Source organism: Heptranchias perlo, chromosome 15, assembly GCF_035084215.1.
Source record: "Heptranchias perlo isolate sHepPer1 chromosome 15, sHepPer1.hap1, whole genome shotgun sequence".
Classification (NCBI taxonomy): Eukaryota; Metazoa; Chordata; class Chondrichthyes; order Hexanchiformes; family Hexanchidae; genus Heptranchias; species Heptranchias perlo.
The window spans coordinates 39,769,934-39,914,112 of NC_090339.1; the positions used below are offsets into that span (position 1 = coordinate 39,769,934).

The following is a 144,179-nucleotide window of genomic DNA, read 5'->3' on the forward strand; positions in this document are numbered from 1 at the left end:
CTTCAAGCTGCTGAGTGGGTGAATTAACCCTTTTTTATCAAATCATCAAAGAAGAAGCCAGACCACAAGTTATGCACTAAACACTATTTATTGGTCAATAAATCACAACCCATAGTTAAAGTTGGGTACACGGACGCTTAATAGACGTGCTTAAGTGTAATCAGAGTTATCTAGCAGTTAAGCAGCAAATTATTAATAGACAGAGTTACTTAACAAACGAGTAGCAAAGGTTACACAGGCAATTCGGTGTATCACAGTAAATCAGCATTAACGGATGCTGGGCATTAACTACAGCAGCAACCAGAGTCTAAGGTTATAAATTGGTTAGATTACTTCAAGGGTAGATTCCTTAGATAACAGCTTTGAATCACCAGTCTATTAAATAGCTCATGTCTACGTTTGTGATTAACAGCGTTCAGAGCTTACACAACCTCGTCCTCACGAGCAGCACGGTGAGTCAATCTTCTTCCTTCCCTGGGACGCAGGTGTTAACATCTCGAGTGTTGAGTCAATGAGCCCTCTTTCGGCAGCAGGGCTTTTCATTCCATTTGGATCTTAGCCCAGATTGAGCCCACCTTACGCTCGAGTGACGATATCTGAGCTGATCTTTCTCTGATCTCAGGCACCTAGATAGTTTCTTTGACTGCAATTTACTTGTACAGCTTCACAAGCCAATTCTGTGTTTTACTCCTTGTCCTAATACATTGTACCTGTAAAGGCACCTTTCTTCATCTGCTAGGTAAAGGTTCTTACAGAACAAAGAGGACCTAAGTGAATTAACAAAGAGACTGCTATTTCTACAAAGACAGAGTGACAGCTTGCTCTCTCCAAGAAGATTACTACAGACCATATACTACTGCTAATACTACTGACTCCCGATTATCTAACAATGGCCAACCTGAGGGACACAGAACCTTCTATTTTTATATCTTAATTTTAAAGGGAGGTCTCCATACGTTCACTTAATCAATCAGGATGACACTGGTGCCAGAAGGTCTCACACTTCTGCCAATCAAACCTGCATGTTGTCATTTGCAATCTGAGGTGTCACAGTAATTTTATTGTTAAACACAAATATAAATATCTTGCTAACAATTCTGCAGACCCCTATGAGTGGGCAGAAGTGCGATGTGGTGCAACTTCCGCTCACCCTTTTGCTGTGTTGTTCACTTGGCCCATAAATCCCGAAGGATGGGCCATTTAACTATTTGGGGCAGTCGCTGCGCTTGCAATGGTGCAACAAAAGCACCCACCCCACTGAGGAGGTGGAAGTCAGAGCATCAATGCTCCCAGAATGGACTGAAGCAAAATTGCTACAGAATATATGGGCCCGATAATAACGCAGAGGCGGGTTCTGACCAGGGGCAAGGGGGAGAATAGCAGACGCAAAACCTGGAAGAAGTTTCTGCACTTTGGAATGTCCGATTTCAATTATAATTTTACTTCCAGGTTTTGGTGTGATCTCAACTCGACTATTTAAAGGGCCAATTCAAAGATGAAATTTGGAGGAGTTAGGAGTTTGTGCAAAGAGGTGGTGAAGTTTAAATATGGATTCTAGACATGGTGCAGTGAGGAGCAGGAAGAAGATAATCTTACCCAGCAATGGGAGGAAGAAACCTGCTGCTGTCACGAAGAAGGCGTGGTTGGAGGTGGTTGCAGACTGGTGAGGAGCAGGAGCACTGTGTCTTGTTCCTGGATGCAGTGCGGGAAGCGCTTTAATGACCTAACCAGGTCAGGAAAGGTGAGTACAGTTGCAGATTCACCTACATCCTCTAGTGCACACCATCCCCCACCTCTCTCACTCTGTCTTGTCAAGCGTACGCCATCACATCAGTCCTCACACCCACTTATGTTTCAAGAGCACCCATCGTTCACCTTCTATGTATTTCCTCAACCACCCATTTATCCATCCACCACTGCCACTCGCCCCAATCCTTACGCAATGTGATGCATCTGCCTGATAGCCATCTTCACTGAATGCATTCTATCCATCGGTTGAACACATGGCTTACAGTCACTCATAGGTCTGCTCTTTTCCCCGTTGCAGGAGAAAAGAGGACAATACACAAGGGAGAGGGAGAGGATTAAAGGTGGCCCACCACAGATTGTGCAGCTGATTCCTTCTGAGGGTGCGCCGTCACAGGACGTACTACCAGGCACCAGCACAAATACTCGCACTTTGGTGGGTCCTGTTGACAGCTAGTTGGGTTTTCACCTGGTGAGGCACAGTTCACAAGTGAGCACGAGCAGACACTGGTGGCAGGGGCAGCTGTAGAGTGTCCGTAATCGGAGGGGGCACTCCTCTCCAAGCTCTGCTCAGCTGGACACAGATGCTGAACCCCAGGGACCATCAACAAAAAGGAGAATCATAGAGGGACAACAGCAAATTTGCGAGCTACTGGCAGATGTGCCATGCACACTGTCCACAATAGCACAGGGAATGGAGGAGTCCAGCTCGCACATTTGTGGATTGGTGTCGCAGGCCATTGAGAGAATGTCCGCCGTGGAGAGAGTGGCCGCCTCCATGTAACGTCAACCTTGGCAATCGAATTAGTCCATGCAGGCCATGACCACGGCCTTGCAGACTTTGGATGCCAGCACGTCTGCCGCCTTAAACAGGATGACAGATACCACATCTGTGGCCTGATAAGGCATCACTGATCTGCACCAAGCTGCTCCCCAGCAGAGTGGTAGGAGTGACGTGCTGCTGAAGGATGATGGCGAAAGGAGACATGGAAGTGGAACTTCACTCAAAGCACTCCCATGTCTCACCCGTTGCCCCACATCCCCTCCCCCCCCCCCGCCAGCCAGTATCCGACATGCTGCCCTCATCTCCCGATGACACAGGTGCAGATGGAGCAGTCTTTGGCGGGGCCCTCACGGGCTCCAACACCCAGAGGTTGTAGGCTAAGAATATCTCAGCAGTCGGAGCAGGGATCTGAGCAGCCTGCCTCGACCTATGCTGAAGCCACAGGGGCTGCACCACTTGAGGAAAATGAAGGAAAAAAAATTGTAATTCACCAAGGGTATGCACATGGGTGTTTGTGAAAATGTTATGTCATTAAGTTTCCTTTTGCTATTGCCTCACATAAAATTTATTAATTTGCAACACTTCCCCGTGTTGCCCATCCTTGTATGACGAGTGACAACTTGCCTTTTCAGTTGCTTGGTGATAAATTTGAAGACACGAATTGACGGGACCAAATGGGGGATGTGCAATGGGTGGATGGTTGGTTAGATGGCTGGTTTATGTGAGGAGGTGGGGGTGGTTGGGGGGAACAGGGGATGTGATAGTTACTTTGGTCCAGTGTGAGTGATTAACTGAACTTTTGAGCTATTAAGGCATCCTTGACATCCTGAGCAGCAATATGAGCGGCTGGTGTGGCTTTGGGTGCCATATCTTCATCTTCCTCCTTCTCCTCGTCCTCATCCACCTGCAGCTCCCTCCACAGCACAACCTTGCTGCCTTGGATGGTGATTGTCTTCCTCATCCGAAGTCCAATCTAAAGCAGCCATGGCACCACCCATCCTGATGTTCCCTGTTGTCCAGTACATCGGTCACCACAAGAACTCACAGCAAACCAGAGGGTACTGAGAAAGCAGCTGTGAGCATTGAGCCTTTATTCGTATCGGGACATCTGACCTTTAACCAGCCCCAGGACATGCCGCTCAATCACACTTCCATTTTACTGCCAAATTTCCCGAGTCCTGGGAAACCTGTGCTGCAGATGTTAATTTCAAATTGCTGCCAAAATCTCATTAAAGTACCCTCATTAACATATTATAATGACGGGCCCACCTCTTTAGAGCGGGTTACTCGGCCGCACCTAAACCCGCCTCCGTTAAAACCAGATGTGGGCACATTGGTGGCGGGTTTCCAATTTTGAAATTTTAACCCCCCATCGCCCATCCTGGGGGTTAAAATTACCCTCATATGTCTCCATATATGTAAGTGATTTGGATATGGGCATAGTGGAACATGTTAATATTTGCTGATTGTACCAAATTAGGGGCATGGCAAACTGTGAGAAAGAATGCAGGAAACTGCAGAGAATATTGATAGGTTGGGGAGTGGTCAGGTATAGAAAATTCATTTCAATATAGATAAATATGAAGCAGTGCATTTTGGAGAATGGAACAGAGAATAGAAATAAATCCTAAACTTTAAAATTCTCAATGGAGCAGAGAAACAGGAAGACCTAAGGGTACAGGTACACTGATAAATAAAAGTGAGATTTCAGATAGGAAAAGGCATTAAAACAACAAATGTGGTTCTCGATATTATATAAAGGACATGGAATAGAAAAGCAAGGAGTCAATGGTGAATCTGTACAAGAGACTAGTTAGGCCACAGTTGGAATATTGTATGCAGTTTGGGCAGCCTATCATATAAAACATATTGGGCCAACATAGATTCACCAGCTTGATACAAAGAATGAGATATATCGTTCAGCTGAGAGATTTAAAAACTAGGGCTGTATTTACTGGAGCAGAGAAAACTAAGCGGGTAATCTAAAACGAATGTTCAAAATAATGAAAAGGCTTGTGAGTGTAGATGGTGAAAGATTATTTCCACTAGTTGGTGAATCAGCGACAAGTAGGCATAAACTCAGGATTAGTGTTAAAAGCATAAAGGGGGAGATTAAAAGGATTTTTTTTAACGCAAAAGGCTAGTAGGGTATAGAATTGTTCTATCAGAGGAAGACATGGGGATAGGGGGAGAGAGCAGCGCAGTGAGTTTAGTTTTAAATGCCCCAGCAAAGAGCTGGCATAGACAAGTTGGGTCACATGGCCTCCTGTTGTGTTTCTATGACTTTTTAATGGAATGGCTGTTGAAGTTGGATTAATCACAAAGTTAAGAGGGAATTAGATAAACACTTGAAAAGGATAAATATAATAGAGTAAGGCAAGAGAGCAGGTTATGGGATTAGAATACAGAGCACTGGAACAGGCACAATTGGCCTCCTTCTGTGCTGAAATTTCCATGTTTTTTCCAGGAAGGAAACTGAGATATCTACCTTTAACTTTCATTCAAGTTTTGAGTTGAACTGCACTGAAGCTGAACCATATATTCTTTCAGGCAATCACCTTGAAGACCGCGCATGAGATTGTTGAGTTGATTAGTTTTCACTCTGGGATCTCGGTTCAAATCCACCCTAAGATGAAAGGATGAAAGTCTTGGGTGCCAGCTGGCTGTAAGGGTCCAATGTGAAATGGGTTTGGGCAGTCTCAGTCCAGTTCCACAAAACTCTCCAAATTTGGTACTAAATTGGCAATCTCAGTCAAAGAGCCACAAAATGCCTGATGCAGAAAATGGAAAAGTGTTGTGATGGTGTAGTATGAGCTTTCCTTCTGAGGATGCACTTTGTGGATGCAGAGTGGAAGCAACTTTCTTCTGCATCTAATTGTGCTGTACCTTATCTAGGAATGCATGATTCTGGTAATGGGAACCTGAATCATAAAATCATAGAATCGTACAGCAAGGAGGAGGCCATTGGGCCCATCATGCCTGTGCCGGCTCTTTTAAAGAGCTATTCAATTAGTCCCACTCCCCTGCTCTTTTCCCATAGCCCTGCAAATTATTAAGTGATTAAATTAAATTAAATCATTAAGTGATTACAACATGTGGCCCCTGAGCCTTGGCAATCTACCCCTCTAAGCTGATGCAGCTCAGTCCCCTTTTCTCTCCATTTACCAGCACTAACGTCCTCACAAAATAAATATTTTTTTTAAAGATTTAGCTTATATTTGCCTAATGAGATGTATGATTTCTATGGTTGAAATCATGCAAAAAAAAGGATCATACTTAATGGTAAATTACTTCCACCAGGAATTCCCACTTAAATTTACAATTGTAGTTATCTTTATATTTTACTTCATACTATAATCAGTCACAATGACATGCAGTTGAACTATTCAACTGATTGTCAACAGATGACTTATAATTGTCTTATAATTTTGTCCAAAAGACAAAGACCTAGAAATTATATCTTAGGTTGCTAGGATTTGAATAATTACTGATATGAAATGTCTTTTTCCACCATTTTAATGGAGTCATTGACCTTTTTAAAATAAACAGGTTAACAGCATTAAATTAGCAGAGGAAAGAATTTTACACGGGCGCATTAATGCCTAGAACTTCATTCGCGCAGGCCTGCCAGCATGAACTTTAAATGAGACCGGGGATTTGCGGACACCTGCTGGCTGTCCTCGGGCAGCTAGTCGGCGAAGAAGCTTCGAATTTCGTTCTGCCCCCTGGAGGTAGAGGATTTCCCTCCTCCAGTCCATTGCCTGTGCCAGAATCTCCAAGGCAGCATCAGAGAACCATGTGAGGTCATTTTAAACCCCAAGAACGGGTGGGTTGGGGGCGGTTGGGAGGTTAAAATAACAGCTTTTTGGAACGGCACTGCATCCCGGTTCCAACATGCCCACTTCTGGGTTTAACCCAGGCAGGTTTGGATGTCTGTGCACAGCAGACAACAGGAAGTCCCGCCCTCACTTAAAGCTGGCAGGCCGATACTTAAAGGGGCAATGTACCTCACTGAAATATTTGAGGTACTTACTTCTTTGTGTATTGGAAAACTTAAATGAATTTAACCTTACCTGTTCGGTTTTCCCATCGCTTCTAATTCATGTCAGATGAAAGCAGGCGGGAAGGGCTGGATCCATGAAGTGAGTGCCTTTATTGCACTGCTTGTGGGCCTACAGGAGCAGGAGTGCTTCATCCAGGCCCAACAAGCTCACCTGGATGATAGGAACCTCACAATTGGCTGATTTCCCCCCCCCCACCAAACTTGGTGGATCCCCCGATGGTGGCCCCCCCCCCAATACCTCTGACTCTTCACCCGACCTCCGATCTCATCTTCCAATCTCTAACCTCTTCGAGCGACCTTCAATCTCTGCCAGGCATCAGCCCACCCCCACCCCCGATATCCTCCCGATATCAGCCCACCCCTCCCCCGATCTCCAAGTCCCGGCATCAGACCCCCCAATCTCCACCTCCTGGATGGCGATCTTCTCCCCGCCACCCCCCCACCAATGTCCTCCCCAGCCCGTGATCCCTCCCTAACTCCCTCCCTCTGATCCTTGGCTGGAGCCTGCTACCGCAGGCCTTCATGCCCGACAGCCAGCTAGCCTGTCAATCAGACTGGCTGCCGGGCGCAAAGCCCGGAAGTAAAATTGTTGACCTCATTAAGGTTGCGATGGCCGATAGTGACCCGCCAACTTACCTTGCGGGTTTTGCACCCGAAGATCATCCCCCCCCCCCGCTCTCGTCCTGGCTCAAAATCATGCCCATGGTGCCCTCTCACTGCTTGCTGCAGCCATTTCTCTATTCAGAACTGTTTCCTTCCTTGTGCAGCCAGAATGCACATCCCCTTTAAGAGATGCTGGCTACCTTTAAGTGGCATCCCAAACAGGCATGTAGCATGGGTAGTGTCATGATAATTAGCAAGCAACACAAATATTATGTGCTGCCTGGGTCAACCAGCGAACTTGTTTTTCGGCGCGATTGAATTTCCAGGCCCTGGTTTTCTCAGCGCCGGCTGCGTTCAGGGCAGCCCAATTTTGCACAGGGGTCCTCAGACAGGCATTAGGCCCCTTATTCACATATGCAATGGGCATAACGCCTGTTTCAGGTGCGAGCCCATGACTCTTTTTTTTGCCTGCACCAATATGAACGGGCAGTGCATTTCTGGCTTGTAAGGAGCGTGTACCTCCTGCCCGCCATATTGGTGGCTTAGGCACCCATTTAGCACCTAAAAAATTGGCAGGGTGCCACTGAATTTCTAGACCTATGTGTTCATATCCTAGAAACATTCACACACTTATCTCCGTTGCCAAAATTTCAAGGCCAACAGCCTTAAGGTAAAAAGAAAATCTGCAAGTACTGAAATAAAAATAGCAACTTCTGGAAATACCTGGTAGGGCCATCAACATCTGTAACAAGAAAAGACAGGTTAACGTTTCCAGTAGAGGCCCTATATTTTCTCTTTACAGTGCTAGGCAATCTGCTATGCATTTCTAGCATTTTCTATTTTTAAATCTATACAGGTGTTCTCATAATACATTACATTTGTTTGAAGTTTTAATTAATTTGCATTTAAAAGACACAGCGGTTTACCTAATTAGTGGTGCATGTAGTAATTCAACATTTCTTCAGGACTTTGGCTGCATTTCAATTCATTAAAATAATGGATTTTAAAAAATGGCAACACTGGTACAAAATACCTTGATGTGGATGATTAATATTAGTCATTTATCTAGCTTATGCTTTGGACGACAGCTTGTTAGCTGTCTCGACCTTTTCAAATTGACACTCTAAAGAGATTCTGATGTGACTTTTTCTGTTCGAAGCATTAAGAACGTGGATAGGATTCCCATCGTTTATCCGGTCTGATACCAGACAGAAGGCAGGGCTGGGGTAGAGCCAGGGTGTGATATAAGAAAAACGTTTTAAATTATTATTTCAACTACTGTGTTGTCTCAATATTCAACTGGTATGAGCATTATTTCAATGCCCTCTGCTTATTTCTCTTTCTCTCTCTCTGTTGTAAAATTCCCTGCTTCTGCCTCGTTGTCAGTTGTTTTGTTTAGATGCTGTAGATTTAGATGCAGCACCTCTGGTTCCGCATTACTGTTTAGTAGATATAAATATTTGAATTATATTTTGTCTCTGCTTTTTCCATTATTTTCCATATATATTTGCAAGCAATTCTGTGGTTCCAGTTACAGTAGAAAGTATTTATTTGTACTCTTTTACATATTTACTTTGCTGAACCAGCTCTGTTTTTGATTAGTTTGTCTATTATATTTTGGATTTATTAAGCTTTGACCTGAGTTCTAATATTTGTTTGGAGGCAGTGGCTTGTGTTTTGTATTTATTTTGACACTGTCTCCCTTGATGACACCTTGTCCCAATTCCGATGCTAACTGACCAGAGGAGTTGAATGAACTCCTTCTGTCTCAAGAGCCAGCTCCAGCTCTAGACTGGAAGCTGGGTCACACTGGCCGCATGTTCTGCATCTTCTTTTGTTAGTAAATGTAAGATCGTGACTGGCTCTAGCTTCACCAACTTGTTGCATTTCACCCTGAAGCAGCAATGCAGCTGCTCAAGTGCATCCTGCGAGTCCCACTCTTACAGCATACAGCGTTTTGCTGTAAACTTCCAGCACCAGCTGTTCCTCTCTTTACTTGCGTCCCTGAATTTTCTTTCCATTCCCTGGTAGTTTTGGAGCAGTGAGAACAATTCAAATCACCCGGTTTTGACATTGTATTGTAAGCCCACAATACAAAAAAAAAATCTGCTGAAAACTTGACATAAAATGAGCAAAAACAGTTCACATTTAGATAACGCACCTCTCACGTGAAATGTCCCAATATGCAGAAGCAATGGACACTGAAAACAGGATGTAAAGGGAATTTGAGGAAGTGACTGGAAACACAGCTGAAGAGGTAAGTACTGAGAAGGCTTTTGAAGGAGAGGAGAGAATTAGCAAGGTTTAAGGTGTTTTAGGGAAAGTGCAGAAATATGGCGACTGTAGGCTCTGCCTATAGCCAGAAAACTACAGTATGTGTGCTGGGATGTAGGGCTGGAGAAAGCTTCAGAGATACAATGGAGCAAGATCAGGCAGGGATCTGAAGAAGAGAATGCAGATTTTGATGTTTATAGGGTGGGGGCAGGGAACTGGCAGAGGCTGGAAAGGACAGCAGTATTGGATGAGTGGGAATTCATTAAGAATAAAATATGGACCACGGAATTCTGGATGAGTTGCAGTTATGTATGGTGGAACTAGGGAATGCAATGAAGAGATCCCTGGAGAAATGAAGTCTCAAGGTAACAAAAGTATGGATTAAGGTTTCAGGGACAGTGAGCTGGGAATAAGCAGTCTTGTTGCTGGATCAGTTATGCATTTGAAGTCCACTTCTAAGGTCAGCAGGACCGTTGTGGACTGTTGGGCCCAGTCTTTTTTCTTTTTGTTTATTCATTCATGGGATGTGGGCGTCGCTGGTGAGGCTGGCATTTATTGCCCATCCCTAATTGCCCTTGAGAAGGTGGTGGTGAGCTGCCTTCTTGAACCGTTGCAGTCCGTGTGGTGAAGGTTCTCCCACAGTGCTGTTAGGAAGGGAGTTCCAGGATTTTGACCCAGCGACGATGAAGGAACGGCGATATATTTCCAAGTGGGGATGGTGTGTGACTTGGAGGGGAACGTGCAGGTGGTGTTGTTCCTATGTGCCTGCTGCTCTTGTCCTTCTAGGTGGTAGAGGTCGCAGGTTTGGGAGGAGCTGTCGAAGAAGCCTTGGCGAGTTGCTGCAGTGCATCCTGTGGATGGTACACACTGCAGCCACTGTGCGCCGGTGGTGAAGGGAGCGAATGTTTAGGGTGGTGGATGGGGTGCCAATCAAGCGGGCTGCTTTGTCCTGGATGGTGTCGAGCTTCTTGAGTGTTGTTGGAGCTGCACTCATTCAAGCAAGTGAAGAGTATTCCATCACACTGCTGACTTGTGCCTTGTAGATGGTGGAAAGGCTTTGGGGAGTCAGGAGGTGAGTCACTCACCGCAGAATACCCAGCCTCTGACCTAGTCTAAGTGAGTTGGCAAGAAAGGATTGAAATCAGCACTTGCAGTGTGAAGTTTTGGGCAAGATCTGAATAAGTTGGCTTCAGACTCCCTTCAGAGATAAAAAAGTTATTGAAAATGGCCTTGTCTGTGATCGTGGCCTCAGAGGTATGATGACTATGTTGAAGGGATGGCTATGGTGGCATTGGGTCTGTAGCAACCCCTGACAGTGCCCTTAGTCTCAGTCTAAGTCTAGTTATTTTCGGACTTTCAGAGAAATATCTATTTGATCTATTAAAAGTCTTGTGTCTATACGCACTTTCCATTGTATAACATTTTCTGTAAAGTCACTCTTTTGTCGTTACATTTTTTCCATGCTCACACACCCCTAAACTGCTGTCCTAGACCTTGAGACTGCTCCCAATGCAACCAGAGCCTGGAACCCTCTCTCCCCAATGCTCCCTGATCCCAGAACCCTACTCCCAATGATCCCAGATCCCAGGACCTACTCCACAAATCCAGGACTCATTTCCACATTGCTCCTAGACCCAGGAATGCTTTCCAGTGCTCCCAGACCCCAGAATCTCCCTCAAAGTACTGCCATACCCTGATACTGAGCCACCTTCCTTTCAGAAGTGCACCAGCTGCCAAATTGGATGCCTAAAACAGGCATTAGGTTCCTTGAATATGCTCATCAGGGATCTAACACCTGTTTTAGGACCTCGATGCCAAATTTGTCAAAAAAGTGGCAATTTCCCTGGGCCCCGACCGGTGGGCTGCATTGATTATGTAGATGAGGCCTAGGCCCAATTTCCAGCCAGCCTCGGACCTTAATTGTTTGGTACACATTGCAAGCACACCACCTACTTTGCACCAGTTTTTGGCACGAGACCAATTTCCTGGCCTCTGTGTCAAATAACTGCCTGTGGTTATTATGCTTTTTTTAAAGTGTGACACAGAAATTTGACAATGACATTTGAAGTGTGACAGACTGCAAATAAGAAATATGGCAGACAGAAACTGCACACTAGACGTTGCATTGCATATTACCCATGGATTTTCCAATGTCGCTACTCACAGGAAATCAGAGGACAATGCTTTGTCTGTGTAGGATCCACTGGGATCCAGAAAAAAATTCTAAAAGCAGACATCATCCCAGCCACTTAAAAAACTTTTCAAGAACATTGCTTACAAAACATGAACTTCATTGATTTCCAAACATTTATTTTGTTTCCTCACTATCAGTGTCAAGTTTTACCACCACATTTTCCCTTGGTGCTAGTATGTGATCTTGTATCTATGACTAATCTAATCCAAAGAGGCCAGAGTGCATGAAGTGGTTGTCTGCTGATTGTCTTTATGAACCTCTTGGGCTTTGATGGCTTTTGTCTCCTCGTACCTAAGTCCTGAGAAGGACTGGTTGCATGCTGCATCTTCAGTGCCGATGCCTTTGCAGTCTGACCCTTAGTGCCACAGTCTGACTTACTGCCACATGTGTAGGCATCTGAAAGGACTGGCCAGAGGGTATGTTTGACCTGCTATTGTGAAAGGCAGCAGGATTATGTGAGCGCCTTCCTGCTAGTGCCTTTGGTACTGGGCATTGGTTTTGGAAGACCATTGATCTATGGGATGCAGACAAAATATTACCAATTAGATCAGTGATGACTTGCCTCATGGTTGGTTGTAACTAGACACCAAGCTTGTCTAAGCCTGAAGAGACAGATCTCTAAACCATCACCTAAAGTCTCAATGGCACCAGTCTGAGTTGCCATAGAAGAAACTTGTCTTGCTCCATCGCCCTCTGTTGTGAGTGTCCATTGCAGTCTTGCCTGGAGCTGCCATGTGTACAAGGTGGCCTGCAATGCTATGTGTTCAGCATATGCTGACCACACACAACGGTATCCCAAGATCATGAAGCTAAGATATCAGGTACAAGTCATTCCTGGCTTTCTGGGATGTATATCAAAGGAGTCTGAAGGTGTTTGATTAGAATTTCTCCATTTGTCCCTGTATGGTCCTATTGCTCTAGGCAGTGGCGAGGCTGCGAAAGACAGCTTTATAATTAAACACTGGCGAAGACATGGTTATAGCTAACAGAAAGTTAAATTATTCAATTCTAAATTGATTCCTTCTGGGGCTTTACACATCGGTGGTTTATATTTAATGCACATACACTTCCCTTGTCCTAACCCATTACACATTTCTCAGGCGAGCTACGCCACTTGGGTTTTCTAAATTAAATCTGTCCTGAACCTCCAATTGGTCACATGAAGAGGCTTCTCAAGAGGGTTTTACCTAACTTGCTAATTAAATAATATGATCAATACATATTCTGCTCTATTTCTCCTGTCCGCCGTAGGACACACTCTGTAGCCCCTTCATGACTGGTCAGGTTACATGTTCCCATCATATTCTCATCTAACCTTGTTATCTCATTTTGATTTATCAACCCTGGAGCACTTACTGTCTAATAAGTTATATACAGCATTTTCCTGTTAAAGCACAGACTATTTCTTTCCTAGTTTGGCCCAATGAACTATTAATAGTTTAGCTTTGTTTATTTAATCCTTCTTGGACTTCCTTAAAATTATGGATATTGTCCAGTTAATATTTCCTGCACTGCAAGTTCTTTAATTCCACCTGTCATGAGTTCATCAGTCTCATCCGCTTTTTGCCTGATTCACTCGACATCATGGTGCCTTTTTTCTCGATGTTTCGAGGAATATGGCTAACGATTCAAAAAGGGCCTTGAAAGTGCAGGTGGTACTTTCCCAATATTTTGCACAACTCATACTGTGAGATCTCAGAGACAGCTGCAGTCATAGGCTGCTTGGGAATTTTACAACAACTACTTCGCCCACTTTGGGCACCCTTCCATCCAAGGACATCTGCTTCCCAACTCTCAAAGTGAAAGGGAGGGGGGCAGTCGTGGAATAATCTTTTACTTTATGGAACAACTGTAGTGTCCACTCTTTGCAGAAATATTGTGGCTGAGAACAGACACTGAGTGGGTTAAAACTGGGTCTTTGAGAGGCTAAGCTTTATTCTACCTTGTGACCATGTTGTAAATAAACGGTGTGACACTTGGTGATGTTCGTCTGGTGTCTCTGTGGGTACAAATAAATCACCAGTATAAAATAAACTTGAGGCTCCAACTATAAAGGCTCTTAAGTGGATTTTATAAATAAGTGAAACAATAAGTTAGTAACTGTCCGCTCAATTTGAAAATCCAAAAAAAAACATGATTTTTTTTACACTCAGCACTGCAAATATTCGAGCAGAGCTGAAGATTCAATCTTCAATTCTTAATGACTGGGGGGAGTCAGCACTGGTAAACATCAATTACCTTTCACCCTGCATATTATTTCCCTTTTTAAAGGCTATTCAACGCTAGGAGATATCCCACTTACATTTCCACAGACCTCAGCATTTTCTAAGGGCATGTCCACACCATTTAATTTGTTTCTACAGTCTACTCTTTCATACAGGATCATCTGCTCAGACATTCGAAACATTGATTATCTATTTCAAATCATATAAACTATATTATTATGATTCTTAATTGAGAAGTTAAACTTTCACACAGGTTACACAGTTACAATAATAAAGAACAAACCATACCAATATTACACAAACAAGTCTCATCAGAGAATCAATCAGGTGGCAGCAGTATCCCTGATTAACCCTTTCCATCCTGGTCTCTGACATTCACCCAAAACTATTATCTAACACCATGATAGTTAAAGAACCAAATGTACCTCATTGAGGTACTTAAGGTACTTTATTTCTGACATAATAGATAGTTAAAACAATTTTAAACTTACCTGGGCGGCTTTCCCATGGCTTCCAATTCACGCATGGTGAAACCAGGTTGGATCAGGCAAAAATAAACAAACTAAATTAAATAAAAAACCATTGCACAAAGTTAAAAAACAAAATAAACCTACCTTTCCACTCTGCGCCGCTGTCCGATGTCCCCCTATCTGATGTCCCCATCTCCCCCCGACGTCTCCCTCTCCGATGTCCCTCTCAGCCCCCGATGACTCCCTTTCCGATCACCTCCTCTCCCCCCCCGATGTCCCTCTCCGATCTCCCTCTCCCCCCTGATCTTTTCCTCTCCACCCCCCACCCCCGATCTCCCCCTCTCTCCCCTGATCTTCCCCTCCCCCCATGATTTTCCCCTCTCCCCCCCCCCCCCCCCACCACCGATCTTCAGCGCCCTCCACTCTCTGTTCCAGCGCCGGATAACCTCTCTCTCTCTCTCTCTCTCTCTCCCCCCCCAAACTTGGCGTTGCAGCTCCTGTCGGCAGCCGGAAACAACTTTTATCACCATCAATTATATCGCGATCGCGTTGGAAAAAGTAAGTTTTTTTTTTATTCGGGTTTGCCACGCACACCTTCACTCCCCCGCTGCCAACCAGCCACCAATTGAGCCCAAAGTAACTATTCAATATTTCTGCCATTTCGCTGTCATTACCTGTGAGTTTATCTTGTGCATCCCTTAGTGGCCCTATCGCTATCCTGATTTTTCTTTTGTTATTTATGTGTCTGTAGAATACTTTTCTATTTCTTTTTATTATCCTTGATAATTTAATCTCATAGTTCCTCATTGCATTCCTAATTGTTTTTTTGACATCCTTCCTAATCTCTTCATATTACCTTTTGTCAACCTTTCCTTGATTGTCTATGTACTTAGAGCATGCCTTTTTTTTTAGTTTCAATTTTACCCTTAAATCTTTATTCATCCATGGTGTTTCATTATTGTCTAGTTTGTTCTTGTTTTTTAGAGAATTTTTTTAACCCCTGAACTCTATTGATCACCATTTTAAATATTTCCCACTGCTGTTCTATCTCTTTCTCAATTTTTTTTCCAGTTTACCTTCCCTAGTTCCATTCCCATTCCCTCAAAATTAGCTTTTTTCCAATCTATTACTTGGTCTTTGTCTTACTTATGTCTTTCTCAATCATTATTTTAAACCTTATCATGTTATGATCGCTATCACCTAAATGTTCCTCTAACCTTACTTCTCTTATCTTCTCCGGTTCATTTCCCATTACTATATCTAGCAGTGATTCCTCTCATGTTGGCCTTCTCACAGACTGGGTAAGAAAGGCATCGTGCACACACTGTAAAAACTCCATTCCCCTTTCCCTATCTCTTCTTGCCAGTTTATTTGTGGGTAATTGAAATCTCCCATGATTATTATTCGATATTTTTTACTTATTTCATAGATTTGCCTACATATTTCTTCCTTCACTTCCCTTTCACTATTATGTGGTCTGTAGAATATGCATATTCACGTGATCGATCCCTTCTTATCCTTTGTCTCAATCCATATGGATTCTGTTTCGGTCTTAATATAACTTATGTCCCTTTTTTCTATTGCCATTATGTTGTCTCTAGTTAATACAGCTAGTCCTCCACCCCTTCTTCCTTCCTTAACCTTTCTAAATACCTGCAAAAGGAACACACATGCATTGAAGAAGATGTAGAGAAAAACATAAACAATAATCCTGAGTATAAAATGGATGAGCCAGGAGGAAAGAGTAGAGAAGCTTAAGTTCTACTGTCTAGAGAGAAAAATGTTAAATGTGGACCTCATTGAGTTACATCAACTATTAAATGGTTATAAATAAAGTGAACCAAAGATATTATGCAGGCCAGTAGGACTAGAGAACATGAATTTAAATTAGGGCAATGTAGATATTAGAAACAAATTATTTTCTCAAAACATAATAAAGATTTGAATTTTTAAAATTTGTTCATGGGAGGTGGGCGTCGCTGGCAAGGCCAGCATTTATTGCCCATCCCTAATTGCCCTTGAGAAGGTGGTGGTGAACCGCCTTCTTGAACTGCAGCAGTCCGTGTGGTGAAAGTTTTCCCACAGTGCTGTTAGGAAGGGAGTTCCAGGATTTTGACCCAGCGACGATGAAGGAACGGCGATATATTTCCAAGTCAGGATGGTATGTAACTTGGAGGGGAACGTGCAGGTGGTGTTGTTCCCATGTGCCTGCTGCTCTTGTCCTTCTAGGAGGTAGAAGTTGTGAGTTTGGGAGGTGCTGTTGAAGAAGCCTTGACGAGTTGCTGCAGTGCATCCTGTAGATGGTACACACTGCAGCCACAGTGCGCCGGTGGTGAAGGGCATGAATGTTTAAGGTAGTGGATGGGGTACCAATCAAACGGGCTGCTTTGTCCTGGATGGTGTCGAGCTTCTTGAGTGTTGTTGGATCTGCACTCATACAGGCAAGTGGAGAGTATTCCATCACACTCCTGAATTGTGCCTTGTAGATGGTGGAAAGGCTTTGGGGAGTCAGGAGGTGAGTCACTCACCGCAGAATACCCAGCCTCTGACCTGCTCTTGTAGCCACATTATTTATGTGGCTCGTCCAGTTAAGTTTTTGGTCAATAGTGACCCCCAGGATGTTGATGGTGGGGGATTCGACGATGGTAATGCCGTTGAATGTCAAGGGGAGGTGGTTAGACTCTCTCTTGTTGGAGATGGCCGTTGCCTGGCACTTGTCTGGTGCGAATTACTTGCCACTTATCAGCACAAGCCTGGATGTTGTCCAGGTCTTGCTGCATGCGGGCACGGACTGCTTCATTATCTGAGGGGTTGTGAATGGAACTGAACACTGTGCAATCATCAGCGAACATCCCCATTTCTGACCCTATGATAGAGGGAAGGTCATTGATGAAGCAGCTGAAGATGGTTGGGCCAAGGTCACTGGCCTGAGGAACTCCTGCAGCAATGTCCTGGGGCTGAGAAGATTGGCCTCCAACAACTACTACCATCTTCCTTTGTGCTAGGTATGACTCTAGCTACAGGAGAGTTTTCCCTCTGATTCCCATTTACTTCAATTTTACGAGGGATCCTTGGTGCCACACTCGGTTAAATGCTGCCTTGATGTCAAGGGCAGTCATTCTCACCTCACCTCTGGAATTCAGCTCTTTTGTCCATGTTTGGACCAAGGCTTTAATCAGGTCTGGAGCCGAGTGGTCCTGGCGGAACCCAAACTGAGCATCGGTGAGCAGGTTATTGGTGAGTAAGTGCCGCTTGATAGCACTGTCGATGACACCTTCCATCACTTTGCTGATGATTGAGAGTAGACTGATGGGGCAGTAATTGGCCGGATTGGATTTGTCCTGCTTTTTGTGGACAGGACATACCTGGCCAATTTTCCACATAGTTGGATAAATGCCAGTGTTGTAGCTGTACTGGAACAGTTTGGCCAGAGGCACGGCTAGTCCTGGAGCACAAGCCTTCAGCACTACAGCCGGGATGTTGTCGGGGCCCATAGCCTTTGCTGTATCCAGTGCACTCAGCCATTTCTTGATATCGAATTGGATTCTGTGATGGAGGGGATATCGGGAGGCGGCCGAGATGGATCATCCACTCGGCACTTCTGGCTGAAGATGGTTGCAAACGCTTCAGCCTTGTCTTTTACACTCACGTGCTGGACTCTGCCATCATTGAGGATGGGGATGTTGTAGGCAGGGGAGTAGAGCTTTGAAAGGTGCGTGTGTCTACTTGTCTGAGTGAGTTAGGGTACAAGGGGAATGCACTTTGATAGGCTGAATGGCCTTTCCTTTGACCTTTTTTTGTTCTTATTTTCTCAATCTGATTAAGCCTTGAGGGAGGGGGAGCCTGACAATTAATTGGGAGCTGAATATTTTGCACTGCTGCAACAATACGTAACATTGCTAAATGTTTTTTTCGGCACATATAATTCATTTCTAACTAAAAAAGAGCATCCAAAGGCTTAATCCTTCAGTCTACACAAAGCATAGGTTTTCAAACTGGATTTCACTGATCCCAGAGGCTCTGTACAGGGACCACAAGGGGTCATTAAAGATATCCGATTTCTGTTTGTCTGGGGCTAGGCAACCCATGACCCCAGTGCCTTGAGAATGATGTATTCCATAATTATTCTGTATTTGTCAACTTATTAGCACATTATTTTGATGCTGTGGGTATTGTAATTAAAAAAAGTCGGTGTTGTCTTCCTTTAGATAATTATCAGTATTTTTCAAAAAATAAAATAAGGGACCTGGGAGTGTGTCATTGTTGGAAGGGGTCCTCAGGAATCTGTCAATAGTGAGTCCCAGGAGTGCATTAATATGTACAGAGGGATCCCAGGAATGGTTCAATATGTGTAGAGTATCCCCAGGCGTATGTGAATATTTGCAGAGGATTCCCCACATGGAAAAAGTTGCAATCACAGTCATGAAGTAAAGAATGTTTGTAAAAACAAAGCAAAAAGATCAATGATCTAAAATAAGTCCAGATTTAAAATTTTTGCAGTCATAAAAAGTCCTTGACAGTAAAGCAAATTCCTCAAACACCAAAGAAGATACCTAGCTGGAAGCTTCTCCAGTGGCTTGCTTGGTAAATGACATTGAACCATACAGTCCAGAAAGTCTCAGGTTGGATTCCTGTCTTTGCAGATTTAGGTGGTCTTAGCCAGTGTGGAAGTTGGAGTGTTACAATTGGACACGCAACACTTTTCAGTTAGGAGGTGAACAATCAGCCAGGTTTGCTGCTCCAGCTTGCTTTCCTGTATCGACTGCTGACAAATACAGGCACTGGGTGTGGACAAGATCATGCTTCTTGTATCAGATAGCCTGCTGATACTCATTGTCATGGTTCACACATAAAGAAGGGCCACTTGGGTGAGTTTCTAGAATGCTGCTGGTGCCCACAGAACTACATCCGACCTTCTGGATAAAAGAGAAAATTGGCAAAAAAAAGTAATCCGCCAAAAGAATGATCATAAAATATTTTCACCTTCTTGTCCAGGGAGTCAGCGCATCATCAGAACTTGCCTAGGCTTGTAAGAGTTATAAACGTTTTTTCCCCCCCACTGTCAGTTCTTTCATACACAATCATTGTGAAAGCAATGTTCAAAATACATTTGTGAATCTGCTTTTAAAAGTCTAGTAAATCATACACAGAATGGTTCATTTGAACTGAATAAATTATTTTCTACTTTCACAGCTTCTAGAGCAGTCATTTGCATCTGGAATTTGTGATTTGTTCACAGGCAATTAATTAAAACATTAATTTATGTGTGCACCAATGAATCATCTCCATCTTGTGCCTTAGAATTATGACACAAGCTTCGCCTATCTGTATTCGTAACTTGTATCGGGGTCCTACAACTGGTCTTAGGACCTTGATTTAGATAGGCAAAGGCGCCTAACGCTTGTTTCAGCCGGGAGTCCTGGATACCTAAAAGGCGCCCGCTTTGAATATCACGACTAGCTTACTTGCAGGGCAGATAACGCTCAGGAGGTCATCATCTGAAATTTTCAGACCCAGCGACCATTTTATGCCCAAAAAGTGGTTGAAGGTAAATTGAATTTCTCTCCCATAATCTGGGTTTGCCTTATGTGCATTATTTAATATTTCAAATGTAATTTAGTGTGGTTCCCCCTTAAGCCCTTTCTTTCTACATTGTAAAGCTTAAGCTTCTCTAATCTTTGATCACAACTCATCCCCATTACACTTGAGATCAGTCTTGATACAAGAAAAGAAATACTGGAAATCTGAAACATAAACAGAAGTTTTTCAAAGACAAGGGTGTAAATTTTAACCCCCAAGAACGGATGGGTTGGGGGCGGGTGGGGACTGCATCCCGGCTCCAACACGCTTACTTCTGGGTTTAACCCAGGCAGGTTTGTCTACATGTGGAGAGCAGACACCAGAGGGGTAATTTTAAACCCCAAGAACGGGTGGGTTGGGGGTGGGTGGGAGTTGAAAATAGTTGTTTTTTTGGGTTGCAACCACAAAATCGTCTCCCCGGTCAATCAGGCCAGTAGCTGGGCGTGAAACCCGGAAATGCAATTGATGGGCCTCATTAAGGTCGCGCCCACTTAGCATCCGGGTTTCATACCTGGAAATCATCCCCCTTCCAAGCTGGAAGTTAAAATTTACCACAAGGCATCCAGTAACAGTGCTGCTCTGAGCAGCAGAAAGGCCCTAACTTAGGGTCATAGAATCATATAGCACAGAAGGAGGCCATTTGGCCCCTCGTGCCTGTGCCGGCTCTTTGAAAGAGCTGTCCAATTTAGTCCCACTAAAATCCCAGCTTTTTCCCCATAACCTTGCAAATTAGTTCTCTTCAGGTACATGTCTAATTGCCATTTGAAAGTTGCTATGGAATCTGCTTCCACCATTCTTTCAGGAAGTGCATTCCAGATCTTAACAACCCTCTGTGTGAAAAAAATTCTCCTAATTTCCCCTCTAATTGTTTTGCCAATTATTTTAAATCTATGATCTCTGGTTACCGACCCACTTGCCAAAGGAAACAGTTTCTCCCTATTTGCTCTATCAGAACCCCTCATAATTGTGAATACCTCTATTCGGTCTCCCTTTAACCTCCTCTGCTCTAAGGAGAACATCCCAGCTTCTCCAATCTCTCCACATAACTGAAGTGTATCATCCTGGTAAACCTCCTCTGTACCCTCTCCAAGGCCTTGACATCCTTCCTAAAGTGTGGTGCCCAGAATTATACACAATACTCCAGCTGAGGCCTAACCAGTGATTTCTAAAGGTTAAGCATGACTTCCTTGTTTTTGTTTCAATGCCCCTATTTACAAAGCCAAGTATCGCGTACGCTTTCTTAACCACCTTATCAACTTGCCCTGCCACCTTTAAAGATTTGTGAATATGCACCTCCAGGTTCTCTGCTCTTGCACCCCCCTCAAAATAGTACCATTTAGATTATACTGCTTCCCCATGTTGTTCCTCCCAAAGTGCATCACTTCACATTTATCCACGTTAAATTGCATCTGCCTTTCGTCTGCCCATTTCACCAGACTGTCAATGTTCTCCTGAAGTCTGTTACTATCCTCCTCACTATTTACTACATTACCAAGTTTTGTATCATCCGCAAACTTCAAAATTGTACTCCCTATACCCAAGTCCAGGTCATTTATATATAACAAGAAAAGCAATGATCCTAATACCGATCACTGGGGGACCCCACTGCATACTTCTCTCCCGTCAGAAAAACATCCGTTCACCACTACTCTCTGCCTCCTATCTCTTAGCCAATTACATACCCAAGTTACCATTGTCCCTTTAATCCCATGTGCTTCTATTTTCCAAATAGGTCTGTTATGTGGTACTTTACCTATTGCCTTTAAAAAGTCCATATATACAACATCTACTGCACTATCTTCATCAACCCTTTCTGATATGTCATCAAAGAACGCAATCAGGTTAGTCAGACACAATTTGCCTTTAACAAATCCATGCTGGCTGTCCCTTATTAACCCTGATTAGTAAATTCCCCTCACTGCCTTCCTTGAAGTATACCAAATAATCCAGAGTCTGGCAACAAGAGACCAGGAAGACACCAGCCACGTAAAGCAGATGCTCACCATTCAACATCCTTATCACACTCCTAGAGAATGCAGGAAGAGGTTATCTCTATTGCAGGGTGTAGTGGGCTAACACCCAGATGCACAATGACATGAAAACATTGGATACAATCATGCAATTTGACTGGGCACTGTTGAAAGTGCATGTTGGCTTTCTTGTCAATCTGCTTATCACCCAGGTGTGAAAGTAGCAAGACTCCACTTTGCAGTTTCGGGGTGTTGCTTTTCAGAGCTCCAAGGCACAGCAGTCAGTACAGCAACTTCTGTAAAAGCAGAGTACATATTTTTATAACACAGAACCATATTACAATTAAATGTTTAGCACTAAAGGGACTGGATGAGTAAGTGAGTTAATAACAGTTCACCTCAGGACCTGAGTTCAAATCCAGCCCAATGAAAATCGCCTTTATCTGGTGGCTGTAAGTGGTTCTGTTGGAAATGCGCTTCAGTGGTTTCATTCCTGTATAGAGTGGATATAGCCTAGAGCAAAGAATTGCACCTAATTTGACACTAAATTGGCAATCTCACTCAGAGAGGCCGCACGATGGCTGTTCATGCACTTTTGTGTTCATACTTCGAGTTACTGAGTGCCACAAATTACCAGATTTCTACATTGTGAGCAAAAGGTCCCCACCATCTGTAAACAAATCCATTCTCAAAAAGTAGGTTCAACTTCCTCTGTGTGCTACTGTTGGTAGATCAGTTAACATGTTTGTGTAAATTCCTGGGCATTCTATTTTAACACAGTTGGCAACCTATTTATTTTAAATGGCTCAAAGACAGCAATAAAACAGTGCAAAAACACATTGATCAGGATACTAAAGATAATGCACAGAAAAAATGAAACCAATGGAATCTATCCCACAGTGTCCAATTTGAATCTGACAGGCCTCCAGATTGCTAATAATTCATGCATGGTTTTGGATTTTCAATGTTGCACAACCATCAATGCTGTCGAGGTGCAAGGGCTCACTTACATTTTTCATCATATGGCTATAGCTGCTTCTTTTCCTTGTCTCTGTGGTCACACTTGCAATCTGCACATGGCCTGCATGGTATGCTGTCAACACTTTTATATTAATTTTCACTAAGATTCTATGTATGTATTCAGTTAGAAGGACCTAACTGACCATTGATAACAGCTGTGCTCTTTGGCTGAATGACTACAGTATCCAGTGAGATTCTACAATATTTTCTACAAGCTAGAATATATAATGCACAGTCCTTGCAGTCAGAGTATGTTGTCTTTGGTGAGCATTAAGTTTGTCATAATAGTTTGTTTTTAAAGATCATGATGAGAACTGACATAACTGTTCTGGGTAAATTTTTCACTACGGTTCAAGTACCAGGGAACACAAGTTAAAAATTAGGAAGTTAGGATTAAGAGGGAATTCAGGCAGAACATTCACACCCAAATAAAATTATGGAATAAGTTATTAGAGGAGAGCATTGAAACAGGCAATGTAAATGTGTTCAGGAGATAGTTAGATGTGTTTCTGGGGTGAGTTGAGATTGAAGGATATTGTGAGAAGGATAGGTAGAGCTGATCTATGATAAAAGGGTGGCCCAGTCAAGCCTAATGGCCTGTTCCTGTTCCTCATTTTTAATGTTGTAATCTATCTATCTATAATCTATCTGGTGCATAAGCATAAACTGTGGGGAAACTTTTGATATGTTCACAGGGCGCAAAGAATTCTGATTGGCTCGATCCTCCTATTCCCTAAAAGAAACACTGGAATCGAAATTCCAGGTCTGGACCGTGACAAGTGATCACCTGTTCAAGGTGCTGGTCATCGAAGATACAATGGTGGAGAAAACCTTCCTGGGAGAGTGCTATCAATGGCAGCTTCAGCAAGAACTACAAATCAACTGTGGGAAGAGAGAGGAAAATATTTTTTATAAATAACTGAGAAAAAGAGGGAAGATTATTGTGGAGGTAGAAAATGTAATAAATGTAGTGCCTGCATCTTACAAAGATATGATTCTATATGCTACAAATCCACCATAGGGTGCAGAGCAATATATATATATATACACATTTAGTATTGTAAATGGCTGAGAATAAGAAGTTGGAGGGCAGGGAATAACAAACAAAATTACTTTACAAATATATCTGTTAATTCCTGTATGTTTAGTATCAGTGAGCTGTGTAATATTTTTAACCTTGTGTCAGTCATGTGATATATTGTTCCAGTACATTTGCTGTATTACAATGATAGGTGAACTCTAGTTGTATTTAGACTACAATGGATCTCACTCCAAGGGCATGATATTAACTAGGAGGCGGGTTCTCAGCAGGGGGGTTAATAATCAGGTGGGGAACCCGGAGAAAAAAATCGTGCTGTTTCCCACGTGATCGCGACTCAATTGGAGCCACTGAACTCAGTTTCCAGGTTTCACGCCCTCAAGCTGCGCAACGGGCGGACTGCGCACCTGAATGAAGCGTTTAAAGCCCACTATTTAAAGGGCCACTCCAGCAATGCATTTTGAAGGAGAAAGGAGGAAAAAATGAGTGGGGAATGTCATAGAGCAAAGCCAGCACCTAGATTCTCCAACACCGCCCTGGAGTCATTGTTGGGCACAGAAAGAAGCAGAAGGGAGGTCTGTACCCAACAGACCGCAGCAAGAAACTTGGCCGTGTCACCAAGAAGGCGCGGTTGGAGGTGGCAGATGAGGTGAGCAGCAGAAGCACAGTGCCCCGGTCATGGCTTCAATGCTGAAAGAGATTTAATGACCTAACCAGGTCAGGAAAAGTGAGTACAGTTACTGATTGACCTGCATTCCATGGTGAACAGTACCCCTCCCCCCTCACAATGCCCTGCGAAGCCTACTCCACCACATCACTCCTCACACCCACTTAAGGCTCAGTCTTGACTCACCTTTACTTTCTGTGCACTTCTTCACCCACCCCCCCCCCACCCCATTTGTGCACCCACCTTTCCCACTCACCTCAATCCTAGTGCAATATGAACAATCTATCTGATAGTCACCCTCTGATGCATCTGTTTCATTGACATCCTGACCCAAAATAATGTATCCATCGAGTCACTACATCACTCACTCACACGAGTGTACTTTCTTCCCTTGGAGGAGAAGAGAGCGCAAAATGCAAGGGAGAGGGCGAGGACTGGAGCGGGGCGTCCACAAATTGCGGCCCTCACAGAGGCGGAGGAGGAGGCCTTAGATATAAGCCAGATGGTGGAGTGCCTGGCTGTTGGGGATGCCGAGACTGGCACTCTGCAAACATCTGGTGACAGAACTTTAACATCCCTCACACACATGGATTGACGTTATCAATGATTGATCTGTTGCACACCTCGGTATGCTCATTGCAACATTACTTCTGCGATGATTATTAATATTGCTGTACGTTCTCTTCCAGGGGTGTCTCGGACCGAAGATGTGGTCGAGGGCAATTCCTCAGAGGAGTTCCCTGCCTCGGAGGGCGTACCGTCACATCCTAGTGAGCCATCCACCAGCGCAGATTCTCACACCTTGATGGGTTCTATTAGACAGGTAGTTGGGTTGTCACCTGGTGAATCAATACACACAAGTGAGCATGAGCAGACACTGGTGGCAGGGGCAGAGGTGGAGAGATCGCATCGGTGGGCTCACTCCTCTCCAAGCTCTGCTCAGCTTGGCACAGATGCTGAACCCTGGGGGCCATCCTTGAGAAGGAGAATGATAGAGGGAGTGGAAAATGTGCCATGCATACTCACCACAATAGCGGAGAGGATGGAGGAGTCTAACTCCATTGCTGGTGGATTGGCGGCGCAGGTAAGTGGGGCAATGTTTGCACTGGAGAGAATGGCAGCCTCCATTGAGCTTCAAGCACGGCTCATAAATGAGCCCATTCAGGCCCTGGCAATGGCCATGTGGACTCAGGACGAACTACATTCTGCTGCCTTAGACAGGCAGACAGATACATTAGCACTGGCCTTAAAAGGCATCACACATGCCCTCCAAACTGTGGTCCAGCAGAGTGATAGGAGTGATATGGCCCTGGCCCAGGAGAGGGATGATGGCGATAGGGGATATTGAAGTGGGGACGTCACTCAAAGCGCTCCCACATCTTACCTGTTGCCTTCCCCCCCCCCCCCCCCCACCACCTCAACCGGTACCCGCAATGCTGCTTCCTCTCCAGATGGCCGAATCTGCCCCTGCACAAGTGCAGGTGGAGCAGTCTTTGGAGGGGACCTCACGGGCTCCAAAACCCAGAGGTCATAGGCTGAAAGCATCTAAGCAGCCCGAGCATGAATCTGAGCAACCTGCCACTACCTCTGCTGCAGCCTCTGCACAGGGAATGCACCACGTAGAAGCATTACGAAGAGGAAGTCAACAGTAATCACCAAGGGTATGCATAAGGGTGTCTGACAGTCTGTCATGTTTTTCATTTCTATTTCGTTTATGTTAACATCACATTAATTGTTATGATTCTCACCACCATTGCCACGTCTTGCCCATTCTTGAATCCCTTTTGTGAAAGCACCCTTACATGTGGTTGCTCATGAAAGGCGAGTCGATGCCACCCATTGGGTGCATTGCAATGGATGTATGTTTCGTTGGATGACTGTTTTGTGCAACCTGAGGGGAGGGGGGTTGTGGTTGTGGTGGTCATTACAGGTGGTCTGAGTACTTGGCTGTAATCACTTTGCAGATCTCCCTATGAGAATCTATCAAATATGAGTGACTCCCTAGCATGACGAGCAGCCAGATGAGACTCTGCTTCGCTGATGGTTTGCCCATCGTCGTTCTCCTCCTCCTCCTCATCCTCCCCCTTGTCTTCTTCTTCAATGTTGATGGCAGGTGCAGCTGCTTCTGGAGCGCATGGGACCTCATCCATTGGTAACCCTCTCCATTAAGCGATGTTGTGCAGGACGCAGCACACAAGTATTATTCTGCACACCCTCGCCGGTGAGTACTGAGAGGCTCCCCCAGATCAATCCAGGGACCCGAAGCGCATCTTCAGCAGTCCTATGACTTGCTCTATGACAGACCTGGTGGTGCTGTGACTGTTGTTGTACCGCTTCTGTGCCTCGCTGGTGGGTTTCCTCACAGATGTCATGAGCCACGTCTCCAGGGGGTATCCCTTGTCTCCAAGGAGCCAACCCTTAAGTGTGTCTTGTGCGTGGAAGAGGGCCAGGATGTTGGATTCGCATAGAATGAAGGAATCCTGGCAGCTGCCAGGGAATTTGGCACACACCTGCAGAAACCTCTTCCGGTGGTCACAAACCAGCTGCACATTGATAGAGTGATATCCTTTTCTGTTGATGAACAATCCTGGCTCGTGTGGAGGTGCTCGGATTGCTATGTGTGTGCAACCAATTGTGCTCCATACCCGTGGGAAGCCAGCCAGAGGGTGGAAACCCACTGCCCTCTCAGTCTGGCTGATGTCATTGATTGGGAAGTTGACGCAGTGGGATGCCCTGCAAAACAAGCCATCTGTGACCTGTCATATACACTTATGGACAGATGATGGAGATCCTGGTGATGACACCGGTGACGCCCTGGAAGGATCCAGAGGCAAAGAAGTGGAGGGCAGTGGTGGCTTTAACTGCGACGGGCAATGCAGGACCACCAGTCCCAGTCAGGAGCAGCTCTGCATGAAGGAGCCTGCAGATGTCTGCGACCACCTGGCGCCACAATCTTAGCCTTCGTAGGCACTGCTCTTTGGAGAGGTCCAGGAAGCTCAGACTCTGCCTGTAGACCCTCTCTTGAAGAATTCTGAGTGTGAACAAAGAAATCTGAGTCTAAACATTGAGAACTCCCAGCCAAACGTTTGTCTGAGAGAACTGATCACCCTGCAGCAAAAACTCACCTTTTATCCCCATTTGTCAATTGCTGGTTTAAATGTCCAAACGGCTGCTGGCTGCATCTCGCCTCCATTTCCATGGTATGTTTCAGAGGCCACAGGAGACATGTTCAGGCAGAGTTAAGATCGTTTGTCTGCCTCAATCCACACAAATTTAATTGGTTTAAGTACTTCAACTATTTTAATTCCCCCTTTAAATGTCATCCCGCCGGTTTTAATTGCCGACGAGACTTCCGGGTTTCCGAAGCGGCACGCACCTAGATGCGTCTGGGTGAAACTCATTTTTCGGCACATTGGAGCCGGGACTCGTTCCTGCTCCCAACTTTTAAAATTTTTACTGCCCCAGCCCCACCCCCAACCCACCTGTTCTTCGGGGTTAAAATCATGCCCCAAGTCCCAGACTACCTGTGAGCAATGCCACAGGAAATCTGCTAATACAACGGAATAAAGTTCCACTCAAATATCCCATCAAGCTTTAGGTGGAACTACTTAACGTTTATGTTCAGCTTCGAGGTTTATTCCTCATATACTAAGCCACACTCTTATCCAGACAAACGATGGGGTGCCCTTTTGCCACTGTAAAAACTGCATCTTTTATAAATGAGTGTATTTTATTGCAGGGATTTATGCATGCAAATTGTTTACCTCATTTATTATTATTATTATGTGTATAGTGATGCTGTCACTGTTGTTGTAACAGTTGGGTTCCGCCAGGACCACTCGGCTCCAGACCGCATTACAACCTTGGTCCAAACATGGACAAAGGAGCTGAATTCCAGAGGTGAGGTGAGAGTGACTGCCCTTGACATCAAGGCAGCATTTGACCGAGTGTGGCACCAAGGAGCCTGAGTAAACTTGAAGTCAATAGGAATCAGGGGGAAAACACTCCAGTGGCTGGAGTCGTACCTAGCACAAAGGAAGATGGTAGTAGTTGTTGGAGGCCAATCCTCTCAGCCCCAGGACATTGCTGCAGGAGTTCCTCAGGGCAGTGTCCTAGGCCCAACCATCTTCAGCTGCTTCATCAATGACCTTCCCCTCATCATAAGGTCAGAAATGGGGATGTTCGCTGATGATTGCACAGTGTTCAGTTCCATTCACAACCCCTCAGATAATGAAGCAGTCCGTGCCCGCATACAGCAAGACCTGGACAACATCCAGGCTTGGGCTGATAAGTGGCAAGTAACATTCGTGCCAGACAAGTGCCAGGCAATGACCATTTCCAACAAGAGAGAGTCTAATCACCTCCCCTTGACATTCAACGGCATTACCATCACCGAATCCCCCATCATCAATATCCTGGGGGTCACCATTGACCAGAAACTTAACTGGACCAGCCATATAAATACTGTGGCTACAAGAGCAGGTCAGAGGCTGGGTATTCTTCGGCGAGTGACTCACCCCCTGACTCCCCAAAGCCTTTCCACCATCTATAAAGGCACAAGTCAGGAGTGTGATGGAATACTCTCCAGTTGCCTGGATGAGTGCAGCTCTAACAACACTCAAGAAGCTCGACACCATCCAGGACAAAGCAGCCTGCTTGATTGGCACCCCATCCACCACCCTAAACATTCACTCCCTTCACCACCGGTGCACTGTGGCTTCAGTGTGTACCATCCACAGGGTGCACTGCAGCAACTCGCCAAGGCTTCTTCGACAGCACCTCCCAAATCTGTGACCTCTACCACCTAGAAGGACAAGAGCAGCCGGCTCATGGGAACAACACCACCTGCACGTTCCCCTCCAAGTCACACACCATCCCAACTTGGAAATATATCGCCGTTCCTTCATCATCGCTGGGTCAAAATCCTGGAACTCCCTTCCTAACAGCACTGTGGGAGAACCTTCACCAAACGGACTGCAGCGGTTCAAGAAGATGGCTCACCACCACCTTCTCAAGGGCAATTAGGGATGTGCAATAAATGCTCCAGTGACGCCCACATCCCATGAACGAATAAAAAAAAAAATCAGTTTAGGTGGTCTGCAGAGGAAGAATCAATCTAACTTTAAGGCTGCATGACTTCACCGGATAAATCCCAGTTCATAGTGATTTTGTTTTCAAGACTTCCCAGTGATTCTCTCCTAGTCCAGACACACACTTGGCTTTCTCTGTGTTAGAAACTTTCTGGTATTTAGAGATACAAAATCATAAACATCATTCACACTAATATACTCAGAAAGTTCATTTTTTAGTTTTCTCTGTTTCTCTCGTGGGGCTAATTTCTCCACTTTTGGAATACTGGATGGCAATTCTGCTAATAAAGCGAGCAACTAACAGCCTTTGGTGTGGTACTCTCAGCTGCATGCTGATTTAACCCTCTGTACCACTTGTGCTAAAGGCAAGAAAGAAACTAATCAGCACCCTGGTTGTTTGGCACCTTTTACATGCTTTAACAACCTTAATAATTGAGATAAAAGCTGTGGCTGCTAACGTAGTCAAGCACAGTGGAGGAATTAGAGGGAATATAGCAGCTCCCTGTGCAAGGTTAGTGTGCTTCTGTGATCGTGCTGTGTTTGTTCTTGTGGTAGAAGCAGCTCACCTTTGTAAAGAAAGAACTTGCCTTTAAATAGAGCCTTTCATGACCTCAGGGCTTCCCAAAGCATTTTACAGCTAATTAAGTACTTTTGAAGTGTAGTCATTGTTATAATGTAGGAAACACAGCAGCCAATTTGTGCACAGCAAGATCCCACAAACAGTAATGAGATACTGACCAGATAACCTGTTTCAGTAATGTTGGTTGAGGGATAAAAAATGGCCAGGACACCAATGGTTGGACTGTAAACTGAGAAAGTATTTATCAATGGACTGTAATGTTTAGCATTTGCTACCAGGGGAAGGCAGAATGCCGCTAGAGCCTGTTGTGAAGACAGCAAGCAACAGGTGAGTGCATGATTGGAATAAGGAGAGTTGGTACAGTGTTCTTTTGTGATTGATGGAGAAGCATGTGGTACAGGGTAGGGAAGTGTTCAGAATGCTAGGGGGTGCAGGTAAATGTTGTGGCTAGCTGTAATGCAGAGAAATTGAGATAAAAAGACCTGTACTCACCTTTTGTGCTCTAGACAGGTCAGTCAACCACGTCCTGCACTGAATCCAAGTCCTGGGAATGATGTTCTAGGAGTTTACTATCTCTGTCTCCTCTCGCCAAGCCTGCTTCAGATTATGTTTTGGCACCTTCTTACCATCAGTTGGGAAGAGAACCTCCCTCTGTGCTCTTACCTCCTCAACCAGCACCTCCACAGCTAAGTCTGAGAACCTCGGTGCTCTAATACGACTTATTCTGCAACTGTCGAACCTTTGCACAAAGCCATTTAGAAATTTTAGCAACTTGAATGCAACCTCCCTTTAAGAGGTGTATTCGCACTATAAATAATGAGTGGGCAACCCACAGGAAATCGTGCCCTCCAAATGGGTGGGTTGTCTGTCACTGACGCATTCGTGTGAGCAGCCCGCCAATCATACTGAAATTAGGCTTGACACTGATGATATTGGGCAACCGCCCTGCCCACCCCCCACCCAAAAACACTGCCAGTTAAAATCTCCCCTAAGGTTTCTTACAGCTGTATGTTCACACACTTATTTAATGCACCTGATGTGTTGGATACTTTGGTATCTTCTCTTATCTGAATGCAAATGTGAGTACAGTTACCTTGTCATTTCTCCTGATATTACTGAACTTCTTATGGCATGTGCACACTCTGCTAACTCCATCAATGCAGTCGGACCTGAGACTTAACAGGAGAGTGGCCTTCATCTCTAAAGAGGCCAACCTCCTTTGTTATACCTCCTGCAGTAAGACCACCAATCAATCTTCTCCAGTGCCCTCATTGCATACATTTTCAAATCAAACCATGCACACCTCCTCACAGCAATGAAAATTCTCAAAGGTAATTGACAAAAGAAATGTTCTACCCTTTAAGAACGGGCAGCCACCCTTTAAGAGTTGTTTCCTCACCCAATTTTGTGCCTCCCAGCCAATCATGCTGTAGGCCTGACTCATTGAGCATTTTTCTATGCACAAACAGCATATGGAAATTAAAGGGAAGAACTTGTCTCGTTAAATTTGGCAAGATCAGCCCCCCCACCTCCATTGCACAAGTACATCGTGCCGAGAGAGTTTCTGGCTGGAGTGGAGATTATGTCATGCAAGACGTAGGTACCCTATAATAAAATCAAGGTCAATGTGGTCTCCTGGAATACTTTTGATTGCCGAGAGGGGTCGGAGAGGAATTTTCCAGATTTTTTCCCTCTAATTGACCTGGGTTTTTGCCTGTTTTTTCAACTCTCCCAGGAGATTATATGGCTGCGGGTGGGTGGGGAGTGTCTGTATCATGATGAAAAAGGCATTTTGACTGTATGGGATAGGATAGATGGACCAGTTGGTCTTCTCCTGTCTGACTTTTTCATAAGTTCATATCTGCCACAGGCAAACGCAGTCTCAATTTAGCTGGTCTCAAAAAATCAGGCTTGCCAAAACCCATTCATATTAACTGTGCATTTTCCATTGGTTGTACTGATTAGATTTGTGTCTCTGCTGTAGTTATGGCTAACTCAGTAACCCTTGAATTCTAACAATGTTTAGCAGTCACTGACACTTTAATCAGTTGACCAGTAAAAAGCTGATGAAATACCTCCTCACCATTGCCTGTCCAATGGACTGTTTAGCCTTTCCTGCATAATGTAGTGCTCAGAATATAAGTACTACATAAATAAATACTCATCAAAGTGAGGGATTTTAATGCTGGGGGACAGTACACTTTGCATTTCAGGCATCCAGTGACAGCATCAAGTAACCCAAGTCAGGTATAATGTAGCTTGATGTTGAATAATGCTGCCTGTACTGTACTCAGCAATGTGCCTTGGTGCCAACCAAAGAGGAGCACCCTCTACTGCACCGGTGTTGCATTTTGATATTACCTTTATTTTGTCCCACTGACTGATCTCAACCCAAAAGCATCACTCTCAGTGGAACACTACATAACTGTTTGAAATGCCAGCGAGTATTGACTAGGACACTGCTCAGAGTGCCAGTTTTGAGCTGAATGAAACAAAAGCACTAACATTCTTTTATGGCACTAATATTCTGAGCAGCACTGCATGGGACATTACAGGGATCAAATTAACAGTACACATCAGGGATCATGGGATCACTAACTTCTACTATACTGTTCAGTTGGTTGTACGTTCAATTTGGGCTACAGGGAAAATTGATCATTTTATCCAGATTCCACTGTCTTATCCCTTAATATATAACATGTTACCATTGCCACAAAGTTGGGCATTAAAGGATGATGAGAGATGACAGGATTATGCTCATTAGTTAGGTTCTCCATGATTGAATAGCAAACACTCACTGGCTTGGCTCACACATCAAGAACAGCTTCTTGGGAGAACTACCAGAGAACAGATAGTGTATTCAGCCAGAGGCAGCGCCTCCAGAAGTGGGAGGAAACAAAAAGGGGAAATCATTAAAAACGCTCATGCTTTCACAGAGCAACAACTATGATTTAACCTGGCTTTTGTTTTATAATGTAGATGAATTTACTTATTCCTAAAGGTTTTGCCTTCTATTGGTATATCAACAATTGGTATATCAGGGCTCAAATCCCCCCCCGCCCCCCCGCAATAAATAATTGTGCAATGTATCACAGGCACGATGGGCCGAATGGCTCCCTTCTGTGCTGAATGATTCCATGATTCTAACTAAACTAAGCTTCTCTCACACTCTCTATGCGATCACGTATATAAATAACATTGACGTTTGGACAGGGCTTCTCTCAATATCCCTTTCTCTAACTATGAATCCAACGACACAGAAATCCCATAAATATATGTAACCTTTCAATGTAACTCAATTAAACTTTTTTTCCCTCTCATTGTCAATGCAATTTGGTATAGAGCCCTTGGTCTCGAACAAATAAATCTGCTTTGTTCCGTTCCTTACTGCATTCCTATTTCTCTGAGGCTCTCTGTCTCCACCTCCCTTGTAATCTGAATCATGTCATCTCTTCCCAAGATCTCGTATTGGATCGTACCACTCTATTCACGTGATATGATCCTGAATAAACTAAAGTAAAGTTGAAAAGAGACAGCAAGGGAGATACCGATAGGATTCATCGCTGAATGTTGATCAAACTGGAATAATGCTGGGTCATTTTAACGCCAGCGTGAAGACCTGTGATACTGCACCAGTGGAGATCGCCTATTCAGCAGTGTCTACCCATTAAACCTTTGCTGCAGATCGTCCAAACACAACGTCTCAGGTAACGATTTTATCATTCCGAGATTATTATCTTTTTAAATGAAATTTTGCATTGGTATTGGTTTTATAGTGAAATTCTGTAACAGACAAGTCGGTTTTTATAATGTAAAAATACAGGTAGTGGGATCATTTGTATTTTATGAAATGCAAAACTATGTTTTAAAATCAGATCGTATTGTAATTTACAATGTACAAATCCCGAGTTAGAACATGTAAAAATTAAATTCTAATTCAAATGTGCCGAGGCTTCAGTAAATCTTCAGTAAACACATGGATCTCAAATGCATCTTCGGTGTTACCGGAATTAAATATCTGAACCATGTAATCAATTTATATTTCTTAAACTGTCTTCCTGATATATAAACTGCTAAAGGAGTTCGATTATTTTATTTCCTACCCTGAATTCATCATCCCGTGTATGTATATAAACATGTATTCCCCATGGTTGTTTGAACGTGATGCAAAACTGCTGCACATACCTACACATATTAGTGTATTTATAAGTCTAATTGAGTTTGGTTATATACATATATATGCTATTTTGTCCTCAAACAATAATAAATTAGCCATTTTCCTTATATTTAGATTTCCAAAGTTTTTTTTAAGAATTAGATCCAGTAATTAAAAGGTTAATATGTAACAGACAGAATTAGTTGTGTGAGGAGAAGTGGTTGGTGTTGGTCTCTTTGGACACTGGATATTTGCAAAGGTACAGAATGAAATGCAGTACCATCTCAATTGTTCATACTACTAATCTATTCCCTTAATGCTCACAATGAAGGTGGGCTGTGCCAACACAAAACTGTACTTGATCTTAACTGTGTGTCTACATAACTATTTGTCGAACAAAAAACAATGGCACATAGGAATTCTCAACATCAGCTTTACATAAATAAGATTCTATTTAAATTATATTCTTACAATTGAGTAATTACCCCTATGAATTTAAGATTATCAAAACATAATTTGCCATTAAACAAATGTTTAAATGGAAAATAGTTACCTTCCCAACCCTGTATAGATGCTTCTTTCCAAAAGTGTTATTTGATTCATTGGCTTTAAATTCTATTCAGACCAGGTTTCAAACTTTTCAGTAAGTGCTTTAGATACTAATTGGTTAAACAACTGAACAGCAATGTTTCTGGTGAAATCTTTGTACAGTCATTGACAGAAGACTAAAATTAGCAGATACCAACATTTAGAGGGAAAATATCTGAATAGAGCAAAGCCATTTGCATTGGGATGTATTACATTGAGACCCCATAATATCTCAGCACGTCTTCTTAGTTATCAATACACCAACATATATAAAACATGCATTGATATTGTAATAGAAATAGGATGCTCTTTAAAAATATACCTCCAACTGTTCCTAATTAGAGCACATGTGGATTACTTACTGTAATACAAGAAGTCTATTACTAAAAAATCATCTGCATTTAAAATTGAATAGTTCTCTGTTCTCCTTGGATACAATGGACTTTGAATAATTGCAGACCACATTCAATCATTATTGTGAAGTAACTTCAATTTCTACTAAATTACTTCCCGCTGGCTGCATTGAAATTTAAATGAAGTACAAAATTGGTACCCTAGACATAACACACAGTAAAATATTATTTTAGGGAAAAGATAATAAAAGGAAATGTTATAATTGTTTCTCCTCTATTCAAGTATCTCCCCAAAATGTAATTGTACAGCAGCATATTATTAAAAAAAATAATGTTTTCTGTGCTACATTGTGGTAACCATCTTTAGACACATCACTGCTGAAACTGTGGTTTGCATTCAAACTCTATTCAGATAAAGTGACTTTATAGTATAAACCAGTTTTGTGCAAAAATAAGCATGGCGCATCACAAGGCAGTTATGTTCTAAAATTTAAATTTTATTTACCATATTCTGTACTTTATTTGCAAATTTCATTATTGCTACACGTTCTTGCACTTTCCCTATGCCTTTTTTCTGCACAGTTCCTCAGTGGTCATTTTTCCTAAAGATGGTGAGCACAACATGACTGAAACATTGTATATCCATTAAAAAAACTCAGTAACTGCATAAAAATCATCAATATTGTAAATATTTTATAAGGTAAATATAAAAGTTTAATATTTTAAACATTTGGTTTGTTTCTCAATGAAAATCAAATGAACTGAAGTATAGATATAGAAAATTGATAATTTCTTTCATGAATTCCACAGACATCTTCACCTAGGCTGATCAAGCTCATTCTGTATTAGTGATATACATTAGATGGTTCAATTTCCAACAACTTGATTAAGCCTGTCAGGCTAATGACAATGTGGCTCTGCCTAACTAGAGCACCCTTTTATCGCACCAGTGACATTTCCATTTCCCACATTCTCCATCCTTGGGGCTTTTCTGATTGAAATGCCAAGTTGATGTCTTTTTTTTTGTACTTGTGTCCACTGGAAAATGCTATGAAACTACCCAAACTCATTTCATATCGAATCATTAACAGCTGTCAGAGAAACAACTTCAGAGTCTCATCTGTCTGGGCTGAATTTTGTCTCAGTTCCCAGGGTGAAAGGACAGTGTTCTACTGCAGTCCAGTTCCCTACTGAGATTTCATTCTGATAGCTTCGTAGTTGCTAGATAGACAATCGGAGAAGACACTTAGACTTGAACATTATTAATGAATTTTTCCATATTCACACGTAACCTACTTGCTCCATGGTAACATAGAACAATATTCTTAATTTGACTGCCAATAGACTCTAACAATAAATTATGCAGATAGCAATGCTGTTAAAATATTCTCATTTGTCAGCTGCACATTTTGCCTAAGAAAAATATTATCGATTTTATGTGCGTAACGAAAACAGAATCAAACCAACACTTCAAATGGAACCTTTTCCTTTTCTAGGCTGTCTATTGAAGCATCATATTTGAAACTCAGCATTTTTCCTAGCAGAAGCCTTGAAACTATGTGTGGACCCAACTGCAGGACCACTTAAGAACAGCTAGAAAATAACAGAAGAATCCAACACTTTGACAAAGCTGGTTGTGACAATGGAAGGCCTCTCACTCTGACTATATCATCTATCATGAACACTTACTAATCTCCCAATTTTGTCTATGTTAATTCGTTAACATTAAATTTAACCTGACACTTTGTTGATGGAGATACATTGTTGAACCTATCAATTTACAGAAGTAAATCCTAAGCTCACGTTCATGCTTTATGAAGAACCTGTGCGTGAGGGATTTTGAGCCTTTTATTCAAAATGAATTCCAAATTTCATAAAGTTTCAATGCCTACATTATTGCCAAGCAACCAAAATGAAAACATTTCAAAATTTAACTCAACTAGTGACGGGGACCCAAAGCGTCTGGAGGAAAGTATCTCTTCCTTTGTGGCACTGGTTATCCTGCTGGCTTTAATATTCACCTTGTTATCTACATCTCTTGCAACTTTTCATTTCCATAAATGGAAACTGAAAAGCAAAAAATTACAGCGAGCCCAGGAAGAATATGAAAGGGACCAAGGAAATTCCAAACTATATGACTCCACTTGAATGGTCCTAAAACTGTCGTTGGAAACAAAGGAAGCATCTTTTAGCACCAGGAGTATTTGAAGGCAGACTGGTCTGTTTACATAAACATATTTCTGATTCTAAACTCTTTTGAAAGCAAACCATTTAGTCTTAAGCTTGCCTGCACAGACATAGTATGGGTAACATATTTTTACAAATGGAGGGGAAAAAACTGCAATTATCAAATACATAAATACTGACAACTGGTAAGATGATAAAATATTTATTGCATTTACATTGTTCTGCTGTGCTTAAACTGTAACTTTTGCATGAATGTAAATTTATATTCCTTATTTACTTGATTCTATACGGGACTGGTCACTTGAGAGACCTAGAGATGCTTAACTCATGCCAGCATTGACATCAGTCTAACATACCGAGTATATCATTCTATTTTCACAATTGATATATTTTCCAGGATAGGAGTGCTTAATATCTACTGACATCTTCACAAAAGTTTTTTTTGTTTCCCAGGCAATTTTCAGTCAATCCTTTTTGTGCTTCGTTAAAAATTATTTTCAGTGAGAAAAGCTGCAATATAAAAATACTTTGTCCGTAAATTTCTTCTTTTTTGCTCTAGTGCATTATTTTCCTTATGGTCTCATGGAAGAGAAAGGAATATAAAATGAACATATATAAATATATATATACTACAGTACTTTTGCACACAATATTGTTTATAAAGAAATATTATTGAATTGCTTTTTCCTCAATTACCTTAATAATACTCAATATTATAATTTTAAAGAATATATGCTTCTTGCCAATGCAGAGCAATAGATAATATCTAATTTGCTACAAGACATAAAGTTCTTTGGTTAAAATGTGTGAATATTTCTCTTTATTGAAAGTTTAAGCAATAAGGTCAAATGATAATTAAAAAGATGAAGGGCCATGGTTTCTTATGCCCAGGTTTCATTGGAATCTGCTTATACAAGAAATGAAAAGGTGAAATGGAAATTATGAATGTACTTATCCTTAAAGAAAATTCAATTGATCTTACTATGTCCTCTGTGAGTTCTTGTGAGGTGATGGTAAGTGTTTTAATTCCAGTATTTTTTCAAAAGTTATATTCAATATATATCTTTCTGGAGCAACTACATAGAGAATAGTGCACAGGTGTGGTATTCTATTTAACCTAAGTGTATTATATTTAAAATAAAATAATTACACATTTTTTAACTTTTTGTTTCTGCTGTCGACTATTTGTATGCTATATTTCTTGTGGTACCGAAGGCTAATAAATGTTATCTCATTACGTATTCTCTAATTGCAAACAAAAACAGAAAATCAAGAAAATACACAGCAGCTCTATCAGTAGCTGAAAAGAGGGGAGAAAATGACAGGTTAACATTTCAGTTCTTCATCACAACTGGAAAAGGAAGGCAGGGTAGCCCTCTTAAAGGACTAACCAAAACAAAGGCCTATAAACTCGTTGAAGCTGCACCCATTTTACAGGTGGAAAGCAGGGGCCTAAGTGTCCAATATGGCGGGCTGCATGCGCGCGCACATTCCGTGCCAAAAGTGCGCCATCCGCCATATTGGTAAAGACTGATGTCTGGGCGTCCCGGGTCTAAGCATATGCAAATAGGGGGCCTTCCGCCTGTTTTAAGACACCTTTGCAAAACTGGGCTGTATTGAATGCAGCTGCATTCGGGATAACCAAGTCTACATGCGGCCTAACCTAAAAGGGACCGGTGGAGGCCGCAACCAAAAAAGGTAAGTTTAAAAAAAATTTACCTGAATGTGGAATGAGGGGTAGTTGGAGTGCCTCCCCCAACTCTACAGTAGTCCTGAAGACTGTTAACAGCTCCCCGCTCCTCCCGATAGTTGCACTCCCCCCCCCCCCCCTTCTCAATCACCTCCCCTCCCGATTGACGCCTCCCTCTCTCAATCACCTCCCCTCCCAATCTCCTCCTTCCGCACAATTGCCATCCTCTTGATTACCATCACCACCCCCGGGACATACTGGCTGCAGCCCGAAATATACATGTGCTTCACTGGTGAACGACCTGAAGACCCGCAGCAGCTAATTTAAGTGAGGCCTGAGTGTTCTTCGGGCCAACTTGTTTCCTGCGCCCAGTTCGCGCCGGCAGGACAACGCTATCTAGTTTCACCCACACAGTTTTCTGTTAAATTGTGATGAAGCCAGAAACTTTCATGTTATATTCAAAAGAAGATATCAGTATGGTGAAAATAGATTCACCCATTATTTTAATGTGGTAATTTTTTTGTTTCCCTAAGAGAAAGCCAGTTACTTCAGTGGAAGCCTTGAGTTTTCTAGATTATTTGCAATTCTAAAGCATTCTGCCTTCCCAGCTTTATGAAACAATATATGGTACTGTGCTGCACTCACCTACTTGATATAGTTTGTTCTTTATGCAACTAATAGAGAGCATGATGCCTTTGTATTTGGGCATAATCATGATTTAAAGTTTCCAAGAAGACATGCCAAACGTCTTCTATACGGCTTTAACACAATGCCTATTTATTTCAAACGGAGGAACTGCTGCAACGTTCTGTATATAGAATGATAGAGTTTACAGCACAAAAGGAGGCCATTTGGCCATCGTACCTGTGCTAGTGTTAGCTTTTCCACTAGAATTGCCCAATTCCATTTCCCTGTTGTTTCTCCATATCCTTTTATACAATAATATATAACCCTGAAGTTGGCAATAATTTGATTTAGATATTTCGATTGATCTGTGGGAAAAATACAATTTATACATTTTTTGGGAGAATGGGGGGAACACAATATTGAATTAATACTTGGATTGAACAAATTAACAGTTTTGCTAAAATAGAATAAATATTAACAAACAATAAAGCTGTCAACCTGTGTTGACCTGTTGGATGAGGAAATAATTCTGGAAAACATGAACTGGGGCTTTTCTCACTGTTTTGCCAATTCTCTCCCCTTTTACTTCCTTTTCCTCTTCTGAAGATATTGACCTGTGCTAGGTATGATTCCATGATGCTGAGTGCTTTTTGTATTTTGCTTTAAGTGGTCATTCTTCCTATGTGAGCCTAGACAGCGAGTATCAGCCAATTATTTATCTGTGGAAGGCATTATAGATTAACTTACTTCTGTCTTCAGCGTCATATGGATATTGATCAGGAGCAGGAACCCTAGCTAACCTTCCCATCCCTAATCCAGGGATGTTGAAGCCAAGTGTAGTGTCCCAGCTGTCATTCCGCCTGAGATCAGCTAACTCAGCACAGACCAAAAATTGAACCTGGGCTGTTCTGGTCTGTATGACTCGTTTCCAAGCTGCTTTTACTAACTAAACCATCAGGGAAGTCCATGTAACCTAGTAACAACAATAATGACTTACATTTATACAATGCCTTTAATATTAAAAAAAACTCCAATGTAGCTTCACAGAGGTGTAAGGAAAAATGAACACTGAGCCAAAATAAGGAACAATTAGGAGGGATGACCAAAAGCTTGGTCAAAGAAAAGGGTTTTAAGGAGGGTCTTAAAGGAGTGGGAGGTGGAAAGACAGAGGAGTTTGGGAGATAATTCCAGAGTGTGGAGCCTAGGAAGCTAAAAACATGGCCCTCAATGATGGGGCAAAAGAGACGAGTCAGAGTAGTGTACTGGAGGGGAGTGGTTGTTAGGGTTGGAGGGTGTTGTAGATATAGGAAGAGGTGGGGCTGTGGTGGAATTTAAACACAAGAATGAAAATGTTAAATTTGAGGCATTGGGAGACCAGGAACCAATGTAGGTCATTGAGGACAGGGGTGATGGCTGAGTAGGAATTTGTGTAGGATAGGATATGGGCAGCAGAGTTTTGAATGAGCTGAAGTTTATGGAGGGTGGAGGATGGGAGGCTGATCAGCAGAACATTGGAGTAATCAAGTCTGGAGGTGACAAGGCATGAATGAAGGTTTCGGCGGTAGATGGGTTGAGGTAGAGTCATCAACTAAAGACACGAATGAAGGTTTCAGCAGCAGATAGATGGAGTTGAGTCATCTCATCAGCATACCTGTAGAAGTTGTCCCCGTATCTGTGGATGATATCACCAAGGACCAGCATGTAGATGAGGAAGAGAAGGGGGCCAAGGATGGATCCTTGGAGGCATCTGGAGGTGGTGGTATGGAGTGGGAAGAGAAACTATAAATGCTGTGGCAACAATTGGATAGGTAAGTGTGGAGTCAAACAATGGCAGTCCTACCAAGCTAGACAATGGATGAAAGGTGTTGGAAAAGAATGGTGTGATCGACCATATGGTGACATTGAGGAGGACGAGAAGAGGTAATGCTCCATGGTCACAGTCACAGAGAATGTCGCTCTTAACTTTGCTTTGGGCCATTTTGGTACTGCGAAAGGGTGGAATTCTGATTGGAAGGATTCAAATAGGGATTGCAGGAAAAATGGGCACGGACCTGGCAGGTAACAACACATTCAAGAACATTGGACAGAAAACGTAGGTTGGTACTTAGCGAGGACAAAATTCTTTGAAAAACCTACTAAAAGTCATATGGAAAGTTTAAGAGATTTTAAAAGTGCGCAAAACTTAAATAAGCAGATGGAAATGCAACGATCTGATTGTGAAAAATTAACTGAAATATTTGTTACACACAATTGAGGTCCAAACCTCAGCCATTCCTTAAGTTTTCAAGATCTTGTAGGTGAATTTTACTGAGTCAAATAATATCAAGTGTATTCTCTCCATATAGTGTCTGAAGTAGACATGTAAGGTATCCAATGTCATCTTATGAAATGTAAATTCTCCCCCCCCCCCCCACCCCGCCACCACAATTTTCTCCCTTCTCTTCTGAAAGTGCTGACTTTTGCTGGAATGCTGTTCTATGCGTGCTGAGCAGCCCTCCACTAATGTGTCCATGAAGGAACATATTTCTTCATGTGTCAGCCTAAACAATAGATTGTGGCATGCAATTCAAATGTGGTGGGCACCATATCCAAGCCCGATTATATTGTCATCCAACATTCACTCTTGCAATTTCCAGCATGAGCCTTTGGACAATGATCAAGGTTGGAAATCTTGGCTGATTTTTTTCCCTTCCCTAGCTCAGGGGTGCTGAGGCCAAGTGTAGCAACCCAACTGCTAATTCAATACAGACCAAAAACGGAACCTAGGACCTTCTGATCTGTATGGCTTAGTCATATGCCAAACAGTGACTTTAGCCACAAGGCCATCAGAGAGCTAAATGCAATTTAAATTTGTACAATTGAACCTACGTTGATGACTCACAAGCAATAAAGCTGCAAATGTGTTGAAGTCAGTCCCACAGGTGGAAATAAAAATATTCACAGGGAGTTATGAAATATTCTGCTTGTCATACTCTTATTATTTGCAACCAGAAAAGCAGAGGAAACAACTGCAAATCAGTGGGACTGACTTCTCCTGGTCGCTACATGCAGTGTTTACATTTTCATAACAAATACCAATCAGAGGAAATCGTCCAGCAATGTCTCAATACAAAGCTACCAGAGGAAATCATTCCTGCAGTATGATGCAACAGCCATTTACTTTGTGAATAACTGATTTATGCCTTCACACAGTAGCAGAGATGAAACCAATGGTTAAGAGCAAGAAGAACTGTGAGTCAAAGGAAACACTGCCACCTAGCTGCCTGGCATGAATCAACAACAACTTGCATTTATTCAGCACCTTAACATAGGAAAAGATTGCAAGGCATTTCACAGGAGCGTAATAAGACAGAAATTGACATCGAGCCAAAGTAGGAGATATTAGGACAGGTGACTAAAAGTTTGTTCAAAGAGGCAAGTTTTAAGGAGGGTCTTAAAGGAGGAGAGAGAGGTGGAGGGATGGGGAGGGAATTCCAGAGCTTAGGGCCTAGACAGCTGAAGGCATAGCTGCCAATGATGGGGAAAAGGGAATGGGGGATGTACAAGAGTTCAGAGTTCAAGTAACAGAGTTCTTGGAGCGTTGTAGGGATGGAGGAGGTTACAGATATAGGGAGGACCATGGAGGGATTTGAACATGAGGATGTGAATTTTAAAATTGAGGTGTGGGTGGACCAGAAATCAATGTAGGTCAACAAGCACAGAGGTGATGGGTGAGCAGGACTTGGTGCGGGTTAGAATACGGGCAGCAGAGTTTTGAATGAGCTTAGGTTTATGGATGGTGGAAGATGGGAGGCCAGCCAGGAGAGCATTGGAATAGTCGCTTCTGGAGGTAACAAAAGCAATTAAATTGAGGCAGAGGTGGAGATAGGCCATCTTCGTGATGGAGAGGATTACATTAAATCACATTAAAGATATATATATCAAAAATGTATGTCATGTATCTTCTTTTACAGGATGTCTACACTGATTTTGTGGAATACATTTACATTTAAAGCTAGTCGATCATCTGTGACATGGCGTAAGGAGAGTCAAGACCAAGTGTAGTCTTCTGGTGAAGAGGGGCTAGTGGTGAAATTACTCTTAATGGCCTTTGTAACAAATCCATTTTCATATCTGTATGACATTCCATTTTAAAAGATTCATGAACCTATTTGTATCCCTTCATCACTTATTTCTTTCAATTGGGCACTACCATTGGTCTTGGTGCTCCTGCAATAGAAAGGGGAAAAATAGACCAGGGTTCCTGCTCCTGCTGAAAAGTTTGATGTGCGAGAGTGTGTGTGTTTTGTTTGTGTGGTTTTTTTGTGTGTATGTGTGTGGACAAGATCAGGTTTAGTTGTGATTATAATCCCAACCCCATGGTTGAATAGCATTCCAGCAGTCACTGTTTAGGCTCACACATGAAGGATGGCCAGTGGGTGAGTTATTGGAGACTGTTGGCACTATGCTACCAACTACCAGCAAGAATCAGCACCTTCAGGAGAGGAGGGGAAAAAATCATAGGAAGAAATTGTCATGGCAACTCAGGTGTCTTCAATAAAGAACAAAGAGTGATCACAAGAACAAGAAATAGCTGAGAAGCACTGAAGCAAACTAAATGGATGAATGAGTAAGAAATTGAATAAAATAAATAATTTCACGGCTTAGTTTGGTTTCCTTTTAATGCAATTTTTTATTCACACAAGGACTAGATTGTCTTACACTACATAAAGAATATAGAAGCTTTTCTCGTTTCTTGAAAAATGCTGTTTCTTATTCCTTTTCTCAGAGCACTGTGCTCTTTTGCTCTGATTAACATAGCATATGTCTTTATTATAAATAAAATTAATAATGCATCTAAATAGTACTTTGTCATGTTGAAATGTCTCAAAGTGCTTTACATATAATGAATAACTTTTAGAATATTGAAACTTGTTATGCAGGCAAATGGGACAGCTGTTCTTCATTAGCATCATCCTACAAATAGCAGAAATTAATGACTAATTAGTGGGTTTTTTTGAGATATTGGTTGAGGGAGGAATGTTGGCCAGCATACCAAGAGAACTCCTTACTCTTCCCCAAACAATGCTCTCGGAGCTTTAATAACCACAAGAACAGGTAAACGGGACCTCAATTTAATATCTCACCCGACACATGGCACCTCCAACAATGCAGCATTCCTTCCGCCCTGTAATAGAACATTAGCCTAGACTATGTGCTCAAGTTCTAGTGTTGAGCCTGAACACACTACCTGCTGACCCACAGGCAAAAGTGCTGCCATTTCAGCCAAGCTTCTTTTTCCAGCGTTCTCCACCCACAAGAAATTGCATGTAACACAAAATGGGTGGCGATCCAATGTAACAGATTTTCACTCGCCTTTTCAATTGAGATCGCCTTATTTGCACTCGCAAATTAGTCAATCCTGATTGGAACATTTAGGCTACAATGTTTGCAACCGCTAACATTTTCACTTGTCCTGCGGAAAGAAGGCATCAGCTGGATAAGGTGCAGAGTTTTCATATGGTGGGAAGGCTCTTCATATCAAACCCCACGGCGAACATGAACAGAAAAGTTTTGTACTCAGTTAATCATTGGGCATGTCAATGGCTATTATCCAGGAAGTACCCATGATGTCTTTAATATGCGGCTGTCCACAGCACATCATTATTTGAAGGAGAAAAAGAACTGAATTGGTGGCTCTTAGGAGACCAAAGCTATCCTCTTCAATCATGGCTGCCGACCCTAATGAGAAACTCTCTAACAGCAGAGGACCACCTCAGGTTGGATGCTAGGGCAGTTATTTGCTGTTCTATGGTAGCCACCTCCACCTGCAAGACAAGTGTGTACAATGAAAGATGTATGACAATGATTGTGTACAATGCTATGAATGAGTGTGGTAGTTCCCAGTTTAGATTTGTACCATGCTTCATGGGCTCTACAGAAAAGTGTGCACAATCCTTCACCTTTCTCCTGATACCAGCAACCTTCTTGCTCATTTGCACCCACGTGCAATGGACCTGGGTGACTAGATTGACTTAGTCAGCTATCTACATCCATGCAATTTACATCTCAGTTTTCACAGAAGGATGGCCATATGCCCCGAATAGGACGACCCTTCTTTGTTGTGCTTCCTGGGGCAGACCTGTTTCTTCAGCATCAAAAGGAACAGTGTTGCCCATATCTCTCCACTGTGCTATTGTGAACAACTAGCCAACTTTTCTGCCACTTTTAAGAGCTGCCAGATTTTATGCACCCTAACAAATGTGCTACAGGAAAAGCTCTTTCGTCATGCATTTTGTGTGTCAATAGCCTATTCAAATTAGGGAAGAGGGTGTTGTCGCAAAATTTGACACAGCCGGCCCCCTGAGTGCCTTGGGCCAGCTCAACATCATTGTTGCCATTTTCACAAAATCAGGTCTGCAGTGTCAGTAAAGTATTTACTGATAACAATTTAGAGCTTGCAACATAATTAAATTTGACTGGATCATCCTTCAGCAGATGGTTAAACGAATGTTTTCAATTCACTGGCATGACAGATTTACTGCAATGTCAAAATTTGTGAACCAGCAATTGTACAGCCCAAATGTGCCTTGATGCATAGGATGCAATTTTCTGCATGGCAGTAAGCCAGCATAGAAATGACTGACATCCAGGATATTGACCCATAGAAAGTTTGATTGATTTTTTTTTGCAGTAGGACCAGTTCCTAAAACTGGCAAAATTGATGTTACAGGTCTCAGCCAATCTGTAGGTTTCATTCAATCGTTTTACCGTAATGAGGGATTTTTATGCTCCCAACCTGTTGAGAAAGTACCTTGTGGCCATAGAAGGAGTTCTGTTTTGGTTTGTATGTTTAATTCCCCTTATTCCTTAGATAAAATACAATCCTTTGGAAGTGAGTCCTGCAATAGCCTTCACAGCGTATTCTACATGTTTGTACTTTCTGAGGGTTATCTCCACCAGATCATTAAGCAGCTAGCGTCATGAAAGAACAGTGATATAGGTTTACATAGGAATACAGAAATGTACAGTACTAAAAAGACAATTGTGACTAAAAAGTCAAGGGGAGGAACTTATTGCACTGGACTGGAGTGCAACCTGAAAGGGGCCTTAAAACTTTTGAAGAGTCTATGTGATCTGGCAGAGATGAATGCAAAAAGTACAAATTAACTGAATAGTGGACCAGGCTCGAGGGGCTGAATGGCCTATTCCTCTTCCTATGTTCCTATTTGGCCTGTCCTAAAGTGGAAAAATAACCATACAGTACTCTAAGTCTTATACTCTTCAGTTGTTTTCTCTGACAAATATTCGTTCTTGAATTTACCAAAACTATCTGCCTCCATTGTCTCTCTAAGCAGTCTGTTCCACATATTCACCAGCCTCCGTGTAAGGAAGTTAAATCTAAACTGTCTCTTCATCTTCTGTTCTGTTAGTTGCTAACTGTCCAACAATCTAGTTATTCAGTGGGCTGGTAAGAAATTTCTGAGATGTAAACCAGAAGCCAAAGCCTTTCTTATAAAACAGAAATAATGTGGAGGCATTAGTTGTTATGATTGTTAAAATCTTTAAGGAATTTTCATTAGCAGTAAAGAGAAAAACAAACTCAAGTGTGATCCCACCTGTTGCCTCACGTGGGTTTGGACTTGGCAAAAGGTGGCAAATCTATCCTCATATCCAATGTCAGCCCCTACTTCTGAAATCCAAACAGCTGAGTAGTGTAGCATGAGTAGATAGGCAGATCTGCTGCCAACATTCAGGTGACTGTAGCTACTGAAAGCTTGAAAGCTGCTAAAGTTATAGAAAACATTTCTGAAGCAATTCTCCTAATGTAAAAATATTTTCAATAATATTAAAACAGAATCTTCTACACTTCCAAAGACATGCAACTCTCTACTTAAAAACAAGAGCCTCAGTATGTCTCTTATAGGCGATTACACATCATTATAAAGCCTTGGCAGTGAGTCTTGGTCTGTAATTAGATACCATTCTTATCAGGCTTATCCAGTTTGATCAGACAGACTTGGCCCAGAATCAGGACTTAGCTTATAATATATACTGCTAGCTAAGTACATCTCATCATTAGTCCTCTGTTGGCTCAAGCTTGTGTTAGCTGCTCAAGAGAAATTTGACTGGGTGGAACTGAAATGACTTTACATTTCTGAAATGGATTCAAATGCTCTAATGTCTGCCAACTCCATTAGATGGATACAGCTTCTTAATTATAATAAGCTCTCCTGGTTCTACCATCCAAAATGCATTACATAGAAGATATTGTCTAAGGTTTGACTATTAATGAAGGAGTCATAAGCAGTAAGTATTACACCAGGTCATGGAATGTCAGAGAATGTTGATGGTGGCTGTTTGTTATGACTGACAATGACAGCCTGTTCTGTTGGAATATGGAGATGATAATTCTTATGAAGTCTGAAATGAACCCAACATGTGGCCATACCATGCATGATCACACTCCATCCAGACTAAATGAAGACTAGCTTTTGCAATTAATTTGTACTTTTCCTTTTGCACTCATTTCTGCCAGATCACATAGATTCTTCAAATGTTTTAAAGCCCCCTTTCAGGTTGCACTCTATTTCATGTATTTAGTGAGATCTGGGGATATAGAAATGTAAAATCAGGAGTAAGCCAATCACCCCCTCGAGCCTGTTCCACCATTCAATTGGATCATGGCTGATCTGTACCTCAACTCTATATACGCGCCTTTGATCCATATCCCTTGAAACCCTTACCTAACAAAAATCTATCGATTTCAGTCTTGAAAGCTCCTCTTGTCCTAGCATCCACAGCCTTTTGGGGGAGAGAGTTCCAGATTTCTTCTATCCTTTGTCTGAGAAAGTCCTTTCTGATTTCCCTCCTAAATGGCCTAGCTCTAATTTTAAGATTATGGCCCCTTGTTCTTGATTCTCCCAAAAGAGGAAATAATTTCTCCATATCTACCCTATCAAATCCTTTAAACATTTTAAACATCTCGATCAGATCATCCCTCAACCTTCTATACTCAAGGGAATACAAGCTAAGTTTATGCACCCTGTCCTTCCAACTTAACCCTCTAGAGTCCAGTATCACTCTGGTGAATCTGCGCTGCACCCGCTCCAAGGCCAATATATCCTTCCCGAGCTGCGATGCCCAAAATTGAACACAGTACTCCAGATGGGGTCTGACCAAGGCTCTATATAACTGAAGCATCTTTGTATTCCAGCTCCCTTGAGATAAAGGCCAACATTCTATTAGCCTTTTTGATTGCTTTTTGTACCTGTCTGCTAGCTTTTAATGATTTGTGTACTTGAACTCCCAAAAATCTCTTTGCTCCTCTACAGTTCCTGTTTTCTCACCATTTAGAAAATACTCCGATTTATCTTTCTTGGGTCCAAAGAGAATGATCTAACACTTGCCCACATTGAACTCCAATCGCACATTCACTTAATCTGCCTAATCCCCTTTGCAGCTTTCTGTTCCCATCTGCACGACTTACTGTCCCTCCTAACTTAGTGTCATCTGAAAACTTGGATATATAACTCTCTATTCTTTCTTCCAAGTCATTAATAAATATGGGGAAAAGTTGTGGCCGCAGAACAGATCCCTGAGGAACACCACTTATTACACCCCGCCAATCAGAGCACATACCCTTTATCCCCACTCTCTGTCTCCCAGCTCCCAACCAATTTCCAACTCAAGTCAAAAGGATACCTCCATTTCCATGCATGCTCATTTTTGCCAATAATCTCCTGTGTGGAATCTTATCGAATGCCTTGTGGAAGTCCGGTGATGGCCATTGGGTAGGCCACATTCACGGCCGGAAAACCTGAATGAAAAAGGCATGACACCTGCTCCGTTCAAGACAGCCCAATTTTTATGCGGAGTCCTAAAACATTGCCCCTCGTTAGCATATGGAAGGGGCCTAGCACCTGTTTTAGGCAGCAGTCCAAGACGCCTGAAAAATAGTTTGACCCAAATTCGGGTCAGATGTTTTTCAGGCATTCTTGTGGCATTGGTCCCTGAAATTGGGCCTCTTTCACCCATTTTATGGCCGTAAAACAGACACAATGTCCAATTTCTACCCCGATATTCCTACAAATCCTACAACCTTTCCCTAATCCCATCACTGGTGATGCCTTTACCCACTAGGACATCAGGGAAGAGATCTGACTGACTTTCAACAGCAGAATTTCTGACCAGTCTTGTTTTCCAATCATTCGTTAAGTTCTACATTCAAAGAGAATGTTTGTGTTTTTGTACATGTTTTCTGTGTTGGATTTCAGATAATGAATTATTACAGTTTAGTTAAAATATCATTTTTCCATTTAAATTTGAGAGGTTTTTTTATCGTGACATTGTTTAAATGTTAATAGTATATATATATATATATATATAAAATTCTACAAGAATCCCTTCAAATTATTAGTACTTATATATAAATGGTAATTCGCTCTAGGGTCTTGTAAATCTGCAGCACCTTTGAATATGACAACCTATAGACAACCATTGTGTTGGAATTATTACAAAATAGAGCAAACAAATTCTGTGAAGCCAATGTGGGAGAGACTCTCCACGCCTACATGGCTACAGCTCTAAAGACATACTGCGGGGGTGGCATTCTGTACTATATATATCAAACACTATTACAGTTGTAACATATTCTCATGATAAATTGTAGTGATTTAGCTGTTACCTTTTCGTTTCCTCCTGGCCAATTTTCTCCCCTTCCTTCCTCTTCACTTCCAAGCTGCCAGAAGCTCTTTTGTACCTTGCCCAAGTGACCATTATTCACATGCGAGTCTTGGCAGTGAATAATGGGCGGTCACTCGACCACAGCCAACCGCAATCCTATCCTGATATGATGTCCACATGCATGCACTTTCCATCAGGAATCACTGGCTAGCACTCAGGAGTTGGAACCTTGGCTAATTTTGCCCTTCTTAGCCCAGTGGTGCTAAGACCAATTATAGCATCCTAACTATAGCCCCAGCTGAGATCAGTTAAGTCACCACAGATCGGAATCTATCCTATAACCTTCCTAATGTTGTGTATTTTTTTTTAATTCCAATCTATAATCCAAGTAAAGCAATTAGACTGTGTAATATTCGCTCCATCACAACGATAGGTGAAGGGACTCACTACTTATATTGAGTTTTCAGGAATTATACAAAATTAACCAAAAAGGTACAACACAGAATTAGAATTTTTTTACCTCCCCTCCAAGCTGTCTGTTGTATTTTTCCTTGGTGCTCTGGGCCATGCATGAACTGTGACCAAAAGGCTGGGAGAACCTACTTTCAGATTTCAACAATGCCACTGATTTTCAGGAGAAGTGCAACAGAAGTGCAGCAATGACTTTCTCACCAATTTCTCTTCCCAAAGCAATATACCTAAGATCCATGATCTCAAAATGCACTCCCCCACGGACTTGTAAGCTTAGACAGCGAGTTATAAGAACGTAAGAACATAAGAAATAGGAGCAGGAATAGGCAAACCGGCCCTTCGAGCCTGCTCCGCCATTCAACAAGATCATGGCTGATCTTTTACCTCAACGCCATTTTCCTGCACTATCCCCATATCCCTTGATGCCTTTGACATCTAGAAATCTATCGATCTCTATTTTGAATGTACTCAATGACTGAGCCTCCACAGCCCTCTGGGGTAGAGAATTCCAAAGATTCACCATCCTCTGAGTGAAGAAATTTCTCCTCATCTCAGTCCCAAATGGCCTAACCATTATTCTGAGACTGTGACCCCTGGTTCTAGACTCCCCAGCCAGGGGAAACATCCTCCTTGCATCTACCCTGTCGAGCCCTGTAAGAATTTTGTATGTTTCAATGAGATCACCTCTCATTCTTCTAAACCCTAGAGAATACAGGCCTAGTCTACTCAATCTCTCCTCATACGACAATCCCGCCATCCCAAGAATCAGTTTGGTGAACCTTCGTTGCACTCCCTCAATGGCAAGTATATCCTTTCCAAGAGTTGATGAGCTATACAGAGAAAGAAGGTTCCTGGTCTGCACAGCACGAGCTGATCTGAGGTGAGATCAATCGGAGGGCTAAGGTGGCCTTTGTGTCCCTGAGCTACAGAAGCGGGAAATAAATTAGCCAGGGTTCTCGTTGCAGATCGCTATCCAGCAATTCCTGCTGGATGTCAGATAAAGAAAGCATTGAGCTTGGCTGTGATACTCCTCTACAGTTAAATAGCTAATTGACACATGAATAATGACCATTTTAAAATGGTACCAGAAGGTGCCCCGTAGAATCAATGCCTTCAGGAGAGGTGGGAAATAAAAGGTAAAAGCAAAGATATTCACCTCTAGCTCATATTAAAGTGGCATGTGCTGTCCGACATGTTGAGCTGCCAGCCACATACAATATATTACGAGTTTTCACATAAAATTAAGTGCCTTTGGAAGGTTGTGTCTTAAACAAGGAGAAAAAGCTGTCCATAGCAATGGTCCTCTCCGAGATGACTTGCACAGCAGTCTGCTCATCGACTATCTCGTCTGAAACAGATTTCATAGAGAATTTTTTTTTAACATAGAATTGGATGGAATCTAGTAATATATTGAGAACAAATCCATTTAAAATGCCAGTTTTTTGGCTCCCTTGATGGCTTTGAGACCAGGGAGTAAAAGCCACATAGCATAGTTCTAAATTAAATAGACGAGAAGGTCCCTGGATTAACATGCTATTCTGTGTTGGGTTAGCTGATCACAGTTATAGCAATAGTGGGGTACCATGATGGGTTTCACTGGCCCTGGGATAGGAATGGGGAAAAAACATTGACTTGCCTCTCCTGATCACCTTCCAACAACTGCTACTGGAAAGTGCGTATGTGTGGATGTCAGGTCAGGACAGCATCAGACTCAGCTATGGTGCCTTCACCTCATGGACACATTGTCCAGCATCACACATGATGAACAGCCCCTTGAATGAGGTACCGGAGAGTGTACGGCAGCCATGGAACTGTACCTTAGCAAAAATCAGCATCTTCAGGAGACAATGGAGGGAAAACTGGAAAAACAAAAGCTGGTTCGCAGTACACACATTTATTTAAACCTCTGAAGTCAGTAATGCTTATTTGTCTTGTGCCAAGAAAGTAAAATACACAAATACTCTGCTTTTTGGGCACGGCCCAAAGCCAAAGTGTGTTAGTCCAAAGAGCTACGGCCATTTGTCAGTATTTTAATTATATTTAAATTAGGATGTACCACACTTGTGGTGTATCAATAATGCTTTTCCCTACCTGGGAAAAATTGTCTCAGGGAGTGCTTAAGAATAATGGAAAGTGTCATTTCCGCCATAAATTTCCTAGTTAAAAGAAGTCATCAGAAGGTTCAATTACTAGTCAGTGCTCTCAGCCTGGGCAGCAGTTGGCCTCAGCACCCCCGAGCTAAGGAGGAGAAAATCACCAAGATTCCTATCCCAGTTCCCGATATAGTAAACACGGGCGGCCTGCCTGATTTTTTGGTGGATGCCCAGCTCTCCTGCTCAAAGGAGGCAGGAGGCTGTTTAAATAGACAAATCGGAGTACTATACTGGTTGCAGGACCCTGATTACAATTTTCAAGGAGAAAAAGGCAGAGCATGCAAAGTGTGAATAAGTAGAAATTGTTTCCAGTGGCAGAAGGGGCAGTAACCAGAGCACACAGATTTAAGGTAATTGGCAAAAGAACCAGAGGCGAAATGAGAACATTTTTTTCGCAGCGAGTTATGATCTGGAATGCACTGCCTGAAAGGGTGGTGGAAACAGATTCAATAATAACTTTCAAAAGGGAATTGGATAAATACTTGAAGGGGAAAAATTTGCAGGGCTATGAGGAAAGGGCAGGGGAATGGGACTAATTGGATAGATCTTTCAAAGAGCCAGCACAGGCACGATGGGCCGAACGGCCACCTTCTTCTGTGCTGTATTATTCTATAGGGCACTTTTTCCAGGCGTTGAGCGGCCTTAACAGTGGTATTTAAAGGAACCGCCAGAGGCCTCTCCAAAACAGTACGTTTTTACTTTTTTCTAAGCTTTTTTCCCATTGGCGTGCTAGACCTGCATTGTAAATAATTGCCTAGGCATGTGACCCTCCTCACCTGATTTTCCTTTATGCACCCTGCGTTAGTTTTCCTCTTATCTCCCCATATGCCCTTTTTGATCTCATCTTGTCCATGAGTCCCACCTCCTGCTCCCTTGACCCTGTTCCCACTAAACTATTGACCACCCAATTTCACTTCATGGCACCCATGCTAGCTGAAGTGCTTTAGGATATTTTTCCATGTTAAGGGTACAAGCTGTTATTGTTGTTACTCTTTTCCACCTTGATCCTGTCATGCACTATGGGCCTTGGTCTTTCACTTCAGTTTCTCAGCAAAGAAAAATTCAGATAAATTCCTTTCTCAACCATCCTTTTCTGAATCTCCATTGCTACTAGTTGCTTGTTCGTGGCCTTATGCCCACCAGTTGCTATCTCTGGGCCCTTTGGCACTGGTGTCCCCGTTATGGTCAATGGAAAAACATAGCACAGAATGTGCAGTGTACACACGCACACGTTGTAAAACAATGGTACCTGAAGGGACAGATGGAGGAAAAGCATTGGGTGGGAGGAAAAATTGGCAATGGGAATCTGAAACAGTGACAGCATATGCAATAATTAGTCTTTGTTGATTTCCATGTCATGAGTTGCTCTTAAGCATAATTAGCGTGAACCAGGGGGCACCATTTTCCAATAAAGCACCATCTCGTAGTGAAGAACCTGGAATCCAACTCCTAAGCTTGATATAAATGAGGTTATTGTGTCTTTTCTCTTCCAGTTTTTGGTCCCTTTCAAATCTTGCTGAGGATCCAGAACCAAAGGGATATCACAGCTGAACCTGTCTTGTCCTCACCCAGCATCCACACGTACTTTCCACGATTGGATAGCAATCATGGGCAGGGATGCTAGTTGTTATTTTCCTCTCCCTAGTCTAAGACCATTGAGCCCATTTATATTACCAAAATTTTTGTGTCAGCTTAGATCAACTAACGTAAAATGGACCAGGAATTGAAGCTGGTTCTTTCTAGTTTTTGTGGCTCAGTACAACATTAAATAATATCTTTACCAACTAGGCCTTTGGGGGAGCTGGTGTTGGTGTCTGAGTGAACATGTTTTCCCTTAATAAAATCTTTGGGAAAGATAACTTTGGTAACGTAGTTATTAGCCCCTTCTCTGTCAGAGAAAAACCCAAGCATTTCAATTAGCATCACAATGATCAGACTGAGCCATTTATTATTATTTATTTGTGACTCAGTTTCTAAAGCTGTACTCTGCTGTGACAGGCCCAAGCATTACTGCATTATCTTGGATTTTTTCTATCGAATAATCTCTTCCACACCAGAGAAGCAGCATCTGAATGCTTTGGAAGGCCATTGTGTATTTCTCCAATCAATGTAAGTGCGTCCTACAAATGAAAGAGAAAAAAATAAAAAGGAAAAATTACAAATGCTGGAAATCTGAAATTAAAAAACAAAACATGCTGGAAATATAATACAGGTCAGTCAGCATATTTAAAAAGAAAAGACATGTTATGGCGTTGCAGGTGTGTGCCCTTCATCTGACCTGAAGTCTGAGAGAAAAACAGACATAGTAAGATAGTTTTTCAAACTCAAAAAAATGACTGTTTATCTTTCAGCTTCAGTCCTGATAAAGAGTACACATCCAAAATGTCATAGCCTGGCCTACAAATTTATTGGCGTTGCGCCTCTTTTACAGGCGTAAATGGGCACCTAAGCATCCAATATGGCGGGAGGCATGCACGTGCATATTCTGCGCTGTAATGCGCCCCACCCGCCATATTGGTAAAGGCTCCGGTATAGGCATCCAGGGTCCGTGCTTGAAACAGGCATCGGGGCTTTTACATATGCAAATAAGGTGGCCTAACGCTTGCTGGAGGCCCCCTTTCCAAAATTCATTAGCGACTGACCACAGCCTGTACCTTGCACACTGCGGTTGGTATTCTCAGGCACTTGGCAGCCAAATCAGTGAGGCTGCCTCTGGAAAGGTAAAGACCAAAGAACACACCCACCAGCTCAACAAACTGATCAAGACCTTCGATCCAGACCTTCAAAGCATCCTACGCACTCTCATCCCACGTACTCCCCGCGTGGGAGACTTCTACTGCCTCCCAAAGATACACAAAGCCAACACACCCGGACGTCCTATCGTATCAGGCAACGGAACCCTGTGTGAGAACCTCTCTGGATACATCGAGGGCATCCTGAAACCCATCGTACAGGGAACCCCCAGCTTCTGTCGCGACACTACAGACTTCCTACAAAAACTCAGTACCCACGGACCAGTTGAACCAGGAACACTTCTCACCACGATGGACGTCTCGGCACTATACACCAGTATCCCCCACGATGACGGCATCGCTGCGACAGCATCAATACTCAACACCAACAACAGCCAATCTCCGGACGCCATCCTACAACTCATCCGCTTCATCCTGGATCACAATGTCTTCACCTTCGATAACCAGTTCTTTACCCAAACACACGGAACAGCCATGGGGACCAAATCCGCACCCCAATACGCCAACATTTTCATGCACAAGTTCGAGCAGGACTTCTTCACTGCACAAGACCTCCAACCAACACTATACACCAGATACATCGACGACATTTTCTTTCTATGGACCCACGGCAAGGAATCACTAAAGAGACTACACGATAACATCAACAAGTTCCATCCCACCATCAAGCTCACCATGGACTACTCCTCAGAATCAGTTTCTTTCTTGGACACACGAATCTCCATCAAAGACGGGCACCTCAGCACCTCACTCTACCGCAAGCCCACGGACAACCTCACGATGCTCCACTTTTCCAGCTTCCACCCTAACCACGTCAAAGAGGCCATCCCCTATGGACAGGCCCTGCGAATACACAGGGTCTGCTCAGACGAGGAGGAACGCGATGGACACCTACAGACGCTGAAAGACGCCCTAGTAAGAACGGGATATGACGCTCGACTCATCGATCGACAGTTCCGACGGGCCACAGCAAAAAATCGCATAGACCTCCTCAGGAGAGTAACACGGGACGCAACCAACAGAGTACCCTTTGTCGTCCAGTACTTCCCCGGAGCGGAGAAACTACGCCATGTTCTCCGCAGCCTTCAACATGTCATCAATGAGGACAAACACCTCACTATGGCCATCCCCACACCTTCACTACTCGCCTTTAAACAGCCACCCAACCTCTAACAGACCATCGTTCGCAGCAAATTACCTAGCTTTCAAGAGAACAGCGTCCACGACACCACACAACCCTGCCACGGTAACCTCTGCAAGACATGCCAGATCATCGACACAGATACCACCATCACACGAGAGGACACCACCCACCAGGTGCATGGTTCATACTCCTGTGACTCGGCCAATGTTGTCTACCTCATACGTTGCAGGAAAGGATGCCCCAGAGCATGGTACATTGGCGAGACCATGCAGACGCTGCGACAACGGATGAACGGACACCGCGCAACAATTGTCAGACAGGAGGGTTCCCTCCCAGTCAGGGAACACTTCAGCAGTCATGGACATTCATCCACCGACCTTCGGGTAAGCGTACTCCAAGGCGGCCTTCGAGACACACGACAACGCAAAATCGTCGAGCAGAAATTGATAGCCAAGTTCCGCACCCATGAGGACGGCCTCAACCGGGATCTTGGGTTCATGTCACGCTACACGTTACCCCACCAGCGAACAAATGTTATCTGTTTTTAATATAACGGGTCAGTTGCTGTCTTTTCTATGTTTCTACCTCTCTATCTCTGTTTTTTTTTTGTTTGTTGTTTTTTTTTGGTGATTTGTATATTCTGTGAGACCTGGCAGGTAACACCTGTCTGTCTGCACACTGATTGCCTTGGCAACGGGCAGTTGAAAAAACTGTCTGTACTCACCAAGCATTGTTCTGTGAATTATAAATGCGATTTCATTTTGAGGATTTCATTTTCACATCGTTCACCTGAGGAAGGAGGAAGCCTCCGAAAGCTTGTGAATTTAAAATAAAATTGCTGGACTATAACTTGGTGTTGTAAAATTGTTTACAATTGTCAACCCCAGTCCATCACCGGCATCTCCACATCTGGAAAGGTAAGTTTTAATGTTTTTACTCACCTTGTTGTGGAGCTGGGAAAAGCAGGCGTGTTCCTCCCGGCTCCACATTAAATTTATGGACCACTGCCAGCAAACACATGCATCCCTCCGATTGCCTCAACCCTCCTCCTTCTTGGACTCTGCTTACCGCCAGGGCCAGAGTCCTAGATGGCCAATTTTTGCTCTTCCTATGACCAGCCTCTGGGGTCACGACTGGCTCCCACAGCTTGCTGGTAGGAAACAAATGAGGCTGGCGGACCAATTTTGCATGGTCCTAGCGCTGGCCTCATCAGGCGCGTGCAATGTGCGCTGTGCCGTGATTGCATCCCGATTTGGGTGCAATCCAATTTCTAGGCTTTTCTTTTTACAAATACTGATTGACCTGCTGTCTTTTTCCAGCAGTTTCTGTTTTTATTTTAAGAAATGACATTTTGCAAAGTACTTTTTGAAGACAAAGTTTTCCTTTCAAATGTTACAAAAGCAGGAATTTAAAAAATATATTAATCTCCACTCTGTTGAATTAAAAGCAGCAGCTCCCCTGATGGGAACACTGATGTAGTGTCAAGCTTGTGCTGTCCAAACTGCATCCCTTGGGCCGCATGCAGTTTGTGAGCCCTGAATAAAGCCCCAGTCAGTATGGCCATGTGGGTGTAATCTATGACTACTTGGACGTTTGTGAATCTTGCCACTCTGTAAAATTGCAATCCCCTGGCATAGTGCTGCTGGTTAACTATGAGGAAGTGGATGAAATTTCTAGTTCAATGAATCCATGATTTGCTACGCATCTGTGCACGGCTGATCAGCTAACGTCAGCAATGTCCCGGGTGGGAGGCATGAATTACACAATAGTCAAGAATCTCAGGGTGGTTTTTAACCTTAACAGCTACTGGCTGTGCAGTGCCTTTGATGAAGGCGGGATGTAGTTTGGGTTGCAGCATGTACCTCCATTCAGTGATGGCTTCCATTGTATAGCAAAGCCATTGCAGGCACTGCTTTCTGGACAAGTGGAGGCAACAGCGGCTCTGGTGGATGAGTGCTGTGCGCCTCTGGTGCTGCCTGACCATCCTGGCATCACTCCAATTCTTCTTCCAGAGAGCAAAGCACAAGGAAATTTCCAATTGTGCCCTGACTTAAATGGAAGTGGGGGAGGGGGGCAGGTGGGAGTGCCAGTGCTACACCAAGTGGCATGGAAACAGGTGGTAAAATAGTCGGCAACAGCAAAAATCGATTGAGAAATAAGAATTCTACAAATCATCAAAATAAAGAGGAGATTTTCTGCTTTGTCAGTCAACTATAGGATGGGGGGGATGATGGGTTGCATTTTCCCGATATGTGCTCCTGGCATGAGTTGGGAGTGGTGAAGCAGAAAATTTTCCTTTATATCTGGTGGGTTCTTTACATTCACTTCTGCCTTTCCAGCATTTTGTAAGGACGGAAACATGGCATGGGTACTAATGAGGCAGAATTGACAGAAAATTCACTAATAACTTTCAAAAGGGAATTGGATAAATACTTGAAGGGGGAAAATTTGCAGGGCTATGGGGAAAGAGCAGGGGAGTGGGGCTAATTGGATAGCTCTTTCAAGGAGCCAGCACAGGCACGATGGGCTGAATGGCCTCCTTCTGTGCTGTATCATTCTATGATTCTAAAATGGGACTCATGAGGTCACCACATGCTTACTGCCTCATTTCTATAGAGCCACCGAAAATACAGGTGCCTGCTACAACCAATGGAAATACAAAGTTGGTCAAATTTTCAGATGAAACCTTACTAGGAGCCAAAGGAGGCAACTCAGAAATTACAGAATGAGTTGGATAGAATGTGTAAGTGGGCAGAAAAATGGCAGTTGAAATTTAGTGCAGACAAATGTAAAGCACTGCACATGGGAAGAAAAAATAAGCGAGGTGCATACTCCATGGTGATGTTGAAATAGTTACGGATGAATCTGAGAGAGATATGGGAGTCTTAGTAAACGTAATGCTAAACATGTCCAACCAATGCAGAGCAGCAAACAATAAATCCAATAGACTGTTGAACTACATAGCCAAAACAGTAGAATACAAGTCAGAGGAAGTTGTGGTTAGACCGTACCGTGAGTACTGCCTCTAGTTCTGGTCGCTGAGACACAAGGGAGTCATTCAAGCACTGGAAGTAATGTAAAGAAGAGCCACAAGGCTGATCCCTAGTGTTAGATGTCAGAGTTATGAGGGAAGGCTGAAGAAACTATGGCTTTTCAACATAGGAAGGAGGTGTCTGAAAGGTGATCCTACAAAGGTATGTAAGATTGTTAAGGGAATGGAAAATGTAAATCTGATTTATTAATTTAAGTTAAATAGTGAGTTTCAGACCAGGGGACATAAATTGAAATTGGCAAAAAGTAAATTTAGGGCTGATGTTATGAAATTCATCTTTACACAAAGTGCGATCAATGTATGGTCAGAACAGGTAGATTTATGAGTGCAAAAACCCTGGAATCTTTTAAGAACCAACTAGATGCTGAAATGGGGAACTTTAGGAGCTTTCCGGGTGGAAGAACTAAGATGGGTTGAAGAATCTTCCACATTCCTAGCTATCTGGTAATCCTATGAAATAATGGCAGTAAATGGAGCAGGTTAGAGTGGGGCAGGACTTTGGCTGTCCTTTCCCGGTCACCCATTTTACGTCACTACACCGGTGGCCAGGATCTGAAAATCTAGGCTCAAGAATCAAACATGCCGATTTTCTGGTTTGTATAGCTCAGGTACACCCTATGTGGTGCATTTAGCTACTGAGCTGTGGGAGGAATAAAATAACATTGCTCTTGGAAGATGAAAAGTGGTGAAGACATGAAAGAGAAACAAACCAGAGGAAACAATGTTCTGCACCCTGTTCTCAGTTATTACACAGAAGATACCAGGTGAAAATAAAGCTGCATACCTTAGTGTAAATGTGTTCCTCTATTTTTTCTTGTAGAGAAGCTTCTTCCAATTGTATCTTCTTGACGTGGAGGAAGTTGTGTTCTGCCAGCTCACTGCTCTTCTTGATGCAGGCAGCACATCTGGAGGGTTGATGCATGTTGGTTTCCACGACCTAAGAAGACAAAATAATAAAAAGGGGCAGCAAAGAGCACAAATTAAGGCTTTTTCCCCTTCTTGCCTCAAGATGCTGCATCTTGCTGAGTTACAGTCCCACAAGCACCAACAGCACTCCAGTCCCTCACCCAAGTGAATGCATGAAGACTGTCGATAAGTTTTTCAACCACAGAGGGCATCACAACTGAGCCCAATTCCTGTGCTCACCCAATGTCCACACACATATACTTTCCAGCAGGTGCCACTGGATAGCGATACGGTAGCATGGTGGTTATGTTACTGGGCTAGTAATCTAGAGGCCTGGACTAATAAGCCGGAGACATGAGTTTAAATCCCGCCATGGCAGCAGAGCTTTGATCTGATCAGTTGGTTGTGGATCGCTTAGCTCTGTCTCTAGCAGTCCATGACAGTATTGGTAGGCGTGGCCACCGCACAGTTCTTGTGGAGTCGAAGTCTGTCTTCACACTGAGGACACCATCCATCGTGTTGTGTGGCACTACCACCATGCTAAATGGGATAGATTCAGAACAGATCTAGCAGCTCAAAACTGGGCATCCATGAGGCCCTGTGGGCCATCAGCAGCAGCATAATTGTATTCCACCACAATCTGTAACCTCATGGCCCGGCATATCCTTCACTCTACCATTACCATCAAGCCAGGGGATCAACCCTGGTTCAATGAGGAGTGTAGAAGAGTCTGCCAGGAGCAGCACCAGGCGTACCTAAAATGAGGTGCAAACTTGGTGAAATTACAACACAGGACTACATGCATGCTAAACAGTGGAAGCAACATGCTATAAACAGAGCTAAGCGAGTGGATGATCCATTTCGGCCTACTCCTGAGATCTGCACCATCACAGAAGCCAGTCTTCAGCCAATTGAATTCACTCCTTGTGATAGCAAGAAATGGCTGAATGCACTGAACACAGCAAAATCTATGGGCCTTGACAACCTCCCGTCTGTAGTGCTGAAGACTTGTGTTCCAGAACTAGCCGCGCCTCTAGCCAAACTGTCCCAGTACAGCTACAACACTGGCATCTACCCAACAAAGTGGAAAATTGCCCAGGTATGTCCTGTCCACAAAAAGCAGAACAAATCCAATCCAGCCAATTACTGCCCCATCAGTCTACACTCAATCATCAGCAAAGTGATGGAAGGTGTCATCAGCAGTGCTATCAAGCAGCACTTACTCACAAATAACCTGCTCATCGATGCTCAGTTTGGGTTCCGCAAGGACCACTCGGCTCCAGACCTCATTACAGCCTTGGTCCAAACATAGACAAAAGAGCTGAATTCCAGAGGTGAGGTGAGAGTGACTGCCTGTGACATCAAGGCAGCATTTGACCGAGTGTGGCATCAAGGAGCCCTAGTAAAATTGAATGGGAATCAGGGGGGAAACTCTCCAGTGGCTGGAGTCATACCTAGCACAAAGGAAGATGGTAGAGGTTGTTGGAGGCCAATAATCTCAGCCCCAGGATATCGCTGCAGGAGTTCCTCAGGGCAGTGCCCTAGGCTCAACGATCTTCAGCTGCTTCATCAATGAACTTCCCTCCATCATAAGGTCAGAAGTGGGGATATTCGCTGATGATTGCACAGTGTTCAGTTTCATTCGCAGATAATGAAGCAGTCCGTGCCCGCATGCAGCAAGACCTGGACAATATCCAGGATAGGGCTGATAAGTGGCAAATAACATTCGCCCAGGCAAGTGCCAGGCAATGACCATCTCCAACAAGAGAGAGTCTAACCACCTCCCCTTAACATTCAATGACATTACCATCGCTGAATCCCCCACCATCAACATCTTGGGGGTCACCGTTGACCAGAAACTTAACTGGACCAGTCATATAAATACTGTGGTTACAAGAGCAGGTCAGAGGCTGGGTATTCTGCAGTGAGTGACTCAACTCCTGACTCCCCAAAGCCTTTCCACCATCTACAAGGCACAAGTCAGGAGTGTGATGGAATACTCTCCGCTTGCCTGGATGAGTGCAGTTCCAATAACACTCAAGAAGCTCGACACCTTGCAGGACAAAGCTGCCCGCTTGATTGGCACCCCATCCACCACCTTAAACATTCACTCCCTCCATCACCAGCGCATCGTGGCTGCAGTGTGTACCATCTACAAGATGCACTGCAGCAACTCGCCAAGGCTTCTTTTACAGCACCTGCCAAACCTGCGACCTCTACCACCTAGAAGGACAAGAGCAGCAGGCACATGAGAACAACACCACCTGCACGTTCCCCTCCAATTCACATGCCATCCTGACTTGGAAATATATCGCCGTTCCTTCATCGTCACTTGGTCAAAATCCTGGAACTCCCTACCTAACAGCACTGTGGGAGAACCTTCACCACACAGACTGCAGCGGTTCAAGAAGGCTGCTCACCACCAGCTTCTCAAGGGCAATCAGAGATGGGCAATAAATGCTGGTCTTGCCAGTGATGCCCACATCTCATGAAGTAATTTTAAAAAAAATCAAAAGTGAGAACCTTGTTTCCTTTCATTCCTGTGCTGTTCACTCACAAGTTTTTCAATCATTATATCATTGTATTGTAGTTAGCATAGAAGGTGTGCATGTAGAGGGAGAGAAACTGAGCTGACATCAATCAAACGTTGTAACCTGGATATTGTACTGTGTTATATTAGTTCAAATATTAGCATGTTGAGGTGAAATTAATTTGTCTGCTATTTTAGGGGTATGAAAACCTGCTTACTTTAAGCAGGATGTAACTTCAGTTAAAATATTGAACAAAGTAATTTTATTTAAATTATTAAGTGTTAAGTATTTATACACTATCACTCAGCAAAATTTTTGGATTTATGTGTTCACATATTCAGGAGGATCGCTTTATCATTACTGTGAGTAAAACTAAGTGATAAAGTAATTTGTACAGTTCAGTACAAATTAAAATACAGGGTAGCCTCCATCATCCACCATAATGGAAAGGACCCAGCAGTGAAAATTGAAAATCGGCAGATCATTGAGAGTCCTTAAATTTTGGTCTTGTATGTACATACAGCAAAAGCCTTGGCACAGGAATGAAGACGAGTACAATACAAATAACAGAAACTGAATTTAATCTTTCTTGGGCTGTCAGGTACATTTATGTCAGACTCAAGATAATTGGTGTTACATAGAGTCTACAGCACAGAAACAGGCCATTCGGGCCAACTGGTCTATGCCTGGTGTTTATGCTCCACATGAGCCCATGAATGTTAGTGGGCTGTGCAGTGAAATGATGTGGGCAGAGTTAAGGTACGCTCCACTTCTCTTCCACCGGCAGAAGAGTGGCCATGTTGGAGTTTTGGGCCCATAGTTTTTGTGCTATGGACTCAGATACTTGAGAAAACAAGTTGAGACTAAAGAATGACCCCTTACTACCAGCATCTGAACTGGATTCAAATTCAGACCCCAAAGTTGAAAGTTCAGGGTGATAAACCACTGTGCTTTCACAATGTATGTCTGTCTCACCGTCCACCTGTCTGCCATCTAACCTGATGGTATCAGCTTAAAAGAAAAAGCATACAACGTGGCAAAGATTACTGGTAAGCCCGAAGATTGGGAAAACTTTAAAAACTAGCAAAGGATGACTAAAAGAATAATAAAGAGGGAGAAAATAAATTATGAGAGTAAACTAGCAAGAAATATAAAAACTGACAGTAAAAGCTTCTACAAGTATATAAAAAGGAAGAGGGTAGCTAAAGTAAACATTGGTCCCTTAGAGGATGAGACTGGGGAAATAATAATGGAAAACAAGGAAATGGCAGAGGAATTGAACAGATATTTTGTATCTGTCTTCACAGTAGAAGACACTAACATACCAATAATAGTAGATAATCAAGGGGCAAAGGGGAGGGAGGAACTAAAAACAATCACTATCACTAGAGAAAAAGTATTAGGTAAACTAATGGGTCTAAAGGCTGACAAGTCCCCTGGACCTGATAGCTTGCATGCGAGGATCTTAAAGTAAATGCTACAGAGATAGTGGATGCATTGGTTGTAATCTTCCAGAATTCATTAGATTCTGGAAAGGTCCCAGTGGATTGGAAAACCACAAACGTAACACCCCTATTCAAGAAGGGAGTGAGGCAGAAAGCAGGTAACTATAGACCAGTTAGTCTAACATCTGTCATTGGGAAAACGCTAGAATCCATTATTAAGGAAGTAGTAGCAGGACATTTGGAGACTTATAAACCACCAAGGAGAGTCAACATGATTTATGAAGGGGAAATCGTGTCTGACAAATTTATTAGAGTTCTTTGAGGAAGTAACGGGCAGGGTGGATAAAGGGGAACCAATGGATGCAGTATATTTGGATTTCCAAAAGGCATTCGATAAGGTGCCACATGAAAGATTACTGCACAAGATAAGAGCTCATGGTGTTTGGGGTAATATGCTGGCATGGATAGAGGATTGGCTAACTAACAGAAAACAAAGAGTTGAGATAAAGGGGTCATTTTCAAAATAGCAATCTGTAACAATCTGCAGGGATCAGTGCTGGGGCATCAACTATTTACAATATATATCAATGACATGAATGAAGGAACAGAGTGTATTGTGGCCAAATTTGTTGATGATACAAAGATAGATGGAAAAGCAAGTTGCGAGGAGGACACAAAATGTCTGCAAAGGGATATTGACAGGTTAAGCGAATGGGCAAAAATTTGGCAGATGGAATATAATGTGAAGTCATCTACTTTGGGAGGAAAATTAAAAAAGCAAAATATTATTTGAATGGAGAAATACTACAAAATTCTTTACCCCAAAAAGCTGTGGAGGCTGAGTCATTGAATACATTCAAGGCTGAGTTAAACACATTTTTGATCAGCAAGGGAGTCAAAGGATTAATTAATAATGTCCTAGTTAAGGATCCCCTTGGAATGAGTGACCATAACATGGTTACATTCCATATCCAATTAGAGGGTGAGAAGGTTGGTTCTCAAACAAGCGTACTGAGCTTGAATAAAGGAGACTATGATGGTATGAGGGCGGAATTGATTAAAGTGGACTGGGAAAATAGATTAAGGGGTAAGACGGTACATGAGCAGTGGTGTTCATTTAAGGAGTTATTTTACAACTTTCAAAACAAATATATTCCACTGAGGAAAAAAGGGTGTAAAAGAAATGACAGCCATCCGTGGCTAAGTAAAGAAATTAAGGATAGTATCCGACTAAAAACAAGGACATATATGGTAGCCAAACTTAGTGGAAGGATAGAAGATTGGGAAGTCTTCAAAAGACAGCAAAAAGTAACTAAAGGATTGATTAAGAAAGGGAAGCTAGATTATGAAAATAAATTAGCAAAAAATATAAAAACAGATAGAAACTCTTGCTATCATTATATAAAAAGAGAAAGGGTGGCTAAGGCAAACGTAGGTCCCTTAGAGGATGAGACCGGGAAATTAATGGTGGGAAACATGGAGATGGCAAAAATGCTGAACAAATATTTTGTTTCAGTCTTTACGGTAGAGGACACTAAGAATATCTCAACACTGGACAAACAGGGGGCTCTAGGGGGGAGGAGCTAAATATGATTAAAATCACTAAGGAATTGGTACTTAGTAAATTAATGGGACTCAAGGCGGATAAATCCCCTGGACCTGATGGCTTACATCCTAGGGTCTTGAGGGAAGTGGCAGTGGGGATTGTGGATGCTTTGGTAATAATTTTCCAAAATTCTCTGGACTCGGCAAAGGTCCTGGCAGATTGGAAAACTGCTAATGTAACACCCTTATTTAAAAAGGGTAGTAGACAGAAGGCTGGAAATTATAGACCAGTTAGCCTAACATCTGTGGTGAGTAAAATTTTGGAGTCTATTATTAAGGAGACAGTAGCAGAACATTTGGACAAACATAATTTAATAGGACAAAGTCAGCATGGCTTTACGAAGGGGAAGTCATGTCTGACAAATTTGCTTGAGTTCTTTGAGGACATAACGTACAGGGTGGATAAAGGGGAACCAGTGGACGTAGTGTATTTAGACTGCCAGAAGGCATTCGACAAGGTGCCACATAAAAGATTATTGCTCAAGATAAAGAATCACTGGATTGGGGGTAATATTCTGGCATGGGTGGAGGATTGGTTATCTAACAGGAAGCAGAGAGTTGGGATAAATGATTCATTCTCGGACTGGCAACCAGTGGCCAGTGGTGTCCGCAGGGGTCAGTGCTGGGTCCCCAACTCTTTACAATCTATATTAACGATTTGGAGGAGGGGACCGAGTGCAACATATCGAAGTTTGCAGATGATACAAAGATGGGAGGGAAAGTAGAGAGTGAGGAGGACATAAAAAACCTGCAGGGGGATATAGACAGGCTGGGTGAATGGGCAGAGATTTGGCAGATGAAATATAATATTGGAAAATGTGAGGTTATGCACTTTGGCAGGAAAAATCAGAGAGCAAGTTATTTTCTTGATGGCAAGAGACTGGAAAGTACTGCAGTACAAAGGGATCTGGGGGTCCTAGTGCAAGAAAATCAAAAAGTTAGTATGCAGGTGCAGCAGGTGATCAAGAAGGCCAATGGAATGTTGGCGTTTATCGCTAGGGGGATAGAATATAAAAACAGGGAGGTATTGCTGCAGTTATATAAGGTATTGGTGAGACCGCACCTGGAATACTGCATACAGTTTTGGTGTCCATACTTAAGAAAAGACATACTTGCTCTCGAGGCAGTACAAAGAAGGTTCACTCGGTTAATCCCGGGGATGAGGGGGCGGACATATGAGGAGAGGTTGAGTAGATTGGGACTCTACTCATTGGAGTTCAGAAGAATGAGAGGCGATCTTATTGAAACATATAAGATTGTGAAGGGGCTTGATCGGGTAGATGCGGTGAGGATGTTCCCAAGGTTGGGTGAAACTAGAACTAGGGGGCATAATCTTAGAATAAGGGGCTGCTCCTTCAAAACTGAGATGAGGGGAAACTTCTTCACTCAGAGGATGGTAGGTCTGTGGAATTTGCTACCCCAGGAAGCTGTGGAAGCTACATCATTGAATAAATTCAAAGCAGAAATAGACAGTTTTCTAGAAGTGAAGGGAATTAGGGGTTACGGGGAGCGGGCAGGAAAGTGGACATGAATTTAGATTTGAGGTTAGGATCAGATCAGCCATGATCTTATTAAATGGCGGAGCAGGCTCGAAGGGCCGATTGGCCTACTCCTGCTCCTATTTCTTATGTTCTCATGTTCTTATGATATGGGGAAAAGGCGGGAAAGTGGAGTTGAGGTAAAAATCAGATCAGCCATGATCTCACTAAATGGCGGAGCAGGCTCGAAGGGCCAAATGGCCCACGCCTGCTCCTATCTTTCATGGTCTTATGGTCTTATATGGTCTTTTTCCTTTTGAATGTGTCTCTTGAACCACTTATACTTTATCTTTTCACCTCATTTTCCCTATCTCTAACCCCATGTCTCTTTCAATCGGTCTTCCCAACCTCATCGTAAATCGAAAACAAACTGCTTAAGTGCTTTACCACCTACAAAACTATGGTGTGATTTATCCGCATTTCACATCAGGAGCTGACCCCAGAGCATGGAGGATTCATATTGATCCCTTTCATGTATTCTGATGGAAACTATGGAAAAATATTTCCTGTGTGCTGTGTGACAAAATTGCAAATCTGATAAAGATTGAGTTTTAAAAATAGGGTCACAGAGTACAAGAGCAAAGAAATTATGACAAATTTCCACAGGGAATGGTTTACGTCAATTTTAGAGTACTTTATGCACATTGTAATCCCATTATAGAAAGGATTTTAAAGTCACAGTGCAGATTCACCAGAATGATACTGGAAATGAGAAACCATGGTTATGAAGAGAAGCTTGAGATTATTTCCATTGGAGCAGAGAAGGCTAATAGGAGAATTAATAGAGAATTTTAAAATTATGAAGGGTTTTGATACAGTGAACAGAGAGAGATTATTTCTTCTGGTTGTGGAGTTGTTGATGGAGGGTCATCAATTTAAAATTGTCACTAAAACAATGATGAGAGCTGTTCGGAAAAATTTCTTTACACAGCAGGTTGTTGGAGCATGGAATGCTTTGCTGCAGAGAGTATTTAAGGCAGAGACTATTGAAACTTTTAAGCGAAAATTGGATAAATATTTGAAGTAGAGGAAAGGCAATGGCGAGAGAGTAGGGCAGTTGAATTAGCTTTGGATTGCTCTAGCAAAAAGCCAGCAGAGACATGATGGGCTGAATGACCTCCTTCTGTGCTGTAAACTTCTATGGATCTATCGTCTTGTGTCAGGTTTTATCCCATGAAAATTATAGTGGATAGTTGGAATACAGATAATGGAGGTTACACTGTAACAATCTTCTGTCATTTTTGAATATTTTTAAACACCAGCTTCACTTAATCTATTTTTCCAACATTTTGATTTAAACTGATCATTGAGTTGTTTCTCTAACATATATAAAACTCATTTATTGCTTGAGTGTCTTTTTACTGGCATTGTTTCACTACTAAGCCCCACTACACTTTAAAATCATTACTTATTTTTCAGTCTGAGCATCATTCCCACTCATAAGTAATATTTTTTATCTTGGTTGGCACATACCCAGCTTCAAATAATCAAAAATGTATTAAATAAAATCTCTCCTCCTGGTCTGTGTTGATTTAGCTGATCTAAGGGAGGCAGCAGTTGGGTTGCAACAGGTAATATCAGTGCCTCTGGGCTAAAAGGGGGAAAACAAATTAGGATTCCGAATCCTGATTGCTATCTAGTGACTCCAGATAGAAAGTGCACACATGGATGTCAGATGAGAATGTGTTCAAGCTCAGCTGGTGATCCCCTTCATGGCTGAAGAACCTGCCGACATCTAGGGGTAGAATTTTGATTAGCGCTTGAAGTTGGCGCGAAATGGCGGAGTGATCGCTCCGCGTGCCCGATCACATGGGTGAGAGGCACGAACCATATTGGTACCCGTGCCTCATTTGATTAAAAACACTGCAGTGGGGCCCACGGCAATGGAGCCTATGGTGGTAGCTCTAACAGCTTCAATGGGAGCTCAGACTGCTGCCATCTTGGCTCTTGGTTCAAGCATTCTCCTCTGGCTTTCACATCATGAAGGAAAGCGTGGATAGGTGCTTCAAGAGCGTCACATCACTCCTGCACTCTGTTCTCGTGCAGAGCAATGGGAGTGCTGAGGCTGCGCCCCATGAGAGTGGCAGTGGCGCCATAGGAGAGGCACATGCTGACCTCTCTTAGGATGGCAGCACGGATGTCCTAGGACCCCAATTGCCATTTTAGGTTGGAACTGGTCGGATCGTGCGCCATGCAGACTCCAATCAGTTCCACAGGCAATGGAACCGAAGAGGCCTGCCATAGGTAAGTCCTCCAGGGCCCAGAGAATTAATTTGGGCCGCTGTTGCCCCGGGAACCCCACTCTCTGTGGTCGCGAGCGCCCCTCCCCCCTTCCCTCCCCATAATTTACCATCCTGGCGGATCCCCGGCTCGATTTTGATGCCTCAATCTGGCAAGCTGCATACGGACGCCTGATTGGCATCTTGCAGCTCACCTGGTCAAATTTAAATGAGACGGGGGCCTCAAAATCAAGGGGGCTTCTTCGCCACCGGATCATTCATCTCATTGCTGTTTGTGGGGTTTTTGCTAAGGTGACACTAAGGGAGTCATGAGAAGAAAACAAGCAGCACAGCAATTATCACAAAGGCTCATGAAAGCCTAAGTGCTGACAGCAAAAGAAAATTTAGAAAATCAGCGCAGAAATGGACCTTTCAAACTGTTCATTTAAAGTTCTTACTTGCCCTTTAAATGAACTTTAGCCTGCAACTGATCCACTAGTAATCCTGGACATCCATTATATATGGGCATTATTTTCACATGATGTTGCACCAACATAATGGCCAGAAGAAGAAGATGTCATTCCTGAGTCATTTAAATATTTTAATGTTTTAGGCAAGATTATTTTGCCCCTGCTCAATAGAATTTGGTGTTATGGGTCTCTGCCCTTTTTTCCGAGGGCGTGAGTTATGTGGAATGCAAAGTGAAACTCATGAATCAGAAGCAATTAGAGTCAAGTTTTCCATGGGCATGGGTGTAACAGACATGAAAATCATATATTTCATGCAGCCTTTCTTCAGTCGTTCTTCTGAAGCCATCAGTGAGAGAAATAAGCAGAAATTCCCATGGTCAACAGTGAAACCCATGATAGGTTGTGGTCAGGGACCTTGCTTCAGGTCCGCTTTTACACTGAGTTTTAGCAAAGGATACTTGGCTGTTTGTTGTTTTCTACATTCCACGGTTGAATAGCTAAGTCTGTATATTACTGTTAGTCTACTGTTTGTCTTTGCTACTGTTTACTTATCTATTTAGTGTTAATAAATCCAATGGTAGTTTATAGCCTAAGCCACAATCTGATAGAGTGTTTATTTTACTGCTTTCCGAAGTCAAGGAACATTTGGGGACACATAATATATCCACTAAACCAAATACACTGACAAGGACTTCTATTCAGCCCCTGTGCTTGCTAGAATTACCTAGATATTGAACAGGTAACAGCTTGCTCCAATTCATTGGGAGCGAGGGCTCGTTTATGGGAGTGATATTCATCATTGAACACAAGAAAATAATCTGAGGTAAAAGCCCAAGAACACAAAACTAATATCACTTGCTATTCGGCTTACTTGCAAGCAGTAATTGTTTTCTTGCCTGGCACATATCAAACTTCAAATAATCAAAGATGCATTAAAGAAAGCTTCACTGAATTTGATTCAGGTTTGCTTCTTGAGATTCTGAACATTGTTGACGACAGCAGTATCTAAAAATAGTGCACCACTTTGGTAGCTCTTCCCTGCTGCATTGCAAATTTAATTGTTTCAATCCACATGAGGAGGGTTCTGCAATAGTGCCAAGGATGGAATGTAGGTATGATTTGCAGTAATTGTTAATTGCACTTTACAGTAGATAATCCCACATGAAAGGTACATCACAGCTGCACAGCCTAGTTTCCAATTCCAACATTCCATTTACTGTGAAGCACCAGTGCAAAGATAATTGCCTATAATTGTGGGATTGCTAAACAGCCGTCTCATTTTACTCTCCACCGAGATCTCCTTATCGTGGAGGTGCTTGTGATACTTGGCTGCCAGCTGATGAAGTGACAAGAAGGTTTGATTAAGGTTGATTATGTGGAATGCATAGTGAAACTCATGAATCAAAAGCAATTAGAGTCAAGTTGGAAAGTGTCTATCAGCATAATACAGTTGCCACAAGGGCAACCTTTAAAAGTTTTGCTGCAAAAAAAACTTATTTAGCTGTTGCTTGCAATCTTATTCTTAATTCTAATAAAACTTCATATACCCAGAAGATCGCAGGTTTGATTCCCAGTCTTTGTTGATTTAGCTGATCTCAATTGACCTCAGTGTCCTTAGGAAGTTTTACTACTTTAAAGGCACTATATAAATGCAAGTTGATGTTGCGGGTAAGAGAATCATCCAGAGTTCCTTGTCTTGATCACTAGCCAATAATTGCTGCTGGAAAGTGGGCATAGATGAAATCAGAGGCCTGATTTTAACCCCCCCCTCCCAGAGGTAACAGTGTGGGTGGGGGGTTATGATGGTGTGGGATTCGCGCCACATTCCCACCCCCACATCTTAACTTGCCTGAATACAGGCACGAGGGGGCCGCCTGCCCCAGAGGAACGGGGGCCTAATGTAAATGACAAAGTCGTGACTCAATGACATCATTGGAACATGCAAACCATTTTAACAGTGGGCCCCACCAAGGGCCGCACAGTCTCAAACCCACCAGCAAAATCTGGCAGCAGCTGGAGACTCAGGTAAGAGTGCTCCTCCTGGCCCAACAAGGATATCTTGGGCCTCCCTTGCCTGGGTTTTTCCCCTACCCAGTCATGGACGTTCCCAAACCAGCCTCCCCCCTCCCCCCCCCACCCCATCAGTTCAGGCTTACCTTGCCGAGGAACATTTCCATGGGTCCTGTGCAGCAGCTTAACTTCCCCCCCGCTCTCCCGAATTTCGACTCCCATGTGGTGGCAGTGACATCATTTCTGCCAGCTTTGGGCGGGAGTCAGTATCGAAGCATACTGGGCTGGGAGTTAAAATCTCCCGGGTCTACCCGTCGGGAGACCAGACGGATCGCCACCTGATTCAGCTCTTGCACTCACGAGTCCTGCCCCGAGTTAAAATCAGGGCTCAAGTGAGGTCAGAGCTTGGCTCAGCTGCACGACCCACTTTCCAGCAGGGTCATTGGAGTAACAGCACTGATTATTTTTCCCCCAACCCCTCCTGAGGGTGCTGAGGCCAACTGGAGCACCCATACTGCTGCCATGGCTGAGACTGGCTAAAACATGACGAAGGGCACTTGTGCAAGTTATGGAGAATGCCTGACGAATCTGGAACTGTGCACCAGCAATAGCCAGTGCCTTCAGGAGAGGAGGAGGGGAGAAAATGGTAATTAAAATAACTTATTTAATTGCTGCTCATATACCTTAGTCCTGATTCTAACAGGACGTCATATAATTTTATTCTACAGCAACCAACTCATGAACAAACAGCGAATTCAATGAAATCGTGCTCCAAGTGAAATCTGCAGTACCTGTTTAACTGTCTCTGTGATGCATTTGAGCCGTACCCGATTTAGCAGATGTTGGGGTACAACACAACTTTGAGCAGTCTCTGTTCCCAGTGGCTTGTTCAGGTGTCGCCTTCTATGTTCATTGGGCTCTGACTGTTTCACTTGAAGCTGCTGCTGAATCTGATCAATCTTCTTACTGCAATACATTTGCAGAGCTACTGATTCTACTTGGAGTGGCTGAACGGCCTCTAATGAAAAAGAAGTTCAAGATAAATTCCAAGAGAAGAAGGAAAATTACAACTTAAAAGCGCTTGGAAAACAAATTTGTGGTGAGGAGGGAATAGCTCCATCACTCATAAATTATCCTGTTGCTCTCTGCTCATGTGCAATGTAACATCCTTCATTAAAACTGGCTCATGGTTCTACCAATGGCTTAGTTGGCTTTAGCTATAGCCTCATGTCATTGGTCATGAACCTTTAGAGAGTGATGCACTATAGCTCCCAGTTCTCTCTCTTTTGCCACTGGCTTCAATTCTGTTCCCCTTAGGGTGTATGTATATTTATCCCCAGACCTTCCCATGTGCATGACACCACATGTTTCTAAGTTAAATATCATTTGCCAAACATGGGCCCATTTCCCCAACATATTGTGATCTGCTTGGAGTAGTCGAGCATCCTCTACAGTCCTAACATTTGCACATATCCTTTTGTTGTCCGGATCATTCCCCCAACACATACATCTACGTCATTAATGAAAATAGTAAATAGCAAATGTCCTAACACCGATCCCTGTGGGACACCACTGATAACCGCTCTCCAAGCAGATCCAAATCCATTAACAACAACTTTCTGTCTACGGGCATTCAGCCAATTCTCAATCCACCACAGCAGATTACTACGAATTCCACAAGATTGTATCTTGTAGAGAAGCCTCTTGTGAGGTACCTTATCAAAAGCTTTCTGAAAGTCCTGGTAGACAACGTCTACTGGGTTACCCGCATCCAGTATCTGGTAACTTCTCCAAAAAATACAATCAAATTGGTAAGACATGACTTTCTTTTCCGGAAGCCGTGTGGAGTGTCCTTGATAATGCCTTCTCTTTCTAAGTAGTCATATAGGGCATCCCTAATGATACCTTTGAACTTTTTACCTATTACTGAAGTCAAGCTAATGGGTCTATAGTTACCAGTTCTGCCTTATCACCCTTTTTAAATATTGAAACTATGTTGGCATCCTTCCAGTGTGAGGGAACATTCCCAGACTTCAGCGAACTATTAAAGATACGGGCAAGGAGCTCACATGGCATCTGTCCCATTTTTTTAAGGACTCTTGGGTGGATATCATCTGGGTTGGCAGCTATATTAAGGTTCCTTATTCCATCTAAGACGATATCCTCATCTATTTTAATATTAACAATTTTACTGTTGGCAGCACGACTTAATGCTGTCAGTTGAACATTATCTTCAAGAGTAAAGACAGAAGTAATGTATTCGTTTAGTCTCTCTCCCATACACTGGGAGACCTTTTTAACCTGTCCTTGAGCATCTTTCAACGGCCCAATACAATTTTTGATGGACCTCTGACTCTTAGCGTAGCTGAAAAAGCTTTTCCCTTTACTGCCACTGTTCTCATTCAACAGTCACACATCCATTTTCCAGCACACTTTGTGTAAAAGAGCTGCTGCCTTTGGCTATATAAATGTAATTATGGCACTACAAAATAATTCATTGTATGCGAAGCACTTTGGAGATATAATAAGGTGCTTCATAAATGCAAGTAGATGGGCCAGTAGGTCTTTTCCTATCCATCATTGTCATATGTACATATGTTCTACTTTTCAAAATCCATAGTGAAACCTCATCCCTGTCAAGTCAGTGAATGAATTGTTGAAAGTTACCTTAAACTAAATACAGAACCTGCATTTATATAGCGCCTTTCACAATCTCAGGATATCCCAAAGCGCTTCACAGCAAATGAACTACTTTTGAAGTGTTGTTACTATAATAATGTAGGGAAACACAGCAGCCAATTTGCGCACACAAGGTTCTACAAACATCAATGAGATAAACGAACAGATAATTATCTCGATCTGAATTTCATGCTCAGTCACACTTCCAGATTTTTCTTTTACTGCATTAAAAGTTACATGATGGAGTGCAATTTTAAATTCTTTTTAATGACCTTGTGAATAATAGAAATAGTCCATGCATGGAAAAAAAACTTTTCCTTTTTTAAACAATACTCCAGGGTTTCCTTTATAAAGTTTCTTTCTAATGTATTTGTATTTAGTTTTTCATTTGAAAAATTTACACCAATGCCCCTTAATAGCCATATTCCTTAATGGCCTAGTATGGGTACTTTCATCAATCTGTACTCCTACATAGAATTAAAATGAATTACATAGAATGTACCTTACAGAAAGAGGTCTATGCTGGTGTTTATGCTCCACACCAGCCTCCTCCCTCCCTACTTCATCTAACCCTATCAGCATACCCTTCTATTCCTTTTTCCCTCATGTGTTTATCTAGCTTCCCCTTAAATACATCTATGCTAGTCGCCTCAACTACTCCTTGTGGTAGCGAGTTCCACATTCTAACCACTCTCTGCATAAAGAAGGTTCTCCTGAATTCCATATTGGATTTACTAGTGTCTATCTTACATTTATGGCCCCTAGTTCTGGTCTCCCCTGCAGGTGGAAATATCTTCTCTACGTCTACCCTATCAAACCCTTCCAGAATCTTAAAAACTTCTATCACGTCATCCCTCAGTCTTCTCTTTACTAGAGAAAAAAGCCCCAGCCGGCCCAATCTTTCCTGATAGGTAAAACTTCTAGTTCTGGTATCATTCTAGTAAATCTTTTTTGCACCTTCTCCAGTGCCTCTGTATCCTTTTTATAATATGGAGACCAGAACTGTACACAGTACTCCAAGTATGGTCTAGCCAAGGTTCGATACAAGTTTAACATAACTTCTCTGCATTTCAATTCTATCCCTCTTTTTTTATGGCCTGTGTTGCTACTTTTAGTGATTTGTGTATCTGTACCCCCAGATCCCTTTGCTCTTCTACCCCCATTTAGACTCTTATTATCCAAGCACTAAGCGGCCTTTTTATTCTTCCTACCAAAATGTAATAGCTCACACTTGCCTATATTGAAATTCATTTTCCAATTCCACGCCCATTCTGCAAGTTTATGTCTTCCTGTATTTCGTTGCAGTCCTCCTCGGTATTAGTTATACCCCTCAGTTTGGTGTCATCTGCAAATTTTGAAATTGTACTTCCGATTCCCGAGTCCAAATCGTCTATGTAGTGAACAACAGTGGTCCCAGCATGTATCTTTGTGTAACACCACTTCTCACCTTTTGCCAGTCTGAGTAACTACCTTTTAGCCCTACTCTCTATTCTCTGTTTTGTAGCCAGTTTGCTATCTATTCTGTTACTTGTCCCTTGACTCCACATGCTCTGACCTTAGTCACGAGTCTACTCTGCGAAGGCCTTTTGAAAATCCAAATAGATTACATCCACTGCATTACCCTTGTCTACGCTTTCTTCTTCAAAGAACTCAATAAGATTGGTCAAGCATGACCTTCCCTTTTGAAATCCGTGCTGACTATTCTTTATTATATTTTTGGTTTCTACGTCTTTTTCTATTACATCTTTGAGTAAGGATTCCATTATCTTTCGTACCACCGACATTAAGCTAATTGGTCTAAAATTCCCTGGAATGGTTCCATCTCCCCTTTTAAATATAGGAATCACATTAGCTGTCTGCCAATCCTCTGGCAATATTCTTTTTTCGAATTAATTTTTATATATATAGGAACATAAGAACATAAGAAATAGGAGCAGGAGTAGGCCATATGGCCCCTTGAGCCTGCTCTGCCACTCAATCTGATCATGGCTGATCTTCAACCTCAACTCCACTTTTCTGTCCGATCCCCATATCCCTTCATTCCCCTACAGTCCAAAAATCTATCCATCTCAGCCTTGAATATATCCAATGATTCAGCATCCACAGCCCTCTAGGTTAGAGAATTCCAAAGATTCACAACCCCCTGCATGAAGAAATTCCTCTTCATCTCAGTCTTGAATGACAGACCCCTTATCCTGCAACTCTGCCCCCTAGTTCTAGACTCTCTAGCCAGGGGAAACAATCTCTCAGCATCTACCCTGGAAAGCCCCCACATAATCCTATATGTTTCAATAAAATCACCTCTCATTTTTCTAAACTCCAGAGAGTATAGGCCCATTCTACTCAACCTCTCTTCATAGGACAACCCTCTCATCCAAGGAATTAATCTAGTGAACCTTCGTTACACCGCCTGTAAGGCAACTATATCCTTCCTTAGTTAAGGAGACCAAAACTGTACGCAGTACTCAGGTGAGGTCTCACTAAAGCCTTGTACAACTGTAGTAAGACTTCCTTATTCTTGTACTCCAACCCCTTTGCAATAAAGGCCAACATGCCACTTGCTGTACCTGCATACTAACTTTTTGTGTTTCTTGTATGAGGACACCCAAGTCTCTCTGAACACCAACATTTAATAGTTTCTCACTATTTAAAAAATATTCTGTTTTTCTATTCTTCGTACCAAAGTGAATAACCTCAAATTTCCCCACATTATACTTCATCTGCCACCTTCTTGCTCACTCACTTAATCTGTCTATATCCCTTTGCAGACTCTTTGGGCCCGCGCCCAGTGAAATCGGGGTGCTCCGCAGGGAATTGCAGGCTAATTGGAGCCACTTACCTGTGCTTCCAGGTTTCCCGCTGGAAATCTGCGCAGTGGGCGGACTGCGCATACGCAGCATAGGCTGTCAGCTGGAGGAGCCCTATTTAAAGGGGCAGTCTTCCACTGACTGATGCTGCATGAAATAGGAAAAATTACAGCATAGAGCAACCAAGGGGGAAGGCACTGATCCCTGCGGCACCTCACTAGTTACAGCCTGCCAACCTGAGAATGACCTGCTTATTCCTCTCTCTGTTTTCTGTCCTTTAACCAAGCCTCTATCCATGCTAATATATTACCTCCAACCCATGAGTCCTTACCTTGTGTAACAACCTTTTATGTGGCACCTTATCGAATGCCAAATATATTACATCTGCTGTTTCCCCTTTATCTACCCTGTTAGTTACATCCTCAAAAAAACTCTAATAAATTTGTCAAACACGATTTCCCTCTCATAAAACCATGTTGACTCTGCCTAATTTTCTTAGTGCCCTGTTATGACTTCCTTAATAATGGATTCCAGCATTTTCCCGACAACCGATGTCAGGTTAACTGGCCTGTAGTTCTCTGTTTTCTCTCTCCCTCCCTTCTTGAATAACGGGGTCACATTTGCTTCCTTCCAGTCCACTGGGACCGTTCCAGAATCTAGAGAATTTTGGAAAATCATAAAACAATGCATCCACTATCTCTGCAGCCACTTCTTTTAGAACCCTAGGATGTAGGCCATCAGGGTCCAGGGGATTTGTTGGCTTTTAGTCCCTTTAGTTTGTCCAGTACTTTTTCTCCAGTTATATTAATTGTTTTAAGTTCCTCACTCTCATTTACCCCTTGGTTCCCCACTACTTTTGGCACGCTTTTTGTGCCTTCTACTGTGAAGACAGATACAAAATATTTGTTTAACGCATCTGTCATTTCCTTATTCCCCATTATAATTTCTCCTGTCTCAGCCTCTAAGGACCAACGTTTACTTTTGCTACTCTCTTCCTTTTTACATACTTGTTGAAACTCTTACAATCCATTTTTATATTTCTTGCTAGTTTACTTTCATATTCTATTTTCTCCCTTTTAATCAATTTTTTGGTTGTCCTTTGTTGGTTTCTAAAACTCTCCCAATCCCCAGGCTTATTACTCTTCTTGGCAACATTATAGGCCTCTTCTTTCAATCTAATACTCTCCTTAACTTCTTTAGTTAGCTACAGGTGGATCACTTTTCCCGTGGAGTTTTTATTTCTCAATGGAATGTATATTTGTTGAGAATATTGAAATATTTCTTTAAATGTTTGCCATTGCTTTTCAACTGTCAGACCCTTTAATTTAATTTCCTAATCTACCTTTGATGTATGTAATAGTGCATCTGCTATCTCTTCCCGAACTTGTTTTAATGTGCACGGATGCAGTCCAGGGGTTTTATCCTCTCTTAAGTTTGATTAGTTTATCAATTATCTCCCCTCTTTCTATCTTAAATGTCTTTATACCTTTTGTGATCTCTTCTTCTAATGTGAGGCCCACCATGTTAGTCTCCCTGGTAAACACTGAAGCAAAATAATTATTTAATATTTCTGCCATTTTGCTGTCATTACCTGTGAATTTATCATGTATATTCCTTAGTAGCCCTATCCTTATCCTGATTTTCCTTTTATTATTTATGTGTCTGTAGAATACTTTACTATTTCTTTTTATATTCCTTGATAATTTAATTTCATAGTTTCTTTTTGCCTTCCTAATTGTTTTTTTTAACTTCCTTCCTATCCTTTTCATATTCCCTTTTGTCAACCTCTCCTTTGATGTCTATGCACCTAGTGTATGCCTTTTTCTTTGGTTTCAATTTTGCCTTTATTTCTTTATTCATCCATGGTGTGTCATTATTGGCTAGTCTGTTCTTGCTTTTTAGTGGGATATATTTCTCCTGGACTCCATTGATCACTGTTTGAAATCTTTCCCACTGCTGTTCTCTTTCTTTATTTGTCAGTAAATTTTTCCAGTTTATTTTCCCTAGTTCCATTCTCATCCTCTGAAAATCAGCTTTTTTCCAATTTATTACTTTGTTCTTTGTCTTACATCCTTCTCAATCTTTATCTTAAACCTTATTATGTTGTGATCGCTATTGCCTAGGTGTTCCTCTACGCTAACTTCTGTTATCTGTTCTGATTCATTTCCCATTATTAGATCCAGCAGTGCTTCCTCTCTTGTTGGGCTTTTTACATACTGGGTAAGAAAGGAGTCCTGCAGACACTGTAAAAATTCTATTCCGTGTACCCTTTTACCTACCTCTTCTTGCCAGTTTATTTGGGAATAGTTAAAATCTCCTATGATTATTATTCTATGTCCTTTGCTCATTTCACATATTTGCTTACATGTTTCTTCCTCCATCTCCTTTCCACTATTAAGTGGTCTGTAGTATACCCCTATTAGCATGATTGATCTCTTATCTTTTATTTCAATCCATATGGATTCTGTTTCTATCCTTCTGTTGGATATGTCCCTTTTTTCTACTGCCATTGTGTTATCTCTAATTAGTACAGACACTCCACCCCACTTCTTCCTTCCCTATCTTTTCTGATTATGTTATAGCCTGCAAAGCTTCACCCCAGTGGGTGCAGACACTAAGATGTAATATTAAGTCATACAGACTTGAAGGTCCCAAGACTAGTTCCTGGTCTGTGCTGATTTCTCTGATCACGGGCAGGGCAGTAATTGGAGCCCAAGGCTACAAGGAGAAAAATCAGCTAGGAATCGCACCCCTGTCTGCAGTGACACCTGCTGGAAAGTGTATGTGCAGATATTGATTGAGGACTGGAATAGGCTCACATGTAATACCCTTCATATTTGAATTGCCTGCTAACACATATAAGAAATGGGCACAGTAATGGAGAAATTGTCCCAACAAGAATCAACGCTTTGATGAGAGGGGGGGACAAAATTGGACAGAAAAATGCCAGTGTTTTATTCTTGACATGAAAGTTGATTTGCATTTCCATGGGCTGAACCCTGCAATAAATAGCAACTATATCCCCTGCACAAACACGTTTTTGTCACAAAATGAATTTATCCATGGTATGGAGAGGTGATTTATAATACATTCTACCCAAAATCTCACTCATCCACAATCCATTGGTACAAAGGATTTTTACAGGCACAATTCCCCATGTATTGAGCTCCCAGTCCTGGCCAAGGTGGAGAAAAGTGAGTGATGATTAAATGCTTCTTCACAGGAACAGAAGGAGAGATCTACAGAGAAGATCCAACTACACTCACCAACTTCCCAGCGGCTCACGAACAAGTTTCCTGCTGGTCCTTACGCAAGGCTTGTCAACTCTTATTCATTAGAAGTGAGTCTCACTCATTTTGGTTTAATGATGTAATCAATTTTAATTCATCTCACATGCCAAAAATTAAATACAGCTCCATATGGGCCTCCTTTAGAAATTATTATTAAATTTCACCTATTTGCGCGGTGACTATCACCTATCAATCAAACTGCATCTGGGTTTCTTCCAGTTGGAATTGTGCCTCACGAATTCCATAAAGTCACCCAAATAGAGTCTTAAACTTAAACAAAGCCAATTACATAGGTATGAGGGGTGAGTTGGCTAAAGTTTATTGGGAAATTAGATTAGAAGATATGACGGTAGAAAAGCAATGGCAAACCTTTAAAGAAATACTTCATAATTCTCAATGAATATACATTCCATTGAGGAATAAAAGCCCCATGGGAAAAGTGATCCATCTGTGGCTAACTAAAGAAGTTAAAGATAGTATTAGATTAAAAGAGGAGGCTTATAATGTTGCCAAGAAGAACAATAAGCCTGAGCATTGGGACAGTTTCAGAAAACAGCAAAGGATGACCAAAAAATTGATAAAGAGGGAAAAAATAGAATGAGAGTAAACTAGCAAGAAATATAAAAACAGATTGTAAGAGCTTCTACACGTATGTAAAAAGGAAGAGAGCAGCAAAAGTAAATGTGGGTCCTTTAGAGGCTGAGACAGGAGAAATTATAATGGGGACTAAGGAAATGGCAAAGTTGTTAAACAAATATTTTATATGTCTTCACAGTAGAAGACACAAAAAATCTACCAGAAATAATGGGGAACCAAGGATCTAATGAGAGTGAGGAACTTAAAGTAATTACTATTAGTAAAGAAAAAGTACCGGAGAAATTAATGGGACTAAAAGCCAACAAATCCCCTGGACCTGATGGGCTACATCCTAGGGTTCTAAAAGAGGTGGCTGCAGAGATAGTGGATGCATTGGTTGTGATCTTCCAAAATTCTCTAGATTCTAGAACGGGCCCAGTGGATTTGAAGGTAGCAAATGTAACCCCGCTATTCAAGAAAGGATGTGGAGGTGCCGGTGATGGACTGGGGTTGACAATTGTAAACAATTTTACAACACCAAGTTATAGTCCAACAATTTTTATTTGAAATCTACAAGCTTTCGGAGGCTTCCTCCTTCGTCAGGTAAATGTGACACACAAGAAGAAACCACAGCAACAGTCCCAGTGACCATCAGACACCTCGCGGCAACAAGGGCCTTACGAAACAACTTTTGTGATTCAAGAAAGGAGGGAGAGATAAAACAGAGAACTACAGGCCAGTTAGCCTGACATCAGTAGTCGGGAAAATGCTGGAATCTATTATTAAGGATGTAGTAATGGGGCACTTAGAAAATCATAATATGATTAGGCAGAGTCAACATGGTTTTATGAAAGGGAGATTGTGTTTGACAAATCTACTAGAGCTTTTCGAGGATGTAACTAGCAGGGTAAATAAAGGGGAATCAGTGGATGGAGTACATTTGGATTTTCAAAAGGCATTTGATAAGGTGCCACACAAAAGGTTGTTACACTAGATAAGGGCTAATGGGATTGGGGGTAATATATTAGAATGGATAGAGGATTGGTTAACGTACAGAAAACAGAGAGTAGGGATAAACAGGTCATTCTCAGGTTGGCAGGTTGTAACTAGTGGGGTGCTGCAAGGATCAGTGCTTGGGCCTCAGCTATTTACAATCTATATTAATTACTTAGGTGAAGGGACCTAATGTAATGTATCCAAGTTTGCTGACGATACAAAGCTAGATGGGAAAGTAAGCTGTGAGGACACAAAGAGTCTGCAAAAGGATATAGACAGGTTAAGTGAATGGGCAAGAAGGTGGCAGTTGGAGTATGATGTGGGGAAATGTAAGGTTATTCACTTGGAAGGCAAATGGTATGTTGGTCTTTATTGCAAGGGGGTTGGAGTACAAGAGTAAGGAAGTCTTGCTGCAATTGTACTGCACCTGGAGTAGTGTGTACAGTTTTGTTCTCCTTAGCTAAGGAAGGATTTACTTGCCTTAGAGGCGGTGCAACGAAGGTTCACTGGATTGATTCCTGGGATGAGAGGGTTGTCCTACGAGGAGAGATTGAGTAGAATGGGCCTATACTCTGGAGTTTAGAAGAATGAGAGGTGATCTCATTGAAACATATAAGATTCTGAGAGGGCTTGACAGGGTAGGTGCTGAGAGGCTGTTTCCCTTGGCTGGAGTGTCTGGAACTAGGGGACATAATCTCAGGATAAGGGGTCGGACATTTAGGACTGAGATGGGGATGGATTACTTCACTCAGAGGGTTGTGAATCTTTGGAATTCTCTACCCTGGAGAGCTGTGGATGCTCAGTTGTTGAGTATATTCAAGACTGAGATGGGTACTAACGGAATCAAGGGATATGGGGATCGGGCGGGAAAGTGGAGTTGTGGTAGAAGATCAACCATGATCTTATTGAATGGTACAGCAGGCTCAAGGGGCCGTATGGCCTACTCCTGCTCCTATTTCTTATGTTCTTATGTAGAACCTGGCCACCAGTACCTTTACTGATAGTCAACGTCAAACTTTTCAACCAGCTAACAAGCTACTTAGCTAAATGAGAGATATAAACATTCATAATTCCAACAGTTTATTCAGAGGTGTTATGAAAACACACAACCCTTTGGAAATTTTACAACAACTTGCATTTATAAAGCACTCCTCCATGTAGAAGAATGTCTCAGAGTGGTTTATTCTTCAGGATTTGTATATTTTGCTTCAAGTGGATCAGAAGATAGATACAGATAAAGAAAACCATTTCGTCCATCTTAGCTCAAAGAACCTCATGCCTCCTATCATAGCGTCTCACTCTTTATTAAATTACTCCAGGGTTTTTGTCTCCATTACCCCACCCATACGTCCATTCTACTTGTTCATTACACTTTGTGTGAAGAAGAGCTTTCTGACATCAGTCCTAAATTTGCTTTAAGCAAGATTAAACCTGTGCCCTTTTGTGTTATCTTCACAATTTAATTTGATTTTGGAGCTCCTCTCCACTATCTGTTTTAAAGGCTGCAGAGCCAAAGTTTCTCCAGTTTTTCCTCATAACTTAGTCTTCTGATACTAAGGATCAGCTTTGTGGCTCCTCTGCACAGTCTCCAGAGCTTAAATGTTTCCCATGTGTCTTGATGACTAGAACTGGACACTGTACTCAAGATGTGGTCTGGCCAGAGCATTGGACAGTTTTAACTTGTACTTTATTGATTTGACGATATAATTCAGTATTCTATTTATCTTATTGATTGCTACTTGGCAATGTTGGACATATGAATGCTGACTGTTAATACTGTGAGAACTCTTTCAGCTTTATCCTTAGCTTTTTTAACATAATTCAAAGTATATACCCCATTGTTCTTCATATATGCAAAAATTTACATTTATCAGTATTAAATTGTTTCTGACACTGTTTTGCCTACTAACCCGGGTACCACTATACAACTCATCCAACCATTAAAAAAAGAAGCAAACCAAGCACTGGGGTTCATATTATAAAAAGGATATTGAGGTACTGGAGAAGGTGCAAAAAAGATTTACTGGGGTGATACTACAACTGAGAGGTTATACGTATCAGGAAAGATTGAGTAGACTGAGGGGTGACCTGATAGAGGTCTTCAAGATTATGAAAGAGTTTGACAGGGTAGACGTAGAGAAGATGTTTCCACTTGTGGGGGAGACCAGAACTAGAGGCCATAAATATAAGATAGTCACTAATAAATCCAAAAGGGCATTCAGGAGAAACTTTTTGCCCCAGACAGCGGTTAGAATGTGGAACTCACTACCGCAAGGAATGGTTGAGGTGACTAACAGAGATGCATTTAAGGGGAAGCTAGATAAACACATAAGGGAGAAAGGAATAGAAGGGTATGCTGATAGGGTTCGATGAAGTCGGGAGGGAAGAGGCTTATGTGGAGCATAAACAACAGCATGGACCTGTTGGGCCTAATGACCTGTTTCTGTGCTGTACATTCCATGTAATTCTATGTAATGACAGCCCTCAGCAAAACCCCTAATGTCAGCCCATTCAGCCCCAACCTGATCCCACACACCCCTGATCACAGCCTTACAGGTCTGATGTCAGACCACATATACAATGCCAAATGAATGCCAGCTACTGTCCCCACCCCACCACCAATGTCAAACCACCCACGGATGTTAGATTCTCCCCATGCCAGGCCACACAGTTTCGACATCAGATCAACCTCCCAATGTTAAACTACACACCCGATATCAGATCACTCCTCCCAATGTCAGACCAGCCTACTGATAACAAACCACACACCTGATATCAGACTATACACCAGGGGTCGAAACTTGTAGAGCAAAATGACATGAATGGACTGAATATCAGGTGGGGCATATAACAGGCGGACGTAGCGATGTTGCCCGAGGCGAATTTCTACTCCCTGATGTTGGACAACTGCCCTTGAAGTCAGACCCACAACACCTGCAGTCAGGCCACATACCTGATATCAGACAGAAGTGCTGAGTGGATGATCCATCTCGGCCTCCTCCCGAGACCCTCAACCATCACAGAAGCCAGTCTTCAGCCAATTCGATTCACTCCACGTGATATCAAAAAATGGCTGAATGCACTGAATACAGCAAAGGCTATGGACCCCGACAACATCCCGGTTGTAGTGCTGAAGACTTGTGCTCCAGAACCAGCCGCATCTCTAGCTAAGCTGTTCCAGTACAACTACAAGACTGGCATCTACCCGACAAAGTGGAAAATTTTCCAGGTATTTCCTGTCCACAAAAAACAGGATAAATCCAATCCGGCCAGTGACCACCCCATCAGTCTACTCTCAATCATCAGCAAAGTAATGGACGGTGTCGTCGACAGTGCTATTAAGTGGCACTTACTCACCAATAACCTGCTCACTGATGCTCAGTTTGGGCTTTACCAGGACCACCCGGCACCAGACCTCATTACAGTCTTGGTCCAAACATGGACAAAAGAGCTGAATTCCAGAGGTGAGGTGAGAGAGACTGCCCTTGACACCCTCAAGGCAGCATTTGACCTAGTGTGGCATCAAGGAGCTCTAGTAAAATTGAAGTCAATGGGAATCAGGGGGAAAACCCTCCAGTGGCTGGAGTCATACCTAGCACAAAGGAAGATGGTAGTGGTTGTTGGAGGCCAATCATCTCAGCCCCTGGGCATTGCTGCAGGAGTTCCTCAGAGCAGTGTCCTAGGCCCAACCATCTTCAGCTGCTTCATCAATGACCTTCCCTCCAACATAAGGTCAGAAGTGGGGTTGTTTGCTGATGATTGCACTGTGTTCAGTTCCATTCCCAACCCCTCAGATAATGAAGCAGTCCTTGCCCGCATGCAGCAAAACCTGGACAACATCTAGGCTTGGGCTTATAAGTGGCAAGTAACATTCGTGCCAGATAAGTGCCAGGCAATGACCATCTCCAACAAGAGAGAGTCTAACCACCTCCCCTTGATATTCAACGGCAATACCATTGCCGAATCCCCCATCATCAACATCCTGGGGGTCACCATTGACCAGAAACTAAACTGGACCAGACACATAAATACTGTGGCTACAAGAGCAGGTCAGAGGCTGGGTATTCTGCGGCGAGTATCTCACCTCCTGACTCCCCAATCCTTTCCACTATCTACAAGGCACAAGTCAGGAGTGTGATGGAATACTCTCCATTTGCCTGGATAAGTGCAGCTCCAACCACACTCAAGAAACTTGACACCGTCCAGGGCAAAGCAGCCCGCATGATTGGCACCCCATCCACCACCTTAAACATTCACTCCCTCCACCACCGATGCACAGTGGCTACAGTGTGCACCATTTACAAGATGCACTGCAGCAACTCACCAAGGCTTCTTCGACAGCACTTCCCAAACCCACGACCTCTACCACCTAGAAGGACAAGGGCAGCAAGCACATGGGAACACCACCATCTGCACGTTCCCCTCCAAGTCACACACCATCCGGACTTGGAAATATATCGCCGTTCTTTCATCGTCACTGGGTCAAAATCCTGGAACTCCCTACCTAACAGCACTGTGGGAGAACCTTCACCACACAGACTGTAGCAGTTCAAGAAGGCGGCTCACCACCACCTTCTCATGGGTAATAAATGCTGGTCTTGCCAGCGACGTCCACATCCCATGAATGAATTAAAAAAAAGGTCCACAACACCTGGGGGGGGGAGGTGAAATTCAACTTCAGCGGGACACACCGTCCGATTGTCTTTTCCTTTGACATCATGTTAGGCCACACAACCAATGTCAGACCACCCCCTCAATGTAATTCCACTACCTCGATGCAACATCACCCCAGCCTCTGATCTCAGACTATACAACATAGGCTTGATTATTGGAAGTGATTGATTTGCCCATGAATTGATAGCTGAGAAATCATTCAAACCCAATTTCATAATAGTTTACATTTTTATAGGGATTAGTGTCAGAAATATATGAATGACAGAAATTTAACAATGATTCTCACATACAAGCAATTAAGATCCAGCTGGCTTTGTGTGGTCTGACATTGTGGAAATGTGGTCAGATATTGGGAGCTTTGCCAAGGACCGTTATGCTGGGTGAGCTGTGTCATGGCAGTAGAGCTGCTGTGGAGGCAATATGACAGCTACTAGTAGGGGCACATCTAACCTCTTAGTGTTGTGCTAAAACTGATACAAATCTCTGAGACTGGCAGCTTCATCATGTTCACAAACTACCAGCAGGTCTGAGTAGATGAGAATATCACCCTCTTCAAATTCTTTCCACACTGAGGAAAGCACCAACTTCAGCAAGTTTATAGAGGACATTAAAAAAAATCAGTTAACAAGCCCCTTAACAAGTGTTTCTTTTCTTCTGTCTGCTACTGTTATTTATATCTCAGCACTTTACACAGGAAGAAATTAAATTTAGGCGATCAAAGTGCAGTGTGCAGCCCTTTTAGGAAAACTATCAGATTCCTTCAATATACATAAGTATAAGATGGTACATTTTGGTAGGAAGAATAAGGAGGCCACATATTGCTTGGATAATAAGAGTCTAAATGGGGCAGAAAAACAAGGGGATCTCAGGACACAGATACACAAATCACCAAAAGTAGCGACGCAGGTTAATTAGGCCATAAAAAAGGCAAACCAAGCACTAGGATTCATTTCTAGAGGGATAGAGTTGAAATGCAGAGAAGTTATGTTAGCTTGTATAGAACCTTGGTTAGCCCACACTTGGAGTACTGTTCACAGTTCTGGTCTCCATATTATAAAAAGGATATAGAGGCATTGGAGAAGGTGCAAGAAAGATTCACAAGGATAATACCAGAACTGAGAGGAAAGACTAAACAGGCTGGGGCTTTTTTCTCTAGAAAAGAGAAGGCTGAGAGGTGACCTGATAGAGGTCTTTAAAATAATGAAAGGGTTTGATAGGGTAGACGTAGAGAAAATGTTTCCACTTGCGGGGGAGACCAAAACTAGAGGCCATCAATATATGATAGTCACTAATAAATCTAATAGGGAATTCAGGAGAAACTTCTTTACCCAAAGAGTGGTAAGAATGTGGAAAATGCTACCACAAGGAGTAGTTGAGGTAAATAGCATAGATGCATTTAAGGGGAAGCTAGATAAACACATGAGGGAGAAAGGTATAGAAGGATATGTTGATAGGGGTGGATGAAGTAGGGAGGGAGGAGACTTGTGTGAAGCATAAACACCAGCATAGACCAGTTGGGCCAAATGGCCTGTTACTATGCTATAGACTCAATGCAACACAATGAAGCTCCTCAGCAGTTAATGCACTCCGAACAGTTCCACAAAGATGACAGCTCTGCCTTTAGGCTGGGGAATGGCAAATGACATCTGGGAGTGGGAAACCTGAAAAGAGTTTGAGTAAATGCCTTAAAATTGATGGATATCAAACAAGGCTCACGTGGTGTTCAGCCTATTCTGCTGAAAGGAACAGCAAATAAAGAACTAATTTTGCTCTGGGTTTGCCATAATCTTCAGTGTAACATGGTCTAGGTATTTGACTTCACACCATTTATACTTTCACTGTTTTCATTTGTTGTTTTGAGGCTTTATGTTTTTTAGACAGTCTCCTCACATTTATTTATATTTAGGAACAAAAGCACAAAACCTTATGATGCTGCAAAGAAAGTCCCCAAGAAACTTTAAAAGGAGCCAATATTTTATTAAAGTAAATTTGAAGGACAATTTCACCAATGGTGCCTAGTATGCTAAACATTATAGTTGGTAGTGTTTTGGGGAATAGGTTGCTGCAGTGGCTTAGACATTGGTCCAATCTCTGGGACCATCCAGTCTAGATTGGGATGGGATAATTCTGTCTGCTGGCTGTGAAATGAGTTTGGAGTAGACGAAATCCAGTTCCCAGTGAGTATGAGCACACAGGAATGAATTACCCCTAATTCAGCACTAACTGGTAATCGAAGAGAGGCAACAGGATGGCTGGGGTGAGCAATGGGGAAAAGTCACACTGGGGCAGTAGAAGCAACTCTTCTGAAGGTAGGACTGAGGTACATGTTTGGGGCAGAGTATTGGAAACTTTACTCTGTAGCTAACTAGATATGCCTGATTTGAGCGAACTTGACACAGACATTGAGGGGGAATTTTAACCCCCCCCAGGACTGATGGGAGAGGGGCGGGTTAAGTTCTTTAAAATGGGAAACCCGACCCCAACCTGATCCCCACGTGACCTCAGCGCGCTTGCTTCCGGTTTAACCGGGGCGGGTTGGGAGGCGGGCGAGTAACCTGCTCTTGACAGGCAGGTCAGTAATTAGAATATATTAATGAGATTTTAGCAGCCATTTGGATTTAATGATTGCTGGCCAGGAAAGGGAGGAGAGAACTGCCGGATCCAGCAGGTAAGTGCTTTTCCAGCACTGTTGTGGGCCAGAAGGAGCAGAAGTGCTTCTTTCCGGCCCCCAAAGCTAACCTGCCGCAATCTGCCTAACCCCACCCACCCCCCCCCCAGCGATCTCCAGGCCCCTACCCTGTGATGTCCAGACCCCCACCCCGCAATCTCCAGATCCCCATCCTGCGATCTCCAGACCCCCACCCTGCAATCAGCACAGCCCTCCCCGCGATCTCCAGACCTTCACCCTGCGATCTCTCCCCCTACGATCTCATCCCCCCCTACCGTTATCTCTCCCACCTTCCTCTCCGGTCCCCGGTTGCAGTTTTGTACAGCAGGCTTCCCACATGGCAGCCAGCCAGCCTCTCAATCTGGCCAGCTGCCTTGTGGGAAATTGAGTATAAAAATTTAAATGAGGTCCTGACAGTTGCCCCCGCATCCCCCAACGCCACCCTGTAAATATCGGGGCCTGAGTATCCAAAATGGGAAGTGTTTCATCCTCCAGTGATCAACATCCTTCACTTTCATGAGAACAAAATTCACACAAGAAAGCAAAGAAAAAATGTTTCACCAGTGCTATTTATTATTCAATGCCGTTTGCCAAATAATTTGCTGTTTAAATTAGCATTACCGAATCTGTTTGAAATTATGCGTTTGAATAATTTTACCTGTATGCCTTACCTCTATAAGATGCTACACATTTTTCCTTTCGATATGGAGTTGAGTCAAATTTGTTACTGTTCAATATACCAAGATGCTTTTCTATAAATTTTTCTCTTGCTCGTAAGTCTTCAGAGTCTTCATAGCATTCAAGTTCTTCATTTATTTCTAAGGATAGCAATAGTTACTTTTTAAAATAAATATTTAAAAAGATTTGCAACATAAAAACTGACAAATAAATGACCATTGGTAGGTATTTCTCTGAGGCTTTATTAATTTGCTGGTGTTTCAAAGGGACTATTTCTACAACAACAACTTGCATTATATGGCACCTTTAACATAGAAAAACATTTCAAGGTGCTTCACAGAGGAGGAAAAAGGGCAGGGCCCTGAACCGTTGTAGGAGAGTTCGGAGAAGTGACCAAAAGTTGGGACGATGAGGTAGGTTTTGAGATGACTTTTGAATGATGGGGAAAGAGGTAGAAGGAGAGAAGGACTTGGGGAGGGAGTTCCAGCGAGTAAGATTGAAATGGCTGAAGGCTCTGCCACTAACAGTAGAGCAGAGGGAGGGGCGATGCATAGAAGGCTAGAGTCAGAGGATTGGAAGGCACGGAATGTGATGCAGCGGTGAAGGAGGCTGCAGAAGTAATGTAGCAAGGCCATGGAGGTATATGTAGATGAAGGCAAGAATTTTATATTCGATACATTGGGGGACATGGAGCCAGTGTGAATCAGTGAGGAAGGGGATGATGGGTGTGTAGGACTTAGTGCAGGACAGTGGAGTTTTGGATGATTTGGAGTCAGGAAGGAAATAAAGAAATTAAGACTAGAAGTGTCAATGGTGCGATAAGGGTTTCAGCAGTAGTGGGTGCAAAGTAGCAGAAAAGGTGGGTAATGTTTTAAAGGAAGAGTAAGTGAGTTGTAATCATGAAATGCTAAATATTACTTAACCAAAAATTAATATTGATCTTGGAGCTGTCCCAATAGCTGAATGGATAAAGGCATCATTGTATAGTACTGAGTCATAAATAACAGGATGTTGCCATGTTCAATTCCTGATCAGTGGTGAATTTGCTGATCTCAGTTGGAGATGTTAAGATGTTACAATTGTGTTCAGGAGACGGAATAGAGGGGGGAAAATAAACACAACCAGAGTTCATGTATGCGGACACCTTGTGAGAACAGGATCGCTCTCAATTGTGGGTAACGCGCCCAGTGAATTCGGGGTGCTCCGCACGTGATCGCAGCCTAATTGAAGGCACTTAACCTTGGCTTCCAGGTTTCGCGCTGGAAAGCTGCGCAGCGGGCGGACTGCGCAGCCGCATCATAGGCTGTCAGCTGGAGAAGCCCTATTTAAAGGGGCAGTCCTCCACTGACTGATGCTGCAGAAAGGAGCCAAAATTACAGCATGGAGCAGCCCAGGGGGAAGGCTGTTCCCAGGTTTAATGATGCCTCACTCCAGGTCCTACTGGATGGGGTGAGGAGGAGGAGGACAGAGATCTGCTCCCTGGTGGACGGGAGGAAGTGGCCTGCCTCTGCCACCACGAAGGCCTGGCTCGAGGTGGCAGAGGAGGTCACCAGCATCACCAACATATCACGCACCTGCATACAGTGCAGGAGCCGCTTCAATGACCTAAGTAGGTCAGCTGAAGTGAGTACACTTACTCATTCCCCTATACTCCGTCTGCCACATCACCGCCCCCACCCCACATCTCCTTCTGCACTCCCAACACTACTCTATCACATCACTCCTCACACCCACTCAAAGCTCCTCCTCATCTTACCTGCACTTACTCACCTCGCCAGTACTCATGCCACCACTACCACTCAACCCAATCCTCATACAATCTCATGGCTCTGTCTCATACTCACCCTCTCATGCATCTCTTTCACGGTCAGCCTCACCCAACCTAAGCGCGTCACTTGGGAACCCGGAAGTGGGTGGGTTGGAGCCGGGCTCCGGACCCGCCCTGGGAATCCCCGATTTTCGGAGCCCCCCCGCCACAAACCCTCTGTCTCGGACGTCCGAAAATCGAGCCCTTAATGTCTAGGCTCACACAGTGGTTGAATTCCTGGAGGATTTAGGGAACTCATGGAACTGTTCCCCAGAAAGAGCCAACATCTTCAGGAGAGGAGAAAATTCAGATAAAAAAATCTCACAGTTCTCCGAGAGCAAAGCAAGTTCATCCACAGACCAGATCTCGGGTCCAATCCTGGTCTATGCTGAGGTTACTGATCTCAGCCAAAATAGTGGTATGGGTGCTACAATTAGCCTCATCACTCTTGAGTTAGAGAGGGAAAAATCAGCCAAGACTTCTGCTCCAGTTCACTATCTAACCCTCCTGTGCATGCGTGGACATTGAATGAGGGTAAGATCAGGCCCAATTGTGATGCCATCAATAGTCAAATAGCCTGTTGCCAAGGCCCACACCTGAAGAACAGTCGCTTGGGTGAGATATCAAATGATAACTGCTGCCATGGGACCATACCCTAGCAACGAATCAGCATCTTCAGGAAAGGCGAGGAGAAAATTGAGATTTTAAAAATTAACAGAGACACTTTTAAACCTTACTTTAAAAGTGCCCTTAAAAAATCTACTGTCCTTGGAAGTTATAACAGGATCATGCTTTTGACTGATCCTATGGTGAAGGATCTTTTTGGCCGGGAACCATTGGAAGGGACCAGCAATGCAAAGGGCCAGGCACCGACAGGGGATTAAACCAATTCACAGATACTGAAAACACAGCAAGATTAGATGAGAAAGAACTGTGTGCTGATGATTGCGGAGATATAGAACAATATTCTGAAATTACGAGATGAAAAAGCCAGATACAAGTCAATCAGTCCTAACCCCAAGTACTATTGCAAAACAATGTTTACTCACAGTATTTTAAAATAAACACGATTTACTTTTCTTTTAATTGCCTGTCAAGATAAATTGATTCAATAATATATCAATTTATCGTATTGCTCTTTGTACCAGCAAATATAGAAAATTATTTTTTTTCCTAATTTTTCTCCCTTTTTCACTGCAGGCTATTTGACAGTGGAGGGCCTCACAGGTGAGCTTGATGCTGTCCTCATCAGATATCCATATATATATGCACATTCTAGCAGGAATGAATGGATAGTGGACAGGAGTGGGAACCCGGGCTGGTTTTTCCCACCACCTTGCCTGAGATAGTTTTAACTTTTATTACTTAAAACTAGCAAGGCAGTTCTCATGCAAGGCAGATCCCTTCTCTTCTCACAGCTGAGGCTCTCTGTTGGAAAGGTCCCAGATTTGATTCCCAATCTATATTGAGTTAGCTATATGTAAACAAGGACAGCAATTGGGATGCTACAATTTCACAGCGCACTTCTGCTGGAGAAAGGAAACATCCACCAGGCTCCTAAACGCACGCGATGCCAGGTGAAAACACAATCAGGCTGAGGTGAGATAACCCCACAGTAGAATAGCTGGTGCCACTCTGGAACTGACGATACAGTTCTTAATTAGTGCTGCCAGAACCACTGGTCTTTAGGCGCTGTACGCACTGTACACAACTGAGCGGACCTTGCGCAATAATACAAAGTCCGCTCATTTGACTGTTTAAAAGTTGCTCTCAGCACAGTGCTCACGATGCGCTTATGCTGTGCTCATGCGAAGTTCTCTGAGCGGACCTTTCTGGGAGAGGAGCGGGTTGTTGCCCTAGCAAAATCAGTCCCTTCGGCCAAACACTCCAGCTGCAGTTAAGCTCAGTGGCCTTAGAGGAAGATCAGGACCACCCAAGAAAAGAAATTCCCACGACTCGCCCTTGCGAGACCCATTTGCAACAGGCACTGAGCGACTAATGTGCTTTTCAGGCATTATCCATTACAAATGAGGTCTTGGGAAGCCTTGTGTGTAGCCAGTGCACAGGGTCAGAGCGACATAGGATCTTGCCGCCCACGCTACCCAGTACCCAGCGCATCCGGCACAGTCAGCCCCAGGCTTCTGTGCTTGATAATATGGGCACTGACATTCGAAGCACTATAAAGCTTTCAGGGTCTGAAGGCTGCATTATTGGTCCCATTGTCTAGACTCATGCATGAAGAATAGGCACTTGAGCAAGGCACTGGAGAGTTGCTGACACATGAAATCATGTCCCAGTAGGAGTCTATGTCTTCAGGTGAAGATGGAAGGAAATTGGAAAAAAAAAATGAAGTAATTTTGCTTTTATTTCTGCCCATTTTTGATTGATATTTCTCAAGTGTTGATAATATAAGAAACTGGCTTGTAAGAACTACTGAGCCTGAGGGAGTAAGGATGCTGAATTAACATTCACAGCTCAATCATTTCTGCGTCAATGACCATATCTACTAATAATAATTTGCTTCCTAAAGCAGACACTCTAAGTACCCTGGGCAATATTCAGAAATGGGCAGAAAAAGAAAGCAAAGAGAGATGTTACTGTTGGTTATCATTTGCAGTTTCCTCCTTTTTTATTTGCTCCTCCTCTCCTGAAGGTGCGGAGCCTTGCTCGGTGTGTTTCCACGGGTGCTAGCAGCCCTCCAGTACCTCGCCCAAATCATTCGTCATGTGTGAACCTAGACTGAGCCTGCTGGCAGGCAAATCAATCGCGAGAGCGACACAAGTAAGTCCAATCATATTTTCACCCGAAAAGCACTTTCCAGCAAGAGTCACTGGGTAGTGATCGGTAGCAGGAACCCTGACTGATTTTTTATCTGTGTTTATCGCAGGGCACTGAGGCCAACTATGATACCACAACCGCTGACCCACCCACGATCAGCTAACTCAGCATAGACCACGGATCAAACTCGGAGGCTTCTGATCTATTTGACTTAGTATTATTCCAGATGGTTAGGTTCTAATTTGACAATGCATCACTGCCAGCTGAAATCATGTAGAGTTTGCAATGTAGCATAATCTGTAGTTAAAAGTCACAATATGGTGGCAGGTCACCGTTCTTAAATTTGAGCAATGCACAAAGTTCAAAAGTTCCAGTTGTTATGGGATTCTTCACCTTCTTACCTCATATAGATTAGCATAAAGCTCCCTCAGTGACTCCATGAGTTTATCCAGTCAACAGTTGAGCTTTAAAACCAGGACGGTCCCCAGTTCAATCTCTGGTCTGTGCTGAGTTAGATGATTTCAACCAAGCAACAGTGAGGAGCAGTGCAATTGCCCTCAGCCCTTTAAATTGGGGGGGAAAACAATCCGCCAGTGCGCGTGTGTGGATGTTGACTAAAGACAGGAACGGGCTTAGTTCTGATGCATGCTATGGTTAAATAGCCTGCCAACATTTACCATCCAGTGAATAACAGCCATTTGAGCGAGGTACCTGAGGATTCTGGGTGTCTGTGCAATCATACACTGAAAAAGAATGATTGCCTTCTGGAGAAGAAAAGAAGGGAAAAAAAGGAAAAGGAAATGTACAGCAGAAAATACTTTTGGAAACCCAGACCAGTTAGTCTTCTTCTATGAATTCAAAATAATGTTCTGATTCTTGTCACAGGTGCCACTAACCAGATTCAATACCAACCCACTTGCATTTTTGTAGTTTATAACTGGTTTCTGCTTGGCACTATGAAGAGACAGAATTTATATGGGTAGATTTTATGAATTTGTCCTCAAACTACCTAGTTTCGTTCACCAGAAGAACGTAGCAGGAATTCAGGGATGGAGGTTAGCAGTGATCTCTGCTCCTGAATTCCTAATATGTGCTAGTAACATGTGAAGCTCCTCACCAGGGGTGTAAATTGGTGTAATCTACTCTGCACGTTTTTCTGGCAAAATATTTAAGACAAAGAAAGGAAAGCAAACATATGAAAATAAAGAAAAAGTGTATTTCCAGTGATTGTCCTGATTCAATACTTCCCTGGATATGGACTAGTAATATCCCAGAAAAATCCAGTCTCCAATAATACTTTGTAATACTTTTAACCTAAGTGTGTTCGGAGCACAAGGGCTTGAAAGTGTGCTCTACAGTATTAGTAACAAATGTATGAAATTTCTTTGTTCGCTGTTGAAAAATAAATGGGTTAACGGTTTTGTTAAAAAAAAATCAGAAGAATTTCATACAAACACGTTAATATGCTTGTTACCAATACCGCACAGCACAATATGTTGCAGTCCGCTGCTAGATCTTTATTACTTGCATGACTGCAACAACATTTTTGTGTCAATTCAAAAGCATTTTAAATGAAGAGCAGGGAGCTTTCTCCATGCTCGGGTTAACATTCCTCTCCCTCAACCAATACTACCAAAAACAGATTAACTAGTCATTCGTCTCATGGCTGTCTGTGGGATCTTGCTGTGCAAAAAAGGTTGCCACATTTGCCTGCATAACAGTCATTGCATTTTAAAGTAATGCATTAGCCCTGTACGGACTTCAACGGAGAGTAAACTCGGGCGGGGTATAACGGGCGTCCAACCCGAACCTTTCCCGACGGGCAGGTTAGGTTTAAATCGGGGCTCTTGTGTGTGAAGCACTCTGAGGCATTTCTGGTAAATGTGATTAGGTGCTGCTTAAATGTAAGTCTTTCCTTTAAATATTAAAAAATGTTCCTCTTATATGATAAAAGCTGCAGTGCAGGTTGCCTTTGTATTAGACAGGTACGTGAGGTTTTTTTTAAGTTATATTCTTGTCAACCTACTATTTACAGATTCGGTGCACTGCTGATAAATAGGATCTTTCATATAAATGTGTCTGTCAAATCCAGTTACTTTCTGCTAAAAGACAAGTGACAAGAAAAATAAAGCAATATGTGGATAAATGGCTTTAAAAAAAGCTGTTTGGAGACTTGCTGTGGCATCAATGGGTCCAGATAATAACCTGAAAAAGTGGCTTCAGGAACAGACGCCAACTTTTAAAATAAATACAGAAAAAAAAATTAGGCTCCCTCACCTATGAAAACAAAAGAGGAACCCCTTCCCTCATCGCTCACCACCTCGGACAATCCACAGAATCTATTGCTTGACAGCCTCCCAGCACCATGGATATTCTGCAGCAGCACCCGCCCCCCCAAGAAAGAAAGCAGAGTTCTTCCTCCTCTAAAACCTCGACTCTGCAGCCAGCAAGCTCGGGAGCAGCGTTCTCAGTTGACCTACTGGAGCCCCCCCCTGGCTGTCATTTATGTTCCTCTATGATTCTTTCTCTGTCCCCATGTGTAGCTATGGTTCTTGCTTTCTCTGTCTTGGTGTGTACCTGTGGCTTTCTCTCATACTGCCTTGGTTTATCCGTGGTTCTCTCCCACTGTCAGTGTGTATCTTTGGTCTTCTCTTTCTCTCTCTTTCTCTCTCTCTCACTCACACACACACACACACACATATGCTGTCCCAGTGTATGTCTGTGGTTCTCTCTGTCTTTGTCGGTATCTGCAGTTCTCTCTCTCTCTCTGCCCCAGTGTATATCTGTGGTTCTCTCTAACTCTGTAGTTCTATCTCTCTGTCCCAGGATGTATCTGTGATTTTCTTTCTTTCTCTGTCCATCTTAGTCCCAATGTGTATCTGTGATAGAATGACCTCCCCTGCTCCTTCCTATTGGATCATGCAAGTTCCTCTTCAAGGGAGGGGTGGGAGGAGATATAGGCTGATTCCAGATAGAAATTGGAAACATGCCACTATCATCTCCCATGTGCATGACAGCAGTGACCCAATCCAACCATTTTTCTCATTGCTTTATATGGGTATGAGCGCCAATTATCTTTCATTGGTAGAAATACCAATCCAAGTTGTCAACTATGCTTGCTTGACTAGTTTCATAAAAGACTAGTGTTAACCTGAACCTTGCTGCTGTATACACCACTAGATTCACCACTAGTTCCACTGGCTTTCTCCTGCTCTGCTGCCCCTTAGAATTTGTTTAATTGTGCAAAATTAGTACAATATGCAAATTGCATGCTTCCCGTTAATTGCTATATAACAAATAGTTACCAAACAAAAACTGCATTACTACACATTACAGGTATTTGCTCTCAGGAGCAATGTTAGGATTACCAGTAACTAAATTATTACATTGTATGATACAATTGATAGGTGCACTTTCTATAACACTGAGAGCTAATTAAACTGCTAAGACAGGAGGGGAGAAAGGGGGAGAAAATGTTCAATGTATTCTTGATCTGTGTTGTTGGAAATTTACTAGAACTTAGTTTTACAGATCTTACACTAAGGGTATTTTGAAGGTGGCTCAAATGGTTAAATGATGTCACAGTCCGTGGGGATGGGGTGGGGGTTCAAGGTGAAGCCATCTGGTTATAGCAATGATTGATAATTTGAAGGTGAAGTAGACACACTCTGATGGTGACAGTGAGTAATAGGTTCCATTATACATCTGAAAGACTGAACTCAGAAAGGGTCACAAGTGAACGGACACCTGGAACATATTAGTTTGTATCTATTCTGGTTATCATCGTATATAATACAGCACCACATGGACACCCCAGCAAAGAAAGTTCAAAGGAACAAATTCCCTTTTTTCCTGTTTTTAATAAACTTTGTGCTCATCAGAGTGAGGTTAGTGCTAGGAAATTAAACACTTTGGTCTAGAAATTTAACCGTGCAATGCCCATTTTTTTCAGGCGCTAAACAGCTTCCAAAGTTTCCAATATGGCGGGCAGGAAGAGCTCGCTCATTACATACTACATTACTAACTGGAAAGTGTGCTGCCTGCCACATTGGTATAGGCAAAAAAAAAAATCGGTCAATAGGGCCCACACCTGAAGCAGGTATTAGTCCCTTTGCATATTCAAGTAAGGAGCCTAACGCTTGTTTGAAGCCCCCTCTGCAATATTGGGTTGCCCTGAATGGAGCTGGCGTCAAGCCTGCTCTGTTCAGGAAAACCAAGTCACCCCTCTGTGGCAGACTTAGTAATCTGATACCAGAAACAGGAAAGCCTACAGTACTCCAGCCCGCTGTTGATGGTCAATCAGCCTGCCTGGTTCATTAATGGAACCTGAAGGAGTAGACCTGTCACTGGGGGCTGGGATTCCCATGTGCCTGCTGCCCTTGTACTTCTAGGTGGTAGAGGTCACGGGTTTGGGAGGTGCTGTCGAAGAAGCCTTGGCGTGTCGCTGCAGTGCATCTTGTAGATGGTACACACTGCAGCCACAGAGCGCCAGTGGTGAAAGGAGTGAATGTTTAAGGTGGTGGATGGGGTGCCAATCAGGCGAGTTGCTTTGTCCTGGATGGTGTTGAGCTTCTTGAGTATTGTTGGAGCTGCACTCATCCAGGCAATTGGAGAGTATTCTATCGCACTCCTGACTTGTGCCGTGTAGATGGTGAAAAGGCTTTGGGGAGTCAGGAGGTGAGTCACTCACTGCAGAATACCCAACCTCTGACCTGCTCTTGTAGCCACAGTATTTATGTGGCTGATCCAGTTAAGTTTCTGGTTAATGGTGACCCCCAGCATATTGACGGTGGGGGATTCGGCAATGGTAATGCTGTTGAATGTCAAGGGGAGGTGGTTAGACTCTCTCTTGCTGGAGATGGTCATTGCCTGGCACTTGTGTGGCATGAATGTTACTTGCCACTTATCACCCCAAGTCTGGACGTTGTCCAGATCTTGCTGCAGGCGGGCAAGGACTGCTTCATTATCTGAGGTGTCGCGAATGGAGCTGATCACAGCACAATCATCAGCGAACATCCCCACTTCTGACCTTATGATGGAGGGAGGGTCATTGATGAAGCAGCTGAAGATGGTTGGGCCTAGGACACTTCGCTGAGGAACTCCTGCAGCGATGTCCTGGGGCTGAGATGATCAGCCTCCAACAACCACTACCATCTTCCTTTGTGCTAGGTATACTCCAGCCAATGGAGAGTTTTCCCCCTGATTCCCATTGACTTCAATTTTACTAGGGTTCCTTTATATCACACTCGGTCAAATGCTGCCTTGAGGGTATCAAGGGCAATCATTCTCACCTCACCTCTGGAATTCAGCTCTTTTTGTCCATGTTTGGACCAAGGCTGTAATGAGGTCTGGAGCTGAGTGATCCTGGTGGAACCCAAACTTGATAGCACTGTCGACGACACTTTCCATCACTTTGCTGATGATTGAGAGTAGACTGATGGGGTGATATTTGGCTGGATTGGATTTGTCCTGCTTTTTGTGGACAGGACATACCTGAGCAAATTTCCAATTTGTTGGGTAGATGCCAGTGTTGTAACTGTACTGGAACAGCTTGGCTAGAGGCGCGGCTAGTTCTGGAGCATAAGTCCTCAGCCTACAGCTGGTATATTTTCGGGGCTCATAGCCTTTGAAGACTTTTAAACATGGTGATGGGTTTCCAATCAGATACTGAGACGATTAAAAAATGTGAGCCTGGACAATGATCGAAGGCATTATGTTCAACCATGAAAGGCATCACATCTGAGCCGATCCTGTCTTCACCCAATCTCCATACAGTATATCTTGCAGGAGTCACTGGTCAAGAGAAAGGGGAATAAAATTGGAAAAAAAATAAAAGATAGCAAATCTAAGCTAGTCCAGCAAAGCATCTTGACAAACAATTAATTATTCTCCCTCACCTTCTTTGACATTCAGGGATGACAGAGACTCCATTTTGGATTTGTTCGTCGAGGTTTCTGATTCTGTGTTTGGCTTAAAATCCTCATCGAAAGGATGATAAGATTTAAATGATTCACTGTAGGATTGACCGCAGTCCTCATTTTCATCAGTGTAGGACGCAAAGGATCCATCAGTGTATTTCATTATACTGCTACTGCAGCTGTGGTAGGATTCACAGCAATCACCTTCAGGGTACTTGACCAGAGTCTGCCCTTCACTGGTTTCTGTTTCACTTGCCATGGGTAACAGGAAGGTCACCTAAAATAAAAATAAAAATATCTTGTAGGTGACAGTGGAGCAGCTTCCCTAATGGTTTGCTTGGTAAAAGCAAAATCCACCATAAACACTAAAGCATACAGGCCACAAGGCCCCAGTTTCAATTTCTGACATGTGCTGAATTAGCTGATCTCAGGTGGGGTGCCACTAGGCTTCCCACAGTTTGCTGGACTAATAAAAAGGGAAAACAATCAGTTGGGGTTCACCTTCATAAGTGGCTCCTGCTGGGAAGTGCATGTATATCAACGTCAGGTAAGGATGGGATCAGGTTCAGCTGTGACTCCCCCCATGGTTAAATAGTCTGCCAGCTCTCGCTGTGAAGAATAATCACTTAGACAAGTTAAAAGAAAGCTCCTGTCTCGTGGAACTGTACTCAACACAAGCTAACACCTTAAGGAGAGAAGGGGGATAAAATTGAGAGGCCGAATTTGAGAGAGGCTCTCTAAGTCGTGCAACAGACCACGAATTGGGTTCAATTCCCAATATATGCTGAGTTAACTGGTCTTAGCTACAGTGACAGTTGGGGTACTACATATGCCTGTAGTGCCCCTGTATTAGCAAAGAAAAAAATTGTCTCAAGTTCCTGCTCCTGATCTCTGTATAACGCCCTGGCTGGAAGTGTTTGTGTATGTGTAAGTTCAGGAACAGGCTTGACTGTGATATCCCCATGGTCGAATAAGTGAAAATTGTAGCCCTGATTCTCCGACTCATACTTCCTGCCAGCACAGCTCCCCAAATGGGTGCATGGGAGCACAGAATTAGCTCAAGTGTCACAAGAGAACAGAGAACAATTAACTGTTAAATATACAGTTTTAAAACCGTCACCACACGGACTGCAGCGGTTCAAGAAGGCGGCTCACCACCACCTTCTCGAGGGCAATTAGGGATGGGCAATAAATGCCGGCCTTGCCAGCGACGCCCACATCCCGTGAACGAATAAAAAAAATAAAAAAAATTATAGGCCTGAAGAGTGCAGTTGAAAATACAACAATCTGCTTTTAAGGTCCATGAACTGAGTGCTATCTTTCACAGAGAACTGGTGAAATCGGTCCTGCCTCCATTTCTCTTTCTCAAACCTCTGTAGACTGAAAGCGTTGTCTTGGTAACAGGTATGTTACCTCTTCTCACCTCTCAGCTTAATGAACTGTGACCTTTGGGCCTTCAGAGACATTTAGTGGTTTCCTTCATGTTCAATGGGAGATTATGTACTGTGCTGTATTTCTACAGTTCACTCAGATCCCTGAGAACATAAAGTTAAATAATAAATAACTGAGTTCCTGTGAGCAGCTCGGCTTCCTCTCCAACCTCACACTGCCGCATAGTTCTTAAAGGAACTGGAATGTTCCATTCCACATTTGTTCTGAGGGGAGGAATTTCCCCAGAGTTTCAACCAAAGCATTTGATTTTACAAGTAAGCTAAATAAAGATCTGCTTGAAATAGTTGTCATGTATGATTGCTTATGGTTAACACAGGCTTCTCATTTAAATTTAAATTTTTCCTACTCTCTGAATAGATGTTTTTTTCCCTTTAATGTAGGCATGGGAGCAGCTTAAGGCACCCATATGACTGTCTGTAATGTCAATTAATCCCTCCCACTTATCACTCTGAGTCTATGTGGCTCTAAGATTCTTAATGCCAGTTAGTCTGTATGTTGCGATAATGCTTATTTCATTGGAATGTATTTTGAAATAGTTTGGCTCCTTTGCTGTTTGTAGGACTTTGCTGGGCAAAAAATAGCTGCCCATGTTTGCCTAAATAATAACACTAATTATGCTTCAAAGGTAATTTAAAATAATTAGTAATATTCTGATAACGTTATAATGCACTATATAAATCTGCATTTTTTTCTTTCACTGGGCCCCACATGAGGGTTTGAGTGCATAATCTAATCTGACACTTCAGTGCAATACTGAGGGAGTGCTGCATTTTCAGAAGTGCCAACTTTGCAATGAGACATTAAACCAAAGTCCTGTATAGTTGGTCAAGTGACGATAAAGGTCCTGTGGCACTATTTGATGAAAAGCAAGAGTTCCAATGTGCTGCCCACATTCTCTTTCAACCAATATCACCAAAAATAGATTAATTGGTCATTCATGTCAATGCAATTTGCGGGGCATTTGTGGCGCAGATTGATTGTTGTGTTTTCCTGGACAACAACAGTATGTGAAACATCACAAAAAAAACTGCTTGACTGTTCATACTGACACATTGGCTGGGAAATTCCTTGGGGCTGCTCCTTCTCCGCCGGCATTACTTTGCCGGAAGTGCGATGGAAGCCTCCCAGAGCAGGGGCAACTCCAAGGAATTTCTCAGCCTTTGACTCACCATCACATCCCAGTAGTATGCCAGCAAGCACCAGGAAGTCCATTTTATGCAAGAGTTACCATTAAGAGATAGCTTTCATTTAAACCAGCAGAGATATTCACATCCATGGCCCAATCATGTTTATTATCACAGAAGACTCTCATATGTGACCAGACAGCATCTGAGTGTTGTTTAACTTTTCCTAAGCATGACTCAAAGCTGCACTGAACACATGGTCGTAAGCTCAAACAGCAACTGAAACTGCCATCATATATAGTCTCTGCTTGTACTGTTGCAGATTAACTGAAGGAGTTAATTGACCCCGTTATCTTGTCCTTCTAATTGACCTGCCTTTCTTCACTGCTGTACGAGCAGGTGCGAGAGAGTTGAGTATCTGGTTAGTTTCAGTGCAATCCAATCACAGAATCTTAGAATGTTTTAGCACAGGCTCTTCAAGTCACCTAGTCTAATTCCACTCTCCTCCTCATTCCTAATCTCTATAGTATTCATCTTTTTCAAGCAACTAATTCCCTCTACAAGAATTTATGGAGTCTGATGAGCCAATGCCTTCTCCGCTGTATTTGAACATACTAAAGGGAATCTTTAATTGTGTAGAATATAGCATACATTTTCCTCTATCTTGCACTCAGGAAATCAACGCTCCCAAGTTGAAGGTAAGAGGGAAATTGGCTGAGGCCCCCTTAAATCAGGTCTCTGCTCCTCTCGTACCGCTCCAGGCAATCCTGGGGCTACCCAGTACTATGTTATTGGGCCTGTACTTGCAGTTGGTGCAACCTCAGTGTTGCTATGATAACGAGGTGAGAATGGCCTCCTGCTTGTTCCTTCTCCATCTACACGTGATGGGCTATCGCGTTTCCTACATTACAACAGTGACTAATCTTCAAAAGTATTTCATTGGATGTAAAGCACTTTGAGATTTCCTTAGATTGTGCTATATTAATGCAAGTTTCTTTCTCTTTTGCACTTGGATGTTTATATTAATGGATAAAAAATCTGGTGGTCTCCATTATAGGTATGCAATTCTTCCTGCTCAATTTTATGCTATGGACGCTACTCAGGCAATTGTTTAATGCCCAGTGCAAAAGAGGAAAATCTGCCTGAAGGCTCCTTTGAGGTCATTGTCCAGTTTCTGCAGTTCTTCTTATGACCAATAGATGGCAACCATGTTTCAAGTTGTAAGTATCCTTTCAAAGCTTTAACTACAGATACAAAGCCAGCTTTGTACAAAAGTAAAATGCATGTACAGTCCTAGATAACTTCATTTTCATTTCAAAATATCTCCCAATGCAACTATAAAAGGACATAGGTAGTTAATTTTCCAGCTTGCAACCAAAAGACTAATGTTTGCTTTATTTATTAAACTGTTAGACACTGAACTGGTCTAGAAATTGATTCATGCCAGCCTGCCAGTGAGAACTGGGCACAGGGATCCATCCCTGTGTCAGAACGAGTAGGCCCAAGGACCACCTGATATTGGGCTTCGGGCCTCATTTACATGAGACCGGTGAACTGCAGACAGCTAACCACTGGGCATATTCAGGTAGCTCGTCGGCGAAATGGATTTCAACTTTAGGTCACTGTTATCGCCAGCAGGGGCCCTCAGGTAGGTCCTGTGCATCCCCCCTCCCTTCACGCCACCATTAGTGACCTTGTCTTCAGCTGTCAAAGCCCCACGCACTGGAATTCCCTCCCAAAACCCCTCCGCCTCCCCACCTCCCTCTCTTCTCCTTTAAGACTCTCCTTATAACCCACTTATAGAATCCTAGAATCATACAACATATAAGGAGGCCATTTGACCCATCTTGTCTGTGCCAGCTCTTTGAAAGAGCTATCCAATTAGACCCACTCCCCTGCTCTTCCCCGTAGCCCTGCAAACTTTTCCTTTTTAAGTATGTATCCCCTTCCCTTCTGAAAGTTACTAATGAATCTGCTTTCATCATCCTTTCAGGCAGTGCATTTCAGATCATCGCAACTTTCTGAGTAAAACAATTTCTCCTCACCTCCTCCTTGGCTTTTTTGCCAATTATCTTAAATCCGTGTCCTCTGGTCACCGACCCACCAGCTAGCGGAAATATCAAAACCCCTCATAATTTTGAAAACCTCTGTTAAATTTCCCCTTAACCTTTTCTGCTTTAAGGAGAACAAACCCAGCTTCTCAAAAAAAACAAGCTTTTGATCACCGCTCCTAATCTCTTATTTGGCTCAGCATCCATTTTTGTCTGATAATGCTTCTGTGAAATGCCATGGGATATTTTTCTACATTAAAGGTGCTATATAAATTCAAGCTGTTGTTTGTATGAGCTATTCAGTGAATATACTCACTGAGCTGTCGGCTAAAACCAAAATTATGGTGGTTATAGTTTGATAATTTGCCATTTGCAGCACTTCCCAAAGTAAAGAAAGCAAACTCTGTACCTCTGATGGTATCCAGTGCCCGATGTTCATAGCTTCTGAGAGCTGGCATTGGAGACAGTATTGAACATGGGCCTCCATATACACTGGGCCATTACAGAGCGCAACAGGGACTGTCAGCACACTGCAAACTAAAAGGAAAACATAAACTCTCTTAGGTCACAGGTTTCCATTTGAACACCACTTTGCCCATGCCCTACTGACAGCATAAAAAAGAACGCACATCATCAGGAATTGGCTACTTGCTGCAACAGGTTCCCATTAATAAATATTGCTGCTTAAATGTAATAGCATGCTTTATGTGTCATAAAGGACTGAGTGACAGATTGGATATTTCAGAGCCACAAAAAATATTATTTGAATGGTTTGTTTCTCTTCCTTTTGACTTCTGTTTACCTTAACAAATTAAGAAGGTCATTCTTCGTGTAAGGGCCACACACAGGGAACATGATCGGGTCAAGGTGTATTGAGATATTCTGTAACTTAAAGCTGATGTGTAATAGAATTCAATGTTAAAGACTAATTGAGCTGGAATGTGTTGTAATCGTGTACTGTCCTTCCATTCTTTAATGCTTCTTTTTGCCAATTATCCCCCTTCCTCACCCCTCTCGTGAAGGTGCTGACTGGTGCTGGGGTGCAATTCCGTGGACATTGGCACTGGGCTCAAGTGGCTATTCTGCATGAGTGAGCCTGGACAGTGAGTGTTGGCTTAGGTATAACCACTGGAGGGATGGGAGGGACATGTCCTCCCAATTTTTTCTGTCATGATTATGTCCTCCTCTTACCCTGTTCAAAATCCTGCAATTGCCCTGATGTACCCTTCTTGAATTCTTTACACACAGTTGCAATTCTGATTGTGAGCAGTCTGTTGCGGGATATCACAGCTAAGGCCAATTATGTTGTCATCTGACATTCACATATGAACATTTTCCAGTAGGATTTTGACAGCAATCAGAAGCAGGAACCATAGTTTGCATTTATGTAGCACCTTACCATGTCCTCAAGGTATCTCAAATTGCTTCAGATCCAATGGGATAAATATTCATCTTCATTACATGGGCGGTAATCTGAAGAAGCGAATTGCCCGCCCATTATAGAACCCACCTGATTTTCATGCCATTGATTTCTAAATTTAAAATCAATTTAAAATTTCAGTCAGTCAGATAGGGGCGGGAAAGAAGTGGGTAAGTACCCCTTTCCATTTTAACTATCCCCCTGAATGGTTTCTGCCCGGCAGGGGGAGTTTAAATTGAACGTTTCAGGTGAGAGTCTTCATCGGAACCACATTCATGGTTTTCTTTTCACCTCCACTCTAGGTTAAAAGTTCAGTGAGTTTCTGCTCGAATTCCTGTAAATATTTCATCTCAGTGGATAAAAGCCAACAAATTATCACACAGGAATCTATTCAGAACAGGCAGGGGAACCTAGTGAAGAGATGGAGAGCAAAACAAGAAAGACTTGGGTCCAGTGGAATACACTTGGCCTTCACACAGTATCTTCATTCTATCCTTACTTGTACCTTTCCAAGTACTTTTACCCATTTTTTCATTAATAATGATTGGAAAACCTGAGATTGAAATATTAGTGACTTTTTGTTGTTTGATGTATAGGCTAGTCTGATTGCTATGACAACAGAGTTGATACATTTTGGTGGGAAGAATGAGGAGAGGCAATATAATCTAAATGGTACAATTTTAAAGGGAGTGTAGGAACAGAGAGACCTGGGAGTGTATGTACACAAATCTTTGAAGGTGGCAGGACAAGTTGAGAAGGCAGTTAAAAAAGCATATGGGATCTTTGGTATAATTAGAAGTATAGGGTACAAAAGCAAGGAAGCTAAATCTTTATAAAACACTGGTTAGGCCTCATCTGGAGTATTGAGTTCAATTCTGGGTACCACACTTTAGGAAGAATGTCAAGGCTTTAGAGAGGGTGCAGAAGAAATTACTGGAATGAAACCAGGGATGAGGGAATTCAGTTATACGGAGAGACTGGAGAAGCTGGAATTGTTCTCCTTAGAGTAGAGAAGCTTAAGAGGAGATTTGATAAAGGTGTTCAAAATCATGAAGGGTATTGATAGAGTAAATAAGGAAAAACTGTTTCCAGTGGCAGAAGGGTCGGTAACCAGAGGACACAGATTTAAGGTGACTGGCAAAAGAACCAGAGGCAACATGAGGAAACATTTTTTTACACAGCGAGTTGTTATATTCTGGAATGCACTGCCTGAAAGGGTGGCAGAAACAGATTCAATAGTAACTTTCAAAAGGGAGTTGGATAAACACTTGAAGGGAAAAGATTTACAGGGCTATGGGGAAAACACAGGGGAGTGGGATTAAATGGATAGCTCTACCAAAGATGGGACGAATGGCTCCCTTCTGTGCTATATACTAAGAAATCTGATTTAAATTCCAAATTTGACTAACATTTTCACTTTAATTTCCCTACAGACCAAGAGCAGCATTGTCTATGTCGCACTGCTCCCCCAGTTGGACTGAATCTGTAAAGTGTTTCACAGCCCGGGCTCCCAAATCCTGGACCAACACTAGGAATACCCAGTATAACGGGGGTCAGCATAGGCTACGCTAAGTTAGCTGATCTGAGTTGGGCAGCAATTGGGGAACTACATTTGATCTCAGCACCACTCATCTAGGGAGGTGAAAAATCATGCTGAAGCCCTAACTGAGGAGAATAGTACAGAGGTAGCGGAGTACATTGAAACTATAGCACAGAAACAGGCCATTCAGCCCAACTGGTCTATGCTGGCGTTTATGCTACACATGAGCCTCCTCCCTCCCTACTTCATCTAACCCTATCAGCATACCCTTCTATCCATTTCTCCCTCACGTGTTTATGTAGCTTCACCTTAAATGCATCTATGCTATTTGCCTCAACTACTCCTTGTGGTAGTGAGTTCCACATTTTCATCATTCTCTGGGTAAAGAAGTTGTGGGGGTGGGTGCACAGTTCTTTTGCTAAACATTTTTTTGGAGTTGATAAAAACCGAAGATTGGATGATAAAGGAATAGATTATTTAGGGTAGAAATCCATCTTGGATGGTATCGCATTGGCTGTCAGTTATACCCCCCCCCCCCACTTGATATCCAGCTCTATTGAAGTGAATGGAACTGAGTGTTGGGCGGGCCGTAAAACGGGCGGCTGATTCGATGCCGCACGTTTTGCACTACCATCCAAGACAATTTCTACCCCATTAAGTTTTGAAACATCACCTAAGGTGAGATTCAAGAGCTACTGCAAACTTACAAACTTTATCTTACAGACTGCCTTGTGCAGTTTGGGTGTAATTGGTTGCCTCGTTGTACATTGTCAGATACTGATTGTTAAGGGATGGTCTCATAATATATAGTATTCATATAACAGGAAGTGGGGAGGTGGGGGTGGGGATGGAGAATTATAAAACTAGAGTATGATTATGATAGATGCATGATTAGGGTAAATTTACACTCCAGTGAAGTGTAAATTGGAGAATCAGACCACAGTGTTGCAGCCCCAACTCTGACACGTGCTCACCTCAAGCGTGGTTTCCCATTGGGAATGTGGGAGAACTCAATGCACTCTGATATGTCTTTCTTATTTCCTGTACTCTTTACGTGCTGCAAATTTGCTAGTCAGGGTTCTAAGTAAGGATTTTGTTTTTGTGAATTCCCAGCTGTGTTTGATGGCATTCATAATTTTTGTTTCTACTTGAATCTCAAGTTACTCGGAGTCTCTGCAGGATTAATCTACCAAAATAAATAAATGTCGACACAATCAATTTCAGCCTCTGTGTACTTAAACTTCAATCTGACAGTGTACAGCTGTCTAGCCTTAAATAATAACATTACAGTCCTCTTCCCAAAGGGTGTCTCGACTCTCTGCTAAAAACCAAGCAAGGCTTGATGCAGGCTTCACAGTGCAGCTTGGGTGTTGAGGAATGCTTAGTGTGACAGGAGCTTTCACCATCATGTGCTAAGATTTCCTGAAATATTGTGATCGAGCATGACTACTCCAATCTCCACTAACTGCTATAAATGTAGAAAAACAATGTTGACATGTGCAATGTACCTTAAGGGTTCTTTGTTTCTTGCCTTCAATTTTCTCTCCTTCTCTCCTGAAGGTTTTGACTTTGGCTGAAGTGCAGTTCCAATGGCACCAGTTGCTCTCTGGGAGTTTACGTAAGTGGTCATTTTTCATTTTTGAGTCTAGACAGTGAGTGTCAATGACGATTCAAACAAGTAGTGCATCACAGCCGAATCCAATAATGTTCTCACCCAACATCCACACACGCACTTTCAAGTGAGGGCCAGCGATAGTCATCATAAGCAGGAATTCTGACTGATTTCATCCCCTCTGAAGTCCAGGGACACTGAGGCTAATTGGTAGGATAAGAACAGGAATAGACAATCTAGCCCATTGAGCCTATTCTGCCATTTTGTTAGGTTTGGTAGCTCTATCTCTTTTTATCCCCAATTCACAGCATTTTCTCCACATCCCTCAATATGTTACAACCCAAGTAAGTAGCTAGCTACCTCCCTCCAATGATTCTATGGCTTTCTGAGGAAGTACATTTCACATTCACACAATCTGTGAATTGAGGATATTTTTTCTGGGCTCACTTTTAATCAGGTAAGTTCTAATTTTAAGATTGTGTCCCCTTATTCTGTATTCCTCTACTAGAGGGAAAAATCATTCTCTGAGCACCCTGTCAATATATTTCAAACACCTCAATCATATTGTGTCTTAGCTTCCTCTGCACTGGAAATCTGTACCCTTAGAACAAACTCCTGCTGTAACTCTGGTGGGAATGCGCCAGGAGGGCTGTGGAGATTCAGCGGACTTTTCCTTAATTGATTCTTGATATATGGGCATTGCTAGCAAGGCCAGCATTTACTGCCCATCCTTAATTGCCCTTGAGAAGGTGGTGGTGAGCTTTCTTCTTGAACCATCGCACGCCATATGGTGAAGGTACACCCACAATGCTATTAGGTAGGGAGTTCCGAGATTTAGACCCAGCGACGATATTTCCAAATCGGGATGGTGCAGTACTGAGGGAGTGCTGCCCTATCGGAGATGCTGTCTTTTGGATGCGATGTTAAACTGAGGCCCCATCTGCCCTCTCAGGTGGATGTAAAAGATCGCATGGCACTATTTCAAAGAAGAGCAGGGGAGTTCTCCCCTGGCCAATATTTATTCCTCAACCAACATCATTAAAAGCAGATTATCTGGCCATTATCGCATGGCTGTTTATGGGAGCTTGCTGTGCGCAAAGTGGCTTCTGCGTTTCCTACATTACAATAGTGCCTACACTTCAAAAGTATTTCATTAGCTGTAAAGTACTTTGGGGCATCCTAAGGTTGTGAACGTCACTATATAAATCCATTCTTTTTTTCTTTCTTTCTTTCCTTCCTTCTTTCTTTCTCACTGTGGGCTAAAAGAAGAAGAGTGGCTGTCATAGGCTATGTGTCTTCCTTTCAGCTAGCGCCCTACTGACAACATCTTCAGGAATTGATTCCGACAGGTTTCTGTTGACAAGCATTGCTGCACATAAGGTCCTCACTGCCGATGAGTAACAGCATGTTTTGGTGCAGTAAAGTAATGAATGGCAGATTGGATGTGTCAGAGTCACAATAATTACCTGTTTTTCTTCCCTTTGACTTCTGCTTATCATAACAAAGTGAGAAGGTCATTCCTTGTACAAGGGCCATACACAGGGAACAGCATCAGGTCAAGGTGTATTGAGACATTCCGTAATTTGAACCAGATATGTCCTGATGTGCAATACAACTCAATGTTCAGGACTGATTGAATTGGAATGTGCTGTAATCATGTACTGTTCTTCCATTTTCTATTCTTTTTGCCAATTTTTTCACCTCTTCTCATTCCATGGGTACCAACCGCCTACCAGTAACTCGCCCATGCACTAGCCTTCATGAGTAAGCCCAGACAGTAAGTGCAAATGGGTTTTTGATTGTGAGGGGAGTTGAATCACAGCTGACCCTCATCACATTGGCAAATGCATATTTTCCAGAAGAAGTCACTGGACACAAGTAGAATCAGAAACCCTAGCTAAGTTCCCTCTCCCTGACCCAGGGGGTTCAGGTAAATTGTAGCATGCAACTGCTGCCCTAGCTGAGCTTAGCTAAAGGCACTGTTGCATTATAATTGTGCAGCCAACAGCTGCATTAGGAAATAGAAAAATGTGAACTTGCTTTGTTCAAGCAGTAACGAAGATCCAAATTTTTTCACAAGTCTTTTCAACTGGTGATTTGTTTGCTCGGCTTTTGTCCAGCATCTGACGGAGTACAGTGACAGTTGGAAATGAAAATGGGGGAGCATAACACTTGGAGGCCAGTACACCAATAGTCTCCCGAAATCGGAACATCAAAATAAAAGTGCCTTAACTCAACATAAGACTAGGCTCACTCAATGCTTCAGCACTGGTCAGGAGTCTCAGATGGTCCAGGCTGTGAATCACTCTACATGTTCAGTCACCAGAGGGAGTGTCTGAGCTATCAAAGGTCATAGGGAAACAAGTGAGAGTCAGTTGAGATTAGTATTCAAACTGGACTGCTTATGTGGAGGCCCAACTGTCTATTGTCATGGCAACCAGACTGTCCTGTGCACCTAACAACAAAAAGCCACTACCATTTCAGTTTCAGTTTCATGTTTTTTGATTAGTCTCATTTCCTTGGTAATTTAAACAAATACAAATGTGTTTTAATGACCTATTCTTTTTATCCTGTGAGTAACTGAATGACACAAACAGGGCTTGATCCCTGATCTGTGTCGAGTTAGCTGCTGTCAGTTGGAGCAATGGTACTGACATCACAAACAGCCACAGCATCCCTGAGTTAGGAAAGGGGACATTGAATGCTGAACCTTGCTAGTAAGTGTGTGTGTGTGTGTGTGAGAGAGAGACACTGTGGCGGGGGGGTGGGAGGGGCATGTCAGGTGAAGACAGAATCAGACTCAACTGAGATAACTATCTCCCCACCATGAATGAATAGCTTACCATCACTCATTGTCAATCTCACACATCAATAATGGACACTTGGGCAAGGTACTGGATGGGGCTATTAGCTCCAATGAAATTGTCCATCAGAATGGAGTCACCTTCAGAAGAGGAGAGAAAGTTGGCAGAGAAAAATTCCTGAAAACATAAATAATTAAAAATATTTATCACACAAACATTCTTGCACTCATGATCAAGTTCATATTTTATATTTATAACTCCCTGGCACTGGTATAAGATTTATGTCCTGTTATATGTGCAACATTACCAAGCTAATCATGTCATCAATTTCCAGAAAGTGGTAATAAAAATATTTTCTACATATGGAAACATTGAATATAGAGTTCACCTATCATTCATTGTTGCTTTACTTATTTTCCCTCAGTTTATTTTTATATTCTAGTTTCAGAGGTTCTTTTGTACCCAATCAATTATACAGAGGCTAACGGTTTATTTTTGGCGAGTTTTTCAGATGACATCCCTGTCCTTTTTTCTCAGGGTAAGCAGGGTAGCTCCTAGCTGCTTAGAATACTGCCCATTCGAATGCTCTGCCAACAGACTATTTTCCTCACTACATATTAACAAGTGTATGGGATCCGTTTGGTACCTTCCTTGATTGCAAATCTGAGATAGGGTATTCACTGTGTGGGGAATTGCCAGCACAAAGCAGGACCCTACCATCCCATGGCATAGCACTGACCATACTTGATATTTCTTTGCTTTTTTAGCTCCAATCCTGTCAGAATGGTAGTCAATGAATATATAAAACAGATAAACTGTAAAGACTTTGATGTGGAGATGCCGGTGATGGACTGGGGTTGACAATTGTAAACAATTTTACAACACCAAGTTATAGTCCAGCAATTTTATTTTAAATTCACAAGCTTTCGGAGGCTTCCTCCTTCCTCAGGTGAACGAAATGAAATCCTCGAAATGAAATCGCATTTATAATTCACAGAACAATGCTTGGTGATTACAGACAGTTTTTTCAACTGCCCGTTGCCAAGGCAATCAGTGTGCGTCATACGTTGCAGGAAAGGATGCCCCAGAGCATGGTACATTGGCGAGACCATGCAGACACTGCGACAACGGATGAACGGACACCGCGCAACAATTGCCAGACAGGAGGGTTCCCTCCCAGTCGGGGAACACTTCAGCAGTCATGGACATTCATCCACCGACCTTCGGGTAAGCGTACTCCAAGGCGGCCTTCGAGACACACGACAACGCAAAAACGTCGAGCAGAAATTGATAGCCAAGTTCCGCACCCATGAGGACGGCCTCAACCGGGATCTTGGGTTCATGTCACGCTACACGTTACCCCACCAGCGAACAAATGTTATCTGTTTTTAATATAACGGGTCAGTTGCTGTCTTTTCTATGTTTCTACCTCTCTATCTCTGTTTTTTTTTTGTTTGTTGTTTTTTTTTGGTGATTTGTATATTCTGAGACCTTGCAGGTAACACCTGTCTGTCTGCACACTGATTGCCTTGGCAACGGGCAGTTGAAAAAACTGTCTGTACTCACCAAGCATTGTTCTGTGAATTATAAATGCGATTTCATTTTGAGGATTTCATTTCGTTCACCTGAGGAAGGAGGAAGCCTCCGAAAGCTTGTGAATTTCAAATAAAATTGCTGGACTATAACTTGGTGTTGTAAAATTGTTTACAATTGTAAAGACTTTGACAGAGAATTCAGCCCCACCTTACCGGCCAGGTTTGATCCCCAGTCTGTGGAGCAAGGTGATTTCACCTAGGGTAGCAGTTTGAACACATGAGTTAGCAGTATTCTCAGATTCAGAAGAGGAAAATTAACCAGGGTCCCTGCTCCTGATTGCTATCCACCACACCCTGTTGGAAAGTATACTTATGAACATTGGGTGAAACCAGGATCAGGCTTAGCGGTGGTTCTCCCCGTTCAACGGTGTGCTGACACGAACTGTCCACACTAATAAATGAAGTTTGGACACCTGGGTGAGGTACTGAAGGGCTGTTGCTGCCTGGGGACCATACTCCATGAGGAGTCAGCACCTTCAGGAGAGGAGGTGAGAAAATTATCGGGGCGGGGGTTGGAGGATAGCTCAGTTTAACTGTATGTGAATGCAAAGTCCAAAAATTGCTTCATTTTGAACCACAGAAATAGTTTTGTGACAAATTGTAGTTAACATATTTTACATCGCAATCATAGTAACTCAAACCATATATCTCACAAAAGGAAACTTTTATTAAATTTAGTTAGGCTAAAGGAAGACAAAGCACTAGGGCCTGACAGAATACATCCTGAGGGAGGAAATTGTCAAGGCCCTAGGGCTCTATTGAGTGTGGATGTGTACTGGAGGTGTGGAGATTGGCCAATTTGTACCCATTTTTTAAAATGTCTGTAATCACCAAGCATTGTTCTGTGAATTATAAATGCGATTTCATTTCGAGGATTTCATTTCGTTCACCTGAGGAAGGAGGAAGCCTCCGAAAGCTTGTGAATTTAAAATAAAATTGCTGGACTATAACTTGGTGTTGTAAAATTGTTTACATTTTTAAAAAGGCAGACAGAGTTAATCCAGATAATTATAGTCAGTTCACTTATGATTTATGGTAAGGAAAATGTTTGAGTCCTTAATAAAAGATTAAATTACCATGTATCCAAATAAAGAGAAAATAGTTAGAAGTAGCACAGATTTCAAAAGAGACCAAAGCAAGCTGCAAAGAGATATTGATAAGATGGGGGAATGGAGAGCACACTGATGAGGCACCGAGCACAAGTGAGCAGGAGCCACTGGCTGTGGGAGATGAGCAGCAGGAAACTGCTGCCTGGAGGACTAGCCTTGTGTCCCTCTTCAGCAGATGATCTCAGGGATCTGGACTTCGTGGGACTGCTTTCAAAAGAAGGATGCTTTCTTAGCTTGGTACAATGCTGTAATCATTGAGGACTGTGCCAAACAGCATGCTGAAAGTGACACTTCATGCAGGGGTTCACTATCTGCATATATGCAACCTTTCATGATGGCTTTACAACATTGAAGTCCACCACGGAGAATGTGGCAACTCCACAGATACCTGCAGTGGACTCTCTATGTAGTCAATGATCAGATTATTGATATAGAGGCTTGGCGTTCCAGGATGGAACAGGCTACCTCTTACATGATTCAGGGCTTCACTAACCAACCAAACAAGGTCACAATGGGAACCGTGATTTAGTTAATGTAATGTGTTTGTGTTGATGACGACATTGTGTAATTTGGTGGAAAGTAGATAGATCATTTTTTTTGCATCTACCTGCTTAATGGCATAAGAGAGCAATTGAAAACACACATGTATGGAAGTCAAACCATGGGGGTACAGTCATGATATTTCAGAGAGAAAATGAGATAAATACGAAGCAAAAAAGGATGACAGAGTGTATTTTTTTTTCTTTTTCTAAAGAAGCCATGGGAAATATTAAGAAATATAAATCTCAGTTCAGCCCCCGGGATCACAGAATTTTTAGCCTTAAGTTTTGGCAGGGTATTCAATCACAGAGGCAACAAAGCCCATTCTCTCTTCACCCACAAGTACTTTCCAGCAAAAGTCACCCGCTAACTATTAGAAGCAGGAACCATGGGCAATTTTTCTCTTTGGTGTCCCAGAGAAATGGCTGTAAATTGTAGCATTCTAACTGCTGCACTGGCTAAGATTAGCTCAGCTCACATCAGGAATGGAACCTGGGATCTTAGTGACTTTAATGCAACACCAGGTAGTGCCTTAATTCATCAAGCCATCAGGGAGCTCCATTTTACTATTCAAATTGGTAATTAGAACACCCAAATCCTAAATTATACCGTATTTGTTATGCTTTGTTTCTATTTCCTAGAATACAGAAGAATGTCTCTGAACTTTTGCTTACTAGTGCTACATATACAGTACTTGTGTACACTATACATGCTGCTTCAGGAGAAACTCATTGCAGAGTTGAACACCAATACAAGCGCTACCATATGACAAACTCAAGAACTTTAGGGAGGTGTCAAGTTCTCCTACAGAAATCGGATTAAGGGACAAATTGTTGCATTAAAGGAGGAATTCAGTAACATTTAATCAGTTTCAACCCCGCCCCCCACACACACATTTAGGCAGAGTTTTTTCTCAGTAACTATGAATAGCAAGAATTGAATTCCAGCTTATTGAGCTCAAACGAACAGGCCAGCAGGTCCAACGTCTCATGTTTCTGTGCAATGGCTCTATCAATCACTCGGCATTTATCAGGAAGAAACTCTAGATATTGATGACCCCCGCCGCCCCCCCCCCCCCCCCCCCCAATGCCAACCCTGCAACTTTACCCCTGGCTCAGGATTACAATCAGACAGCAACGCAGATGGAGACAACAATGACCTGGCTGTACTGAGGAAACACTTTTAAGAAGCACTCACAGAATCTGAGAAGAGTAACTCTCAAAGACCCAAGCTACATGAAGCACTTTAACCACCAGTAGAAAGGTTCAGTTACCTTGCAGCTTGATTCACTGCTGTAGCATACATGGAAATACGAAATTACAAAATGGAAACAGGCCACTTGGTCCAAACAGTTCTGTGTTGGTGTTTACCCTTCACAAGAACAAATAGTTCTATTCATATTTACCTGCTTTTTATCTCCTTTTCCTTCATACACCTATCTAATCTAATCTTGAATGTTGACATAGTTTCTGCCCTGAACCACTAATCCTAGAAAAGTCTGAGAGCTGCCTGATGTGATTTTCGAACAAACCTTGATTTAGGTGACCAGTGTTCCCACTGGAAACAGGCTGGAGCCTCAATATTTAAAGTGAATTGGGATCCTATAACGTATTTAGGACCATGATGCCATTTTTGACGTCACCTATTGCTAATCCCACTCACTATTCATGGGTGATATAGGAGGGGAAACGGCCAGCTCCAGCATAAGTTAAAGGGATCAATGAAGTGAGTCTGGGAATATTATTAATTGATTGATTTGGCAGTTTTGAGCCTTCAGAACTATTTAAAATGCTCTTCATGCTTCTTCTGCAAAGTCCTGTCCCTTAAATTATGCCCTCTGACATCCCTCCTAATCTCCCAGCCCTCCCCTTTAAGGTATGGCTGCAGGCCCATGCTTAGTGGCTGGCCTGCCGGATTCATTGTCCTTCAAAAATGACAAGCTTCCTGTCAGCATGTGAATCAGATGGGCAGCTCAGCAACTACTTTTAAACAAGGTCTGACCATCCAAATGGTTCGGGCTTCTCGCCGATAACATCGGCTGGACATTGTAATCAGTTTGCCCACTGCTCACCTGATGTACGCCAAAGATCAAAATCAAGGCCATGAATTCAGCTTTTGCACCACCTCCTGCCTCATCTCCTTTATTATGATGGAATCTTTGATTCACACTGCCAACCCCTTCTCTCTTTTACCTACTTTATTCCTCCAGTTCATCAGTTCCAGATCTCCAGGAAAACCTACTCTATATTGTCTCTCACACCTGCAAGATGAAGCCCAGAGATAATGGTTTCTATCAGTAAAATAGTGGAAATGGGAAATGGTCAACTGGATTAGGCAGTACATAGCTGAGCTATACAAAACACGAATGTTCCAGTTTTAATCCCTTGCCTTTGCTGAGTTAGCTGATCTTAGCTGGATCAGTAGTAAGTATACTACAACTGATTTCAGTGCCTCTGCGTTAAGAAGGGGAAAAATCATCCAGAGTTCCCACTTTTGACCCCACAGCAACATCCCAAAAACAGCAATACGATGACTGATTGGCAAATTTGTTTTTGGTGGTGTTGGTTGAGAAAGGAATATTGGCCAGGATAACTCAACGCCCACTTAAACCAACAGACCAAGCTTCAGTTTCATATCTCATCCAAAGGACAGCACCTCTGACAATGCAACAATTCCTCATTGATTATGAGTTCTAGCCTCGATAACGTGTTTAAACTCACAACCCTCTGAATCAGAGATGAGAGTGAGCTGTCAACTGAGCCAAGCTGACACTGTTAGAACTTTAAATAACTTACTGTTGATTGCCAGCTGCCAGTGTTTATTCACTTGCAGCAAGTTTAAAATACATATGTCTAATGTGGTACTTTGATCTCCATGTTTGATCGGTAGCACCTGGTTCATGGTTTTGTTCTGTTTGCACCATTTATTGTAATCTTTAAAGATTGATGCCTTTCCCATTTTATTTTACTAATATACAAACCCCACCTGCTGCTGCTGATGTCTTTCTGGACACAACTGATGAGTGTTTTTTTTCCCAAATATATAAACATACCTCATACACTATTGTTAATCCACAGCTTGCATCACAAAGCCTTCTGGTCTTTTTTTTCTCCCCCTCTCTCCTCTCTTCTCTCCTATAGGTGCTGACTGCTACCTGTGTTATGGCTCCACAAATGCAAACTTGTGGAAGCAATGCTTCCTGAATCAAAATTAAAAGAGTACAAAAGCAGCTCGAGGCGCAGGGCAGAAATTCAGGCCCTGGAAGTGGAGTCGCGAGGCTGTTCGCTAGCATTGAAGGACTATGCTTTTAGGAAAGACCGGAGAAACTTAGACTTTTCAGTCTCAAAAGGAAATAACTGAGAGGGAAACTCATTAGAGATAGTAAATGGTATAGAAAAAGTAAATTCAGAGCTTCAAGTTAGGACAAGAACTATAGGTTCAAACTGAGGAAAGGCAAAAATGCCACACAGAGTGATCAGCACTTGGAACTGACTTCAGGCTAGGCTTGTGGAGACAAAAAATTCTAGAATCAATTTAAAAACACAGTTAGATGCAGTGATCTACAGGGACATTTTGGGTGGGTAAAATGGCCCTCCTCATCTGTGTCTATCTTGTGATCTTGAAAAAAGCAAGAATTCTTGGTGAGAAAGAAATTTCAAGTTTACATTGTGTATAAGGCTAGAGGTCACTTTGCTAAAAAGGATTTTGACACAGGCACTTTGGGTATCAAATTAATTTTCTATTACATTGCACTTACAAAACCAACAGGGAAGATAGTTGAAAATTAGTTGTAATATTCCTTGGCCTTAATAATTACACATTTGTATTTGGCCCAGATTTAAAGGACATTGAGGAGACAAATAAATCCTCAATGACTGTTATCATGCACTCCTTAAAAGTTTTTTTTAATCTCTTGCCTGAAAGAGTCTTTGTACTACTTGTGCAGGACTTGCCAAATGAACTACAGAACTAGTTGAACTATTCAAAGTGGTTTTGCCTTTTAAATCAAAAAACAGTTCTTGTTTTTGACATGAGGGATGAATATATTATTTCTTCAATAGCTGTTCTGTACTTTTTTGTTTTTTAACCAGTAATTCTCTTAGTTTTGTTTGTCATAAAAATATTTTGGGGAAACCATCCCCGAGGCTTTTCTGTAATGGTACATTCCATCTACTTTTCCTTATTGAAAGGTGTGATTTGTGTTCATCACTGTCAAGGCAGAACTTAAAGGGTCGATTTTAATCCTACTCGCCCAGCGGAAAATAAGACGGGCAGGCAGGTAAAATGCCACAGCGATTTACCTCCTCCGATCCCTCTGCCTTCCCACAGGTTGTGATTTTATACTGCAAGTGGGACATTTGCCGAAAGGCAGCGGGGTCCTTCTTTAAATGTGCAGATTGGGCTCCGATGATATCATGGGGACCCAACTGCAATTTTAACCTTAGCAGGCCAATCTGGTGGGAAACAGGTATGGGGCCAGAAGATGACTAGAAAAGTTATTTTTTTTTTGTTTGTTTTGTTTCCATGTAGGCAAGGAGGAGGAAGAGTGTTTCTCTGAGCCTCACAGAGAAACCTTTCGCTCCCTCTCCCCTGACTGTAAGGGCCTCCTGACCCCCTTCCTAAACAGTAACATGACTGCCAGGAACCATTCCTACGGTCCACGGCAGCATCCTCCTGCCACTCAAAATCCCACTCCTGCCCACCGGCCAGCTAGTGCTTCCCGCCGGTTTTGGGTAGGAGACTGATTTTGCAGATGAGCCCTGGAGTTAAAATCTTGCGGAGGGTCATCGCACTGCGGAGGGTCATCGCACTGCGGAGGGCTGGAGGTTTTTCATCTGCCTTGGACCATGCCTGCATGACTCCTGCCAGGAGTTAAAATCCAGGCTTAAGTTTTACTTTTCACTCCCTCAATGGCTCCGCTAGTTGCTCAAGGAGTTGCTGAGCTATATAGACTGAAAAGTTCCAGGTTCAATCACAAGTCTGTGCTACGTCAACTGACCTAAGATGTAAGTCAGTCCCGGTTCTGAAAAGTTCCAGGTTCAATCACAAGTCTGTGCTACGTCAACTGACCTAAGATGTAAGTCAGTCCCGGTTCTCTGCAGCAGGGCGGTGGGGGGGCTGATATTGCCAACTGGAGGCTTCCCTGCAGCAGCAGCCGGTGATGTTACAGAGCACGGGGAGGGGGTGGGAGGCGCTGCTGCGGCGGGAAATTTAAAGCGCGAAGATCTCCCAGGCTGCAAGAAACAATGCCCGGGAGATCCATGCATCATTCCGGGAGACTCCTGGGCAATCCAGACGGGGTGGCAACCTTAATCAGCGCAGCGTTCAAAAGTTAGGCCACTGCAAATCAGTGTGTTAGCCCCAGGAGAGCCTTGAAACTCGGGGTTTTGAAGTACTCCAAGAGGAAGAACTCACAGAAGAAATACGACTCCATGAGATTTTCAAGGAGTCCATGGCTTGAATGAAGGATTTGTTTTTGCTGCTTCCCTGGTGGCTCAATGGATAAATGCACCATGTTGTGGTTAGAAAAAAAAAGAACTTGCATTTACAAAGAAGTTACAACACAGAAACAGGCAATTCGGCCCTACCAGGCTGTGTCAGCATTTATTCTTCACATGAGCTAATAGTTCTAATCACATTTATCCACCCTGTTCCCATTATATCTCTTCAACCCCCTTTCCTTCATCCACCTATCCAATATAATCCTCACTGTGACATAGTTTCTGCGTCAACCACTAACCCTGGAAATGAATTCCACAGCCTCACAGCTCTCTGTGTAAAGAAGTTTCGCTTGCCCTCTGTTCTAAATCTCTTACATTTAATCTAAAAACTTTGGCCCCTCGTTCATGACCCCTTAACTTCTGGAAACAGTCTGTTTCTAGCTAGCCTGTCCCATTGTTTTATAATTTTGAATACTTCTATCACATTGTCCCATAATTTGCTTTGTTCTAATGAGAAAGCCCCAATTTTTCAAGTCCTTCTCTGTATTTGGATTTCCTCATACCAGGCAACATCCTAGTGAATCTGCACTGTGTCCTCTCTAAAGCCTCAATATGTTTCCTATCATGCAGAGCCCAATACTGCAGAGAGTACTCAAACTGACGTCCTACCAAGGTTTTATATAACTTCATCATTACCTCTTGGCTTTTATATTCTAAATCTATAATTTCATTAGCTTTTTTTTTACAGCTTTGGGGTATGGTTTAACAAGAACATTTCCTGCCGTTTTCAAAATGAATGAAGGCCGATTTTCAATCTACCCCTCGGTGTTTACACTACTAACTGGATAAATAGTTGAAAAGGAAAATGTTACAGGGCTATGGGGAAAGAGCAAGGGAGTGAGACTAATTGGATTGCTCTTCCAAAGAGCCAGCACAGGCACAATGGGCCGAATGGCCTCCTTCAGTGCTGTACGATTCTATAAGCATATAAGAACATAAGAAATAGGTTCAGGAGCAGGCCATACAGCCCCTCGAGCCTGCTCCACCATTCAATAAGATCGTGGCTGATCTTCAACCTCAACTCTGCTTTCCCGCCCGATCCCCATATCCCTTGATTCCCCTAGAGTCCAAAAATCTATCGATTTCAGCCTTGAACATATTCAATGACTCAGCATCCACAGTCCTCTGGGTTAGAGAATTCCAAAGATTCACAACTCTCTGAGTGAAGAAATTCCTCCTTATCTCAGTCTTAAGTGGCCGACCCCTTATCCTGAGACTATGCCCCCTAGTTCTAGACTCTCCAGCCAGGGAAACAACCTCTCAGCATCTACGCTGTCAAGCCTCCTCAGAATCTTACACGTTTCAATAAGATCTGCTCTCATTCTTCTAAACTCCAAAGAGTATAGGCCCATTCTACTCAATCCCTCCTCATAGGACAACCCTCTCATCCCAGGAATCAATCTAGTGAACCTTTGTTGCACTGCCTCTAAGGCAAGTATATCCTTCCTTAGATAATTGTAAACAATTTTACAACACCAAGTTATAGTCCAGCAATTTTATTTTAAATTCACAAGCTTTCGGAGGCTACCTCCTTCCTCAGGTGAACGAGAGGAGGCTACCTCCTTCACCTGAGGAAGGAGGTAGCCTCCGAAAGCTTGTGAATTTAAAATAAAATTGCTGGACTATAACTTGGTGTTGTAAAATTGTTTACAATTGTCAACCCCAGTCCATCACCGGCATCTCCACATCATGACTTCCTTAGATAAGGAGACCAAAACTGTACACAGTACTCCAGGTGAGGTCTCACCAAAGCCTATGATTCTAACTCCAGCTCCTTTAATCCACGTGGCACATTTATAGCCCCACAAACAACCATGTCTACAAGTCTGCTGCTGGGATAAGGGAATTAGATTTACTAATGTAAATGCTGCAAACTGATTGCTGGTCACCCAGAATCTGAACTAAAACAGTGGCAATGTAAAAGAGGCTAAAGAAGCTGTAATTACAAATCCCCAGCAGAGTGAATAGAAGGACTATGATTTGAGCTGAGAAAATAAATGCATTATGCTATCTTCAGTTTGGCCTAAAGCTATAGATCCAAGCGAAAAGTATGTAGGGATTTGTACAAAATGCATATCAATGGTGTGAATGGACAGCAGGTAGTTAACAGCAGCTGTGTCAATGGGGAGGGCGGAGCTGTGGAGAAAAAAGCTGCTTAAGCATTCAAGTAAAACAAAACAAGAAATTAAACCATTCACACTAATACTTAACACTTAGATTACAAATCAACATGATAAACAAGTTTTAATTAGGAAAGATTTTCTAAATTCATTTAAATGCAACAGGTGAAGATAGCACAGTCTGTACAGGCTAAATGCCTGTGCCAGTCTCGTCTCAGAATGCTGAGGCTCCATGGCTCCACTTGAATGTATGAACTAGTCTAACACTCAGTGAAGTACTGATGGAGATCGACACTGTGGGAAGTGCTGTCCATTAGATGAGTTGTTACACTGAGGTCCAGTCTGCCTGATCTGCTGGTTCAAGTGGTCATTAAAAACCTCATGACGTTATATGAAGAAAAGGAGGGAATTCTCCTGATGTTCTGCCCAATATTTCTTCCTCAGTACTTCCAAAGATAGATGAATTAATCTTTCCTCGCTTTGTAAGGTCAGGCCATCCTGGTACCACCACAAGTGAGTGCAAAACTTGGGTTTAGATGTGAGTAGAAAGCAGTGTTCCTCACTTTATATACAGGCATAGGCATTAGTCTGTACAGACTGCTATCTTCATGTGTTGCATTTAAATGAATTTAGTTTCATTTAGAAAATCTTCCCCAATTAAAACTTGTTTAACATGTTGATTTGTAATCTAAGTGTTAAGTATTAGTTTGAATGGTTTAAAGTTTCTTGTTTTGTTTTACTTGACATGCTTAAGCACCAGAAACATCTCAAAGCACTTCACATACAATGAATTACTTTGAAGCAGTCACTGTAGGCAAACACGGCAGCTATTTTACGTACACCAACATTCCACAAACAGCCACAAAATGAATTGCCAATTAATCTGCTTCTGGTGGTGTTGGTTGAGGAGGAAATGTTGGCCAGGACACTAAATCAACTTCCTGCTCTTTGAATCATGCAATGGGATCTTTAATTTAAGCCTTCAGAAAGCATACATGCCAACTAGCAAAAGCCGAATAACAGCTTTAAAAAAATTAATACAGGCTCAACAAGCTGACAACTCAAGAACAGTCCTCTTTATAAATAGAGGCATGGAGCACAAAAGCAAGGAAGTTATGCTAATTTTTTATAAATCACTGGTAAGGGCTCAGCTGGAATATTGTGTCCAATTCTGGGCACCACACTTTAGGAAGGATGCCAAGGCCTTGGAGACAGTGCAGAGGAGATTTACCAGAATGATACCAGGGATGAGGGATTTCAGTTATGTGGAGTGACTAGATTGTACTCCTTAGAACAGAGAAAGTTGCGGGGAGGTTTGATTGAGGTGTTCAAAATTTTATGGGGTTTTGACAGAGTAAATAAGGAGAAACTGTTTCTATGGGCAGGAGAAGAACCAGGGGGGAGATGAGAATTTTTTTTAAGCAGCAGGTTGTTATGATCTGGAATGCACTGCCTGAAAGATTGGTGGAAGCAGATTCAACAATAACTTTCAAAAGGGAATTGGATACATACTTGAAGAGGAAACAAATTGCAGGGCAAGAGCAGGGAAGTGGGACTAATTAGATAGCTCTTTCAAAAAGCTGGCACAGGCACGATGGGCCGAATGGCCTCCTTCTGTGCTGTATGATTCTATAATTATAAGCCTATGTGAAAACAAGTAGTAACTTAAGCTGCAGGTTCCTTTACTTGTAATGGAGGAAAAAAGAAATATATGAAAGCATTAAGGAGAAAACTCGAATATTAAAGGCATAAAATTTATTTTCCAGGGGTAGGCTGGAGTCATGTCCCAGATAAAATTTTTTGATGCATTTGCCAATGTTTTGTAATCTACATGGGCATTGCATTTTTTTAATCTAAAAAGGGAATTTATTCAAAACTACTCTCTATTTGCCATTTGGGAGAAAAGGAAAAACAAAGTGACATTTAGATTTTCAACAGACCAATCAGACCCCAAAAACTTCCTCAACAGTTCTCTCTCTCCTCCAACTCTGGTGTCCCAGTATTCAGAGGGACTCAACTCCCTCCAGACTCAGTTCACATAGACACTGTAACTCCTCCAACTCTGCCCTCCCAGTTTGTGCTGGCTCTCTTCTGACTCTCTACCTTCAGTTCAAGCTGGAACTCTTCTATGTCCAACCCCTGAAGTTAATGCCACCCTTTTTCCACCCTTAGTTAATGTTGGCACTCTCAAAGGATTAAGCAGGGCAACTTCCTACAAGACATGCTGGATACAGGCTATATCTTAGGAAGAAGAGAGGCATAAAACTACTGTGTTTGATATTGATCTCGTATTGTCTGAGCAATCACAGACTTGCTGAAGAAAATGTCATGCAATCCGCACTAATGGATTTTTTTGGGCGTTGTCCAAACTGATTGATACACAAGGCTAAGTTTCACAGTGCTTTTTATAGTCTAGCATTACAATTGGTGCCAGTCAACTGGTTCCCCTGAACAAAAAGTTTTTTAAAAAGAGTACTCCCACCACCCCTAATATCCCCGATTCTGTGGTCAGTTCCCTAGCAATTTGGCAAAAGTGGATAGACTAATTTAAAAAGCTAGGTGTAGTATTTGGTCAGTAGCAATAACCTCTGCTTTGTATCATTACATTGCCTGTAAATAAAAAGCAATGAATCACAAGGTTAAAAAAAAAGTCAGAGTGGCTTAATGAGTAGTTGAGCCATACAGACCAGAAAGGTTTATATCCCATTGTGCTTTTAGCTGATCTCAGCCAGGGTATATGGCAGGGCACATGTACATTTCAGCGCCACTGCGAGCTGCCCTCGAGGCTGCGACGGGGAGGAGACCGTCGTCCACCTCCTGATGGACTGCCCCTTCACGCAGAGGGTATGGAGAGATGTGTGCTCGTATCTGTCCCGGTTCATCCCCAACAGTTCGGTAACACAGGACACTGTGCTCTCCAGGCTGTTCCCCGGAATGCACACCGAGACAGATATCAACTGTGGCTGGAAGACCATCAACTCAGTGAAGGAAGCACTTTGGTCCTGCTGGTCTTCAAGCTGAAGGAGCTGTCCACAACCAAGTGTTGCCGACTGGGACACTCCAAGGTCCAGGAGTATGTGCTCCGGGACAAACTGAAGCGAGGTGTGTCCTACGCAAAGGCTCCATGGGGAAAGGACCATGTAAGGCCACCTCACCTTGTATTGTACAGAATGTATTAGAAGATATATACTGTACTGTAATATTGTAATAATGAGATCATAATGTATACGATCTGCACAGTATTGCTTTGAACTGCCTTGCTGGAACTTGTGTCTTTTTACTTGAACTGTGTGTAAACTGTATGTATCTTTAAATTTTATGAAATAAAGTATATTTTGAAATTTAAAAAAATGTACATTTAGTGAGTGAGAACAGGCTTAGACTTAACACCCTTATTGTTTAAATAGGCTACCAACAGTCAAGAGCACACATCAAGAATGGTCATTTGAATGTGATGGATTTTTTTATTTCTCTGCTAATTTTTTCTCCTGTTCTCCTGCAGGAAATGCTGGGGTACCGTTCCATGGGTGCGGGCTGCCTCACCAAAGTGGTTATTACTCGTGTGCCCCTTGACAGTGAAAGTCAGCAGTCTTTCAATCTCAGGTTTCATCGCAGCTGTGCTTGATCCTTTCTTCAACTGACACCCACATGCACGCTCTTCAGTCACTAGACAGCAAACAGGAGCAAGAATTTGAGACAATTTTTCTTTCCAAACCCGGGGCTCGATTTTAGGGTCGGGTTACCTGCGGGTTTCCAGCGGGGGGGCCCCGAAAATCCCGATCTCCGATCACGTGACCGGATTCGGACGAAATCCCGGCCACTTCCGGGTACCGCGCTGACGTGCGGGGCTGCGCGCGCAAGCCCCGCTGGTGGGAATCCCGCAGGCAATTAAAGCCAGCGGGGTTCCACTTGAGAGCACTTAACTTGCTCGTTGTGGTCAGTTAATGAGCTGAAGCAGCTGTCAAAAGAGGAAGTGTGGGATTTTACGTTCAAAGCAGTCAGTTTCCCACACTGGGGGAAACAGGACCCTTCAAACCAGGCGTGTTGCAGCCAGCAGCCTGTGGCAGGTTCCAAGGTGCGCTCCACGGGGGAGCGCCCTCACCCACGCAGGAGGCCACCGCGTCACATAGGGCAACCCCTGGCCCCCCACCACCCCCCGGCCAAGCCAGAGGACAGACCGACACGAAACCGCAGCCCCAGTCCGAGGACCCACACACCTACCCTGCACCACCCCTCAGACCAACACCTGCCAGTTGGGTGGTGTGTGGACACCCTCGGAGGACGAAGAGCATGACCACCACCAGCAGCCTCGCAGTCCACGCTGTCCGCCGCAGAGACGTGGATCCCCCCAACACGGTGTGGTTGCACGCCCACCTGCACAGCAGGAGGGAGGGCTACTGCAGAGAGAGACGCGTCGCAGAGGGCACTACCCTCGCCACAGGGTCCACAGACCGAGGCGCAGCTCCCCGGACCTCTCCCAGCAGCAGTGCACAGGGAGGCGCAGATTCGCTCGGCATGTAGTCGTGGAGATCTGCAGCCTCTTTCATGCCGAGCTGCTCCTGGCTGGCCCCAGCACCAACTGCTTACCTGTCGCTGGCAAAGTCACCACTGTCCTCCACACCTTCTCCTCCGCATCCTTCCAGGGTGCAGCCGGCAACACCGCCGATGTCTCTCAGTTGTCTGCGCGGACGAGCCCTGCAAATACACCTGCACCTACTCTGCAGTAACACGATGGGTGGCATCAGTGGTGGGTCCTCATAGTGATACCCAGGAGCGGGCATTATTGGACACAATGGACAGGATTCGCGGAGACATGGCAGTGGTGGTGTCAATATAATGTGTGCTGTTTGTGGCTCTGAAATTCAATATGGGTAACACCCATGACAAACCCTCAGACACCCTTGTGCACCCCCTTCATGCTGACGAGACGTTTGCCTTACCCTGCCTACTGCACATATGTGATGCATGCCCTGTGGCTGCAGCACAGGTGGTGGCAGGTTGAGTGAGGCTGGCCGTGAGGGAGATGCACGAGAGGGTGAGTATGGGATGGAGCCATGAGATTGTATGAGGATTGGGTCGCGTGTTAGTGGCAGGATGAGTACTGGCGAGGTGAGTAGGTGGAGGTAAGATGAGGATGGGGTGTGAGTGGGCATGAAGGGTGATGTGACAGAATAGTGTTGGCGGTGCTGAAGGAGATTTGGGGTGGGGGCAGTGTTGTGGCAGACGGAGTGTAGGGGAAAGACTTCGTGTTCTCACTGTGGCTGACCTACTGCGGTCATTGCAGCGCCTCCTGCACTGTATGCAGGTGGGCGATATGTTGGTGGCGCAGGTGACCCCCTCTGCCACCTCGAGCCAGGCCTTCTTGGTGGCAGAGGCAGGCCGCTTCCTCCCGCCCGCCGGGGGGAAGATCTGTGTCCTCCCCCTCCTCCTCACCCCATCTGATGATATCTGGGGTGAGGCATCATTAAACTGGGAGCAGCCTTCCCCCTGGGCTGCTCCATGCTGCAATTTGTCCCATTGGTTGCAGCATCTGTCAGTGGAGGACTGCCCCTTTAACTCGAGAGCCTCCAGCTGACAGATCGTACTGCGCATGCGCAGCCCGCCCGACGCGCAGGCCAGCGCCGTGGACCCCGGAGGAGCAGGTAATTGGATCCTATTAGTGGATTGCCTGCTACGATCGCGTGGGCAACCCACTAATTTCGCCGTTCGCGTTTTCGACGCTCCCGGAGGACCACCCGCTGGGAACCCGCAGGCCTGCTAAATTCGAGCCCCCAGAGTCTCAAATCTAATCTGAATAATTCAGCTGTTCGCTGAGGTTCCAGGATAAACTCACTGAGAATCCAGGATGACTTTTAAAGGTAACTTCAGCAAAGTTGCATTCCCAAAGTGAAGCCTTATTAGATGGGGTTGTGGGTCAGAGAAACAGGGCTTTAATGTTATAGCGCTATCTCCAACTTGTGTTCCCGTTGCTTTGGGAGCATTGCTTCATTGAATTTGTCTTTTACTCTTTCCAAGAGTGTCCTACACTAAGGGCCTTTGCCCTTCACCTTGGTTTCACAATAAAAAATATTTTTGAAAGGCAGACTTATTTAAAAAAGAAATGTAGGTTTTCCAATGATTTCTCAAAATAGGAAAGAAAACGACTAGAAAAAACGTTCTATGCATTGTGAAAGGCAAATAACAAAAACAAACGTGTTTTAAATGTAACCATATAATCCATTTGGATGAAAAATCAAGATGGGGGTGTGGAATCTCCCAATATGTTCTGCTAACATGCGCTGGGTGTGTAGAAGCAGAAAATTAATCTGACCTGGTAGTCCTTTATTAACCCATGATTTTCCAAATGACAATTCATTTTGCCCCAGATTATGGTCTCTAAAAGTTTCCGCACCACTAATGTTAGGTTGACTGGCCTGTAGTTACTGGGTTTATCCCTCTCCCTTTTTTTTTTGAACAGGGGTGTAAACATTTGCAATCCTCCAGTCCTCTGGCACCACTCCCATATCCAAGGAGAATTGAAAGATTGTGGCCAGAGCCTCCACTATTTCCACAGCATCTGGATGGGGTGACTTTTCTACTTTGAGTGCTGCCAACCTTTTAAGTACCTTCTCTTTATCTATTTTTATCCTTTCCAGTTTCTCTACCCCTTCTCCTATACTGTGACATTAGCTACATCCTCTTCTTTTGTGAAAACAGATGCAAAGTACTCATTTAGTAACTCAGCTATGCCTTCTGCCTCCACAGGATGATTTCTTTTTTGGTCCCTAATCAGCCCCACCCTTCCTTTGACCACCCTTTTACTAGCAACTAATGGTGATGCACTGAAATTGCACTGATTAACTACTGGTTATACTGGTAACATTCAGATTCCCCTCATCACTAACAATAATACAATAACTCACCGATAGTTTATATGTAACTGGTAGTAATCCTATGACACACTTATATTTACGCTGAAACTACAGCCAGAATTCTCCTGCACTGCACAAGGTGCGGTCAGGCTCCCCAGTCAATGGCACTTTTAATCCCAGCTCTCTTCCTATCTCCTTGGACTCTGGTTTGGACTCAGGTTGTGTGTGACGATGACAAATCTGAACTGGGAACCTCAGTCAGAGCCGATATGTACTTGGACTTTATACGTCAAAACCGGCTGGCATAGACCAAGATATTGGAGGGTACCCAGCACCTGGGGAACCATACCAATGCAAAAGTTAGCACTTTTAGCAGATGATGGGAAGAAGTTAGGATTTTTTTTAAATTATAGAATTCAAACTGAGGTCTTTCTTCCCCCTGAAAGGAACCAGAACCAACATGTCATGATAACCTACTTGCAATCTTTGGCTTCAGGAGCTTAGTCAGTTAGGCATATGCACTATAATGTTACAGGAACTTTAAAACTAATCTACAATTGTAAAGAAAGCAGCAGAGCGAGTGACCTCTACTGCTTTTTGGTGCAAGACCATTGTACTGAGCAGACTATCCCATTTCCAAAGCAGATGCTAATAGTTTTTGTAAGCATTTGGAATTCTGATTCACTAATTTATGCATTCAACGCTTGAGACAGAACACCTGTGGCACGCATTTCTGTCATCCTACACCAGACAATTTGGCAAAAGCACAGAACAGATGTATCCAACCCAAATAATTAAAAATTGAACTATTTCCACCTTCAGCTGTGCATTCCCACCCACCATTCTGCTAACTTTTGTCTATCATTGGTTCGTCCCCTCTTCCTGCAGTCCACCATTGACACCAGAGGTTTTAGCCACACCACCTGAATTCTGGAACTTTCCCCCTAAAACTCTTTACCTTGCCACTTCTCTCCACTCCTTCAAGAGCCCCTTGAAAGTCACCCTTTTGACTGTGCTTCCAGTCCCTTCCCTATCCTCTCTCCTACATCATGCTGGGTGTCGATGCTCCTCCTATAGAGCACCTTGTGATTCTTCATTACACAAATGAGGCTATGTCAATGCAAGTTGTTCACATTTTTTAATTTACATCCTGAGAAAATGTACAAAACATAACTGTCCTTTACAGAAATCGTATATAATACATTTGGAGCAAAGGTAGCTGATAGGCTGTTAAAAAAGCATTCCTGTCTGGAAGTAAAAATATAAGGGACTTCTAACAGAAAAATATTTTTTGCACAATATACAAAAATATATTTACAAATCCTTCTGCATTATTGCAAACCTACATTACAGTGGTATGTCAGAGCTCTGTCAACACCAATTCTAGAACCCCAACTTAGCACGCTGAACTGAATCTGAGACTTCTCTGTACAGTTTTGTGCTGCACTGAAAGCATTCAGCCAGAGAAGCCTACATACACAGTCCTGTAATGGCCAATGAATTACAGAAAAGATTACTTTCACAGAATAAGATGAAGAATGTTGATTAATGAAGAAGGTTTAAAGGTACAGCAATCAAGGGCGAGGGGTGTTGACTATTGATTAGGCTTACCAGAGAGCTAAAGAAACTGTCTTTGAAGAACTGAAAGAACCATTGAAGGGGGTAAAATTCCTCTATTCACTAATTTTAGTAAAACCCACTGTGAGCAAAAGTGGCATCTCCACTTTATACTCACAATGACTTTTTCAGTAAAATTAGTATAGATGAATTTCAATCAAAGGGCATGGAGGAGATCAAGATGTAGAGGATTTAGCACTAAAAGTTGACATAATGCAGTAACATTAAAATGAAGGAAGAAAACTTACATATTTCATAATTTTTAAATAATTGGATTTGATTAAATAATGCAATTTCTATTGAGAGACAAGAACATGTCAGAGGTTCCATAAAGACTAGATATGGTCTTTGTGTGGATGATTCTTACAGAGTCACTGCAGGGTACATCAGCTGGTCACCATTTAATGCCCCATGTGAATAAGGATTATTAGGTTGTTGTCCATATCCTTGTCTATCCACATATGCAGGAGTCATTACTAATGTATGATCTGGTGGAATCCCATAGCTAAGATATTGTGCTGGTAAGAAGGGATTTCCTGTGGACTGAGAAGGTAGAAACTGTTGAGCTTGGTGGCAGCCCATGACTGGGAAATTTGTAGGCATGTTCATGTAGAGGTTGATACCATCTGTGCCCATGGAGCAGATGTTGTTCTGCCGTCCCATGGAGCTCCTTGTGGAAGTAGTTGTGGTGCTGGAGGTAGAGTGACGGGAGGGAGTTCTGATACCAGTTGGAGGAATGGGCTCCAGCAAACGGCTCTGGGTGGGGGCATCCTGCTGGTTCTCCTCTGGCTTGGGTTTCAAGCATCTGCAGCAGCAAACCGCAATGAATGAACCAACTATGATGAAGGCTACAAATATGGACCCAACAATGAGGAATGGCAAATACATGGGAACTGCAAAGGAAACATGAAGAACGAGCGTTATCATTGGGCACAGTAGTAGATATTCTGCTCTAGTAAGAATCAAGTCTTTAAAACAGGAGTACAAACACCTAAAGGTTTTTTTTTACATTACAACTTGGTGCAGTTCAGTTGTGTGGAGCACTTTTAATGTGACCTAAGTGAAAACCAAGTTTTTGAAGGAAGTTATTGATGGTGAGGTCACGTTTTAAAGGGCTCAGTGATGTTTCTTTGTGATTAAATTTTTAACCACATGAAGTAATTAAATAATAGTGACTAATATTTTACATTTCATAAATATTAAATACATTTCCCAATTTTACCTATGATTTAATAAATACTGCAACCTTTTTTGTAATGACTACTGATAAGGTGCAAATACATTGTCCTACATCGTCTTGCTTCTCCCTGCATCTTCAATGTGTTGAAATCAACAATAATTCCATTGTCTCTAACTCCAGTTCATTTTTCCCCCAGGATCACCAAACTGTAGAATTGCTTACTTCCCTCAGTCTTCCCTTCCTTCTACTATCATCATGCTTTTAAAACCCAGTAGTAGCATTACTCAATCATTACTTCCTGCTTCTACCTTCTCCTTTACTCTTTTCAACCTTGATGTCCTGCACTATGGGCCTTGGCCTTTTACTTTAGTTTCTAAATAATAAACAACATATTAAAAAAAATGGACTCAAATCTCTCAAGAGTTACATTTAATGAGACTAGGTTTTGCACTTAATGATTCCAATGTGATCTGTAGTTTGGAAAAATATGGCTGCGATTAGATTGGCACCAAACCTACCTGTGGGATTACTTTGCATAGATTCAAGTTGCTGTGATTAGTTGATGAATATGTGTTTTATTGTGACAGACAACAAAATCATCATAATTTAAAGCAGATCAGTTATACAAATCTTCTTGAGTGGAAACAAAATTTGTATTGGACTGTCAATGTTCAATTTATACCACTCATTTTGTGGTTTTATTTTAAACAATGATTATATTATTGTTAGAGATTTTAGTGGCGACTATTAGAAGTGTGAAAGGTATATTAGCACTTCACATAGTCATGTGATGTGACTGCTTTTAACTCTGTTCTGAAATCCTGAATGCTCACAATTCAGGAAATTGCATCCACGTGCTTCCGTCACCTTTTATGGGCCATAATTTGCTGTGGCAGGGCATCTAATGGCATCTGCCGTTAGTTGGACTTGCCCTTGCACGTTTAGGTTTTTAAAATTTTTGCGTGGCAAGTTGCTGAAAGTGCGAGCCGATAACGTCGCAGCGAGGGGAAACCGGGCATCTGGGACCTGAGCGAACAGGACAAGCAACTGGGTATCTTCTTAACCAATCAGATTGAAGGACTGTGAAATTAAAAGCGCAAGGACTGAGAAGGAACTGCAAGTTAGAATGGGTGAATTCAATGTCAGATCAGGTATAGAAAGAAAAATAAAGGAAGGGAAATAAAGATTGGATTAAGAGAGAGAGAGAGAGAGAAAAAAAGAGACAAAGAAAAAGTTTTTAAAAATTAATTTAAAATTTGAGTTTGAAAATCTCCAACAACAATTAAAAGCTGAAGGAATGAGACTTCGCACTTGTAATAGTTAATTTTCAGTGCCAGAGAGGTTGATTGGCAGTAATTAAAACTTATTGCGTCGTTAAAAGGGTTACTTAGACTGAAATGGACAAGCCCTAACTTTCTATGGCGAGTTTAATTCGTATCTACCGCACAAGATCCCGAACTTCACACCGCTCAATGCATTTCAATGCTGAGGCAGACAGCGAGATGCCGTTTTCACAAAGCTAACTTTTGGATTTCCGCGAACCTGCCCTCGCCTGAAGTTGCTGTAGCATTTGCGCATAAACAGCGAGCGCCATTAGCTTCACTGTTATTTTGACACAAGATTATGGCCCTATATATTTTAATGAAGCTCTTGAGTTTTGCTCTAATGTTAACTGGAAATTTCAACTGGACAAATAATAGGCAGAAATCAGTCAGTACTGATCTGCGTTGAATTTCACGCTCCATTCCACTCCATCTGCACCAATATTTGCAGCATAATCGACTAAAATTGGCCATTGGCTCAATATATTTTTATTCATTCTTGGGATGTGGGCGTCGCTGGCAAGGTCGGCATGTTCCCATCCACCTGCTGCCCTTATCCTTCTAGGTGGTGGAGGTTGCCGGTTTGGGGGGTGCTGCCAAAGAAGCAATAGCAAATTGCTGCAGTGCATCCTGTAGATAGTACACACTGCAGCCACAGAATGCTGAGAATGCTGGTGGTGGAGGTTTAGACTAGTGGATGAAGTGGTGGAGAGGCTTTGAAAAGTTAGCTGGTGAGCCACTCGTCACAGAATACCCAGCCTTTGACCTGCTCTATTAGTCACAGTGTTTATGTGGCTGGTCCAGTTGAGTTTCTGGTCAATGGTGATCCCCAGGTTGTTGATGATGGGGGACTCCCAGCCCAAGCCTGGATATTGTCAAGCTCTTGCTACATGTGGGCATGGACTGCTTCATTACGTGAGGAATTCTGAATGGAGCTGAACACTGTGTAATTATCAGCGAATGGCCCCACTTCTGACCTTATGATGGAGGGAAGGTAATTCTCGACCTGTCTGCAGCCTTTGACACGGTTGCCCACACCATCCTCCGCTAACGTCTCTCCTCCATCATCCAGCAGGGTGGGGCAGCTCTCGCCTAGTTCCATTCTTATCTATCCAGTCGTAGCCAGAGAACCACCTGCAATGGCTTCTCTTCCCGCTCCCGCACCGTTACCTCTGGAGTTCCCCAAGGATCAATCCCAAGCCCCCTCCTATTTCTCATCTACATGCTGCCCTTCGGCGACATCATCCGAAAACTCAATGTCAGGCTCCACATGTACGCTGATGACACCCAGCCCTACGTCACCACCATCTCTCTCGACCCCTCTACTGTCTCTGATTTGTCACACTGTTTGTCTGACATTCAGCACTGGATGAGTAGAAATTTCCATCAACTAAATATTGGTAAGATGAAAGCCATTGTCTTCGGTCCCCGCCACAAACTTCACTCCCTAGCCACTGACTTTATCCCTATCCCTGGCCACTGTCTGAGGTTGAACCATACCGTTCACAACCTTGGTATCCTATCTGATCCGGAGATGATCTTCCAGCCCCATATCCACTCCATCACCAAGATCGCCTACTTCCACCTCTGTAACATCGCCCCTCTCCGTCCCTGCCTCAGCCCATCTGCTGCTGAAGCCCTCATCCATGCCTTTGTTACCTCCAGACTTGACTATTCCAATGCTCTCCTGGCCAGCCTCCTATCTTCCACCCTCCATAAACCTGAGCTCATCTAAAACTCTGCTGCCCGTATCCTAACTCGCACCAAGTCCCATTCACCCATCATCCCTATGCTCACTGACCTTTATTGGCTCCCGGTCTGGCAATGCCTCAGTTTTAAAATTCTCATCCTTGTTTTCAAATTCCTCCATGGTCTTGCCCCTCCCTATCTCTGTAACCTCCTCCAGCTCTCCTCCAATTCTGGCCTCTTGCGCATCCCATATTATTCGCTCCACCATTGGCGGCCGTGCCTTCAGCTGCCTCGGCCCTAAGCTCTGGAATTCCTTCCCTAAACCTCTCTGCCTCTCTACCTCTCTCTCCTCCTTTAAGATAAGATGCTCCTTAAAACCTACCTCTTTGACTAAACTTTTTTTCACCTGTCCTAATATCTCCTTACGTAACTCGGTGTCAAATTTTGTTTGATAACACTCCTGTGAAACACATTAGGACATTTTACTACGTTAAAGGCGCTATATAAATGCAAATTGTTGTTGTTGTCATTGATGAATCAGCTGAAGATGGTTGGGCCTAGGACACTGCCCTGAGGAACTCCTGCAGCGATGTCCTGGTGCAGAGATGATTGAGCTCCAACAACCACCACCATCTTCTTTGTGCCAGGTTTGACTCCAGCCACTGGAGAATTTCTCTCTGATACCCGTTGACTTCAGTTTTACTAGAGCTCCTTGGTGCCTCGCTGTCAAGGGCATTCACTCTCACCTCACCTCTAGAATTCAGCTTGTATCCATGTTTGGACCAAAGCTGTAATGAGGTCTGGAGCCAAGTGGTCGTGGCAGAACCCAAACTGAGCATCAGTGAGCAGGTTATTGGTGAGTAAGTGTATTTTTGTAGTTGTTTACAAAACTGTTGAAATCTCAATTACTAAATTGTACACCTGACATAAACAGTTCCACCTGATGTTTCAGTTGATAAGTACACCACCCAATGTGGAATTGAAACTTACAGGCCAGGAAGATTCCAGGGTTGGATCTGTGGTCTGTGTTGTGTTAGTTAATCTCAGTCAGGGCCAAAGTAGGGGTGTTATAATTATCGTCACCTCTCTCTAGCCAGTGATTCCTGCTGGAACATTCGTGGTTGTGGACGTCATGAGATGACAGGATCAGGGTTGGACGCAAAACCACACCCCAACAGTCAGGCAAATAGCTTACCAGTGCTCACTGTCTGGGATCACACATGAAAATTGGCCACAGTGAGTGAGATAGTGAAGGACAGCCAGCATCCACAGATTGTACCCAACAACAGTTCAGGAGCGGAGGAGAAAATTGATGGGCAAATTATTTTTGATAAACACTTCCACACCTACTATGAAAAAATTGTCCTTTCCATAATGGTCAGCACTGAATACTGCAATGCAGAACTGTTTTTAAACAATATTTTAAAACATAGGGGGTAATTTTAACCTAACCCGCCCAGCAGGAAACTGATGGGATTGAGTCAGCCACTTGTTTTACACCCAGAGCGATTTTACAGTTTATGGAGAGTAAAATCAGACAGGGTGTAAAATGGGCAGCCGGCCAGATCCAGTCAGTTTCCCATCAGGTGGGTTAGGTTAAAATGGCCCCCATAGGGTCCAATAGTCAGAGAACTTTATAACTAGCCTCTGTGAGCAATTATAAACATACTTTTTGGGCCTCCAACAGCCTAGTTTTTTCTTCTAACGTAATCTCCACTTGGCAGAAAGAGAGTTTGTTTTGGGGCTAGGGGAGTGTCCTGGTCAGCAACTTGGTCAATGGAAGTTATTCATAAAAGGATATATATATACATGCACAAACACACTCTGTATACTTACTCCAGCACTTGAATATTTTGGCAACACCGGCAGCAGGCTGCCTAATAATATGTCTTAAATGACAAAAAGTAAGCATATATTATTTTAATATCAATAACGGTAGAAAAACGACATTGAATCACTATGTTAGAGCTATGGAAAGGGTTAGTTAAGATTCAATAGAATTATACCATTTGAATGAAAGGTTATAGTTATGAAGAAAGAATTGGTTTTTTTCAGTAGATCAGAGAAGGTTAAGAGGAAAATCAAAGAGGTTTTCAAAATTCTGAAGAGTTTTGAGAGGATAAATAGTGAAAGATAGTTTTCACTGATTGCTGAATTGGTAACAAGGGACATATATTGAGGATTATCAATAGAAGAGTGAAGTAGGAAGTTAGAAGATTTTCTTTTCATATGGAGGGGAATTTTTCACACAGATGGTTATTACAACATGGAATGCTTTATTACAAATGGCCACTGAGGCACAGACTATAACAGCAGCTAATACAGGATTGGATAAGTATTTGAAAAGGAAGAATATAACACGATACAGGGAACGGGATTGGAGTAGATAATATCAGTTGAAGAGCTAGCATTGGGACCGGCATGATTGGCCGAATGATCTCCTGTGCTGTAATTTCTATGATTCTACATTGCTAAACGAGTATCAAAAATTCTCAAAGAATGAGTGTAGTTAAACTTACATTTTTACAAGTTAATTTACCTCTCTTGATAGATCAGAGTTAAAGGCAACATCTTTGAGCCATACAGACCAGATGGTCTTAGGTTCGATCCTGGTTGCACTGAATTAGCTGATCTTGCCCAGGGTGATAGTTGGAGCTCTAATGTTGGCTACAGCACCCTTCCATTAGGGAAGGGAAAATCAGCTAGGATTCCCAATCCTGGTCATTATCTGCATTTGGCAGTCAGGTGATAACAGGATGTTATATTCGGCTGTAATATTCTCCACAGTTGTATAGCCTGCTAACACTCATTGCCAAGGCTCATACATGAAAAATGACTAATTGGATGAGTACCAAATGCTGACTGCTCAGCAACAGAGTTAACGTTTTCAGAAGAGGATACAAATATATATATATATACAATTTAAAAATCCAAATAATTACAGTAATATTTAGCACTGATTTTTAGGTCAATCCCATCAATCAATTTTTTATTTAAATATTGTAGTATCATTACTCATTCAGTTTTGTTTATTATGTTTAATTATTAATTATTTGCCTGCAACATATATATTACCTGAATGTGCTTTTTTTCTGTGACTATTTTGTATTTCCAAACAAAAAACATACTGTATAATATCCATTCCTAAGATATATTTAACACTTTATTTCCCCCTTGCTGATGGTGTTGACTATTAATGCAATACAATTCCAAAGGTTCGGACAGCCCTCTGAAGCCAGAGGTTATAAGAATTTATCTTTACACACACGGGATCCCCTCCTAGAAACAATGGTTGAAGCAAAATCTATAATAACTTTCAAAGGGAAGTAGTTAAATATTTGAAAAAGAAAAAATTAAAACTGAGGGGAAAAAGCAGGGGATAGGAACAAGTGAATAGCTCTTTCTGAGAGCAAAAATAGGCGTAATGGGCTGAGTAGTCTCTTTCTGTGCTGTAAAATATTATGATTGTATATAAATCAGGAGTGGGAAATGTGGCTGATTTTTCCCCTTCTCAACCCAGGGGAACTAAGATCAATTGTAATGAGCAATTGAAATCAGCTAAGCACAGGCTGGGGATCAAATCTGGGACCTTCTAGTTTGCTTGGCTTACCAACATACATATATACAAGCCAGCATACATATTCCAAGATTGTGCCTTTTGCTGTAACTGACCGAGTGTAGATCTCATATGTCACGTTAGCAAATTAGAAAAGTCCTGTAGAATATTTATTCTAAGACTGTATTTTAGCACCAGAATTATTTTTTTAATATAAAAGATGCTCTTTTCCTCTATTAATTCATTGCAAAAGTTGATGCATTTTTGTAGATTGGAAGAATATCTCTGATGGCACTTAAGGTAAAATTCATAATAATTGTGCCCCTACCTGATGCTGACTTGCTGTGGGAGTCCGGCTCCTGGTGCACATTGTTATCGTTGCTGCAGACGCCCTGGTCCAGTCGGTTGTCCAGCAGAGAACAGCAATACCTGAGGCCACACGAGCCGCAGCACAAGGTGAGTTCCTGACCGTCGTATCTCTCGGGACACTGGAACCCCGAGTGCCAGCTACCGTTACTGTCAGACCAGCCGTGGCAGTACTCTCCCGAGGCGGCGTGAACACCGAGCAGCCGGTTAGCAAGGAAAAGAAGCAATGTCCCAAACTGAACAGTCCCCATGGCTAAAACTAGCACAAGGAGAACGGTGGGGTTCACGGATTAAATTCCAAAAGCAGATTGGTTAAAAAGGAGATAAAGAATAAATAAAATCTCAATTCCCTTGAAGTCCTAAGCGTGTTATTGGCACTGCACTTTCCTCAATTGATTCCCCCCACCCTCTTTCTGATGTCCTGGACCTCAAACTCCGGACAATGAGGGGCGGAGTACAGGAGTGTTAATTTCTCAGTGTAAAATGGTTCTATTCATACACCTCGTTTGTTAAACTTTTAGTCGGGGTTACAACAAATTTTCCATCAGCAAGCAAGTCTTTTAATTAGAAACAATCGCAAAGATGCAAAATATAAATAAAAGTCGGTGGCGTGCAGTTTCCAAATACCGAAACACAATATAATGTTGCCCACCTTCCATTCCTTTTAGGCTCACAGACTGTTGTTTAAAAAAAATTCTTTCACTTAATCTCTGATAAATGGGTCCTTATAGGCTGGGCTTCCTCCGCCAATCCTGATTTAAAATACCAACGAAGTTACGCCTTTAAGGATTTGTGCTCCGCCTCTTGAGTAATACCCGCAGGTTGATTACCATATGCATGGTGGTGGATTTTTATTTATCTATAATATATAATCATAAAAATATGATATATATTAAAATAATGGTGTTAAATTGAAAGTGGCGCTCACTTGAAAGGCCAGTACAGGCTTGTTTCTGGAAGATGTAAAGGCTATTTTTTTCCAAAATAGTAATTAGCTAAGTGTGGTTCCCACCAGTTGATGCAGCTAAAGGTTGGTTGGGTTAAGTTTAAAGCACATCTGATATATTACTGTCAAAATTTAAAGTAAAAAATAGAAAAATTAACAATATGGCGCATTTAGGGACAGAGCTTAGAAACAGGGGTAAAATGAAATCTTTAGGAAGTTAGCCTTGTTGGGCCGTTACGTAACTGGCATTGAAATTATGCTATGCGAATTAATAGTTTATGAATGCAAATTAAATTCCTTCCTCTGCTCTTTTTAACAGAGGGATTAACCCATTCAAAATAAACTGGTTAAAATAAATAGATTAAACCCTCCGTTAAAATAGTTGTCAATGGAATTTTGTACAAATGTGTAAAACATTTGTACACTAATATTCACAGAGCATGGTGATAAAGGTGTTACATGTGGCCTTAGCATCCTGGACTAGGGAGAGGAAAAATCAGCCAGGGTTCCGACTCTTGTGATTCTTGCTGGGAGGTGAATGTGTGAACATTGGGTGAGGACAGAATTAGGCTCAGTTGTGATGCTCGCCAAAATTGAATAGCCTGCCAACACTCTAGGCTCACATGAAAAGAATGGCCACTTAGGGGTGATGTATCAGAGGACTGCCTGTTTGTGGAACTTTAAACCAGCATGAGTTGATGCCTTAAAGCTGTGCACACTTCCTGTTTGCACAATTTGACTTACTGTTGTCATGCTTTTGTCACACTTTGTGTAAAATATTTCCTATTATAAATTCCTACCTCTATGTTTATAATGGATTTTGTCTATGTAAACATAACTCTAATGGTGGAATCTGGCTATCAAGTTTCCACAAATTATTCAAAATGCCTTCTGAAATTTTTCCTCTACAATTTTTTTCTCAGTAAGTGAACGGTCTAATACCAAACATAAGGGTTTAAACAAAATGTTAAAAATCCAAAAGATCACATATTTCACAATAACAAGGCTTAAAATTCATGACATGATCCTGGTAGTTACAAATTGCACCTGTTGGTGCCCTCCAGTGCTGAGCCCACGGAAATTTCTAGGGTCAATGGGAGAGGACCTTTTTTGTCTAAGGCAGCAGGTGTCTGCACCAATACGGGTGCATCTCAGGTGGTCTGTTTCCTCATAGTGGCAGAAACTCTGGAACCCCAGTTATCTGGGGGAGTGCCCAGCTTCCCCCCCCCCCCCAACAACTGGAGCTGCTTCAGCCCCCTATATCGGGAGGTTGATACTAATTATGTTGGGAAAACATTTTGCCCTCTTTTGGAGGGGCCCAGGTCAATTCCCTGCCCTTGGCACCTCCGGTCCCCTGGCGGAGTTTGCTGGGGTCTTTCTAGAAGCTACTACACCTCATCTGACTCGTTGCATAGAACTACATAGCATGTACAGCGCAGAAAAAGGCCATTCATCCCAACAGGTCCATGCATGTTTATGCTGCACATGAGCCTCCTCTCACCCTTCTTCATCTAACCCCATCAACATATCCTTCTATTCCTTTCTCCCTCATGTGTCTATCTAGCTTTCTCTTTTTTAAAAATTTGTTCATGGGATGTGGGCGTCGCTAGCGAGGGAAGCATTTATTGCCCATCCCTAATTGCCCTTGAGAAGGTGGTGGTGAGCTGCCTTCTTGAACTGCTGCAGTCCGTGTGGTGAAGGTTCTCCCACAGTGCTGTTAGGAAGGGAGTTCCAGGATTTTGATCCAGCGACGATGAAGGAACGGCGATATACTTCCCTTAAATGCATCTATGCTATTTGCCTCAACTACTCCTTGTGGTAGCGAATTCCACATTCTATTAGAGTTTTTTGAGGATGTAAATAGCAGGGTAGATAAGGGGGAACCAGTAGATATAGTATATTTGGATTTTCAAAAGGCATTCGATAAGGTGCCACATAAGAGGTTGTTACACAAGATTAGGGCTCATGGGATTGGGGGTAATATATTAGCATGGATTGAAAATTGGTTATCAGACAGATAACAGAGAGTAGGAATAAATGGGTCA

General features: G+C 42.8%; 2 protein-coding genes across 2 annotated transcripts; both read right to left on the minus strand.

Moving 5' to 3' along the window:
* Window positions 1-55,135: 55,135 nt before the first annotated feature.
* On the minus strand, window positions 55,136-103,345 carry LOC137332732 (uncharacterized protein C8orf48 homolog). Its single transcript, XM_067996673.1, has 6 exons — window positions 103,163-103,345; window positions 101,719-102,016; window positions 91,230-91,376; window positions 73,660-73,886; window positions 60,929-61,081; window positions 55,136-55,315 (listed from the first exon to the last, which is right to left on the minus strand). Exons 2-6 carry the CDS (start codon window positions 101,996-101,998, stop codon window positions 55,211-55,213), a joined length of 912 nt encoding a protein of 303 aa, XP_067852774.1. The 5' UTR covers window positions 101,999-102,016; window positions 103,163-103,345; the 3' UTR covers window positions 55,136-55,210.
* A 29,252-nt stretch (window positions 103,346-132,597) lies between these two features.
* On the minus strand, window positions 132,598-141,448 carry shisa2a (shisa family member 2a; the record flags this gene model as incomplete). Its single annotated transcript, XM_067996674.1, has 2 exons — window positions 132,598-133,968; window positions 141,151-141,448. Coding segments are annotated over 2 exons (828 nt in total), but the record flags the coding sequence as incomplete, so codon positions are not given.
* Between the last annotated feature and the right edge of the window lie 2,731 nt (window positions 141,449-144,179).

What these genes read in the sequence shown, in the direction of transcription:
- LOC137332732 (XM_067996673.1), bottom strand. Translation starts at nt 101,998, where the DNA reads ATGGCAAGTGAAACAGAAACCAGTGAAGGGCAGACTCTGGTCAAGTAC. An exon ending in ATCCCTGAATGTCAAAGAAG is followed by an intron (nt 91,377 to 101,718) that starts GTGAGGGAGAAT and finishes TGCTATCCTTAG; the next exon opens with AAATAAATGAAGAACTTGAA. An exon ending in AGGAACACATTTACACTAAG is followed by an intron (nt 55,316 to 60,928) that starts GTATGCAGCTTT and finishes TTTCATTTGTAG; the next exon opens with GACGCACTTACATTGATTGG.